Source organism: Monodon monoceros, unplaced genomic scaffold (assembly GCF_005190385.1).
Source record: "Monodon monoceros isolate NGI ecotype Baffin Bay Population unplaced genomic scaffold, NGI_Narwhal_1 Super_Scaffold_21, whole genome shotgun sequence".
Lineage (NCBI taxonomy): Eukaryota > Metazoa > Chordata > Mammalia > Artiodactyla > Monodontidae > Monodon > Monodon monoceros.
The window spans coordinates 165,134,893-165,254,503 of NW_021703778.1; the positions used below are offsets into that span (position 1 = coordinate 165,134,893).

The 119,611-nt window shown below is 51.1% G+C and overlaps 1 protein-coding gene and 1 pseudogene across 8 annotated transcripts; both read right to left on the bottom strand.

Moving 5' to 3' along the window:
- Positions 1-21,509: 21,509 nt before the first annotated feature.
- On the bottom strand, positions 21,510-25,103 carry LOC114903939 (annotated as a pseudogene).
- On the bottom strand, positions 21,510-117,791 carry SYNE3 (spectrin repeat containing nuclear envelope family member 3). Of its 8 annotated transcripts, XM_029239595.1 has the most exons (19): positions 115,867-116,563; positions 115,384-115,432; positions 81,769-81,912; positions 77,933-78,090; positions 69,766-69,938; positions 68,168-68,477; positions 59,819-59,980; positions 56,862-57,209; positions 54,166-54,302; positions 52,553-52,727; positions 48,946-49,128; positions 47,857-48,000; positions 46,846-46,980; positions 43,373-43,534; positions 43,056-43,228; positions 42,479-42,608; positions 40,814-40,975; positions 39,228-39,377; positions 29,095-38,214 (listed from the first exon to the last, which is right to left on the bottom strand). In XM_029239595.1, exons 4-19 carry the CDS (start codon positions 78,074-78,076, stop codon positions 37,948-37,950), a joined length of 2,955 nt encoding a protein of 984 aa, XP_029095428.1. In that variant the 5' UTR covers positions 78,077-78,090; positions 81,769-81,912; positions 115,384-115,432; positions 115,867-116,563; the 3' UTR covers positions 29,095-37,947. The 8 variants fall into 8 exon arrangements, with proteins under 8 accessions (XP_029095424.1, XP_029095428.1, XP_029095429.1 ...); XM_029239591.1 differs by lacking the exons at positions 81,769-81,912; positions 115,384-115,432; positions 115,867-116,563 and adding exons at positions 21,510-28,462; positions 97,109-98,207 and having other exon boundaries at positions 38,176-38,214; XM_029239596.1 differs by lacking the exons at positions 81,769-81,912; positions 115,384-115,432; positions 115,867-116,563 and adding an exon at positions 117,528-117,791.
- Between the last annotated feature and the right edge of the window lie 1,820 nt (positions 117,792-119,611).

Below are 119,611 nucleotides of genomic sequence, written 5' to 3' on the forward strand. Positions count from 1 at the left end.
CCTTTATCAGGTGGATGGATTGCAAATATTTTCTCCCAGTCTGTGCTTTGCCTTTTCAATTCTTTCATGGAGTCTTCATTGTTGTTGTTGTTTTACAATTAAGAGAAAAAAGGCTTCCCTGGTGGCGCAGTGGTTAAGACTCCGCCTGCCAACGCAGGGGACACGGATTCGATCCCTGGTCTAGGAAGATCCCACATGCCGCGGAGCAACTAAGCCCGTGTGCCACAACTACTGAGCCTGCGCTCTAGAGGCCACGAGCCACAACTACTGAAGCCCACATGCCTAGAGCCCGTGCTCCGCAACAAGAGAAGCCACCTCAATGAGATGTCCGCGCACCGCAACGAAGAGTACCCCCACTCACCGCAACTAGACAAAGCCCGGTGCAGCAATAAAGACCCAGCACAGCCAAAAAATAAATAAATAAATGTTAAAAAAGCTCTATTTTCTTTTTATTTTTGCCTTTTGTTTTTAAATTTATTAAATTTTATTGGAGTATAGTTGATTTATAACATTGTGTTAGTTTCAGATGTACAACGGAGTGATTCAGTTATACATATATATATTCATTCTTTTTCATATTCTTTACCCATATAGGTTATTACAGAATATTGAGCATGTTTTAAAGTTTTTAACAGCTTTATTGAGGTATAATTTATATACCATAAAATTCACTTGGTTTTGGTACACATAAATGGTGTGCGTTTTTTTTTTTTTCCTTTCACTATTCAAAAAGGATGGAAACTATTTAGAGGTTCAATCCAATGTTCTTACCGATACTTTTTTTTTCCAGGGGAGTGGAGGATTGCTCGTTTTTTTAATGTGTGATTTCAGTAGAAATATTTGTTCAAAATCATATAAGAAATATATGCTTCTTAAATACAAATGGTGTAGCCAAAACTAAGTTAGAGATGCACCCAAGTTCACCCTCAGCCTTCTGGTAGTGGCCAAAATATGATGTTTGTCTTCAGCTTTGTCTTGGCCTTCGGAAAGTCAGATAGCTGATGCCAACTTCAGCATCATTTCTGGCATCGCTGAACTTGTGTGTGGCCAACAGTCATGTGATTGCATCACATCTAATCATCATAACAACAGCAGTGATACGAACAAGGCATGACATTCAGATTTATTCACCACTAAACATCCATCTTGAAATATAAACAAGACTTCTTGGTGCAACTTGGTGTGAGAATCTTTTGTGCTTTATATGTTGAAATTCTATCAATCAGTTGAAGTAAAAAGCGTGTATTACTATATAAACGTGCTCCAATAACTATGAGGGTGAAAGTTGTTAATTTTAGGCACAAAAATTATTCTGAACTTTCAAATAGTAAAATAAATAAGATAGTAGCTGACAATGTGGGTGGTTGGAGAGACTATGTGAGCTAGACAACTTTAGGGAAAACACTATATCCTTATACCATTTTTGTGAGCCAAAATATTATAAAACCTACCTTGGTTGAACGCAAACATCTCTTCAGTGAGATGGGGCCCCTCAGTAGAGGGACCACAAACATCTCATTAACTGATGGTTCCATCAACTGTTTCTGTCAGCACTTCAAATGTCACTGTAGTTTTTTTTTCGTTTTTTTTGCAGTACGTGGGCCTCTCGCTGCTGTGGCCTCTCCCGTTGCGGAGCACAGGCTCCGGACGCGCAGGCTCCGGACGCGCAGGCTCAGTGGCCATGGCTCACGGGCCCAGCCGCTCCGCGGCATGTGGGATCTTCCCGGACCGGGGCACGAACCCGTGTCCCCTGCATCGGCAAGCGGACTCCCAACCACTACGCCACCAGGGAAGCCCCTGTCACTATAGTTTTAACAGAAAATTGTAACAATAAAGTTTTTATAGAAAATTATGCATGGCTTTGGCCTCCTCTTTGGCTGAAAAGATTTTTTAAATAGACTTTATTTATTTAGTGGTACGCAGGTCTCTCACTGTTGTGGCCTTTCCCACTGCGGAACACAGGCTCTGGACGCGCAGGCTCAGCGGCCATGGTTCACGGGCCCAGCCGCTCCGCGGCATATGGGATCTTTGTGGACCGGGGCACGAACCCGTGTCCCCTGCATCGGCAGGCAGACTCTCAACCAGTGCGCCACGAGGGAAGCTCCTTAAAGAGCTTTTAATAGACTATGTCTTGGTGTTGGTTGTTCTTGGTCAATGTTCTTAGGTACACAGTGTGCTCTTTCAGTATGAAGCTCTCAATCTTTTTCTTTCAGGAAAGTGGTCTTGAATTATGGTTTTTAGTATTTCTTCTATTTTCTTGCTTTGGTTTTCTTTTGTAGGGTCTCCCATTATCTGTATATTGTATTTTCTTTGCCTATTTCCACTATTTCACCTCCTATCAAATCTTCTTTGCCTCTTTCTTCTTTTTCATATTTTAAAAATTTATCTGCATTTTATCTTCTATTTCTCTTAAGCCATGTTCTGTCATGTTGTTTGCTGTGGTTTCTTCCATTTTTGTCTTCATTTCTAAAATGGTTTTTCCTTCTATTTCCAATTCTTGAGTTCTGTCTCTTTTTTTTTTTGGTTTTTGAAATATAATTTGTATATTTTTGTGTCTTGTATCATATTATTAATGACTTTTAGCTTTTTAAAAAATAATAGTAGGTTTCAGTTTTGACCTATTTTCTGAGCATGTCTTTCTTGTATGCTTCATTGTTTGTAGGTATATTGTTCTCCTTATTCTCTTTCTTCTTATATTAACTTGGTATAGGATTTTCCAAGATAATTTTTGATTGCTCATTTTAATGTTAATTTAGTTTCCATGAACATTTTCAAGGGACTATGGTTCAGATATCTCTTCTCAATTTGCAGACCTTCTTCTTCTGTTGTTTTCATGTAATATTTAAAAATGTGGTATCCAGTGCTTCCCTGGTGGCTCAGTGGTTAAGAATCCACCTGCCAATGCTAGGGCACATGGGTTCGAGCCCTGGTCCGGGAAGATTCCACATGCTGCGGAGCAACTAATCCCGTGAGCCACAACTACTGAGCCCGTGTGCCACAACTACTGAAGCCCGCGTGCCTAGATCCCGTACTCCACAACAAGAGAAGCCACTGCAATGAGGAGCCCGCACACCGGGACAAAGAGTAACTCTCGCTCGCCGCAACTAGAGAAAGCCCATGTGCAGCAACGAAGACCCAACAAAGCCCCCAAAAATAAATTAATTAAAAAAAAATGTATCCAGCTGTCTGAATTTTCTGACTGTTCCTCGCCCAACGTTTATCTGTCCTTCTCTTTCCATCACTCTGATTGTTCCAATATTACTGTTTTGATTCCCCTTCTAGCAATTTCTTCTCAATGCAGATCCCAACCCTATGCTTTTTCTAATTCACAACTAGGAATGAATAGATCCCTGACTTTGAACTTTTCCAAGGAATTTTATAGAGTATTTCCGAAGGTGAGATGCCTACATGTAACTGACAAAGAACAAAATGGAGGCAGCAGCTTCCCTGTGTGTGTGATGTTCCTCAAATGAAAAATGAAAAGACAACTAACCCACAGTAGGGAGGCAAGTTTAGCCTAGATATGGGAGAGCCAGAGTCTGACTTGGGCTCTCATAGGAAATGAACAACTCCAAGTGCTTTCCTTTGGGTGAATGTCTATTCTGAAGCCCAGATGTACTGGACTTGAATTGTTTAGGGCTTTCCATCGACGTAGCGAGCGAAGTTCACTGTGAGTCTAAAAGGGTGGCCAAACTGGTTATGATATTTATGATTGTGGCTTAATTCATTTAGTGGGCAAATGCTGGGTGAGCCTCTGCTGCGGGCAAGCCTTGTTTTGGGGGCTGGGGCATACAGGGACAAACAAGACAGATGGTGTCTGTTCAAGTGAACACTGTCCTCTTCTCCTATTCATAAAATTAAAACTTTATGCACCTCTGTAAAATATTTCCAAGCCTCTAAACTCACATTTTTGCTATTGGGAATAATGACTCATGAGTTTAACCTTGTTGAAAGTAGAATCCTAACAGCAGGTTATTTGCATTTCTTTCTTCTAAAATGCACATACAAAACCCAAACCAACAGAACAGAATATGGTACTCGTGTCTCAGTTTCTGGTTTTAATTTTCTCCTTTGGGGCCCAAATCAGATTTGAGTTTCTAAGGAAGTTTTATCAGTGGTGGAAGTGAAGTGGGGATTTTATATTGCATGGAACTCTCCCGTTTGAAGCCCTTGTGATGAGTGGGTATCATCTTCTACTTTTGAACACATGTTTCTATGATCTCCAAACCGGCCCATCAGTGAGGCCTGACTCTATCATGAAATGTGATAAGTGAGGCCAAAGGGTCACCTTTATTGTTCAAGGGAAGGCTAAAACTTCACAAGGAAAACATTTATTATCTGAGCACTTGCTGGCAGGATTTACAACTCTTGGGGAAGAGGAGAGGGTCATCAAAGTGCAATATCTTGGTTTCCCTACAATTAGGGAAGCAGAAGCTTCCAAAATAGGATTAATTTATCAAATTGTGTTCTCTGGGTGGTTTGTGTCCTGAGTCAATTCAATTCACCCAGCATCATTCAGCTCCATCCCTGGACTGGGGACCAGGCTGATTCTCCTGAGCCGAGACAGTCCCAGCTTTTAAAAGCAGGCCGAGGGGGAAGAGTAAACTAACATTCACTGGTCACTTTCTCTGGACCTGGCCCAGGGCTTCAGTTTGTCTTTACAGCAACCCCAAGGGGGATCACAGGCGAGGGACTGGGAGCCCCAAGGGGTTGTGCAAGATCAAATGGGGTCAAGATAGGACCGGGCCAGTTCTGCCTGTGTCCATGGCTCCCACGTAGAAAAGAGGTAGGCAGGGGTAGTGGAAGCCTCATGTTCAGTCCTAGTTGTATGTGAAAGCGCTGGGGGAAGGGAACATCTCACAGCAGATCGTCTGCTGCTTTTAGGAGTCTGAGCCATCCCACAATTTTCACATGATTGAACAGATTGAAGGCTGGGCAGGCACGAGAAAGAGTCTTGACCTGGCAGCAAGCATGGATTGCTCCGTAGCAAAAGGCAGAGGGCAATTTGCTGCTTTCAAAGCACCAGGGAGCAGGACTCAGTTTCCCTTCTCTGCCTCCACCCGCCTCCACCCCCAGGCCTGGGCGTTTCAGAGCCAGGCTCTGTGTCTCCATCCTGCGCCTCTCCCACAGTAAGTCCGGCCCTGCCCTGGGCCGCTGTGTGTGCCAGGAGGGAGGAGAGTGTGTGCCAGGAGCACCAGTGGACCCTCCAGCCGAACTGCGAGTCTGGCTCTGTGCCTTCAGAGTCCGAACTCAACGCTTCTCTCTCGCTGGGTTATGGGAATAACCTCCTAACAGGGCCCCCCTCCACCCCCGCTGTTTCCCATCTTGCCCCTCCAACTCTCCCTCCCCACCAGCAGCCACGGGGGCCTTGTCAAATCCCTGAACTGGCTCAGGCCTGGCGTGTGGAATCCGCCCAGGCCGCTCCCTGCAGCCTACGAGGCCCCGTGCCACCTCCTGCCAGCCTTGCCAAGAACAAATCCTGGAGGCCCGTCACGTGACAGGCACTGTGCCAGGCTCTGAGCTCTCACCACCGAACAGAACCAAGTCCCTGTCTTCCCAGGGGCTTACAGCGTAGCGGGAAGATAAAAGTAGCATCAGACGAACCTGTAGGGCAGGGGGTGACGGGAGCAATAAAGAAAACCCCAGCATGTCAGGGGTCTGCTGTGTGACGGTGGGGTGCTACTTGAGAAGGGGTGGCAGAAAGGCTGCTAGGGCAAGGGGACAGTGGGGCAGAGGCCTGAGGGAGGAGAGGGCATGCGCCTGCTGGGCTGGGGACACAGGGCCCCAAGTCCCAGGCTTTCTGCTCTTCCTCACGTCTGCTAAGCTACGATCCCTTTCCCACTCCATCCCGCCCGGGGCCTCTGCCCACCTACAGCCCACGTCTAGTCGAGCAGTGGTCACTTGACCCCCACCTGCCCACTCACCTGTCTTAGCAGAAGAGACATCCCTCTTCTATTCTGGGGCCAATCTCCCCCTCTGTGCTCTGGATCTGTCCCCAGAAAGCAAATCAGCCAGCATCTCTGCTCCACAGGTACCTAAGATGGCAGTGCGGGCAAAAGGCCAGCACGGGGTGGGGGTGGGGGGAGGCGGCGGCTCTGGGAAGTACGGGTAGAGCTGGAGGCCTCACTGGATGACCAGCCGGCCTTTTTGTAAAGCTCCCCTTCCTGAGATTTACACCAAACACCCCCAGGCAAGCCCAGCCCCGCAGCCCCCCTGGGGCACCCAACCATTCTTCCTTAGACATCCGGGGGTGCCCTGGGCCTAGAGACCTCCCTGATGGATATCTTTCCTGTCTACCAGCCCCACTGGGTTGAGCAGGACTTTCTCCTGGTGGGTGGCAGAACCTTAGCTCAAACTGCTTAAAGATGAAGATGTATTGGCTTGTGTAACAGAGTCCATGAATGGGGCTGGCCTAGGGACTAAAATAATGTCCCTTCATCAGGCCTCCATTTCCCTCTGTCTCTCTCTTTGGGACACACACACACACGCACACCTGTGTGCTTCTCCTTGTATGGAACCTAGTTTTTCCACTCCAGGTGAGCTGCTCCGCCCAGTAGGAGGAACGGGTCGTGGCTGCAGAAAGCTCCAGGTGAGAGTCATCCCGGCTCAGCCATCTTGAGGTAAAGGAGGTCTTTTCCCTCCCAGCCTTTGTATGGAGAATCCCAGCTGGGGACTGGTCAAACTGGGTCTCCTGCATTTCTTGTAGCATTACCCCAGGATGGCCAGAGAGATGGGAGGCACAGATTACCCAGGTCTGGGTCACGTGCCCACCAGGAGCTGGTTGGCAGCTGTACTAGAATCACGTGCCTGGAGGACAGAGCAGTTCAAAGAAGGATGATCCTATTTTAAGAAGACGTGGGGGTGGGGAGACTTCCCTGGTGACGCAGTGGTTAAGAATCCGCCTGCCAATGCAGGAGACACGGGTTTGAGCCCTGGTCCGGGAAGATCCCACACGCCGCGGAGCAACTAAGCCCGCGAACCACAACTACTGAGCCCGTGAGCCACAACTACCGAAGCCTGCGCCCCTAGAGCCCGTGCTCTGCAACTAGAGAAGCCACCGCAGTGAGAAGTCTGCGCACCTCAACGAAGAGTAGCCCCTGCTCACCACAACTAGAGAAAGCCCGCACGCAGCAAGAAAGACCCAATGCAGCCAAAAATAAATAAATTAAATAAATAAATGTTTTAAAAAAGAAGACGTGGGAAGGGAAGCTGGGCAAATAAAAATAGCAGCTGACCTCCTCGCCACCTCTCCTGCGGGTGGAGGTTGGCAGGACTCCTGGGTTTTCAGAGGTATTTATTCCCCCTCCTCATATTTCTAGTCTAGCTGTACTTTATCTGGCAGGTTCTTTTTCTATCTTATTGTCCGGTGAGTGTCCTGGTACCGCCATGAAAGGTGTCAGAGTATAAATACACGCAGGAGTGCCATAGCAGACATTGTTGATTGGATTTCTCACTTGGGGTCCACGTGGCCTCCCTTTAGTCTGGGCTGGGAATACACATATCTCCCCACCTCTGTTTTCCTTTTTCTGAAGGTGGTTGAGTCCAGATTCCCTAAATATTAATTCAGCACCTACTAGATGCCCAGAGCTTTCACATCTAAGCCCTGCTTAGAGCAGAGGGAGAAAAACTGAGAGGTGAGTGCCGTTGTCTTAGTGTCTTGGGGCTGCTGTCACAAAGTACCACACGTGGGGATGGATTAAAAGAACACAGATATATCCTCGTAGAGTTCAGAAGGCCAGAAGTTCAAAATCAGGATGTCAGCAGGGCTGGTTTCTGCGGAGGGCTGTGAGGCAGAATCCGTTCTCTGCCTCTCTCCGAGATTCTGGGAGTTTCCAGCATCCCTTGGCGTCCCTCAGCTTGTAGATGCCCGACTCCAACCTCTACCTCCATCATCAACGGCCATCTTCTTGTGTGTTCTCACATCTTCTTCTTATAGACACCAGGCACCCTGGCTTAGGAACACATCCTACCCCATCGTGAATACATCTTAACTAATTACATCGGCCACGACCCTATTTCCAAAAAAAGGTCACATTCTGAGGTACGGAGGGTTAGGACTTCAACATGTATTTTGGGGGGCAGCATGATTTAACTCCTAAAACCCACTGAGTAGTGAAGCCAGCCTCAAACCCAGGTCTGACTGCAGAGCACAGGCTCTTTCGGCCTGAAGGTGCTAATAATGACAGCAGGCATTTTCAGGGTGCTGCTCCATATAGGCGATTCCTTACCTTTTGCCATTTTAAAATCACAACAGGCCTACCAGGTAGGCATGGGTCCATTTTCCAGGTGAGGAAGTTAAGGCATGGGGAGGCTAAATGTCCCAGGTCACACAACTTCTCAGGAGCAGAGTTGCGATTTGAGCTCTCTGGCCTGGCCCCACCCTGCTGAGATAAGGGGCACAATATAAAGATTTGTAAAGTGCCCTGGGAAGCCTGGGTGGATAAAGGCCTCGGCCGTCTACAGATGGTCGCGGTGGGGCTGGCAGAGGGAAAACATCTTGAAATCCTTCCTGGAGGAAGTGACGTTTTAACTGGGTCCAGAGAATGGGTCAGATTCTACTGTGCAGAGATGGCAGAGAAGGATGTTTTGGACAAAGCAATGAACAGAAGACCTAAAGGCAGGAGGGTATTGGGGGGGACAAAGGGGGACCTCTGTCTGGCTGGTCGAGAGCCCAAATATTCCCATGAGTATAAAAGGGAAGAGGGTATCTTTAATGGGGATGAGAATGGAGTGTCCGTGTTTACCCTCCAGGTCCTGTTCTAATGGAAATCCACTTCCGAAGCTGCTTTCCACCCAAAAGCAGTGGAATCCCCAACAAACGGGGCCAGCCGAGGGGGTCCATTGCCCTCTCCTTTCCCCGTTCCCACCGTAACCCCACCCAAGCCCAGAAACCAGAGAGCTGTGGAGGGGCCAGTTCGGGCTCCGTCTCCAGAAGGCCGAGCTGAGATGTATTCTAATTCCCCCGAGAGAAAAGGTTTCCAGTGTGTTTATCCCGTTGCCATGGGTTTGCCTTCTGCGTCAGGCGCTCTGTCTGTCAGACATGACAACTGAATAATATTTTTATTTTTAGGCATGGGTCACCGAGCCTTTTCATTCTACTGCCGGCTTCGCCCCCGCACCAGAACTCCAGGGAACTTGGCCCCTGGATGCCTGGGAAGCGAGTGGCGGCAGCAGTGTGCAGGGTGGGTGGTCGCTCTGTCTTGAGCCAGACACTGTGTCCTGGAGGGAGAAGATTCCGTCCTGGTGGGGGGTCTTTTTTGCGTCTGGGCAGAGCCTGGTGACTGCAGCTGGTCTTGCCAAGACCTGGGAGCAGCCGGGCCCGTGTGGCAAGGTTGGCACTGGGGGAGGGCAGGTGGGCTGGGAGGGGACACACTGTGGGTGGTGAGAGGATATCCACGTGATCCATGGCGTGCGATGAGGGTGACAGGGAGCAGGTGGCCATAAGTGGAGGCAGGAATCAAAGCGGGGGACTCAGAAGTCAGACTGTCACACTAGGGACCGAGACGAGTCAGGCAGGAGCAGAGGTCCACGCCCTTGGCACTGTTAACATTCAAGGCTGGATCATTTTTTGTGGTGAGCCGCTGTCCTGTGCATGGCAGTGTTTAGCAGCATCCCTGCCCTCCACGCACTAGATGCCCATAATAGTACATAATACAGTGGCCCCAGTTGTGACAACTAAAAATGTCTCCAGATGGATATTGCCAAATGCTCCCAGGGCTGGGAGAGGCAAAATTGTCCCTGGTTGAGGCTCGGGGGACCTGGAGACTGAACAGGTTTGGGATCTGCGGGGCACACCCACATGCTGCAGAATCAACACAGATCCAATTATTGGAACAAGTGGCAGCTCCTCAGCTTGCCCCACACTGGTTAGGACCTCTGGTGGCAAACGACAGAAGTCAATTCTGGCTAACATTCCCCCAAAAGGCAACATATAGGAGGGATAGAGTAGGGGTGGAGGAACATTCCTTAAAAATAAGAAAAGGCTAGAAGATCTAGCTTAGAAATGGGCAGGAACCAAGGCAGCCTCAGTTTTGTGATCTGTATGATGGGCATAGTAACAGTGCCTGCCTCCCAGAGGCATTGTGGGGATTGACTGAGTTAATACACATAACCTGACATATGGTGACACAGTGAAAGAATTAGCTCTTCTATTACTGCTGTTGGTTTCTGTTTGTCACTTCCCTATTCGTGACCTGGCCATTGTCTTTCTTTCCATTTCTATGTCTTGTCATCTTCTTGCCCCCAAAACGCCAGCCACCCCAAGGCAACTTCCCGTCTCTCAAAGGCTAAACCATTTCAAATTTCCACCCAGCTGAAGAAACTCCTGCGGAATTTGTTTCACGGTTCTGTTGCCGTCTTTCAAGTGTTTAGATGCAGGAGACAGACCCCTTGAAATAGCAGGTTCCCCAGAAATAGCTCTCAGAGGAGGGATTGCGTGTTAAATGCTAGAGAGCTTTCCTGAGAAATGATCTGTCGCCTGTAACCATTTCATGGGCAAGTCAGGAAAAGCATCCAGACGGGCAAGACGCAGCCGTCCTGTGCCGGGCAGAGACGGGTGTCGTGCAAGGTGGCTGCCTCTCTTCTGCCCCGAACTTAGAAGAGGGAAAATCTAGGCAGAGGGTTCTAAGTGATGGAGAGAACCGTTCACAGTATTCCCAGAAACTTGCTGTTCGGGGAGCAATTGGGAGCAGGCAACAGCAGGAGGAAACCAGCGCCTCTCACCTCAGGCAGTGGGGGCTGTTTTCTCGAAGGGTCTTTCATAGCAAAGAGGTGAGAGTTTTAACCTCGGGGCCATTAGTGGTGTCAGAAGGCTGTAGACAGGTACCTGGCACTTCTCGCCACCTGGAAGCACCGTAGGTGAGGATGAAACAGTAAAAGGCTTCTTCTCTTCAGGGCAGATTGGGAAGCCAGTCTTGGAGGGAGAGCACAGCTGCCTTCAGTTAGGGAGGCACTGGACGTGGACCCAAGTGCTGTGTCTGTGTTAAGCCTATTTCATATTGAATCTGGACTCCAAATTGTTATGCAAAGAGTAGTCACCGTAGGTAATTAAATATTTATGCTTTTATTTAACAGCAATTTCCAGTTCAGTAAAAAAAGCCAACTTCATCAATCCCTTGACACTTCTTCCTCTGTCCAGAGCAGGCCCAGCTTCAGGGGGGACCCAGAACAACACTTATCCCTGGTCCCCAGGGGTGGCCCCCAGAATGTCAGGCAGAGGGCGGGGCTGCACGGAGCCACCCCATGGTGATGTGTGCTGACTGATGGAGAGCCTACCTTTGACTGTCATGACACTTGGGTTCAAGTTCTGGCTCCACCTCAAACTCGCAAAAGTTACTTCACTGAGCCTCACTTCCCTCGTCTGTAAAATGGGCATGAGAATCTCTTTCTTGTGGGGAGGCTGTGAAGCTGAAATGAGATAATGAGTGTTAATGGTTCCCAGATATCAGGGTGCACAAGAATCAAAGGGAGAGATGGTTAAAATGCAGGTTCTCAGGCCCCTTAGGTTTTTGTCTGTTTGTTTGTTTGTTTTCTCATTAAGTAAAACTAAACTGGGGCTCTGGGACATTCTGACAAGCTTCTAGGTGATTATCACCCAGGTGTGTCAGTAAGAAACACTGATGCTTAAAAAGGATTTAGTACCGAGCCCAGCATATAATAAGTCCTCAGTCCGTGTCATTGGTAGTTGTTGTAATTATTATTCTGTATCATCTATTACAACAATAATGGAATGTGACAAGCTATCCCCCGACTCCAGCTGCTCAGAACAATAAGCATTTATATAGTCGGTGAACAGGTGGGGTCAGTGACTGAGACTGGGCTCAGCTGGGTGGTCCTTCTAGTTTTGGCTAGGCTCACTCATAGGCCCAATGTCGGCTGACTGTCGGCTGGAACCACGCGGGACCCTGGCCGCAAGACTCTCATCCTCCAGCTGGCTAGCCTAGGCATGTTCCCGCGGAGATGGCAGAGGTTCAAGTACTTCAGGCCTCTGCTTACCGTCGCGTCTGCCTCCATCCCAGTGGTCAAAACAGGTCACCTCGCCAAGCTGAGAACTGAGGCATGGACAGCAACCCAGCCAGAGTGGCAGTGGGAGGGTCCTGATAAGTGACATGCCCGAGGGAGAGGATAGAGGGAGAGTGATGATTCAGGACACTCAATCCATCTATAGCGAGTATTGTTTTAGAAAATAACAGAACTGCACCTTCTTTGTCTACCAGATTTGTTTCAATGATCATGCATTACATTTTTAATCAGAAAAAAACCGTGTTATTTCCACTTTGAAACAAAAATAGTGCTTAGGAAACAAGAGAGGATTATTTTGAGGATTAAAGGTGATTTAAATATGTCAGCGAAGGGATTCCCTGGTGGCACAGTGGTTGAGAGTCCGCCTGCCGATGCAGGGGACACGGGTTCGTGCCCCGGTCCGGGAAGATCCCACATGCCGCGGAGCAGCTGGGCCCGTGAGCCATGGCCGCCGAGCCTGCGCGTCCGGAGCCTGTGCTCCGCAACGGGAGAGGCCACAGCAGTGAGAGGCCCGCGAACCGCAAAATATATATATATATATACATATGTCAGCGCATGAGGGGATGCGTTGTAAACTGCAGGGAGTGTGGAAGGATGGTTTGCCCAGAAAGAAGCCCCCCCGCAGAGTATGAAGAGTTCTTTTCTCCATCAGGCCTGCGAGCTGCTCTGGATCAGGCTAAGATGCTCAGGCATCACCCATGACATTAGGATAAGAGGATAAGGTGCCCCCTCACCCTTCTGTAGCCCTGGAGCTCCCAGGGCTAGTCTCAGGCAGCAGTGCTTACTCACCCTCAGGGCTTCTCTTTACCTTCCCTTTATCCAGGTCTTATCAAGTTATGCACGTGCTCTTGTCCCCCACTAGGCTGAGTGCACCTTGGAGGACAGCACGTCCTAAAAGTGGTAATGATCAAAACAAGAGAAACTATGTTTTGAGCACTTGCTATGTGTCAGGCACTGTGCTTTTTATATATTAGCTCACTTAATGCTCCTGTGAGGTTGTGATTTACTTTCCTATGGCTGCTGTAACAAACTACCACATACTTGGTGGCTTAAAATAAGACAGATTTTTTTAATCTTAATAGTTAGCTTAATAATCTTACTAAAATTCAAAGTAAGTTTGAAAATTGGGCTAAAATCAAGGTGTCAGCAGGGCTGTGTTCCTTCTGAAGGCTGTAGAGGAGAATCAATTCCTTTCCTTTTCTAGCTTCTAAAGGCCATGTGCATCCCTTGGCTTGTGGGCCCCTTCCAGCAATGGGGATAAAAGGCTGGCTGGCTGGCTGGACGGATGGATGGACATCCAGAAAGTCTTTCGTCTCCTCGGAGTCTCATCTCCAAGGCTGAAACAATTGCAAAGCTTCTCTCATCCCCACCTCTACAGATGTCATTTTATTCTACCTTGTCAGCATCGGGAGGCTTCTCGCTGAGCTTTGTGGGCGAGAGCCCATTCTCTTTCCAAACCTCCTGAAGAAGCAGTCCTCTTCAGTTATGGGAAAATAACTACATTGTTTAATCACCAGTGATGTCAGTCAAGGAACCTTAAAGAGATTAGTTCTGCTTTTATTTGTTGAGACAATGGAGAGCATAAAATATTTAACAGCATCATAATGTGGAACAGATGGGAAAGATACTGCCTTTCAGGGCCTCCCTATGTCTCCCACCTTCCACCAACAGCCAAAACCAGGAGGCCATTTAGGACAATTTATGGGCTGGAAGGCAGCCAAGGGACTGCTTGCCCAGGGGCCTCTGGTACCCACCCAGCCCTGATAAGGCCTGCAGGGATATTCACTGAAGAGGATCGAGTTACAATCCTCTGAGCACTGGAAATGCACAGTGCATCCGGATGCAACATTGGGTTCAAGTCCTAGCTAGCTTTGTGCTAGTTATCAAAGAGTGTTTTTCCACTAGTGCTGACTATGTCAGGGAATTTCCACCCAAAAAACCCAAAAGCTTGAAAAATCACCAAGGAGTAAGTTTTAATTTTGTTATGTGCTGTGCAACCTCGGGCAAATTTGTAACCTCTCTGAGCCTGTGTCTTCTGTCACAAAAAAACGAGAGAGGAGCTAGCTGCAAGAGCCATTGTAGAGCTTGAGTGAAATAATGTTTGTAAAACTTGGTGATGGGCACGTCGTAGGTGCTCAAATTGATCTCAGGCCAAGTGGATGAGGGACCAGGTTTAGAACAATGGGTCCACTGAGAAATGTATCACATGCACATGGTCTGTGGATCTGCATTCCACACAAACTTTTAGAAGTTTTGAACTAAAAGGAATCTTTGGGACTATTTAGACCAAAGGATGCAAAGTGAAGTCTTGGGGCCACATCCAGATGAAAGACACACACACACACACACACACACACACACAGTTTGCACAGGTATTTTTTAAGTATTCAGATTAATTGCCACTTAAAAATTGTATTTCTTTTTACACATTAAAATCTGAAATCTTGAATGATCTCGAAACTGTCAGACACAGGGACCCAAAGCTTGCATACCCACACGACAACAACTGGACAGCGTCCCCAAAACCTTCCTTCACGATATCTTTTACACTTTGTTTAGTCTCTCACTTGGGCTTCCTGTCTGGATTCTGCATGCACGTGAGTTTATGAGGCCAGATTGAGGGCAATCCCTTCACTTTTACAGGTAAAGAAACTAAGACTTAAGAAAAGAATGCAAATGCGAGTCCCCCCATCCCCTCCCATAACCAACCCCCCTCACCCCCCCCATGAGATCTTGGAGGTCTTTGTTTAATTACACCCTCAGAGCCCTTCTTAACACAGTGCTTTGGGCAGTCATTCAAGTAACCTATCAGATACCTCTGGGCTAAGAGATTTTGTCCAAGATCCTCCAGTTCTGCCCTATTAACCTTAAGGTCTTGTTCTTTCTTCTACACCCAATAAATAGTCTTCGGGGTTAGACACAATAATACCTTTGACGTCTTTTGGAAGAACCAAATAATGTGTGTAAAGGTGTCAAGCAAAATGTGACTATTTCATTTTATTAAGCCTGGTATGCGTGACCCATCAAATAAAGGCCTCCCTCCCTCACTTTCCCAACTCCTGCGTCAGTTGGAGTTTTGACACGGGTTAAAATATAACTTGTGGGAGGTTTTCTAGCAACCTGACTACACGTTTTGTGTTTGGCCCCTTGAGCCCTTGGTCGGGGTTGGACATACCTTTCAGCAAAATCATGATTGTAAGATGTTTCTTTAATTAAATGCAATCTCTTTCTTTATAGCCCCTGCGTTTCTGACCCCCTCCCCGACCCCAGCAGGCAAGCTGGTGGGTGCTCACGGCTCTGATTGCTCCCGGACCCAACCCTCCGGACCTCGCCCACCAAAACGCTCCTTAACCCACACAGCAGTGTTTTTCTTTTCAAGCCCAGTTTTTTAAAAAAGAGACAGAAGTCCATTCATTCTCCTTTCCTTGCCCAGAGTAATCCTCAAATTATGCACAATATCCGGAACAGAGAAATGGCCCCAATTTTAATTTTCTGGTTTCTTGAAGAGCTGACTTAATTGGGCTGAGAGTCAAGGAGGGCTCCCCCCAGGGATGTGCCCCAGAACTGCAGTGGGGTTCCCACTTGAACGACCTATGAAAAGCCTCGTGTGTCCACGTGGGTCTGTGCATCTGTTGGTGTGGTGTGTGCCTCTGTGCGTGGTGTGTGTCTGCATCTGTGTGTGTCTGTTTGTGGTGTGAGTGTATGTGTGCATCAAGGCATGTGTTTGGCGCGTGTGTGGTATGTGTATGCTGCCTGCAGGTGTGTGTGGCGTGTATGTGCAAGTGCGTGCATGTATCAAGGGGGTGTGTGTGTGTGTGTGTGCGTGTGTACATGTGTGCCTGCGTGGCTCATCATCCACGGCCCCGGCATGAAGGATGAATCGTGGGCTCCATCCAGAGGTTCTGGACTCTGCCTGGTGCCTTGTTCTCTCCGCGTGTTCCTTGTGATGATGTGAAGGATGGTTTGAAGAGGTTGCCATGGGCGATCTCCAGAATCATTCACACCCAAATCTCCACTTGACAGGGAGGGGATCCGAGGAGCAGAGAGGCAACTTGAGTTGCCAAGAATCACAAAGCAAGTTGGTGGCCATCGCCGGGGCTGGAAGCAATTTCTCCTGATGCCCGATTCAATGTGCTTTCTCCCTGATCCCCTTCGGGGGGGTCAGGGCCAGCCTGCCAGGGAGCTGGTCTTACAGAAGGACCTGGGTGGGATTGGCAGGTGTGAACAGCTCAGATACGAGGAGTGGCTGGGCGGGAAATTGTGCAAGCAATACCATAAGCGTGAGTTGACAAATGCTTCTCTAAATTGCCAAATGGGAAATATTTTAGACTTTAACAGGCTAAGAGACACACTTGAAGATATTATGTAGGTACTTACATAACCATTTAAACAGATAACCATTTAAAAATGTAAAAATCATTAACCGAAATTGACTTGCAGGCTAGCCCTTGTTTTGGAGGATAGAAGCATCAGAATAGACGAATCTGAATTTATGGAACCAGAAACTGGACCAAAGACAACAGGGTCAGAGCCAGTGGAAGAGAGACGGGAACAGGGAACAAAGAACATGGCTGGGCGTTGTGTGAGAAGGTGCAAAACAATGGTCACAAATTGGCTTCTGGAATTGGGAGGTCAGGCCCCTGGTGTAGGGGACTCTATCATGGAGTGTTTTCAGAGGAGGGGCTGCATCTCAGCAGCACAAGATGAGTCAATGGAGAGGAATTCCATGGCGAGGCAGTGCTCAAGGGGTCAAGAGCCCACCAGCTGCTTGTCCCACCTATCCATCACACAACGTCTGATCCCAATGCCACTGCCCAGTTGCTGGATGAGTGCCCAGGCCCAAAGTCCTTGCCCACTGTCCAATTTGGTCCCCCTATGAGCCTAATGCACATGTGATTCACACCCCAGGGCACCTACACCTGCACAGCCCTCTCTCCCTCAACCCACACCCCTATGGCCTCACCTGCAGGCCCGTATGACCAGTTATCTTTGGAGTAAAGAGTTTGGCCTTGGAAGATATGATAGAACCAGCCAGAAGTATAGTTCTATAGGATTATAACCCTGCTGAAGGCTGGTGATGAAAGAGAGTGGGGAAGGGAGAGCCCCACGCACGTTTCAGCTGCACCTTTTTTGTGGTCCATTTTGCCTGGGAGAAGTGGCTGGGAGTACAAATTTACATGGATTGGTGGGCAGCAGCCTGTACTAGAAAGTAAGCTCCAGGAAGGCAGGAAGTTAGTGTTTTGTTCACATTTATACCTGATATTTGGTAGGAGATCAATAATATTCTTTCCTTAAATATTCTTTCCTTAATTCTTAACTTGACTTAAGGATGATCAAGGGCTTGAAAAGAATAAGATTAGGGATTGATAACAAAGAGGCTTGAGGAAGAGATTTGTGGGGAGCCCTTTAGGAGTGGATCTCGGGTGTAAGAGTGTGGGTGGTATCTAGAAACTTTCACCAAAAGTCTGTCCATGCAGAAGAGGTTCCTGATAGGTGGACAAGGCAGTCCATCCCATGGACGTCACACAGTCTCTTTCCCCAGCTACCCCTGTGCCCACTCATGAACCATGTGGGCATGGTGGCAGGGATGGGGGTGCTTAAACTTTTAATTTAATTTGCAGACTTCAGGACATCAAGCCAAGACTGTGAATGAAACTGAAGAAAACTGATAGAGTGTAGAAATAAAAAAGCTGACTAGTGACACGTTGCTATGCATGCACCTGTTTGTACAGAGGTAGCTCCATTAGATGGAATGTGATCTTATTATTTGTGCTGTGGTTTCTATTTGGAAGCTTAGATATGGAAATGGGAGTGTGCACAGATATTAAGTCTCCAGAGGGGTGGACTGCGGGGCATCGAATGGATTTTGCTCATTCATCACTCATTAAACTCCTTGCAAGATGTCTTCCTGTAATGCAGAAAGGGTAAAGCTAAAATGATATTTCCTGACTCCTTTGCTGCCAATTCCAAATGTGACCTAGATTTCACCCACTCAGATTCTCCTGCACAGCTCTCAGGATGGAAGGGAAGCACCAAGGAGACAGCCTGACATCAGGTATTTGTTTTGCTGCTGAGACAATGAGAGACAATGAGGCTCTTCACTCGGCAGTTTCCTGGTCTGGCAGCTTCTTACCATGGTGAGGGCCCCTTTCTCCCTCATGGACGAGGCAGAGTGGCCGTAGGGCCAGAGTTACTCCTGGAATCTCAGACTACAGCCTACTGCTTCAATCTTTTCCAACAATTTTGTAAGCCACCTAATACCTCATAATAAATCCTTTTCTCAGACTAGTTAGAGTGAATTCTGTTGTCTGCAACTGAACCCTGACTGACTCTAGAATCTCCCCCAACAAGTATCCCCAGGACACTTGCGAGCCCACAGGGGACACCCTAAACCCCTAGCAGTGCTTGCAAGGCAGTACTTTGGGATCAAATTAAGTATTCTAGAAACTCCAAGTTCAGATGGCTAAAACAAGACACTTCTTCTGAACCTGCCTAGCACGACTGAGGAAGCCGCTGGGATGGGAGTTGAATAGATAGCTCCCACTGTTGTGTTTATTCTGTGCCAAGCCCTGTGCAAGCTCTACAGTACCGTCTCATTCATCCTCACAACCACATCCCTTTGAATCATCCAGGAAGATTGAAGAACTTTCTCAAGGTCCATTATCTTGGAGATGCGGTTGCTGGGAGCCAAACATAGATCAGACTGACTCCAATCCTGCTCCTAGAACAGATTCATCCCTATTTTAAGTTAAGGGCAAGTTAAGTTAAGGGGGCAAGTTAAGGGCAAAATCGAACACTCATTTTTTTTTTTCCAAGGCTATAAAAATCTACACTTTAAAAAATAAAATCTATTTTGGAGTAATTTTAGGAAAATTGCAAAAATAGCACAAAGTTCCCATACACCCTCCACCTGATCCCTTCTAAGGCTCACATCTCACGTTACCATATGGGACATTTGTCAAAACCAAGAAATTAACCCTGGCACGGATTTATTAACAGGGCTGCAGACTTCATTTGCATTTCATCGGGTTTTTGGCCAATGTCCTCTGTTCTGGGATGCAGTCCAGGATACCAAATTCCATTTGGCTTCCTTTTTTAAAAATGTTTACTTTTTGTCTTCCCATCACCTCATTCCAAAGCAGAAGGACCTCCATTATTTGCAGATGCTCTAGGACGGGAACCATGCACTCTCCAAGTGAGAGGGGCTGTGCGGCAGGACAATTTGGAACAATCTCCCTTGATGCCCATTGGTAGAGGAGCCCTCCTGTTAGAAACTGACAGCAGAAGCCACAGTGAAGACCAAGTGGAAGCCGGGAGCAGGGACCAGGATGCATGCCAGAGGGCAACGGCCGTACCAAATCCCAGCGATGGAAGCCCCAACATGTGGCCCCTCTTGATGCATGACTGGGGGAAGCAGAGTGGAGAAAGGTCACTGCAGGAGCGGCTGGAGCCAGGGTTGGCGAGACAGTGACAGAAAAGGCCAAGGCCAAGTAGCTGAGTAACGTTCCCACCAAGGGGTTTCCACAAAAGATGATGAATCTCTCCTATTAAACATGTCACGGCTGGGCTTGGAAGCCACAGATGAAAACAGAGGTAAGATAATCACTTCCATAGCATGCCTGATTGTGAAAAAAAAAAAAAATCCATAGTCATAAAAATGAGTTAATCACCCAGCCAGGAGTAGGAGAGAGAGTTCTGTAAAGATTTAGAAACCGTATGTGTGTTTAATATAACTTTCACAGTGGGCTGGATTCCCCCACAGTGGGCTGGATTTCCCCCAAAGGTGCGAAATTAAAACGAAGGAGACTGAATCTAGTTTTCCCACTGAGTCAGTGTTTTAACACTTGAAGTTTCTGACCCAAGATTTGATGTCTCCGTTGTAGAAATAAACAGGTACACCGTGCTTAGTTACTATAGACAATGCCCGGCACACTATTCCATTATACGAATTAAAGCTTAAAATCAGCTACACCATGACCAATTCCATATTCACCTAAGGGGCAAGGGACCCCAGCAGGCAAAGTTCTGTCTTCCTTCAGAGGATATGCTTTATTTTTTTGGACAACTAATTAGGAGGGAGGGGCCTCCATATCCCCGGCCATTTGACTGCAAGGATTCTTTGAGGGCATGTGGTATTACGCTGAGACTTTAGTCAATGGTCCTGAGATGCCTGGTGACTCCCTTCTTCCAGCTGTAAATTCCTTGTAGCAAACAAACATTGTTCTTGCTGCAGTCTGACCCTTTGATCTTTGTCTGCAGAGCTGCTCCACCAAGGCAAAAACTCAGATGTACAGCACAGGGAACTATACCCAGTATCTTGTAATAACTTACAACGGAAAAGAATCTAAAAAAGAATATATGTGTGTGTGTGTGTATATACGTATGCATTATAATGGAATCGCTTTGCTAGACACCTGAAACCAACACAACATTGTAAATCAATAAAAAGTTTTTAAAAAAGAAAAAATAAATTTAAAGTAAGGTGTGTTAAGATGAAGAAAAAAAAACCCTCAGCTAGTGTCGAACTCCAGGGCATGTGCAGTGGAACTTGACCCTGAATCTAGAAAGTTCCAAGTCTTTCTCACTCAGAGTTCTGGATGCCGCTTAGGCTGAGGCAGAGTCTAGAACCTTGTTCTACCTTATCCCAGCATTTAGGAGTAAGGGATTGCAGACACAACACTTCTCGCCTGAGGTGTCCTTCTCTCTCTCCTCCCAAAAGGTGAGGAAGTTTTCTTAAGATAACACATTAGAAAAAGTACTACAGGCATTATTAAAACAATGGCAGGTTTTTTTTAACTTGGGGAATCAATTACGCAAGAGGCAGACCCTTCCTGTTTTAAATCCTTCTCACGGAACGTGTTCTAGACTGAAGAGTAAACATCCGTGCCTTTGTCAGCAGATTCTGGACCTAAATTTTCCTTTTCTTGGCAAGCCAGGGCCCTAGTTAGGAGCCTTCATTAACTGGGTTCGCTTGCTGGTTTCTTAGACCTTTCCTCGAACGTGGGCACGGGACTCCCCTTCCCCCGATTCTGCAGCTTCCAATGCACTGTCCGTTGGGAAACCAGATCCCCAAACCTAAGAACAGTTTGTTAAACAAACCATCACAGTGGGGTTTTGATCTGGGGAGACGGGCCTGCTGTTACCTCCCCGCAGCCTGGATCTGCCTGGGGCCATCTCTCTACTCAGAACGCATTTTGGAATTTCCACATGCGAGGTTTGGCCTGCCCTCACCCCTGAGACTGTGACCCAGGAGGTCTGGGGCGATGCTGGCGAAATTTATGAAGATGCTTCCCAGGTGACTTGACGCTCACACTGGATTGAGAGACACTATTGCCTTGAGTTGAACCCCTGAATAAACCGGGCCTCCGTTCTGCCCGGAAGTCAGAATTTAACAATGAGTCGGCCTTAGCCACATGGCATCTTTCTCCTTATAATCTCTTCAGACAAACCCTTTTACCTCAGAAAAAGAACTTCCAAACCACACAATGTTTCATAGGCCAAAATAGAGATTTTTATTTCCAAACATAAAGTAGATACGTTTTAGAAAACATAAAGCAATAGCAAAAACGTCCAACCATCTTTGAGAACATGGCTGCTTCCAACTTGAACAACAGAAAGGGGATGAAAACTTCACATGACTTTAAAACACAGCACTGACAAGAAACTAGAGTCCCTCCCCCCCGAGCAGGGAAGGCAGGGGAGGCTCTTGGCCGGCTTTGGACTTGATATGAACCAAGATAATACACACATGTTCCAAGACAGTCATTTGCTCCCACTCTGCTTGCCTTTCCAGAAAGCTTAACTTATTGCAAACGTGTGTTTTACAATCACAAATAATATGACGGGAGTGGATATGGTCCCTGTGTCTACTGTTTACATAATAGAACATTTTAAACAATGACAAAAATTTAGTTTACTTTTGACAACAAAGCCCACGGACACAGCATCAAACATACACACACACACACACACACACACACACACACACACACACTCCACCATGCCCTCGCCTGGCTCACCGTGCATTAACTAGCCAGTCCAGCCAACATGAATAGCTAGCTGGTCAGTACTAGGTTAGTGTCACCAGGTCTTCAAGAGCAAAGATGGGCTGACTTGGCCTCTGTGGACTTGACTGACGGTAGACAGACTGCAGGGAGGCAGTGATGCCTCCAGGTGGGGTTCTGAGGAGGTGTGGTGCCCTCTGGTTCCTGAGCCCTCCCTTTAGAGGGGTGACGAGAGAAACTAACCAATCTACCAGGCTCACCTGCTTTGGAGTGAGAGGGCTGGTCTTTTGGAAATGGAGGGGAAAGTGGTCATTCCTCCAAAGCTGCTACTGGAAACTTGCCATTTTTCCTGGTTCTGGTACTTTAGGTGCTCAACAAATTCTATGAACATCACTAGTTTCTTTCTTCCTTCCTTTCTTTCTTCCTTCCTCTCTCCCTCCCTTCCTCCCTCTCCCTCTCTCTCTCTTTCTTGATTCTAGATGCATCTTTTAAAACTAGCCAATCCATTTATTGGTTAAAACTAGATTGTGTACATCAATAAACAGGTTATTTCTACCCTCACAATTCTTGTGTTGACCATGTATACATTCAAATCTTGCCTTAAACATTTTCTAAAAGAAAACATGCATGAATATAAATAAGCAAGTGAAAAGAATAAAAGCTGACACTTCCTCAGTGGAGTCCTACACCATCAAACATAAATGAAAAGAGAATGTAGAGCTAGTAACTGCACGTTCACATATACTTAGATCATAAATGTTTTAAGAAACAGTGGTTGAGAGCAGAAAAATGGACAGAAACCAAGATATATTTATCCACAAGCTGTTAAATGATCATTTCCTGGGTTTTTAGCATCTTTGAACGTCCCTGGTTTCTAAAACACACAGACAGACGAGCAAGAGAGAAATGGGCAAATTAGGGCCCACTTAGCTAAGTCCTCCTCTAAGAGCAGGTTGTATGTTAGCCAGAGCAAAAGAGAGGGCATCGTTTTCCAAACCAGCCTGAGGGAGTTTCCAGATGGCAGAGGTCTCAGGGGGTCAGCTGACCTTCCCTTTGTGTGGAGAACAGCAGGGGGAACAACCAGTTGCTTCCATAAGAGGCATAAAATGCTGGAACCTGGGGAAACATCCTGGGTCCAGCACGGTCACCCTGAGGTTCCCAGAGACCACAGGCTAGTGGTATCTGTTGCCCGGAAGCCCAGGGCTGGAAACAAGGGCTGCGTAGCTGTGCTTCTGGGTGGAGATGAACACGTAGTACACATACACACACATGCACATATACGTGTACACACACACCACATTCACACAAAACTTCCTCTGTCCACCTCTTCCTCGCCTGTAAAACTCTAGAACATGCGAGGCCACTGCCTCTGGAGAGAAATGCCTCTTTTTTTCTCCAGTGGAAGGAGTCAGAACTGTTCTACAGGCAGCGACATCCCAAAGCCAACTCTGCCCTCCAGCTGCCCTGCAAGAGGAGGTCTATTTCTGCTTTTCCAGGGGATGGTAAGCACCCAGTCTCTGTCCCCCAGCACATCACCCTGTCAGCTCTCTGGGGCAGTGGGCATCAGAAGGAAGCCCTGCAACCCCTCCTCTGGAACATTACCCTCAACTAGCTAACCGGCTGCCAAAGTAGCAGTGGCCCAGGCCTGCCAAGGAAAGAAAAGTAGCTGAGGCTGAAGTTCCACGGAGAGGCCTGGAGCCCATCACCCCGGGGCACAAGTCCCAAATCAACCACTCACTCACAAGCTGGTTGCTTTAAGGCAGGTTGCTAACCCTCTCTGTGCTCTGGTTTCAGCATCTAAAAACAAGACCATGACTCCATGGTGAGGGTTTTGGAAGGAGTCAGGGCCATCTTGCAGGTCCTCAGTTCGTTTCTTCCCTCCCATTTCCGTCAGAATAGGAAGAGGGGCTGCCACCCTGTGCTCTGGTGGCTGAGCTAGGAAGTAAGCGTTCCTGAAAGGAAGCCTGGGACCCTTGGGGAAACTGAGCTTCCTCTGTATGATTACTGTCCCCTGACTGAACAAGCTGGTTGGGTACCAACCTGTAAGCAGCTGTCACATTACCATGACAACCAAAAGGCAGGCACTGGAGGATGCTGAATTGGCTGACTGTTCTTTCAGGCTCTGGGTGCTCTGATTTGAGATCTGTTTTTAAACCATGAGCTTCTGTCTTTTTAATTTCTTTTTAAAAATGAATTCCCCCTTTTGCTTACTTTGACGAATAGAAGGCCTTTCTCTTGTAATTGAAACCGAGGGAGAAATGATGATTTAAATCCTTTGAATCTGCTCCTCTGCTGGAGGCTCCGCCAGTCGGACGCTGGGAGCCACCTGTGGCTGTGTCCTCCCATGTTCCCTTTCCAGGCCTCAGCGGTTTGCTGGAAAATGGGGGGAAGGGGGGCAGCCTGGAAACGCTCAAGAGAGCCTCTCTTTCCAGGATTTGCACCCAGGAGTAACTCATGTTCCAGAAGAAATTAAAGCAACTACAAATTTCCTAGGCTGAATACAGACACACAAGTGTTAAAAAGCTTATCCCTGAGCCTACACGGCCAGGACGGCTGGCGCGTGGAGGGTTGCCCCTGCACACACTCTGGCCAAGAGGGGCACTTGATTTATTTTGGTTTATTTACCTGTTCCCAAGTCTTGCAAGGAGGTGGACCTAGAAGTGTCCTGCGTGTGGAGGGAATGGCTGTGACACCTTGGGGAGGGAGAGGGACTTGAAAAACTCAGGGACCCCCGTCACCGGGGGAGGCAGGTGGGGGGCAGTGGTGGAAGGTCATTTTCACCCCTCAATGATGAACGCCCCCAAATTCTGCTGACAGAGCAGGAGACCAAGACACGGAGGGTCAGGGTGACTGGGGCTGAGACACCTAAGTGCCACCCCAATCCACTCTACCCCTCCTTGTCGCTAAGAGATGCCCATTTTGTTGGAGGATGTTTCCAGACTCCTGAGAGATGCAGAGGAACCATGTGACAGTTCTGACCAGTGAGATGTCGACAGACGTGTCTGGGTGGGGCTTCTGGGAAAGCTCCTGAAAAGAAGCGCCCATGTATTTAATGCTGGGCCTGTGCTCACAGCTCATGGCCCGACCACCTCTCCTCTGTTGCTGACCCAGACAGGTGGCAATCCTACTGGGGTGAGAGAAGCAGGGGGAGACGCCACGCCATTAGCTGAGTTCCCAAGAGAGAGGGAATTAGGGTGCATTCCCGACTGGGCTGGGAACACAAGAGGCTTGCTGGGGGTCACTGTACTGCCACCCGTGAGAGACACTCAGGTAACAGACTTCAAAGGAAGTCGCTGGCATCTCGGGATCCACAGAGCTAGCAGGGACCTCTCCCCATCTCCCCACTGCCCCAGACGTGGCCACCCTGGGGGAGGGGTGTCCCTCATCAGGGGAGACAGCTAAGGAGGGTGACAGCAGCTTTGATCAGGCTCACCTGTGTTTCTCTTTTCCTCCTCCCCTCCCCCTCCCCCTTCCTCCGTCTCTCTCCTCTCTCTCTCTGTCTCCGTCTCTCTCTCTCACACACACATACACGCACGCACACACCCCTGGGCTGGGCAGTGATGTTCACACTTCTTACCATCTCTCTCACTGGGGGACAGAGGAAAAATAAACACACGAAGGTCCCACTGCGACACCCTTCTAAAAAGGCACGTTAAAGCTCTTTGAGGTTGGTGCTCAGGAAGCTAGAAAGTCATAAAAATCACAGTTGTCTGCATCCACTTTAAGCAAGAGATGACACTTGAAAAGCACCAGTAAATGATGGTTATGTCATATCGGCCCCGCATTGATATGAGAGTAATGAAAATATCAATTCTCTTTTTGAAAAAAAGTTATGCAAACAAGCTCTATGGCATCACTGTCAAAGTTTAAAAAATATATGCAGACACTCCCACCCAGCAGCCCACACATTACACCTCTCCCCCGAGCCCACACGCAGGACACAACTGTTTTCACATCCTTCGAGCTTTTTCTTTCTGAAGTTACGGATGGGGGTGGGGGGATGGGGCGACCGCGAGCAGGGCGCCGCCTGGGGGTAGCGGTGACCAGGCTCAACTCCGGCCTTGGCCACCTCTTGCTGTGTGGCTGTGGGTAAGCTGCTTCCCCTCTCTGGGCCACTGCCTGCTCGCTGTGAAGTGGGAGAGTGGGAGAGGAGATGTTCAAAGGCCCTGGCCACAGCGCTGACCTTCTTGGGCTGGACCAATGCAACCCAGTGGGCATCTGGGCTCAGCTGCCTGGGCCTGAGGTCTTGGTTCACACAGCCCCAGATTTTCCAGTAAAGCAATCGCCTGTGGAGAACGGCTTTGTGGCTTGGTTTCTAAATATCTGGAGAAAAGTGTGCTTTCTGAGTCAGTGCTGAGAGCCCTTCTTGGTGACGCTGTTTTCCCGCCCTGTGGACGTCCAGCTCTTTCTAGTTACAGGGACGCCGGGGTCCCTGCGCTGAGAGCTGTGCTGAGGCCGGGCTTGCGCTGGAAAGGACGGGTCCGTGTGCTCCAGAGAGCAGGGGGCAGCGGCACGTGCTGGGGGTCTGGACCCTCTTGGGTCTTCGGTTTCCCCTCTGTTTAAAGGTCTTTCTTGGTCTATAACACTGTGATTTCAAAGGCCTGAGGAATCCCTTCTTGGTCTCCTATGCGTAGCTGAACAGACAAAATCAATTTGTAAAGAGTGGGAACTAAGCATTTTTTAAAAAGGAAAATTTTGTGTTGATTTAGGGAAAATATGATCCAGTTATGAAGCACTTAGGAACCATTCCAGAATTCCTCGGGGAGGAAGGGATGTATTTCCAGCCTCAGGCCCCAGGTGGTTCATGGGCCCGATTGCCAAGCCCCTGCAGAGGGGGCCTGGTGGGGCGCCTGGCCCCTGGGTCCCTTGTGGGCACATGTGTGGGACACAGGACCCACCTCTCTCCAAAGTCCCTTCTGGGAGGAGGAGGGAGAGCCCTTCAGACAGGCTGAGCTCCACGGCGGACCTCCACTCTCTACCTTGGACCCTCGATCTCTGGCCCCTGGCGTGGCAGATGCTCCCCTCTGTCCCTTCAGCCTGAGCCATAGATGATGAAAACCCAGCTTAAGAGCAACAGCGGTAACACATCTTCCCTGGCACTGTCAGGTGGGTGCTACACACACAGTGTGCTCATCGTTCTGCGTGGGAAGCTTAACAATCAGCTTCCTCTCCTTCACTTTCTCCCTGAACAGAGCAGAGAACACGTGGCATGATCTAACCATTCCCTGAAGACGCACTGTCCTGACCACGGACCTTCATCACTGGTCTGGGCTCTTCGGGCTCCTTGAGGTCCCCATTCTGCTGTGCTTTCTTTTTCTTTCTTTTTCTTTTTTTTTGCGGTACGCGGGCCTCTCACTGTTGTGGCCTCTCCCGTTGCGGAGCACAGGCTCCGGACGCGCAGGCTCAGCGGCCATGGCTCACGGGCCCAGCCGCTCCGCGGCACGTGGGATCTTCCCAGACCGGGGCACGAACCCGCGTCCCCTGCATCGGCAGGCGGACTCCCAACCACCGCACCACCAGGGAAGCCCTCTGCTGTGCTTTCTTAGTTCTGGGTCTGCTCTTTGGAGTTCTTCTTTTCCTCCCTTAATTTCACTCTATCACTTGTCACTTTTCATTGTTGCCATTGAGCCTGCCGGGGATCGGCACCCTTTCTGCTTCTAATCCACAGCATCTAATCTGCTGTCATTCTAAAAAACAGACAAGCATGGTTGTTCTCACTGTACCTAAAGCAAGAGTCACTGGGCTCTGAATGAGGGCCAGGGTTGTTCTTCTGTGCTGACAGCTCAGAGTCCTCTTCATGAACATCTGGGTGTAGGGCTTGGCTTCTGGATAGGAGGTGGCCATAAAAGCGACCTGTTATTGTTCCTGCTTTCCAGGCCTGACTGCAGACCAAGGCCAAAATGCCACAAGATCCCGAACTGGACAAGAACACTGCTGGGAATTTTCCCAAAGACAAATAGAGGTCATATATGAAATCATACATACTGAGCATTTACATAGAGAGCATATAAAAACGCTATGCATTATTCCCTAGTCCCACATAGAACATGTTTAGTTTAGACGAAGACAACACTGTATAAAAGGTAATTTCGCTCTGGGAACATCAATACAGTATTTACATGGATGCAGCCCGGCAGGCTCTGGCCTGCCCGTTTCCAGTTTCCCCAGCATCTTCTGGAGGAGGCTGGGGCACATGGAAGTTTGGAGAAGAAAGTCCCCGGAGCGCCGCCAGGGGGCTAGGTGGGCGGGGGGCCGTCGTAGCGGAGCGTGAGCGTGAAGGAGCGGGCAAAGTTGTTGGCCAGCGTGCAGCTGCGGTCCGCCTCCCTGACGGGAAGCAGGAAGAGCAGCAGCAGGCAGAGCAGCAGCAGCAGCTGCAGGGGGAGCGCCACGCAGCACACCTTCCGGCAGAGGGAGCCAAGCCCTCGCCACCGCTGGGCCTAAAGAACCAAAGCAGGAGATGTGAGTGGGCTCCGGATGAGAGTGGGCTCAGGAGGAGAGGGCTGGGATGACCCAGGAGCGGCAGTGGCTCCGGGCGGACTCTCCAACCGCATCGGCCTCGGTTTTCCCATCTGTGAAGTGGGACTAATGTCAGTTCTTCCGGAAACAAAGATCTCTGGTTTTCTCAAACCACTCAGAAAGGAAGAGGATAAAAAAGTTACAGGCTTTGTCCATGATTACATAAATCTGTGCCAGGTTATAAGAGTCCTGGGTGTGAATCTTAAGAAGGTCACTCAATCTCGCTAAACTTTATATTCATCTATAAATAGGGGGAATAATGGCACCTACCTGACAGAGTTGTTGTGAGGATTCAATGAGACAGAGCCTGGCACACAGTAGGTACTCAAAGCTGCTGCCATTATTATTATGCATCATTACTACGATCACCATCTTTGGTGCATGTGTTTGGCCAATGGGGTGAAGCTACCATCTGTGGGATTATGACTAAAGACCTCTAAGTCAGAATCCCACACAGGCAGAACCATACAGCAGCACTGCAGGGCCCCAGCTGGCCTCGGATAGTCAGTTCCCCTCTGTCCCCGCCACGTGCCCCAGTGTGAAGCCCCCCTCACCCATTACAAGACACATTACAAGACACATTCATGGGGAATGTAAACCATTTGAAGACGACCTACTTCTGGGTCAGCACTTCATAAGTAGCAGAGCAGCTCCCTTGCTGCAGTCTGCTGAACATCAGCCCTTGACACAGGGTTTGAAAAAATAACAATAAAAGAAACCAAAAACTATCACCATCTAAATCATGGTCACCACTGTCACCACCATAATCTCAATTTCTTCATCTCCTCCTCTTCCTCTTTCTTCTTCGTTTCCTCCCTCTCCTTGTTCATCATCAACACCTGAATGCCAATCTCACAAGTCCAAACGTCTAATGGGTTTCTTTGCTGCGATGTCCATGAAAGCAGCCACAGGACAGTTCCTATATTCTAGAGGGACTGGCTGGGTTGCAACTTCACGGGAGTGCAGAGTCAAGAGCTGGCCACCCCATAAAGTGGAGGCCCCACACTCAAGATACAGCATGGTGCGGGGTAGGGGCCCAGTTCTCAGGAGCTTGGCCGACTGGGCTCCAGTGAAGACTGTGTCACACACTAGCTATGTCAATAACTTCTCTAAGCCTCAGTTTCCTTCTCTGCAAAATGGAGATAAAACACCTACCCCCATTTTCCAGGTTGTGGTGAGGACTCAAAGCAAAGTACATTTATACACCACTTAAAAAGTATATATGCTCTTGGGACTTCCCCGGTGTTCCAGTGGGTAAGACTCCACACTCCCAAGGCAGGGGGCCTGGGGGTTTGATCCCTGGTCGGGGAACTAGATCCCGCATGCGTGCCACAACTAAGAAGTCCACACGCCACAACCAAGAAGCCCGCGTGCCGCGACGAAGATCCCGCGTGCCGCAACTAAGACCTGGCACAGCCAAAATAAATAAATAAATACATAAATAAATTTTTTTTAAAAAGTATATACTCTCTTATTACTAGTACTATTATTATAGAATATACCTACTGGCTCCCTGAAGAACCAAAGGTTCACTTTCCAGGTCAAGTGATGATAATGATGCTGACGGTGGTGGGGATGACGCTGAGAGGAACTCTGCAGGTGTTTCTGCGAGGTTCTGACCTGAGCACTTCTCTCTCTCTACCTCTCATACCCGAGTCATCTCACCCACTCTCCTGCCCCAACTATCTCCTCCAGGTTGATAACACTTGACCCTATGCCTCCAACTTCAGGTGCTCTCACTCATCAAAGGCCCTAGACACTGACTTTGTAAACACAGACTTCTTATAACCCACACAATGGAGAAGCACTGCTGGCTGCATTTATCTCAGCAGTGACTTCAGGAGTGTGTGTGTGTGTGTGTGTGTGTGTGTGTGTGTGTGCGTGTGTGTGAGATAAGTCATTTAAATAGCTGAACGATGTCCACAGAGGAGACAGGATCTTCCCACAGCTGCCAGGCTGGGTCAGACCTGGCTGCCACGTGCTCTTACCCACCTACTCGACTCATGTAGCAATGCCTCAGTCTCTGGGGGCTCTGACTTGACTCTTTGACACTTCATGTTGACTTTGCCCGATTCCAAATCTCTGACCCACCCAGGAGAGGGAAAGAGGGTGAGGCAACGTGTAGGCCCCCCCACTAGCCTGGGTTCACACCACAACTGAAAACCTGTAATTAGTGGTCTCCCAAGTGGAGATCTGTGTCTAAGGGTCCTGTTTGCTTCTCCTTTCTCAGAGCTAACACTTTGCTTATTTAAGTGAGGAGCTGTGCCTTGGCCACGATCCGCTGGAGAAAACAACTCTGAAGGTCCAAAGCATGTTTGCATTTACAAGTGTTGACAAGGGGTGATCTTTTTCAAGGAGTCCTGCTGCCTGCCCCATGTCTATTCACACGGAGCTCACATCTTCGTTTTGAGGGACCTGAATTCTAAAATGCCCTTTAAAATAGAAGACACACTTTAATATGATTCTCAAATGCTTAGAAAACAAATGTGTGCACGCACACACACACACACACAAATAGGCATGAACTACTGTCTAAGAAGCCAACAAAGAAATTGACAATCTCAGCTCTTCCCAGATCTGGGAGCTTCTCTGTGCCTCAGTTTCCCCATAGAAAGTAATACGTGTGTCCTGCCCCGTTAGAGCTATCCAAAGAGAGAAGGGGCTTCCTCGGGAAGTGATAAGCTCCCCATTCCTTAGGGTGTGGAAGCAGAGCGTTGATAGCACATGGTGGTGGGGAGGAGACAGGTGATGTTGTGGAGGGTGATGAAATGCTTGAGTCCTCCAATATCTCCCAAGAACCTGAGACTCTGCAGTTTTGAGGAGTTCAGGCAAGATGAGTTTATCACAGTAAATGTGATTTAATCTTCTGCCATTGAAGAAAAAGGATGTAGGGGAAAGAAAAGGCTTGGAGTCCTGGGTTCTAACCCTGGCCCTGTCACTTCCCAGCTGTGTGACCTAGGACAGGTCACTCAGCCTCTCTGAGCCTCAGTGCCTCCATCTGTCAAGGCAAAGGGAGATTGACACCTGCCTGCCAGAGTCATAAGGATAAATAGAGCAATGCAGCTTACGCCCAACACGCAAATGATGAGCCAACATGCCAATGGTCCTTGGCAAATACTCATTCCTTTACTCCTCCAACTGCCCAGGGCAGATGGGCAGCTTCTACTAGACCCCTAAGCTTCCCCCTGCACCCGGGGTGCCAAGAATCAGACACTATCACCTCCTCAGCCCCATCAGAAAGGAAGACACTGCTCTCCCTAAACGCCATCTCTTGGCCCCTTAAAGGCCCTCAGATCCTCCTGCCACAGGGCCTTTGCACAGGTTATCCCTTCTGCTGGAAGAACCATTTCCCTCCTTTCTCCAATGCACCTGGTTAGCTCCTACTGATCATTCTAATCTCAACTTGTGAGTCGCTTCCTCAGGGGAACCTTCCCTGCCTCTAAACCAAAAAAAGGCCCATTACACATTCTCACGGCACCAATGCCTTTCCTTTGGGTTACCACTTAAAGTCTGTGCTCCCCTTGGCTCCTCGGAGGCAGGGTCTACATTAGTTTGGTCCATCACTGTATCCTCAGCAACGTGCAGTAAATACCTACTGAAAGGACGAAACAATGAATAAGAGGCTCTTTCCCTTCCTGTGCATCTGGCCATCTGCTCCTCCCTCGGTGCCTGTGGTGTGACCACGCAGACACTCACTGACCTGTCAGTGAACTGTCCACGCTGTCCTGATGGCTCCCCCAGAGCATCTGGGCTCCACACGTGAATGAACAACACTGAGCACGCCCCAGCCCCGCGCTCAGCTCGCCTCCTCACTCACGGGCTTCCTGAGTTCCTGCCCAGCTCTGGGAGGTACCCTGTGCCCATTTCTCAGAGGAAGAAACTGAGCCCGCAGGAAATAACCAGCCCAAGGTCACACGGACAGGCTCAAATTACCAGCACGGCTCCACAGCCAGGCTCTTCCCACCATCCCATGTGGCGTTTCTCATAAGAAGCAGCAACAATGAGACAAGTCCCCCTGGGCCTCTGTTGAAGCTGGTCCCACCCTGACCCGGGGCCCTGGGTATGGAAGTCCCACAGCAACACCACTTGGGCTTGCAGAGTCTTTCCCAGGAGCTAGTTCGGTCTCATTCTCCAGCACAAAGACGCTTCCAGGCCAGCGCCAAGAGCTCAAGGTGATGGGCAGGGGCCAGCTTTTCTCTGGCTATTCAAGACGGACCGGCACCAATGCCCCTCACTAGACTCTCACTTGGCAATGAGTTCAGTCCCTGAAGGTCCCTCTGACAAACGCCAAGCCACATGCTGGCTGGCTTGCTCCCACTAGCGTTCCTCAAGAACCCCCAGCAGGGGGCTGCGTCTCCTTGACTGGTACAGGGAGTCTCAGGACATCACAGATCTTGGGCTGGGTCCTGCCCACAGCACCTTGAATGTCTTCGTCACCAAGTTCTTGGTGCCAAAGCACTGAGTTAGAGCCCAAACTCACTCCCCAGGCGTGCTCATAGGCGGCGGAGAGCTCCCACCCAGGCACAGAAGGGCAGAGGCTGGGGTGGGGCGGGATTAATGTTATCTCCTCACTGGGCCAGCCCTGCATGTGATGGTCAGGCTACAGAACTGTGTTTTTCCAGCTCCCTGGCTTGGTTTGGGGGAGGATGAAGATGAGACGGTCTGAGCTGGCTTTTTGGAGGTGGTTTGGTGATTGATGGGAAGAACCTCTGGATGAAATGATCAGACTGAGGAGTGACCTTATTATTACTCAAGAGAGGACAGAGCCCCATTCAGCAGCAGATGTATGGACACAAGGCCCCCTTCCCTTCCCTTCCTTCCCTCATCTGAGATCCATCCATGACCAGGCTCTTTTGAGTCTAGGACAGAACCCAGGTCAGTGAGGGTCTAGGGTGACCCAGAGGCATCCAGCTTGGAAGGCTGGGTAGTGAGGATGCTTTGCTGATATGGGGAACGGGGTTTGGCTGGACACAGGGAATACGGTGAGGTCAGCTTTAGACACGCTGAGTCGAGGAGTCTCCCGGATAAACATCCCACAGGCTTGGGCCATGGCACTGAAGCTAGAAGGAGACCCAGACCAGAGGTGGACCAGAGAGAGAGAGAGGCCTAGAGTCGGGGAACAAAGCCACGGCAGGAAGGAACTGCTGGGGAGAGAGTGAGTCGTGAGAGGGAAAGAGGCCCCGGAGAACCCGGTGGATGTGACCATGTAAGAAAGAGGCGCTGTATTTCTAGGGTCTCTGAGCAGTTAGTTCTCATTAATTATAAAAGAAATGAGAGCGGTTTCACAGGCGAGAAATTTGGCACTCATCACCTTCATCACGTGATCAGAATCAGCATCACCAATACGGGGGTGTACCAATATCACATGTCTCCCAATAAGACGCGCTAAGAACACAGCATCACTTCTGGGATATGCTTTCCAGAAATGCAGAGCAGGGAAACACTGGGGAGACCCAAAGTGAGGGACATTCTACAAAATATCTGGCCTGTACTCAAGAAGGTCAAGGTCAAGAAAAACTGAGGACTGGTCCCAGCTTAGAGGAAACTAAAGAGGTGTGATGACTGAATGTAACGTGTGATCCTAGGTTGGATCCTGGACTGCGGAAAAGGCTATAAAAGACTGTAAATGGTACATGCCTACAATGGAATGTTATTCTGTGTAAAAGGAAATGAAATATCAGCCACAAAAAGGCATGGAGGAAACTCAAGTGCATGTTGCTAAGTGAAAGAAGTAAGAAGATCAGTGGTTGCTGGGGCTCTGGGGGAGGGGAGAGGGATAAAGAGGAAGAGCTGGGAGAAGGTTAAGGCAGTGACACCATTCTGCGTGACACTGCAACGTCATCAGACATTTGTCAAAGCCCATAGAATGTGCAACACAAAAAGTGAACCCTAATGTTAACTATGAACTCTGGTTAATAGTGATGAATTTTTAAAAGCATAGCTATTGAATGAATAATAAAGTGAACTAATAAATGAAAAGAAAAAAAAAGCATAGCTATAGTGAGAGAAAGTTATTGCCTAACGTGGGAAACTCACTAAGAGATTTAGTGAGTTCTGAGACTTGGTCTTACAATATTTCTTCTGCTCTAGCACGCTGACTGTAAGGTACAGCACTATTTTACACACCGCTAAGAAAGAAAGAGACCCAACAACCAAGATGGAGTGTCTGATTGGAGATCCCACACAATGCCGGGGCCACACGGGGCTATGCGTTCGGGGTCAGGGGGATCCGAGGGCTAATCCCGCCCCACCGAAAGGGGAAGCAAGGAAATCCCAGGTCTTATCTTGGCACTGGGTGCGGGCAGGAAATAAAGTCTCCCCTGAGAATTTGAACCTCAGTCCAGAGCTCCCAGAGGTGGGTCATCTAAATCGACACAATCGATGTGGTCCAATGGAAAACAAAACTCAACCTCCAAGGAGAGATTTTAATTTAAAGAAATCTCAGGTGGAAAGTGCCCCGGGTGGCAGAGAAAAGTAAGCCCCAGTCTTCGCTGGAAAAACTAGATTGTAATAGGACACCCCCATTCCCGAGAGGTGAAAATGTGAATAATTATGAGTCTAAAACCTGTGAATAAAATGCCACTCTCGAGTCTCTCACCATCTGGACCCATCACTCAGAGGCCACAGCATGGGATGCCCGGGAGGAATCTGCTCTCCATGCTTGCACGCGGGCATGTGGCCCTGCCTAGTGCACGCCGGCAAAGGCAAGCATTGGCAAATCTGCCCCTCAACTAACAGGCTGTCTCAGGTAGGACCACTTCCCTGTACCAGCGCAGGAATTCAGTCGACTCACAGCCCAACAGCAGCTCGAAAAGCAATGACATTGCATGTGTCTGATTGCTTCAAGCAGACGTATCCGGTGGCACTGAGCTGGCAAGTGTGTAGGCAGCTGCAAATTTAATAAATCTTAATTATTCTGTTTATATAAACAAGGAGGCTGAAGCCACTGACGTAGTTGGAGCTTTCAGTGGCTTGGTGCGTGGAGAGAAAAAAAGTGTGGAGAGCCAACTGCTCATAAATAATTAGCTTTGGGGCAGAGTTTTCTTTTTTTTTCCCCCCTTCCCTTTGGACTAAAACTAATATATGGAATGTTTTTAAGTTGGCAAGATTACAACCTCGGAAAACAGCACCTATTTTCTACCTGTCAGACCTGCGTGTGTATGTGCAGAGCCCCACACACGCATGTGTGCACCCCTCCCAGCCAAACAACACCAGAGCCGCACCAGCAGGAGGATCCCCCCCACTGCTCCCCCCAGAAGCGGCACTATCCCTCTGCCATCAGGAAGGGAAGCAGAGGCAGTGACTGCAGACCTCTCCTCGGTCCTCATTTACATGGCAATTAAGAATCTGCTGGTTTACGATAAGAACTATTAGTTCAGCGGACCCGCATTTTATTCCTTGGAAAACCCTGGTTAAGTGACTCGCCAACGGTCACACACACTGATGGTGGATCCTGGACTCAGATCCAGAGCGTACAGCAGCAGTTCTCAAAGTCTGGTCCCCAGGCCAGCAGCAACAGCGTCATCTGGGAGCTCGATGGACATGCAGATCCTAGGCTCCCCCACCCCCAGACCTAATGCATCAGAAACTCTGGATGTGGGACCCAGAAATCTGTGCTGAAACAAGCTCATATAAAGGAACCCCAGATGGCCTCTGTAGATTGGCTTCCGAGTTGCTTGCTTCTTCACAGGGGGCTGAGACCCATGAGCTCAAAAGCCAGCCAGCACTGAACTCAAACTTTCCACACACATCCATTTGTTTCTAAATGAAGCCTGAATAAGAAGATTTTTTTTAGCCATTTAGAGTCTGCCTGCTTTGCATATCCCACGAAACTGTGCCCAACGTAGGACAGTCATAGATAAGATCAACCCTGTAGCTGTAAAGACCTCAAGCCACTGCTGTCCTTGGGCGGTCCCTGGCCAGAGACTCGACATCGTGCGGGCAACACCGGCTGTGGGTGTGAGCCTCTCTCCCAAACCCCTCCACCCAGCACTCCCCGAGCAGGCCTTTGCTCTGGTGAGCTACCCCAAGTACCTGAAACAGTGCTTGGTACAAAGTCAGTGCTCAGTACATATCTGTGAAATGAACGAATGAGGAGCCGGTCAATGAACCTAGGGTTGTGAACACCCCACATGAACCGGTTTCAGGCTGCCAGGGGCCTGAGTCTGCACTGCAGGGCTGGTGTCAGCCAGCCAAGCGCCCCCCTACTCAAAAACACCACAGGACCCAGACATGACTGCCCCTGGACTCTGGCCTGGGAGCTACATAGATGGGGGCTCCCAACCAGAGTGGCTTAAAGAGCAGGAGTTGGAGACAGCCTGGACACCGGGTCCTGAGCCCCTCTGTACCACCAGGAGTCACAGGCTGGGCTGTGTGCGCCACCCTGCCTTCCTGATGTGCTCCCCTACTTCATGAGGAGGCCCTCTGTTCTTCTAAATCAGGGGGGAAAACCAGGGCTTCCGGTCTCCTCTAAAGAACGAACAACAGTTCACATGATCTTCAAAATTCGCTCATGAAGTAAATAAAGTCGGCACTGATGGTTCCATTTTACAGATGGGGAAAGTAAGCCCCAAGAGTCAAAGCAACTTGCCCGAGGCCGCAAAGCTGGTGGACGCCAGGCCCAGAGCACAGCATTGGTCTTGTGACTGCCCCAGCCAGTCCCGGGGACACCTGCCGTCCCACAGATGGAGACATGAACACCAGCTGGAGACCAAGAAGTCCAGGTGGACAGAGCCCCTGGGAACACAGACTGCAGGGCCCGAGAGATCTCGTGGTCCCGGGGTTCTTTGGAGCAGAGTGTGCTGCAGGCTCACGTCATGAGCCAACGCTTGTCAGGACAACAAGCGTGCTCTCAGAAAAGGTGGTGCTGGGGACACCAATTTACATGGGACTTTTCCAGAAGTGGGGAGAGCCTCCAGCCCCCAGGGATGCTTTCTCCAAGGCACAGCATGGATGGTTACGTGTGGGCTTAGGAGGCAGAGGCCAGAGGCCACTCAGGAGCCGTGCGCCTTGACTGGACATGTCACTCCGATCTTGCCTTCCCTTGTTTGCCTCATGCTTAACATGGCGGGAGCGATGCCTGCTGGGTGTCTAGGGGACAGTTAGGTGAAACGCCCTCACCGCGATTTGGCACAGAACCTGGCACACGCTGGAGGGTCAACACGTAGCATGTAGAGTAATAATTCTTATTCCTCATTATTACTATGATTACTGCTGTTACTGTCGTTGCTTTGGCCTGCAAGTCCCGCGGGAGGGGCTCTGAGCGCTTCACCCCTTCCTCTTTTGTCCCCCCCCCCGCCGGATGCCCGTCTACTACTCAGGTGGTCGCGAGGTCCAGTGACCCGGAGTGGTCCAGGTTTCCTGGGACCGTCCCAGTTTACGACTGCTGTCACAGCAGTGTCCTTGCTCACTCCTCCCGTGTCCTGTCACAGCTGAGAGCACTCTGTGCAAGCCTGAGAGCAAGGACCCCCGGGGGCCCAGCACAGTGCAGCCCAGAGCCGATTCCCCAGAAACGTCCCTCAGACCTCATGGAACCTTCCAGAAAGCCCAGGGGTCCTGCCCCAGCATCACAGGCCCAGCAACCCTCCAAATGCCCTGCCCTATAGCTGTGTGGAGCAGATGGCAGACACCGTACCTTTTGGAATCCAGTCGGCTCCCCTGGAGAATTCTGCGTCTGTTATTTTAGGTAAGGAGAGGAAAAGGGAAAAAAAAAAAATGAAGTTAAGTGAGTGAAACTTAAATCCCAGCAGAGCCTGTAATGGAATATTCATTTTGTCAGGGGAGTGTTTCTTTAAAACTTGTGGTCATCTGGACAGGCTGAACCAGCAGGTGATTCAATTTAATGAGCTTTTTAACAAGCATGGGGCCCAGGTGGGGATCCTGTCTGGGAAGCCCTGGGCCAAGGCCACGGGCATGCTGACCTGGCTGGGGCTGGGGTGACACCTAGTGGCCGACATGGCTGTTTCAGGGCCAGAAAAGCTGCAGCCCCAAAGCTTGGAGTCTGGGGTCTGAGGGCCTAAAGGGCTCCAGGAGGCCACCCACCCTGTCCTTGGATTAACCCCCGTGCCTCAGTTTCCCTATCAGTTCTCAGGGAATAATAACGGTGCCTCCATTATAAGACCATAATGAGGACATAGCGTTTAATAAAGGCTGTTATGAGTTTAGCTATTGTTATTGTTTTGTGTGAGACCTGGGGGCGCCTAGGGGGAAGGTGCTTCCTCAATGTCACAAAGCAGGTTAGTGGAGGAGCGGGCCTAGATCGCAGGTCCCACTCCAGCGTTCCCTCTGTCATGCCTCCAACACCAGGGTGCGTTTAGTGCTGGCTTTGCCCCTTCCTAGCCATGTGGACTTGGGTGAGTTTTTTAACTCTTCAGAGTCTCAGCCCCACTCTGAAGGCTGGAAATGCAATTACTCTGGCAGAGGGCTGCTGTAAGCACTGAATGGGACGATGCACGTAACGGTTTCAGGTTGGTAAGTAGCAAAGCTGTTGTTATTGGAGCTCCAGCCTCAATGGGTGGCAGGAGGGCCAAATGACAAATTGCAAGTCACGCGCCTAGGACCCATGAGTCTCCGTCTCCTCTCTCTGAGTGGTCCCCTCAGCCTGGTCTGTGGAGGCATGGGGCAGAGTGGATGCGGGCCCAGCTATGTCTCCCCAGGGCCTGGGACCTGTGTATCCTTAGCACGTACAAGCAGGTGGCTGGAGTCCTTTAGTTTGGACTTGTAGAGCATCCACCGGTAGCGCAGATCCTCCAGCTTATCTGAGGACCCCCTTGCTGGCCTGAGACGAAGGAGGTTTTCAAAGAGATGCTGACCTTCTGGTACCCGAGCCTCCAGCTCCTAGAGGGAGAAAGACAGGGTCACGTGTGCCTTCCAAATGGCCAAGGAGGTCCCACCTGGTTGGTCCGGAGGAGCCATTCAGATTTCACTTAAGAGGCAGCCCACAGAATAAGGCCCTGCGTGATAAACTCGGGAGGTTGAATTCTACACTGAAATGTTTTCACTGGGGGAAGACAAGGTCATATTTAGGATTCTGAATGGTCACTCTGGCTACAGAATGAGCCATTACTGAGATGCGGACCCAACAGGAAGGAGGGAGGCCAGCTTGGAGGCTATTGTCATAGTCAAGGTCAAAAATGATAAACGCCTAGATTAAGACAGTGGTAGTGAGGAAACAAACGACAAAAACCCAGGGGGTGGAATCAAGAAGGGCTTGGCGACTAACTCGATGTGGGAGAAGGAGAAAGATTTGCGGTAGATGGATTATCCCTCCAGCCCCCTGCCACATCCACGCCTTTTGCAAGATGACTTTGCAACATTTCCCATCAAGAGGTGGTCTATTTTCTCTCCCCTTGAATCTGAGCCGGCCTCGTGACTTTCTTTGTCCAACAGAATGCAGGGGAAACGATGTGCCAGTTTCTAGCCTAGGCCTGAAAAGGCCCTGCATGCCCCCACTCGCTCTCTCAGACCCTGCCTCTGTTCTGGGAAGCCCAGGCTTCCCTGCAGGAGGATAAGAGATGTGTGGTGCACCTCGTGCTCATCTCGAATAGCCCACCAAGCTCCAGAGGACAGCCACCCTGCTGGTCTACAAATAAGGGCACCCAGCCAAGATCAGAAGCAGTGCCCAGCTGACCTCAGTCAGTCTGAATTGCCAAACTTCAGAATCATGAATTAAATAAACAGTTGCTCTCTTAAGCTACAAACTGTTGGAATGGCTTGTTCCATAGCAAGAGTTAACCGATAAAAGAATTGTGATTAGTGGTGATATTTTCCAAGTTGGGGACTACAGCAGTAGGCGGAATGAAGAGATGAATGAATGGATGGTTCTTCTAAAATATTTGAAGCAAAAAAGTTTTCTTCTTCTTTTTTTTTTTACAAATTTATCTATGTATTTTTGGCTGCGTTGGGTCTTCATCGCTGCACGCGGGTTTCTCATTGCGGTGGCTTCTCTTGTCGCGGAGCACGGGCTCTAGGCGCGTGGGCTTCAATAGTTGTGGCTGTGGGCTCTAGAGCGCAGGCTCAGTAGTTGTGGCACACGGGCTTAGTTGCTCCGCGGCCTGGGATCGAACCCTTGTCCCCTGCATTGGCAGGAGGATTCTTAACCACTGCGCCACCAGGGAAGCCCTGAGGCAAAAAAGTTTTAAAAACTATTATTTATACACAAGCCAGAACAGCTCAAGGGCTATGTATGTGCTCCTGTTTTTAGAACTCCCTGGCGACAAGCACACCTCTAGGGGCAAATCCTTCGGAGACAAGGCCTTTCCTTGGGAACAAACCTGCAGTTTTGTTTCTCTGGTCCTCAGGTCCTTGGCGGTGGCAGTTCTCATGCCGATGATTCTAACCAACTTGGAATTATCCACCTGCAACCAGTGCTCAAAGCTCCTCAGGAGCTGGGAGAAATCTTCACAGCTGTCTTCCTCCTCCTGAAGCACATTTGTCTGCGGGAAGGTACAGCACGACCAACACATCAGCGTTTTTGAAAACAGTCCACTAGCCACATGTCCTGGGGATTCCATCTGAGCAGAGGGGTGGGGCCAAGGATGCCCAAACGGTGATAAGAGACACCTAGGGGTCGGGGGGATGAGGAATGCATCTCTACTCAATGTGGCCATGTTTAGGGGCCAAGGACATTCCTCACTGTCACCTCCCTGGTCTCCTGGAGACAGCCAGCACCATCCCTTACCAGGATGTCTATAACAGTGGTCACCTTCTGCCACTTTTGTCCCCCTCCAGGCTATGCGGCCAGAGTGATCTATCTAAAATGCAAGGCCACTCAGCTGAGCCTCACTTATACACTTTAGTGGCCTCTCACACTCCTTGATGTGGCCTGAGAGCCTCAGATTCTGGCTCTGCCTGGCTCTGCAGACCATGCCACCTGCCCCATCCTCTGAGCTCTCGGCCCCTGGCGCCAGTGCCCTCTCCCTCCGTCTTCCCACACATGGCCTCCTCCGCGTGGGATGCACCCCCTCCACTCCTCTCCTTGACTCCCACTCGGCCGTGAGGATCCCCCGACATTTCCTTTCTCCCAGGAGGGCTTCGCTACCCCAGGTCACATCACTCTGCAACAGGCTGCCATAGCGCCTGGCCCCTCTGCCTCCGAGAAACGCATGTTCCGTAAACCCTTATTCTATTGCCTTGTGGTTCCCATTTCCTTGCTCCTCAAAATGTGCTCCGAGGCCCAGGAGCCTAAGCATCTCCTGGGAGCTTGTAGAAATGCAGAGTGACGGGCCCCAGCCCAGACCTGCTGAATCAGAATCTGTCTTTTAACACGATCTGGTGGCACATGCTCTGTGCTGGATTCTACGTTCTCTGAGGGTTGGAAGTGTCTCTGTTTTATTGACAGCTGTGTCCCAGCTCCAAGCACAGTCCTCAGAACATAGTAACAGTCAGAAGTGCCTTCTGGATGGGGAAGTGAAAGAATGAATGGGAAAACAACTGAATGGACGTGTTGTCTTTGAAGAAAAAGGAATGGATTTCTTTTCAACGTGGTTTCGTTTTTTAAAGCCACTCAAGGGAAGGGATGGATGATACTATGTAGATAGGTTAGTTCTTTTTACAAAATACAGTTTAGGGCACAAAAAATACCCATCTTGTGTGCTTTCCGTTTGCATCTGGGGTCAGCAGGAAGCTTCCAACCCCGACACTCCTCCCTGCAAAGGCAGTAGCCGGGGTTTCTGAGGGTGAGGGCCTGTCTGCCCGAGGGATGGCTGGGACCTTCCCTAGTGGGGACCCCTGGGTCTGGGGTCTCAGAGTTCCTCTGTCCAGTGGCACAGGGAGCTCTTGTGCCACTACCGGGCAGGCTCACCTGAGACGGGACATGGTCCAGTCCTGAGCGGAGCATGTGGCCCCAGGCAGGGAAGGGACTTTGCTGGAGACAGCTTCCCACCATCAATTGACTGGGGATCTGGTCCCTCCCCGGAAGCCCCACTAGACGGACTCACCTGACGGTGGTGTCGGAAAATAAGATCCATGGGGGTGATGAGAAACCCAGTCTTTGGGATGTTGTTGGTGAAAATCAGTTTCTTCCCCGAATCCACTTCCACCCTCTGTAGCTGCCGGTTCCTGACGAGGCTGAGAAGACAAACCAGCCCAGTCAGCGTGGTGATGGGATGGGGACTCCCCGGGTCACAGGAGAAGGAACAGAATCAGGGCACCAGGCTGTGGGAGCCGACTTCCGGTCTTCACAAGCCCACGCCTGTCCTTCGGGTTTGTCAGAACCTCCCCAGGGCACCTGCAGCTCCAGTTTCCTGCTAGAGACTCACGTTACTATCATCAAGGTGCACATACCCATCGATGCAGGTGAGGCCCAGGCCAGGAGGGGCTGGAGGCTAATTCCCAAGCTGAGGCGTTTCCTCGCTCTTAGTGCCTCTACTTAGAATTGCCTGGAGATGCCCGGAGGCAGCTGGCGCCACACCCGGCACCCAGACCCCAGCCATCTGTTCTAGGAGCGCGGCTGAGCTCTCCCTGGCTGGGAAGGGGGCTGTCCGAGACCAGGCGCAGAGCCGGGAGCCCTCTCACCTCAGCAGGCTTCCCCTCAGCAGCCTCAGGGCCCCCCAAGACTCCACCAGCTCCTGAAGCTCCTTCTGGACCACAGCAGCCCCCTCCGGAGAAGACTTCTCCATCACCAGCCGGCCGCGTGCTTCAATCAGGGGCAGCTGGGCCTCCTTTGCAGGGAATTCGTCCAGCAGCTTCTGAAGGACACACACACACACACACACACACACACACACACATACACACAGAGTAAGGTAATGGGGAGGGGGGGTCTCTGCTCCCCAAACCTGCTTTTTTGGGATGCGGGGGACAGAATCTCTCTGTGGGGAGAGCCCTCTTACCTCAACATCGACCTCTCGGGACTGGGCATCCCATGGGCCCGTGTCCACACGGTGGGCCTCCAGCTTCTGCGTGAGCACGGAGATCCACTGTCGCAGCTCCAGAACCTCGTGGCTGAAGGTGCAATGTTCTCGCACGCTCTGCCGGCACGTGTCCACAAGGTCCTGCAGCAGAGCCCCGGGGAACCCAGGCTGAGACCTCACCCTGCAGGACCCTCAGCCCTGCCAGAGCCCCAGGGGAGGATGGCCCCCAGGGCTCCCCATCCAGCCAAGAACATGAGGGGTTGGTCTTCTCTTCTGCACAGCGCAAGGAATTTACCCCAGAAAGACCAACTCTGGTTTTAAGTGCCTATATGCCTGTCCTACTTTTATGGAAAGTACCAGGTCTGGGTGAGGGTGCGGGCAATGGGAGCTCGCGTCCGTCACGGGTTTGGGCGTAAACTGGTACAACCACTTGGGAAGACCATAGGTCTGTATCTACTAAAACCCAACACAGGCATCCCTATGACCCAACCGTTTCATTCCTGCATGTAACCCATCAGATGTGAACATATCTTCACCAAAAGGCACGTGTGTGCTGTTACTTGTGAGAGCCCCAGACTGGAAACTACCCAAGTGCCTGTCAATGGTAGATGGATAAATGCATTGAGGTACATTCACAGGATGGAATATGTCACCTCCGCCGCAGCCAGAATGGACAATCTACACAGCAATCTAGTGTAACATTATGGATGGATTTACAGCCATCACGTGGAGACCTAGAAGCCAGAAACAAAATGAAATATGCTGTCTTCATTTGAAGTAACGTATAAAATCAGGCAAACCCAGTCGATGCCATGCCAAGTCGAAGGTCAGGGTTACTTGCAGGTGTCAGGCAGCAACTGGAGGGGGCACGAGGACAGGTATTGTTCTGTGTTGTGATCTGGGTGCTGGTAACGCAGATTTTTTTGTTTTTACAAATGCATTAAGCGGCATAATTAGATGTTCACTTTTCTGTATATGATTATACTTTGATAAAAAGTCTTTCAAATGGTCTTGCTTTGTTTCCCCTCCCGTGAGTCAATCATGGCTCAGCTCTCTGGGACCTTGTTCATCTCTGTCTCCACAAAAGGTGGGTGCTGTATCCAGCAGAGTAACCATTCTCTGTCCTCCTGGTCACCCAGCCTGAGACCCTCGAAGGCCCTCCCTCTCAGCCAACCACAGGCCAGTCAGACCCCAGGGTCTGTGGTCCCCTCTCTTGCTGTGATTCTCAGTTTAGGTCCTTGTGATTCTTTGCTGGGCCACCGTAGGGCCTGCCTTCCTGCATTCCAGACACTGGCTGACACCACTGGCTGCCACTAGAAGCTGGGGACTTCCCTGCACTGTCACTACCACCGTCTCCTCCTGTCCCCTGTGCACCAACATCAGACGCAATGCCTTACGCAATGGGGTATGTGCCCCCCAGGGGGACAGGAAGATCTACTGGGCTACGGGGGAAGGACTTACTAGAACTTACTAGACTTAAAAAGCACCGAGCACCAAAATAATAAAAGAAGGGCAATACTTCTTTGAAGAAGCATTTAAACAATAAAGAAGTATGAGAGAAATGGAATATCACCATTTTGCAAGCCTTGCGATGCTCAGCTAATACTTCTTCTAATTATTATAACAATCCATTAGCTCATCGTTTGGATGTAGGCGTGAAAGCTGATGTCTGCTGCTTCTGTGGGCTCTGCGGGCCCCTGAAGAGCAAGCACAGTGATTCCTACCTATTTCTCTACTTTCCTGGCCCCAACCTCGAGACCACACGCTTTTAATTTATTAAATGGAATTAAATGCATTCATCCAGACCTTATGCCTCGATTAAGACCAACAATGCAGAGCTACCCCACACCTCGCGAGGTCTTCTCATGTCCTACTGATGTCCACAGAGATGAAAAAGCTGTTTATCGTGACCCGAGCTTAGGGTCTTACTCCAGTACTCTCATCACTAGAGGGATTTGTAGCAGTTGAGTAGAGCGGGTGCGGCCTGACCACCTCCGATGTCTTTGGTATAGCCTTCTTGGAGCACCTACTTCATCAAAAGGCATTATTTTATTTTATTTTATTTTTCTAAAAGGTTATTTTATGACATAGGCTTTTTTTTCTCTTTTAATGTATTTATTTATTTTTGGCTGCGTTGGGTCTTCGTTGTTGTGCACAGGCTTTCTCTAGTTGCAGCGAGCGGGGGCTACTCTTTGTTGCGGTGCGCGGGCTTCTCACTGCGGTGGCTTCTCTTATGGTGGAGCACAGGCTCTAGGCGCATGGGCTTCAGTGGTTGCAGCACGTGGGCTCAGTAGTTGTGGCTCACGGGCTCTAGAGCGCAGGGTCAGTAGTTGTGGTGCATGGGCTTAGTTGCTCCGCGGCATGTGGGATCATCCCGGACCAGGGCTCAAATCCATGTCCCCTGCATTGGCAGGTGGATTCTTAACCACTGCGCCACCAGTGGTTTATTTAAAAATAAATTTTATCTATTTTATAAATTGAAGTATAGTTGATATAAAACGTTTCAGGTGTACAGCAAAGTGATTCAGTTATATGTACATATATATGTATATATATATATATATATATTCTTTTTCAGATTCTTTTCCATTATAGGTTATTATAAGGCATTATTTTATTATAATTACTCTCCTTTTATTTCCCTTTTTCATAATAGAAAAAGCGTTGTATTAAATTTTAAAATTGTGCAGGTAACACTATGATTCAGGGTTGCAAAGAAGATGTCAGGAATATTTGTTATTAACATAGGACATGCAGGGTCCGGAAGGGTGGAAAACCCTGCCTTAGACTAGCGTTCTTGAGCTGTGGCTGCCTGACAGCTGGCTTTGCACGCCGGGGGCACTTGTTACAAATGCAGACCCAGGACGCCATTTAAATCAGTGTCAGGGTGGGGCTGGAGCCTGCATTTCAACTTGTCCTCAGGCCAGTCTTGAAGGAGCCATCCCACTACCCACACCTACTGGCCGTCCCACCACCAAAGGGGCATCGATCCTGCGTGGACCCCAGCAAGATCCAGGTGGCCACTAGAGGGCACTGCATACGGAGCTTACAGCCACCAGGACCCACCTTTCAACCTGGCGTTACCGCCGCTAACGACGGGGACTGCTGCGTGTGTGCAGCCTGGTCCGTGCTTTGGCCTCCTGGCACATGTGGAATGGTATGCTTAACTTGTTGCTGACTCCGTTGTCCATCTACCCACCAGAACTTAAACCCAGGAGAGCAGGGGCCTTGGCTGTCCTGCTCGTGCTGCCTCAATCCTTAGAGCCCAGAACACTGCCTGGCATACAGGAGGTGCTCAGTAATTGAGGTGCTCCTGAATGAATGAGGAAGGGAAGAAAGGAAGGGAGAAAGAAAAAGAAGGGTTGGAAGGAACGAAGGAAGAAAAGAGGGAGAAAGTCCCCAGGAGTGTCGGATGTCTCTGTCACAGCACAGACCCTCCGCTGGCCCCTTACCTCCAGAGACCTGTGCAGGGTCTGGTGGTCAGAGGAGAGCTGGTCCATTCTGTGCTGGTGGTGGGAGTTCCCCTGGACGAGAGGCCTCATGGCCTCCATCTGCACCCCCAGGTCCAGCCCCTCCTCCTGTAGCCCCTGCAGGAGAGGAAGGAATGAGTAGAGCACGCTTTCCGCTTCTCCTTGTGGAAGCTGATCAGGGTGGGGGCTCCGAGTGGGAGAGACTGGGAGGGTCCCGGGACCGTGGGACTCCCCCTCTCCATCCACTGCACCATATGGCTGTCTGATGGGCCCATCCTCAGGACTGGTGAGAATTTTAAAAATGAGATGAAAACATTCTGAGACACCATGAAAATAAACTGCTAAAGACCAGAAGGCATCTCTGGAAGACAAACTCACGTCTGGACTTATACTTGATGACCACCTCTTAATATGAAAAATCACATCTCAGCTTTAGTTTTAAAGCCCCAAATGCATCATTTTTAATACCTTCCAAAGAACATTCCCAGTTATGTATGAGCTGTGCCTGGGTTTTAAAAAGATAATTGTTGTTTCACATGCATTTTAAAAACCGGCAAGCTCCTCATGTAGCCAACAATTATTCATGATCAACCTACGTACAGTCCAGTGTGTTTTCAAACATTTATTCTTAATCCCCAAATCATTTATTTAACTGAAGGCCTCTGGACTCATTAGGAACACTTAGTGAAGCAACTTTAAAAGTAAATATTCACGTTAGACTTTGGAACCATGGAGTAAGCAAAAGGACAGCCTATCATTTTGTTAGACTCAAGAATCAGCCATTTGGAGGTGCTTAAGGCCTTGCTGAGGCCAGGAACCATCAGGTATATCAGCAGCGATTCATCTGAGATGAAAGGTCAGTTCTCAAGGGAGGGTCTAAAAATCTGGCTCGGGCTGGCCGCTGCTTTGCTGGTTACTGTTACTGCAGGGGGCTGCTTCTAGGCACAGCTGAGTATCTGCGTAGAGGTGACTCAGGCCCGACAGACCTCTTACCTGCAACCTCGAAAGCTGGGCCTGTTTCCCAGGAAGGTCCCGCTGAAGCCCATTCTCAGCGTGGACCCTGATTTGGAGGTCTGAGAGCCTTCTCTGCAGGGGATCAAAAGCAGCTCCGAAATCTTTGTGTTGAGCGAGTGAGCTCTGCGGAGGCAGAACAGGCAGCACACAAATCAGCTTTCTTCTCAGGCTCCCTGTGGTACAACCTGACACTCACAGACTAGCTGCTCTATCTCCAGCCTCCTCCTGGCTGGCTCGTACTCACTCAGGTGCCGCCCCCTCCAGGAAGCCTTCCTGGAGCCCTTGAGGGTGTTTGACTCCCCTCCTTGAGGACCGTAGTAGTGTCCTCACCTAACAGTTGTTCTGCCTCTAGAACAGGGGCTGGCAAACTACATCTCCTACCACACACCCCAAGTCCCAGCAGGGGCCTGTGTTTGTAAATAAAGTTTTATTGGAACACAGCCACACCCATTCATTTACAGCTGCTTTCATGCTACAGCGGCAGAGTTGAGAAGCTGCAACGGAGACCACTTGCCCTGCGAACCCTCAGATGTTTGCTAAATGTTTGCTCCGTGGATTAGATCAGACCAGGGATGTGATGCTCTTAGCAGGTGCCAGGCCCCTGGTCAGTGCCCCAGAGACCACCTCTTTCATCATCATCATTATTAGATGCTCAGCAAACATTTGTTACCTAAAAGAAACTGGCCACAGCATCCCATGTTACGTCTTTGATTTCGTGTGGCCGTTTAGAAGTGGCCCTAATAATACTAGCTCCCAGCTCTCCAGTGGTTTAAAGTTTACAAGTGTTTTTCTCTGCGTCTTCTTATCTGACAGTCCCCAGCTCTTTGCAGAAAACAGTTCGACTTGATCAGTGAAGAAGGGAATTTGGGGGCAGAGGTGGGAGGCCGACAGGTGAGAAGGATCGCGCCATAATCCTACCCAGATGATAGATGAGGGGCCTGAGGTCGTGGGGGACAAAGCGATATGTCCAGGGCCACGTGGTGGCCAGTGGCAGAGCTGGGGTCAGGATGCAGGGCTGCCCTTCCTGGAGGGCCGGGTCGACGGCTGAGGGCCGCCAGCGGGGCTCACCTGCAGTTTGCTCTTTCTCTGCAGAAGCCGGTTGTGCAGTAAGTCTCTGTCCCTCACGGAAGTTGCCACCTGCTCCAGCAGGGCCGTGGCTCTCTCCTGGCCAAAGATGCCGCCCAGCAGGTCTTTCTTCAGCTGCAGCATCGTCAGCTCCTCCTTCAGGCGGGAGCTTTCCGCCAGGGCCGCCTAGGGGAGACAGGGCCTCCGTGAGCCGCAGGGCAGGATGAGGCTGGAGATGGGGCCAGGAGCGCACCTGTTCTGGCTGTGCCTGCTCAGGAGGCTGGGCCTTGGTGCTGGTTTCCAAGGAAGCGGCAAACGTAAGGAGAAACGGGCGGGCAGGAGGGCGGTAGGAGGCCCTGAATGTCAGGGTCAATCTGACTCCTCTCTCACCTCCACATCCATCTTATTACCAAAGCCTGAGCAAGAATTCTACCTCCTACGTGTTCCGGAAATCCGTCCCCTCTCCATCCACCACCACTGACTGTGCTCACCTGAACCCCAGAAGCTCCTGACCGCCTGCTGCCTCCCAGCCGCCCCCCGAAATCGACCGTCCACACTGCAGCCGAACCCCAAACTAACCAGTCTGATCCTCTACTCAGTGATCCTCTATCACCGACAGCAGTGGGCCATCCCCCAGTTGGTGTATGGGACATTTCGAAGGGGCTAAGGGCCTATGGGATCATGATCAGAGGAAATTCTGGAAGGCTTCCCAGAGGAGGTGGCACCTGAGTGAAGTCGTGATGTGTAGGAGCTCACCGGGCAGAGTGGGGAGGAAAAGGGGACTCAGAAGCCCTGTGTAATGGGCAGCTGGCTCCTAAGCAGGCAGCCTGAACTCTGCACAGCCCAGGCCCCACCTCCTCCAGGAAGCCTGCCCTGACCACATTCCCAGCCTACATGCACTCTTCCTGCCCCCAAAGCCTTGTTCCCCGCTTCAGGCTCCTGCTGATCAACAAGCTGTTGGGGACAAATACCTCTTGCTTCTCTGAGGGCACAGGGGCCCTGGAGGCCAGGGGTTTGGTCTTCAGCTGGCCAGAGTCCTTCCATTTGATATCTGATGATGTTACAGAGATGCTGAGCTGGGCATGGGGCTGGGAGAGGGAGAACTAAGATCCCAGCCCAGATGTGTGGTTTGCAATTAGCTACACAGAGGTCAAGCCTCTAGCTGTAGGGAGTCACCTTCACCCCCTTTTCACCAGACTCAGACACAATATCATGAGGGTTAAGACTTCAGGCTGGGGAGTTGCAGTCATGAGTTTGGATTCCATACTAACTGGGAGAACTTGGGCAATTCCAAGCCTCGGTTTTCTCATCGGTAAATTAGGGGTAGTCTCACCCTAGGTCACGGGGCTGCCGTGAGGCTTAACTGCCTAGAAAGCGTTTAACATACTGCAGGACCCACAGCGAACACACCATAAAAGACAGATCTTCTCAGCCATTATTATTTAACCAACTGTTATGTGCTGAATTGTATCCTTCAAAAAAGATATGGTGGAAAAAAAAAAAACAGAAGACTCATGGGGAGAAGATGGCCACGTGATGACAGACACGGAGATCAGAGTGATGGACCTACAAGCCAGTGAACACCAGCGACTGCCAGCAAATACCAGAAGCTAGAAGAGGTAAAGGAGGATTCTCCCCTAGAGCCACTGGGAAGAGCAAGGCCCTCCTGACACCTTGACTTTGGACTTGCAGCTTCCAGAACTTTGAGAGAATGAACTTCTGTTGTTTTAAGCCACCAGTTTTTGGTGCTTTGTTGCAGCAGCCCCAGGGAACTAATACACCAGCCACGCCCAGGTTTTGGCTGGAGCTTTGCAGATCCACAGGCTGCTCTGAGGCTAGATGCAGGAGCTGAGTCAAGAAAAGAGAGAGCTGGCAGCTTGAGCCCTGGTCTGTGAAATCCATCCCGCCCAGGTGCGCCGGTGGGAGTGATGAAAGACATACTCCCAGCCAGCAAACAGCGTCCAAACGTGAATAAACCAAAGTCCTGGCCCCAAGTGTTCCAACCCACTGCTCCGTGAGATTCCCACACTGGGAGTCCTGGGTCATACTCTAGAAAGACAGGACCTCTCTCCTGCTTCAAGGAGGTCCCGGTTTGCTTTCTGCCTTAGTGGGAAGGACAGGATGAAATATAGTTGTGACGCAGTGGGGAAAGTTAGACAGGTCTGGGTCAAAGCCAGCCCTGTCACTTAATGGCTGTGTCACATCGAGCAAGTGGCTTCCCCTCTGGGACATTTGTTTTTCTCAACAGTCAAATGATAATAAGTGTTCTGAATGCCTCGCAAACCTATTTTCAGGAGCCAGAGTGAAGACATGGATAAGAACATTAGACAAGAGTCTAGAACCCACCATTCTGCCCCCAGCTCTGCTCTCTTGAGCAGCCTGACCTTGAACAAGCTCCCTAACTTCTCCCTGGCCCCAGTCCCTCATCAGTAAAATGAGGAGAATGGTAGAAATGGAAACAAAAATCCATGTACATAGATAATCAAAATATGCTGTTTATGGCAGTGAAAATTGGAAAGAACCTAAACAATCTAAGTGCAGAAACTTTAAAAAAAAAAAATGACATGCCCCCAAGGGGAATATTCTGCAGCCATTTCAAGTGACGGCTTTACTGAACCATTTTAAAGGCCGCTGAGAAGAAGTTCATATGTGTCAACTGAAAGTATCTGAATATACAACCATACAGCATGAGCTCAAATACACAGTGAGGATGCACACTTGCAGTGGTGGCACCCACCTTGGGGCCATGAAGGCAGACGTGGTTTAGAGCTGGAAAGAGCTTGGGTCCTGGAAGATACTGCTGAGCTATCAAGCCAGCTCTGGGACGACCTGAAAGTCTCCGTGTTTGTTTGTTTGTTTAATTATTTAATTTTTTGGGCCGCGTTGGGTCTTCGTTGCTGCTCGCGGGCTTTCTCTAGTTGAGGTGAGCGGGGGCTACTCTTCGTTGCGGTGCACGGGTTTCTCATTGCGGTGGCCTCTCTTGTTGCAGAGCACGGGCTCTAGGCGCATGGGCTCAGTAGTTGTGGCTCGCGGGCTCTAGAGCGCAGGCTCAGTAGTTGTGGCGCACGGGCTTAGTTGCTCTGTGGCATGTGGGATCTTCCCGGAGCGGGGCTCTAACCCATGTCCCCTGCGTTGGCAGGCGGATTCTTAACCACTGCACCACCAGGGAAGTCCCGTCTCTGTGTTTTAAGCCACCACTGATCAGGTTTCCTGTCACTTGTCACATGCAGTCCAACTGACACACAATAAAGGTAATGGCCTGACACCCTGCTGTTTCTCAGCACTGCTCAGGCTTCCACCTGAGGACTGCCTGCAGCAGGGTCCTAAAGAGAAGGGCTGAGCGCAGATCCGTGCAGAGTCCTGGAGCCACACCAGGCACCAGGCTTCACCTCCTTCCCAAGAACTGACGGTGACTTTTGTCGCTGATAACTTCAAGTGTTGACATTTCCTGTGCACTTAGAACTCACCAGACAGGGTACAGTGGGCTCCACCCAGACATCTGGAGGACCCAGAGACACGCCTGTCCCTGCGGGGTCGGCTGAAATGCTAAGCTTGGCTGGTGGCCTCCCCCAGCTGCACCCATCAGCCCTCCCGACAGAGCCATGCGGACCTCAATCTGCGGCAGGAAGGTGTGGATGGAGGGCGGGTCCGGCAGGCTGGCGGTGACGTCCACGATCCTCTGGGCCAGAGCCCTCCACAGCTGCAGCTCCTGCAGGGGCCGCTGGAAATGCCGCCACAGGTCCACGCCCGCGGCATTACGCAGTCTGCTGCTCTTGGCTTTCATGCTGTGAGCACCGTGGAGGGGGAACCGAGAGAGGAGAGAGCGGGTCAGTATAGGAGCAAGGCCGCTGCCCAGAACCCAGAGCGCCCGGCTTGTGCTGCTTCCAGGGCGGGCACTCTCCTCTCCTACGGACTACTGGGCTGTCCACGGGACCCTGAGGCCTATGGTGTCCAGATAAAAGGGCACTGGAGGTAAGCCAGTCCTCAAATAGACTTGCATGCCAGCTTCTGGACCAGAGAAAGAGTCAAGCCTGGAAGAGGAATTATGGGGCCCCCAGGCTGGCACCGCCTGCCCCCAGGCACCTCGCGGAAGCAAAACAGAATACTTTCTTGAGTAGGATGCCATTACTTGAGGCCCAAATAATTTCTACAAATAATTTTTCCAATATACTGTCCATTGTATAGCACAGGGAACTATATTCCATAACTTGTAATAACCTATAATGGAAAAGAATCTGAAAAAGAAACGATATATATGTATAACTGCATCACTTCGCTATACACCTGAAACGAACAAAACGTTGTAAATCAACTACATTTCCAAAAAAAATACATATATATATGTACAGATATAATGTCTAGCACCCAGTCATAGATAACCAGCACCTACCACCTCCACAGGAACAACGAAGGGGAGGGAGACCTCGGCCACCCTCTCCCACGGCCCACTTTATGCACAGGAGATTCAGTCTCACCACCACCCCAGCATCTTGTGGAGGATCCAGGCCCTTGTTCTGGGTGTACACATGTAGGGCCTGTGCACACCGTGGGGTGAGAGTCACCTGGCAAGGCAGGAGGTCCCTGAGTTCCTTCTCGAGGAAAACCCCTGCATCAGAGGCAGGAGGATGAGAAGTGCTACAGGGGCAGGGACAGTTGGGCTGTGTTCCAAACACCTCTGAGCCTCATGCAGTAAAAACAGGTACCGATTCTGAATTTACGCTGTGCCCAGCTCCACACAGGGTGGGTATTTGAACTGCTGGTCTTTGCTGGGCTAAAAAGCTGGAGACCTAGCCGCGCCCAAACCCATGGGCGGACAGGGAGGTAGGGGCTGGTCTGAAGTCAGGTCCAGCGCTTACATCAGCACAGCCGTCAGGAAGTGGGGCACAATGCTGGCCTAGTGAAAAGCCCTCCCCTTCGGCCATTACATAGCGGACCCATCCCCCGTGCAAAGCTGCATAAGGAGACTTGATGGAAATAAGTGAAGAGGCCACATAGCACGGAAAAAAGCAAAGTTCAGGCCTCTTTCTGGGAGCAGAATGGAAAATACTTCGAAAAGGGGTCAGTACCTGAGCCCAGTGAGACCCTATAATGGCCAGTCGTTGATAAGAACAAGAACTATTTGTTATCAGGGAGCAAGAGGGTGCAAGCCCCCTCTGCAGCTGGTGTCAGATGGGCAGAGGCCCTGAGCATGAGGTCCAGGACCACCCTCGGCCCGCCCGGTACCTCTGGTGCTCCTGGATGGCAGAGACCACGCTGCCCGCGAGGGGCTGCGGGTCCTCGGGGAACACGATGAGCTCCTTCAGCCGGGCCTGCAGCCGGTCCACCCGAGGCTCCTCCGCGGCCAGCGCCGCCCGCGTGGCCTGCAGCAACAGACAACACCCGACGGGACAGGTGAGCTTCCGAGATGGGATGGTGGTGTGTGTGCACCGGGGTGAGCATATCCTGTGGAAGTGGGCCAGCCTGGGGGAAAACGGTCCCCCAGGGGAGGGACAGGGGCCCCGAGAGCTCAGCCCCTGCTCTCCCTTGCTCTCCCGCTCCGTGACCCCAAACACGTTTGCTCTTTTTTTTTTTTTGCGGTACGCGGGCCTCTCACTGTTGTGGCCTCTCCCGTCACGGAGCACAGGCTCCGGACGCACAGGCCCAGCGGCCATGGCTCACGGGCCCAGCCGTTCCGCGGCATGTGGGATCTTCCCGGACCGGGGCACAAACCCATGTCCCCTGCATCGGCAGGCGGATTCTCAACCACTGCGCCACCAGGGAAGCCCCATGTTTGCTCTTGATGAGCAGGTTTTTCTCTTTATCATCACCTACCTCACAGCCTTGCCATCGACTAGCACCTAATCATACAAATAACTAATACTTAGGGAACAGTGACGACGTGCTGAGTGCCCTGTGGTCCCGTTCATTGAAGCCTCGCCATGGTCCTAGACAGTAATTCTCCGTGTCCCTGTTTTATACACAAGGAAACTCTGGCCAAGAGTTTTCTGACAGTTGCAGAGCTGGGAAATAGTGGACCTGACATAGGAGCAGGGCCCTCTGGCCCTTAACCTGCCCCTTCAGCACTGAAGGAAACAATGACCTGAAGATGCTCTGTGAACCCAGTTATTGTCGGCAAGAGGATATTTCCACCCAGCATGCCCGACCACTCCACTCAGCCACGTTCAGGTACTTCGGATGCGGCCTTTTCCTGCTATCCCGGGAAATGTGGAGTTTGATCCTGACCTTGACTCTGGCTCAGTAGGCTCTGACACCCATGCTCAGGAGGAGGCAGGGTGGGGGAGTGGAAAGCGCACGGGCTCTGGCAGGACACAGGCTGGCCTGGAAACCCACCTCCAGCCCTTCCCAGCTGCGCAGCCTTGGATCGGTCCTGGTCCCTCGGGGGTAAAACGGGGCCACCCCCGCTTGACAAGGCACCGAGTACAGGGCAGGAGCATTTCTCACTACATAAACGCTAGTTTAAGAACAGAAATCTTCGAACAAGTTCTGAAATTCCCCTTCACTGATTTCCGGTTAGTCATATCTTGGTCATAATTGACACTTGAACCGGGTGGGACAGGCCGCACCTGTAGGGATGTGGTCTGCCTCCTGCCTCGGGAAAGGCTTCCTGAAACATAGCCGGGCATGGCCAGGTGGCGGCTGTCGGGACACGGGAGTGTTGGCAGGGCTTTGCAGGCCTTACCCTCCCCAAACTCCATCCCTGCCAGTTTCCTTGCTTTGACCTTGGCCCTCACCTAGAACTCCTGCTAAGAGCCGTATGTTCCCTGAGTCCCGATGCTATTGGCAGGTGCTGTTCTGAGCACTTTTGTTTTCACGGGTTCATAAGGAATGCGGAAGGCAGGTCTTATTATCATCACGTCCATGTCACATTTAACTGAGATTAAACGAATTCTCCCCAGGAATTCCCTGGCGGTCCAGTGGTTAGGACTCCGCGCTTTCACCAACGAGGGCCGGGGTTCAATCCGTGGTTGGGGGAACTGGGATCCTGCAAGCCGAGCGGTGTGGCCAAAAAAAAAAAAAGTAATTCTTCCAAAGCCAACCAGTCGGCAAGGAGAGGAACCAAGACTCTAACCCGGGCAGTCTGATCTGAAAGTCCCCGCCCTTCGCCACCGCACCACACCACCCCTACCCTGTGCCAAGGCAGACAATCCTACAAGGGAAACAACTCCCTTTGTACAAAGTTGATCACTGCAGTGAACCTGGTCTCCTACAAGGCTGAGTGATGTTAAAGAGCATGGATGCTTTGTTTCTACCTACACACAAATATTTCTGCATATGAGCAAACATTAGAAAGAAGAGGGGAAAAAACAGAACAATCTGGAGTGGAGGTAGGACCTGGGGGCTTTCCTTTTAGATCTTTCCCCTAATGGAATCGACAAGCTAGCCCTTTGAGTTAATATAGTAAATAAAGGACTGCAGAAGGGCGTTAATCCTTATTTGAAAAATCTCTCTGTCCTCACGTCAAACCTCTCGCGAGTGTGCACACGGGTGGGGAAGGGGGAGGGTGCTCCGATTGGACACCGTTCTGGGTTGGAGTGCCCCCACCCTCCCCAGGATGGGCGTCATCCGCTGGGCCTCCTAAGAGCCCTGGTTATGTTTGCTCCTCATCTTCTCTACACTGAGAGCCTTGCCTCTGACCTCACACTCCCTGCTCTGTGCTCAGAAAGTGCTCACCGCATCCTACCATCAGGCAAGCGAATGGCAAACTTGGAGCCGGTCCACCTCTTATTTACCCGCCAACCAGAAAACAGGTGCAAACAACCAATTTGTCTACTATGCTCGGGGCACTGAGATTATCAAAAATCCAGGAAGACCAGAGCCAGTGTGCTCGAGACTTAGCGTGATCCTCCCACTGCACAGAGGATGCCCCGAGGCACACACGGCACCTGGACTGGGCCGTGGCTTTGCCAAACACTGCTTACCGAGTAGAGTCTCCAGCGGGCCACCAGCTCGTCCTGGGTCCCTGCTTTGGCCGCGGGTTCCAGGTCCTCCTCCGCCAGCCTCTGAAGGCCCTTCCTGAACTCTGCCAGCTCGGCCTCCAGCTGCCTCCTCTGCTGCCCGTAGGCTTCCCTGGACCAGAGCAGGCCCCGCAGCCGCCCCTCCTCCCCCTCCCAGAGTGCACGCAGCTTCTCCAGAACATTCCGCATCTCCTCCAGTTCTCTGGTGATCTTCTCTGCACCCAGAGGGGAGCTGCTCTGGATGACGCCCCCGGCCTGCTCCTCCAGCCTCCGCAAAGACTCCTCGCCCCTGGGAAAGTCGCTGGCGATGTCCTAAAGCAGGGAGGCGGTGGGAAAGAAACCCGAGGGGAAAAAGAAAACACGTGCTGCATTTCCCAGGACCGCTGGGAGCGTCATGCCCAACGGTAATTCCTATTCCCAGGCTAGACCCAAGGCACCTTTCCAAGGGGTACACTGTCTGCCTTTATAACATTCAGGATGTGATTCCTTTACCATGTCATTTACAAGCCATGTGATTAAGTGAAGGGGAAAGTCTCTGTTGGGTACTTCTCTGTCTTTAACACTCTCTGACATTTGTTAATCTTGCTTTTTTAACAGAGACGGAGGCAGCCTCAGGCTCGAAGCCTTCAGCTGGCAAAAGTATGGAGCAAATAGAACCTAGCGACGCCATTTGGCCTCATTACATCTATTTGTATGGCTATCTACCAATTATGAATGAGTATTGGTATTCCATTTATGACAATGATATAAAATTTCTTTTTAAATCAGTGTTCATTGCCTTCTAATATTAAAAAAAAAATTTTGGTAAACACTTTTGTCTGTTTTATTTAAAATACCTCCAAAATATTTTTTTCACTTTTTTAGTGAAGTGCAACTTACATGGAGTACAGTACAGACTGTCCTTGACTTAAAATGGTTCAACTTATGATCTTTTTTACGATGGTATGAGAGTAATATGCATTCAGTGGAAACTGTACTTTGCATTTTGAATTCTGATCTTTTCCCAGACTAGTGATATGCACCACGATGCTCTCGTGATGCTGGGCAGCGGCAGTGAATGTAAACCAACATAGTTTTCACTTTCACTATGGTATTCAATAAATTACATGAGGTATTCAACACTTTATTATAAAACAGCCTTTGTGCTAGATGATTTTAGGCTAATGGAAGATGATCTGAGCACGCTTCAGGTGGGCTGGACTAAGCTCTGATGTTTGGTAGGTTAGGTGTATGAAATGCACTTTCGACTTAACGATATTTTCAACTTACGATGGGTTTATTGGGACGTAGCCCTACTGTAAGTTGAGAAAATCTATATATAGATCTTAAGTGTTACTGTTCAAAGAGTCTTGAGAAATATATATGCCCATGCAGTCCACACTGTTATCAAAATATAGCATTTCTAACATCCCAGAAGATTCTAGAACTTCATCTATTTGAAATCATAGAATATGTTATTTTTTGAAACTGGCTTCTTTCACTCAGCATAATGTTTTTTAGACTCTTCTATGCTGTCAGGTATATCAGAACTTCATTCCTTTTCATTGACTAATATGTCTTTGTACATATATTCTATTCTATGACGTGTTTATCCAATACTCTGCTGATAAAAATCTGAGTTGTTTTCAGTTTAGGGCTGTTATGAATAAGGTTGCTGTGAACATTCTTTTACAGATACCCACACTTTTCAAAAGTTCAATTTAGGGCTTCCGTGGTGGCGCAGTGGTTGAGAGTCCGCCTGCCGATGCAGGGGACGCGGGTTCGTGCCCCGGTCCGGGAGGATCCCACGTGCTGCGGAGCGGCTGGGCCCGTGAGCCATGGCCGCTGAGCCTGCGCGTCCGGAGCCTGTGCTCCGCAGCGGGAGAGGCCGCAACAGTGTGTATCACTTTGCTTTTACAAAAGACCTACATTAGTACCTGTTTTCGCTACCTGAAAGAAATCCAAAGAGGATTTTAGCTTTTGCGAGAAAAGGTAATTACTTCTCCGCTTGTTTTCTGTTTGTTTGTTTTTCTTTTTAATTTTGTGGCCGTGCTGCGCGGCATGTGGGATCTTAGTTCCCCAACCAGGGATCGAACCCGCACCCCCTGCAGAGGCAGCACAGAACCTTAACCACTGGACCGCCAGGGAAGTCCCACTTCTCTGCTACACACCATTTCGGCTCATGAACAGTTCCATAGGAACACTACTTTCAGATAGCGGGGAAACTGCACAAGTCATAGAAGATTTTTGTGGTCACTGTTTATTGGTTTTTTCAAAAGAGAGTCAATTTAAATACAAATATTAAATAAATGGTATAGGTGCTGTAGAGCTGTGTCAAAAATTATAAAGTGGTCCTTGGATTATTGAAGATAATCTACCCACTCGCTTTACAGAGGGAGTTGGAAGCTCGTTCAGGATCACAGCAAGTCAGGAAGCCCAGAGTGGACCCAGCTCCTCCTGCAGGTTAGATGCTTACGCCAGGGTTCCTTACCTTCACATACTGACATGTGAGGTCAGACAGCTTTGCTGTCGGGGGCTGTCCTGTGCACTGTAGGGTGTTTAGCAGCATCTCTGGCCTCCACCCACTAGATGCCAGGAGCACCTCCACTCCCAGTTGTGACAACCAAAAATGTCTCCAGACATGGACAGTGTCCCCCATTTGAGCCCAGCTGGTCTAGACCATGCTGCTGCGGCCTTGGGTTTCCAAATGCCCTGCTGGCTCAGAGATTTCCATAAAGCAGCCAAGGCCCCAAGCATGGGATCTACACCACATCCCATGCTTCTCCTCTTGTGGGGTCTGTGTACAGGGATGTTTGTATCTCCTGGGACCTCCCAGCCCCATCCTATTAAATAAACTCTAACAGAGACCCGCCAGCCATGAGCGCCCCCTCCCCTCTGGCAGACTTGCCGGGGGTTGGTTACCTGCAGCGGGGGTTGGTTACCTGCAGCGCCGAGAGACGGTCCTTGGTGCTCAGCCGGCACTTGCGCCCCATGCAGCCGTGCACCCGCTCCACCACCGCCTTCAGCCACAGCTGGAACTCGTCCACGCTCAGCTGGAAATGTTCATGCTCCTGGGTCACCTGCTCCAGCAGGTCCACTCTGTTCTGTGGGAGGGGAGGAGAGTCACCGGCCTGCCCCTCGCCTGGCCTCCTAGGCCTGAATCTGTGTGTGTGGGGGGGGGGGGAGCGTGGGACGCAACTGACCCTCAGCCCTTTCGCTGGACACAAAGATCCCGGACATTCTTCTCTACCTCATCAGCGATCAGTCAAGAAATTCTTGGCTTTGGAGACCAAAACATGCCAGCACTGGGCTTGTCAACCACACAGTGGGCTTTTTTTCCTGCCACGTCCTAGGAATGGCACTCAAGATGGGGCCGTGGTAACAACTACATAACACTACCATTTGAGCACTTACCAAGGTGCCGGCGCTGCCCTAAGAACTTTGTGTACAAGATCATCTCACTGAACGCTCCTGACTGCCCCCATAAGGCGGTACCATTATTATCCCAGTCTGATAGATGGGGAAACCAAGGCACAGAAAGTGAAATGACTTGCCCAAGGTCACCTGGCTAGGAAAGCACCAAGATTCCAACCTGGGAGGCAAGGCTGGGCCAACGCATCTCTGCTCCATTGCGATTATGTCCACGGGGTATGAGAGTAAACAGCAGGCTGCCCCCCATTTCCCCCTGAGTGTGGTGATTTGCCTACATGTGTTGGAATTGCCTCTATTTTCAGACAATCCCACTGAAGCTCTAACCACACGGGGCAAGATGGTGTCCTAAGGGTGGGTGACATTTGGGGAGATAACAGTGTCCTGCTATAAGACCTACTGTGTGCCTAGAGATTCTGATTTTCAAAACACACCCCTGATTACAGCACCGTCCCTTTAAACCCCTCCACTGCTCCCCACTGCCCCCAGGCCCAGGTCCAAGCATTGTAGCCTGGTGGTCAAGGGCAGGACCCCACGATGCAGCTCTGCAGACCAGCGGTCAAGATCCTGGGCTTGGGAGCCCACTGCCTGGGGCTTGACCCTGGCCCCCCTCGAGCTTGTAATTAACCCCTCCGCATGGTGTGGTTGATAACAGTAACTGCCTCATCAGGGTGGTGTGGCATTAAATGAGTCAGGGCTCGCACAACCCCAGAAGAGCACCGGGCAGCTAGTGAGAGCTTGAGAACTCTGAGCCATTGTTTATAGTCACCTGTGTCCCTCTGCTCTTGTCACACCCAACCAAGTGAGGGGTGCCCACGTGGCAATGCTAATCTCCAGGCCCCACCTGCTCTGAGGCTTTGCCCACTGCCCCAGGCTGTGGCTCTCCCCCAGCCTTGTCTACCGAATTGTCATCTGGTGGGGACCAAGCGCTCCCTAAGGACACGGGGGTTGATTTCATCTCCCTGGTCCCGCTCAGGGCAGGCTCTGAGACTAAGTGCTTCCTGAGTGGTCAGATGTAACTAAGTGTGGGGTGTGTGCCGGTGGAGGGATCTCTCCAAGGAGAGCCAAGAAAAAGGAACCAGGGGACCTTCATTTAATAAGCACCTACTATGTACCTGTAAATAGACCAGCATTATCGTATTTAATATCTTCACAAGGATCCCCAAACTGTCCCATTATGCAAGTATCCAAATGGGCGTTGGGAGGTAACATAACTCTTGCAGACAAGATTTAAACGCCAAGTTCAGACTCCAAAATCACTGCTCAGGCCCAGGGGGTGGCAGAATCTCTCTTTCTCGCAGATGGTAGATATTCTGGGCTTTGCCTGCCATGTGGTTTCCACTGCAACTTCTCAACCACTTGTGTGCTACTTACATTGTAGCACACAAGTTGCAGCCACAGGCAAACACATAAAGAATGGTTGTATTCCAATCAAATGAATCATGGACACTGAAATTTGAATTTCCTATCATTTTCACATGTCATGAAATATTCTGCTTTTAATTTTCCCCCAACCGTTGAAAAATATAAAAACTATTTTTGGTTTACAGGTCATAAAAAAGTCAGGAATTGGGCTGGATTGAACAGTGGTGTGGGCAGTGGTTTGCTGACCTCAGCTCTCAGCCATGGAGCCAGGCCATGTTCAGGAGGGTCCTGACCTTCTACGAGGCTAAGCCAACCATTCTCAACTGGGCAGGGTAGACGGACACGTGGATTTGAAAAACCTCCCTGGCTATTTGTATGTGCCTTCCCCTCCCGTGGAGAAGCCCCTCACCAAACCTAGAAACACTAATTCGTTTAAACCTTTGCAACACCCATGGCAAGTAGGGGAAAATATCCCCATTTCAGAGACGGGGAAACCAAGGCACAAGGTCAAGTCCTTCAGTGAAGCGCTGAGAATCCTCTCACTTATGGGAGTGAGGCTCAGCGCTTGACAGATGGGAAACACGGGGCTGCTTGAATTCAGAAAGTGGACCAAGGCCCAGTGACCACCTCCTTCACGTTTCCCCTGCTGCTCCCCGTCCCCGCAGGGTTATTTGCATCCACCAGAATCCTCCCCGAGCTTCCTCCAGACGCGAGAAGAATCATTTACGAAACAAAGTGGGTCAAGAATACTAAGCAGAGAATAGGGGCTGGGCCCCTGGTTGACACTGACGGTGATAAAGGTTGTAGCGCTGCAGCCCTCCAATAAAAGTGCCGGCTGGCGGCTCTGTGTGTGTGAAGAGTGAGGTGCTGGCACTGGGGGAGATCCAGAGTAAATAAAAGCCTCTGTGATGGTGAGCAGGCGCGCTAGCAGAGGAACGCGGCCGAGCGGGGCAGGCGTCCAGCCGCGCTCTGTGCCAGGCATAAGGAGATCACAGAACACAGTTCAGCCACGGCCGGGCAGGGCACGTCGGAGGAAGGTGGGTGACAAATGGGAGAGGGTTCCACCTCCTCTCGTTACACCAAACAATCAAACCATCTGTGTGGGCAGAGTTGTCAGGAATGTCAAAACCCAACCAATTAACAAGGGCGGGAGTGGATTTGTGCCTCTGCAAAGGGCTGCGGGAAGGGCTCTGATTCCTGGCCGAGATGCCAAACAAACACAGCCACAGAGGGAAGCAGGGAGGAGGAGGGTGCTACTATCTGCCTGGCCCTTCAGAAAACAGAATCACTGGATTAAAAGCCATCAGGCAAAGTAAACAAGCAGGCCCCGCCTATGGGCAACCAGCCTGCTTTGTCTATTCTCGACTTTCAGTTGCTTTCTGCTGGCTGTGTCATTGCTCATTCCGGGGCTTGGCCACTTCTCCTGATCAAGAATCTCCCTTCAGGGGGTGGTCACGAAGGATACAGTCCAGAGGTGACTCCCGCTGTGCTTCTGTGGTCCTGTCCCTATCAACACCAGAGGCCTTGCTAATTAACATATTGGAAGTCGAAACTGGATTTTTAGAGACAAAAGTAGTGGCTTGTTAACCAGCACAAGAAATAATGAAATGGGCTCTCCTCGGTGAAAGTTGAGATATTAATACATACAGTATCTCCTATGGCCTGAGATGCATCCTCCCCAAATTCACACGATGAAGCCCTAGCCCTCAATGTGATGGTGTTTGGGGGCAGGGCCTTTGGGAGGTGATCAGGGTTATATGAGGTCATGAGGGTGGGGCCCTCACGAATGGATGAGCGCCCCTATAAGAACAGACACCAGAGAGCTTGCTGACCCTCCCTCTCCAGCGTGTGAAGACACAGCAAGAAGGCCACCATCTTCAAGCCAAGAAGAGGCCCCTCACCAGGAACCAAATCTGCTGACACCTAGAGTTCGAACTTCCCAGCCTCCAGAACTGTGAGAAACAAATTCCTGTTTTTTAAGCCACCAAGTCTATGGTATTCTGTTCTGTCAACCCGAGCAGACTAAGACAATATCCCAGGGACCCTTCCCACCCTGAGAATAGGCCTGGACCTCTAGGGATCCCTGCATGGCTCTCCTACTCTCACTGGGGTGGGAGGATTTCAGTTGCCTGCCTCAGGGTGGCTTTCTCGTCTGACTTTAGTGCAAGGTGAGACCTTCATCAAATGTACAGAGCAGGGGACCAGGAGGCATCCGAGCTACAAAGAATCTCTGAGGGCTGCTGGACATGCAGTGTCCCTCACCCTGCTTAGGGTGGAGCCAGAGTGTCTTCCTTTCGTCTGGGGTTGGAAGGCCCAGTATGGGGTATGCCCCGGGAGGCTGATGTTGGGGAAGCTATATCCTACTTTACTGAAGAGGACCCTTGCTAAGGGTGATATAAAAGTTTGCCCCTCTCAGTAGCTTCTGTCTTCTGAAGGTCATGGCATCATCTGGAAGCTATGATTGTTCTCACCAACAAAATGCACATTCACATGACAGTTTGAGTATAACTTCAGAGGCTCTGTAGGGGCCTGCCCTGGCCTCTCCCTCATACCGCCTTTCAATCTTCTACTGCCGGCTCTGGGAGAGACAAGAAACAGCTCCCCATTCACCACCCCTACCCCCAACCCCATCCCGAGAGCTAACCGGGCTCCCTATGAGTTAGAACACAGCTCCCAAACCTCTGGCAGCCAGGAGCAGAAAACCAAGGGTCTGTGAGCTTCAGCCAACAGCTCAAAAGGCCAAACTGAACTGCCTTCTCTCATAGGGTCCAGTCACCCTGCACACCCCCCAGTCTCCACACTGAGGTCAAAATTCACCAGCCCGTCTGGCAACTCGGAGGGCTTCTGCCAGGGCGGCAGCTTCCCCCCACCCCTCCATCACGGGCAGAGCCCCCAGGCTCCTGCCCCCAGGATGCTGCCAGCTGGGCTCCGCCTCAGGAAAACCCTTGGAAACAACGTGCTCCCTCATCCAGGGGCTCGAAACCTCCCATGTACCACTGCATCCACTTTCTGAGCTGGACCCACAGGAGCTCTGGCAGCCCCTGATCTCCCCTGATGGACACAGGTGCAGCGCCTCACCCAGGACCTGGGGCAACCACCAAAGGAGGACCCCACACAGGGAGTCGCCTAGGACTTCCGGTTCTTTCTGATGGGCCAGGGGTATCTGACCCTTAGATTATTATTATTTTTATTAAAGTATAGTTGATTTACAATGTTGTGTTGATTTCTTCTGTATACAGCAGAGTGATTCAGTTATATAGATATAGACATTCTTTTTCGTATTCTTTTCCATTGTGGTTTATCACACGATACTGAATATAGTCCTCTGTGCTATACTGTAGGACCTTGTTGTTTATCTGTAGATTATTTTTTAAGTCAAAATTTTAAAAAAGGGCCCAGTCACACCTTCTCTACTTACCACATAAGAAGGTCGGGAGGCTCAAATGAGGTCAAAGACATGAAGGGACTAGGAAAAGATAGCATTCGCCCATAAGAGTTGTGATTTCTATGAATTTTTGGATCCAGCGAGGGGAGGGTTCCCTGGAGGGACGATGAGAATCTCTGAGGTGATCATTTCTTAGAATTGGTGCTCACCGGTGCCCCAGGCATGCCCCTTCCACACACACGCGTGTACACATACACACACACACACACACACACACACAACCACTTTCCATTTCCTGCACGAGGCACTCTGCTGATCGGCACAAGCACCTGTTTCTTGTAAAGTCACAGCAGCAAGGAGGCCATGGGCCAGGCACCTCCCCTGCCTGAGCCCGTGGGGCAGACCTGGAGAGAGACCTGCTGTTAAGCAGGCTCTAGACACTTGGATGCCGTGAGGGAGGGCCAGCTGGCTACAGCTCTGAGAGCCAAGCTCCACCCCGCCTGCCTGTCCTCCGAGCCTCCCGGCTGCAGGGGCAGGGTTCTCATTCATTCAGTGAAGGGCTCCGAGCACCTGATACGTGGCAGACACCCTTGTTGTGGCTATTTCTTCTCACTGCTACCGAGAGCACAAGTCATCCTTTATTCTGGGAAAATGCCTGCCAATTTCAAAGAGCTCACATGCAAACTCATTCAGTCCTACACCCTGGCTCCAGGTAGGGTGAGCACCCCGAGGCCACACAGCTGGGACGCAGCAGAGCCTGGCTGGAACCCAGGTCCCTTTCCAAGCATTCTGGGGCCAGCGTCCTATTCCTACTCAAAGTTTCTCAGATCTCTGCTTATTATAGAACCATTTCCCATAACTTGAAGGACCCAGGAGACTTCCACCTCCAGCAACGTGGGAGAGCTGAATACCCTTCCACCGTAGCCAGCCAGAAATGCTGGATAAAATGTAACAAGCATCATTTAAATGCAGAACCACGCACACACCGCACACACCAAGGTGAGAGATATCCCGTGGACCAGATGCAAAGATGCCATGGAAACCGGGATGCTAAACCCACATGTGTGCTTGACGTCTTCTTGGGTTTAATGCTCAGGTTGGAGGAGGAGGTAAGACTCTGGGCCCAGGGGGGCAGAGACCACGGCAAAAAGGCAGAATACTCAGGGGACTCCCCCTCTGTCAAAGGGTGAACTAGAGAAAAAACCTTCCCACCAGCGCAATACAAGACAGAAGCATATGTATTTCAGCCTGGGCTCTGGTTGAAAAGACAAATGAAAAGATAGTCACCTTCCAGAGTATGGAGCCCGGAGCCTCTTGCATCATTTGGACTTAGGGTTCAAGTACGGAGAACCCACTTGATTTAGGAACCCCCAAAACATTTCAGTGACACTCAGTAGGAACCCTGAAGGTAAGTTCCCACGGTAGCCTGGCTGAAGAAAAAACACAGGCTCTCTGAGGGCCAGGCCCAACCACGGGCTTCTGCAGATAAGGCCCCAAATAGGATGAGCTCACAGCTCAGAATTACGAAGTCTCCAAGGAAATGATCCACCATGTCAGGAGACCCAACAGACGGCAGCATCAGGCCAGGAACTTCAGCTACTTGAGCAGCCTGACGATTATAAAATGTGTACGAATAAAATGACTACAGATAGAATCCGTACCTGAGAGGAGTGCCAAGTTTAAGAGAAAAAGGACAATGAAAAAAAGAGGGGCTTCCCTGGTGGCGCAGTGGTTAAGAATCCGTCTGCCAACGCAGGGGACACGGGTTAGAGCCCTAGTACGGGAAGATCCCACGTGCCGCAGAGCAACTAAGCCCGTGCACCGCAACTACTGAGCCTGCGCTCTAGAGCCCGTGAGCCACAGCTACTGAGCCCGCGTGCTGCAACTACTGAAGCCCGCGCGTCTAGAGCCCATGCTCCGCAACAAGAGAAGTCACCGCGATGAGAAGCCCACACACCGTAACGAAGAGTAGCCCTCGCTCACCGCAACTAGAGAAAGCCTGCGTGTAGCAACGAAGACCCAATGCACTAAAAAATAAATAAATAAAATAAGTAAATTTTAAAAAAAAAAAGAAGAAAGAAAGAAAAAAAATGAATGACGGATATAATACAAAACCAAATAGAATTTCTTGAAACAAAATTGAACTTAATAACTCAATGGACTGTTTAAACCAAGGCAAGAATGAGGTGAGAGACGGGGACAAAGAACGGGCAGAGGAATTGGGGGAAGGACAAAAGAGAGCAGAGGAGGAAAGCAAAGGAGAAGGACTAAAGGGCAGGAGGAGGGAGGGAAGGAAGGAAGGAGGGAGGGAGAGGGGAGGGGAGCTGGGTGGAAGTGAACCTCAAAGTCCATCAGTCAGTCAGTCAACATACACTTACTAAGTCCCCACATGCGTATTAGGCATGAGCAGCGCTGGCCGTACAGATAGTAGATGACGTGTCAATGGGTGGATAGATGGTGGAGGGGTGGGTGAATGCGTAGGTGGAAGACTGACAGGTAGGTAGTTATATAATGCTTGGGTGAGTGGATAAGGGATGGGTGGCAAGTAGACAGTGAGTAGGTAAGTGGGTGAAGGGGTGAACGGTGGGTAGTAGATAGTGGAGAGATGGATGAGTACATGGGTGTGTGAAGAGGACATCGGTGGGTTGACGAGTAGGTGAATGAATAGATGGGTGGGTGATTAAGTGGCTGGAGAGGGGAATAGGAGATCTAGTTAGGTTAGTGGAGAGGTAGATGGGTGAGTGAGTAAATAGATAGACAGGAGGGTGGGGAGATGGATGGGTGGATGGGTAGGTAAGTGGATGGAGGGGTGAGTGGGTAGATAGTAAATAAGAGATTTGGTGGTGGATGGAGTGGCGAGTGGGTAGATAGTAAATAAGGGATTTAGTAGTTAGTTTAGAGGGGAGATAGATGGGTGAGTGGGTAGACAGTTGGATAGGAGGGTGGGGAGATGGGTGGATGGTGGTGGGTGAGTGGTGTCGGGTGGGTGGATAGTAGATGGTGGGTAGATGGATGGATGGATAGATGGTGAGGGAGCAAATGAGTGGCTGGACGGGTAGAAGGGAGCAGGTGACGGATGGAGGGGTGAAGACAGCCCACTGCCCTCACCCACCTGGGCTTTGGTCTTCACCGCGTCGTACTCGGCTTTCATCTTCTTCTGCGCGTCTTCGTCCACGCTGGGGTCCCCGATCCTGTTGAACAGGGAGGCCGCCTCCTCCAGCAGCCGGTCCAGGAGCATGGCCTGATTGTCCACGTTCTGAAGCAGCACCTGGGCATGGCTCAGCTGCCAGCGCTTCTCCTTCAGGCCCAGCTGCAGCTCCACAGGGGGCTCGAGCACCACCGTCATCTTCTGGAACCAGCGGTAGAACTCATCCCGGGCCAGCAGGTACTCGCTCCAGTGCAGCCACACCCACTCAATACGGCTGTAGGCAGAGGCCACGGCCATGAGCATCCCCCCACCAGGCTCATGGGCGGGGAGGCCGTGCCGCTGCCCCCTCCCCGGTACTGGGGGGCTGTGGGAGGGGGCACAAGGACACCCTCTCGGGCCTCACCCCGGTCCTGATAGACAAGACCCTCCCGTCTGGGAAACAAGCTCCACGGGGCTAATGATCAGGGTGTCTCAGATTCCAGACCTGCTCTGAGAACCCCCAGCCTGCTGATGCCCTTAGCCACCAGGACCCCAAATTCTAGCCCCAAATTCCTATTAGTGATGCACGACGATGCCCCCAGTTGTTTCTCTCTGGTGTTGGGACTCCACACACAGTCACCTGGCTCTTACCACATGGGTGCCCACCAGCAGTCACGAGAAGACTGCCACGGGGAGTGTGTCTCTTAATTTGCAGAGTATAATAGGATCTGTGGGCTCGTCACCGCTCAGCGGTGACAGAGGGCTGGGGCCCGTGCATGGGTTCCAGGCGTGCCATGAACTCGCTGCATTACCCTGCCTCTGCATCCGCCTCAGTTTCCCCGTCTGTAACGTGGAGATGGCCCTATCGGTCCAGCCAACATCAAGCTACTTCCTTTGGAATTCCAAGTGAAAGAGTTTGAAAAGCAGAAAACACCGTGTAAAGTCCCCCCGGTCCACTCAACATTCTGGTTTCATAAAGACGGAGAAGATAATGGCAGTTCCTGCCCACTGAGGACCTCCTGTGTGCCAAGCGCTGTGCCTGGCTCTCGACATTTGCTATCCCCCGCCATCCTCCTGAAAACCTTCAAGAAACACTTGACTATACCCATTGTCCAGATGAGGCGCCTGAGGCTCAGAGGTCACGTAACTTTCCCAAGGCCACACAGCAAGTAACCAGCAGAGCCAAGAGGCGATCCCAGGTCAGGCAAAGCCCCCACCCCTGACCTGGCTTCCTGGTACAAGCAGAGAATCTGGGCTAAAGCGCTAGCAAGGCAACAGGCCTTCTTACCCACCGGGGCCATTCGGCCTTTCTGCTGGAGGATGCACACGCCACAAGTCTACCAAGAATTAGTTGTTGGCAAAACACGATGGGCTCCCACTGTCTATTATCCTCATTAAGCTTGATTATAATTAGAAAGAGGCAGGCAGGGTTGACTGACATCCCAAGAGAGCATCCTGTTCCCACTAATCCCAGGACCGAAGAAATGTCCCTTGGGCAGCGGCCCCAGGCCAGCGTGGTGGTGGGCACGGAGGGTCGGCAGCAGCTGCAGACAAAGGCCTGGAAAGGTACCCAGCCACCCTACCTGTGACAGTGGGTCATGTAGGTGACCGTCTCCTCCCACTGCGCTTTGATGTCCCTCAGCCGGGCCAGGATCTCGGGCTTCTGGTCCTCATGGCAGCATGCCAGGAGGGCTTCGGCCGCCCGCAGCACCATGTCCACCTTCACGCGGCCCTCTGGCTCTAGCTGGCATATTTTCTGTTGTGGACACAAAGCCAGTTCCCAGGAGTTAGACAACACGCCAACAGGCAGAGCCTTGGGAAGACAGTGGCAAGACATGGAAAGAGGCAGGACTTTGAGACCAGAGGAGCTGGGGTTCGAATCGCAGCCCCTGCCCCTTCTTCTGTGACCTTAGGCAGGCTGCTAAGGGCTCTGGGGTGGGAGCGAGCGGCGATGGAGATTAAGAACCGCCCAGAGCTGTCTGATGATAGGAGTGCCCTCCCTTCCCCGATGGGCCTGTTTCCAGCTGCGTGAACCCAGAAAAGTTTCATTACTTCCCTGGCCTTGGTTTTCTTATCTGTAAAGTGGGTGTATAGTAGTACTCAGCTCTCAGATTTTTTTTTTTTCCAGAATTAACTGAGAAAATGCATGTAAAGTGCATGTCCCAGTGTGTGGCGCCATGAGAATCTGCCTCTCAGGCCCACTGCAGGGAGTGGGCTTGGCCCAGGTCCCCAGCCGAAGCTCGGAAGTATCTCTGAGTTTGCAGCTGGCACCAAGGCCTCGCTCCCTCAGCTGTTCCCACCAGTGACCAAACAGGAACATGAAGGCAGGCCCGTTACTACAGGACACTGGGCTCCTCTGATGGGTGACTAATTCGGGATGCCCCACGGCCTTGCCAAATTCCCTGAGAACCACCCAGCAGTCCAAGATTCTCCCTGCTCTCCCAGACTCAGGGTCGGACCTGCATTGGACTGACCGTGTCCCTCCCAGCCACCCCGGGTTCCCGTCCCATTTTCTCTCACAGATGGTTCCCTATTAAACGTCTTGCATATCTAACCTCACCTTGGCCTTGGCTTCTCGGAGGACCAAGGCTGATACACAACGCCGGGCAAATAGTAGGTTATCTGGTAACATTAGCTGTTGTCCTTATTCACTGTTATTATTCTAGTTCTTTGGCAACTAAAGCTTGGTCTCTGCAGTCAAAACAAGATTAGACTCCAATTCCAGGGCTAGTCTCCACTACCTGTGTGACCTTTGTCATGGTACTTAAACTCTCCAGGCCTATGAAACGGGGGAAGATAATGGTTAACGCCACCCAAGGTTATAATGACATTGCGAGATACACTAGCGCATGGCCTGGCCCACACTGCACCTCCCATCACTCCAAAATTGTTCACCGTTACCGCTACCTTTCGCTTACCTCCTGATTACACTTACTGACAGCACAGCGTTCGCCTAAAGCTCCAGCTGTTCCCCAGCCTGTCTGCCTAAGGCTGGCAGTCACTTTTCTTAGACTGATGTCCCAGTGGGCTGGCCGTCTGAGCCTTCACTGTGGGTGGGGTCGGGGAGGGGCTCCTGCCGTGTCCAGGGCTGCCCCACTGACAGCTCTGTGGTCCCAGGCAGGTCACTCAGTCACTCAGAGATGGTGATAACAATCTCTGCTTTGTCTACCTCATAGGGTTATAATATTACTTTTCGAAAACACTATTAATTAGAACATGAATATGTTAGCGTACTTTATAAACCGCTGAGCGGTTCCGCAGACCCTCCCCCAACACGTGCAAACGGGCAGTGGTCCCAGTCCTTTTTTGTTACCTCGTATGACAGTGGTTAACGATGGTGATGACATCGATGATAGTATAGAGCAGCGGTCCCCAACCTTTTGGGCACCAGGGACCGGTTTCGTGGAAGACAGTTTTTCCACGGGTGGTGGCAGGGTGGGAGGTGCGTCAGGTCGTCATGTGGGCAATGGGGAGAAGCAGGTGAAGCTTCGCTCGTTTGCCTGCTACGCAGCCAGTTTCCTAACAGGCCACAGACGGGTACTGGTCCCCGGCCCAGGGCTTGGGGACCCCTGGTATAGAGGGACTTCCCTGCCTACGCGTGTTATCAAAGAGTGAGGTTAAAGAACCTCCTTACAAGGGCTGTCTCTGTGCTCTGAGTGGGGTGTAGAGCAGGTAGCGCGAAGAGCAGGGAGGTTCCCCCAGAGAGGAAAAGAGCTTTGGTTTGGGGCTCAGGGCTGGGCCCAGCAGCAGGATTCGCCGGACCCTAGCAGGTAACAGGAACAGCAGGCGCCCAGCAGGGACCCCAAGTCCCGCTCAGCAGTGGGCAGCAAAGTGGCGGACAAAGGCACCACAGTGACGAGTGTGGACCAAAGACCCAGGGCCACCATGGAATGTTCTGGGCTGAGTAAGATTACCCACCCCCTGAACAGAACATTTCACACCTCTCAGAAGAAGGGGTCCCCCCGCGTGGCTGAGGATGAATTTCTTGCCATCCAGTGAGATTTAATTTGATTAGATATAATAATAATAGGGCTTCCCTGGTGGCGCAGTGGTTGAGAGTCCGCCTGCCGATGCAGGGGACACAGGTTCGTGCCCCGGTCCGGGAGGATCCCACGTGCCGCGCAGCGGCTGGGCCCGTGAGCCATGGCCACTGAGCCTGCGCGTCCGGAGCCTGTGCTCCGCGACGGGAGAGGCCACGACAGTGAGAGGCCCGCGTACCGCAAAAAAAAAAAAAAAAAAAAAAAGAAATAAAAATTCAGGATCTGATGTCTCTGACACCCAGAGTTGTGGCGTAGACCCCATGCCCAATCCCCAAGCTGGCAAGATGGGCACCAGGGTGATTCCAGTTTTACCAGTGGGGGCACCGGGGACCCACAGAAACCTTAGCTTTGCAGAACAATTCTCTGCCAGCAGTTAGCGAGGCCTCCTCTACAGGGGCTGCCCAATTTAACCTCAGTCGGAATCCAGCTCCGTGAAGGAAGGGAGGCAGCAGCTTGGGGAAGAAACTAAATTCAGTCTCTCTCTGCCACACTCACAAGGAACCAGCCAAGCCTGGAAAGTCCCTGTGAGGACAAGGGCCCCTTCCCAAAGTCCAGGGTCCTGATGGTGTGACCTCCTCTAGGCCTCTGGACCTTTGCCCTCCTGATTCCTGGCCAGGGAAGCACAGGCTGGACCAGGGGAACATGGGAGATGGGGGGACCCACCGCTCTTTGCAGGGGAGTGAGCCTGTTGCTTCCCTGCAAAGAGAGAAGAGCTGGCCAGTCCCAAAGGCCGGCAGAACATGAGCCCCACCTGGCCTGAAGCAGAAACCCCTGCCCCCAAACCAAAACATTGACCAGAGGCATGTCTGCTGTGGGACCAGAGGCTAGAGCTGAGCTGGCAAAGCCAACCTTCGAGAAGCAGATTCCACCCTCCTTCTCTGCCCTGATGATTCCGCTCTTCGGCTCGTGCGTGGTTCTTCTACAGCCCCACCCCAGCAAGGACACAGTCCAGGGGTGCTTGGCAAGGGACACGAGCCAGCTGGGAAGGGGGCCATTGATCTGTAGCCACAAAGCAATTCTGATTCGAGGGAGCCAGTGAGGGCAAAAGTCAGGCGGGGTTTGGGTGGAGGGAAAACCTCGGCAGGGAGGAGAAGCAGTTCAGGAAGACTGGAGGAATGTGGTGAGCCAGGGCTTTCCCTCAACGCAGTCACGGCCAGATGGGCGCTGTCCTGGGTAATATGCTGAGTACTATGCTGAGTGCCCTGCTGGGTACCGAGCTGAGTCCAGGAGGAAAACAAACATGGCCCGATGCTTGCAGGCTGTAAGGGAGTCTCCAGACAAGAGCACAGATGACTGTAAAAGAGCCGTGAGAGACCCCAAACCTGGAGCTCTGAGGAGGGATGTGGGCAAACCAAGAAGGCCTCATGAGGAGGTGGCGGTGGCACCAGGCCTCAGTGCTGAGCAGACATTTGAGCCAGCAAAGCTAGGAAAACATGGCGTGTTCAGGGCATCCGGCTTTTGGAAGCCAAGTCCTAGGAAATGTGGCATGTCTCTGACCATAAAGAGGCTTGGAAACCAGTAAGAAAACAGCCTGGCCTAGACCCCAAGTGCAGGGCCGAGGAGGGCAAAGAGACAAGATGCTGCGACCTGGGAGACTGCTGCGGGCACCGGCGTGGGCTGGGAGAGTCCACAGGCTGGTGTCCCTGAATTGAAACCACGAGAAACAACCTTCTCCACTGGCTCTGCCAGCGTGCTCTGCACTTTGCCAAGTGCACCAATAAGTCACTGGCCTCAATCTTCCCACCCTCCTGCAAGGTGGCAACTAGCACTTTCCCCAGGAGTAAAGCTGAAGCTCAGAAGGCACTGGAAATTCTCCCCAGGTGCCACAGCCGGAGTGAACCCAGGCCTGCAGGCCCCAGACCCCAGCTCTCCCCCTCCCCCAGGCTCCTCCCTCCCCTCCCCCTGGACCCCCATCCTGTAACTCCTCATTCAAGCCTCAGCAGTGAAGTCACTTGTCCCCAGAGGCCTTCTCTCAGTGACCGGTCCCTGCCGGGGGTTCTTCCTGCACTTTATAGCTGGGAAAATGAGGTGGCAGGAGGGCATGGGACCCGCTCCTGGCCACACAGCTACTAAGCTTCAGAGTTGGATCAGAACTCATATCCTGGTCACTCTAGCCAACAGGCGCTTGGGACATGCGTCACTGAGCTGGTGGAGGGATCGCATGGGAGACCCCAGCCCCAGGGCAGGTCCCACGGGCCAGCAGGTGGAGAAGGTTCTAGCTGCTTCCTTTCACCAGAGGACAAGGGTGAAATGTTTTCTTATTGCAAAACTGGTTTTGAAACGTCAAAGCACACAGAAAACAAGCGGGTCTGAGCCCCGTAGGAGAGCACGGTGGTGGGGCACCCAGGACACGGCTCCCTTGACCTAGGCTCCAGGCCAAATCCCTGAGGGCTCACCTGATGGAAGTGCTCCCTCGGCTTCCAGAACCCGGTCACCTTGGCCTTGCCAACAGCTCTTCCTAAGGGCCGCCCTAGCCTTCTCCTAACGAAGCCACACCCACCACCAGGGGGTAATAAGCTGTCAGCAAATGGTGCAAGGTCCAAAGGGATTAGCGCGCTAAGACAGCAAGTGCTGTGCAGGGCTGCCAGGAGCTGGGGCTGGGGCTGGGGGAAGGGGTTAGGAAAGACATGTGGACGAGGGGACGTTTCATCTCACATGCACACCCAGACCCGAACGAAAGGGCGTTCCAACTAGAGGCAACAGCACACACAGAGGTTTGGTGACGGGAAATCTAGGAGGTCTCCTGCCAGCGGGAGAGGATGTGTGCCCGGGAGGTCGGCTGGAGGGGGTTGAGGCTGCAGAAGGGGGCGTGGCAGGTAGGTAGTGAGGACGTTTGATGCCAGGTGAAGCTGGGTTTTCTCTCGCAGGCAGTGGGGAGCCACAGAAGGTTTTAGAGGAGGAGAATAACCACGAGACCCATGTTAGGGATGCACCTCGTACATACTTGTGCGACTGCTGGATTAGGTGTGTGCCTGTCCCCGTGATGCCGTGAACCCGAGCGTAGGGTGCGCCTCACCCCTTCCACCGCCCCAGGACCCCACACGGGGACGGTCAGTGATGCTCTGAACTCAGCCCTGGGTTCAAGCCCTAACAAGATCCATTCCTTCCATTCTGGCCCATCTTTGTGTCTAGGGATCCATTTCACTATTGAAAAGTGGGGACAATACACCACGATCACAGGGCTTTGGGGAAACTAAACATGAAAGCGGATAGCACAGGCTTGAGCACACAATAGTTGCTGAAGGAATGTCAGCTCCCTTCTCTCAGTGGCCGGGCAGAGTCATCTTTTGATAACGAATATTGGTGACAATAATAATGACGATGATGACAGAGGCCAAGACTGACAAGAGAAGGGGCTTTGGCTGTCAACTCCTCTCCTCACCAGGCTTGCCCCTGACCTTCCAGATCTCCAACCCTTCACCCGCTCTGTTACACAGGAGGGGTCCTCCTTGGCTCCCTGTTCCAGGACCCCTGCGTCTCCCTGATGGTTGATGCTGTCCCAACACCAGCATCGGGGGTGTCCCACATGTGCCCCCAGCTGTGCCCACCTCCAGTGATTTTCCTATTATGTTCGCTCTGCCTGGAGTCCCTTCCCTCCCCTCCCCCTGGATCCCCGAGTCTGGCTAACTCCTCATTCAAGCCTCAGCAGTAAAGACCCTTGTCCCCAGAGGCCTCTCTTGACCCTCTAGACCCGGGGACGTGACCTCCTCGGGGCTCCCCGTGTACCCTGGGTTCTCCACTCACTTCACCGTCCAGCTGAGAAGCCTCTGACCGGGCCACTCAAGAGTGGTCACCCCTCCTTTCTGCCGTGATGGTCCCCTGGGCAGGGCTCTCACCAACTGCATCAAGTATCTCTTCATGGTTGCTATAAAAGGACAAGTGGTCCAGGGTGGTGCGTGCTAGGATGGTGCCACACCAAGAGGGAGGCCGAGCAGGGATGGGGGACCTTTCCCACTGGGACGAGCGGGAGTCTCTGTGCCTACCTGGGAGGAGTTCCCTGAGGGTAGGGACCAGGCACCATCACCTGGCATCCCAAGGGTTCGAGGCCTGGCACAGGGGAGGCTGACGGAAATCGTGACTCAAAGTGGAGGGTCTCAGATCCTCTGGGGTCCGACCAATGAAGGACTGGGAAGGACTAATCTGAGGGCAACTGGGATGACAGGAAATGCCAGAAGACATTGGAAGGGACTGGGGGTGGGGGAGGGGGAATAGAGAGGGTGCCACTGTCACTGTCAACTCAGGTCATTTACATCCAGCCTCAGAGGTAGTACAGGGCTTTCTCTCTGTTAACATCCATCAGCAACAAACGCCTCCTCAAGGCAGCTTGTGACCCACCCTCTCAAAGTCAGCATCCTGACACAATGAGCTTCACCCATTCTAGAAGGGAAGTGAAGACAGGTCCAGTGGGGTCACAGGGCCAGCAGGAAGCAGAGCTGGGATTTGAACCCAGGACTTCCAGACTCCAAGGCCTGTCCTGTCTCTAGTCCAGTGAGCTGTTCTACTGAACAGAAAGCCTGAGAAACCACAACGTCCTGCGCCCTGACGCAGGCACGATTTTACAGAAGTACACGATGCTGTAGGGAAGCAGAAAGCATATTCGAAAAGGAGTCAGAAGACCAGAATTCCAGGGTGGAGTGTCCTCCCCAGAGACCTTTTCAACTTGAACAAGTCACCAGACCGCTCCCAGACCCAGTTTCCCCACTTTTAAAATGCAAACCCTGGGTCCTTCTTCATACTGTGTGGTGACACTTAAGCCGTTGGCCCTGAAAAGGTGATATCGATTCTTAATTTTAACTGTCCACTTCCAAAAAGAGCATTAGATATTTTCAATAAAATGTGCAAAATCAATAAGACAGCTCAAAAAAAAAAAAAAAAAAAGGAGAAAGAAAGAAAAGACAAGACACAGGGAAGTGGGTGTGGGGTCAGCTCTATTTCTAGCCTGTTGGGGGGTCAGTTTGTGCAGGAAGAGGTAAGCCTCCCCTTAAATAAAGCAACCATTGTTAGGTGATAAATTAGAATTGTGGCATATCCCAATGGATATGACCTGAGAGGCGTTAAGTCAACTGCTTTACTTACAGATGGGAAACTGAGGCCCAGAGAGGGACAGGGATGTGGCCGAGGTCACACAGCACTTTAGATCAGCGTGGAGACTACAATCCAGGTCTCTGACTCTTAGAGTTCTTCCCCCTGGCCCCTGGCCCAGAGCAGATGACCTCAGGTGGGGGGCACCACAGTGCTGGGCCAGGCACTGGGCATCGGCACTTCCGGTCAGGGTAGCACTGAGCCTCTGCCTTGTGCCAGGTCAGGGTACAGCTGGACTCCAGCCCTATAAGAGCCAAGGGAGGGGCCTCAGCTGCAGAGAAGCAGAGAAGGGGCAGGAAGCAGGGCCTGGGCCACCTGCGGGTGGAGACCATCCCGCTGCACGGTGCCCCCTTCCAGGATGGGAGAGTCAGACCCTTACAATGAAAGTGTGATCCTAGGACCCCCAGCAAAGGTGTCACCGAGAGCACGTCAGAAATGTCACATCTCGGGTCCACCCCCAGCTCCTGGATCACAAGCTGCACTTAAACCCCAGGAGATTCAAAGACATCAGACTTTGAGAAACACCCATCTAGTCCGCTCTGCCATGCAACAGTTGGGAAACCTGAGGCCTGAGAGGGAGGGCCCGGGCCAAGGCCACAGGGTTATCAAGGCCATGGTCTCTGCATACCTCGGTCTCCCGCAGCCTGGCCTCCAGGGCTGCGCGGGGCCCCTGGGTGTCGTCATTGATCTGCAGCCGCTCCTGCACAGCCTTCATCCACTCCTGGGCGTCCCCCACGCTCCTGGCGAAGCCCTCCTGCGGCTGCTGGGTCATGGCACCTGCAGGGGCTGAAGACAGGACCACACGAGGTCAGGCACACAGGTGAGGAGGGCGGGGGGAAGGCGAGCTGGGTTGGGGAGCCTGACCCCGGGAATGGGGCTCGCCCTCCACCCCCAGCACCCTCCTGATGCTCCAGCTTCGGTGCCAACAGCCAGAGGCGATCGTGTTTGTCAGAGAGCCAAAGGACTGGAAATGGGCCGAGAAGGGAAACAGGTCTGGCCTCTCCGGGGGCTGGGCAGGGAGAGCGGGCCCAGGGTGCCCGGTTGGCAAAGACTCCCTTTGTCTCAGGTTCCCTGCTCCCCTCTGACGCTAGCTTGGCACTCAGGGCCAACTCTCTCCTGTCTTTTTGGCTGGAAACCCCTCCAAAAGTGGATCCTAAAACACACACAGGCTGAGATGTCTGTGACAGACACTGAACCTTGATCTGAATGGATCAAAAAACCTCAACCTAAGAAACACAGTTTTTGGGCATTGGCCAGGCTGACGCCAGCCCCTGAATCTCACCTGAAATTAATAGCTCAGGTTGGGGATGGCCCGGTGAGCCAGGTGTCTCGTGGCTACTTCTCCACCAAACCTGGGTCCCTGGCAGATGTTCCTAAGTGTTTCCACTGAGCTACGCACCACCTACCTCTTGGCAGCCACTGACAATCAACTGACCTAGCATCTGAGCTGAGACCCACTGCCTTCGGGGATGCCCGCCTCCTGGCATAGGTCTCCCAGCTAAACCAACCGCTTTGCTATCCTGTCCCCTCCTCTCTTTCCCTTACCTTCTAGCTGAGGATACAAGGTCTCAGATTTTCTCATGTAACTTTCTTAAAATCCCATTAGGCCCAGGAAAAACTCTTCTGTATTTCAGCTCTAGTTGTCTGCTTACGGCAACTATAACCGACTTTGGATTAAAGTTATTTATATCTGCATCTTAGGTGAAAGGATTGTGTCTAGTTTATCCTCCAATCTCCCACAATGCCTAGCACAGAGTAAACCCTCTGCTGATGCTGAAATAGCCCAGCGTTGGCATAAAGCGTCATGCACCCAAAACCAACCCCAGAATTTGTTAAAAAGGCAAAACAAAACAAAACTAGGAACAACGCAAATGCCCAACAATAGGAAATTAGTTAAAGAAAGTATCACACACTTGCACTTCAGAATATCATGCAGCCGGGCTTCCCTGGTGGCGCAGTGGTTGAGAGTCCGCCTGCCGATGCAGGGGACACGGGTTCGTGCCCCGGTCCGGGAGGATCCCACATGCCGCAGAGCGGCTGGGCTCGTGAGCCATGGTCGCCGAGCCTGCGCGTCCGGCGCCTGTGCTCCGCAGCGGGAGAGGCCACGACAGTGAGAGGCCCACGTACCGCAATAAAAAAAAGAATATTATGCAGCCAATAAAAAGTAGGCTTGAAATGAATTTGTGATGGAGAATACTTAGGCTCTAATGATAATATCCAAAAATGCAACAAAATTTATACTTAGTAGCCCTGGCTCTACAGCTAATAAAAACAAAACAAAACAACCACAAAAAAAACATACTCGTAGAAAAAGGCTGGGAAATCTCGCCATTACGATGCCCATGTAGGGACTTCCCTGGCGGTCCAGTGGTTAGGACTCCGCACTTCCATTGCAGGGGGCATGGGTTTGATCCCTGGTCATGGAACTAAGATCCCGCAAGCCACGTGAAGTAGTCCAAACAAACAAACAAAAACCAATGCCCATGTGATGAATCGGAGACAGGGGTGTGGTCAAGTGGCTAAAGAAGCATCCCATGTGACCTCGGGCCTCTCTTTTCCTGGCACCGTGTCTTTGGAGGCCACGTGGTTAAGGACCATTGTCTGGTTGGTGGAATCACAGTTGGAAGTTTTTCTGTTTCCCTATTTTTCCTCTTAGGCACTTTGTGAATTTTCCAGAAAGGGCAATCGTTACTTTAAAATTTAAAAAATTCAAATAACTTCTTAACATTGGCTGAAGTGTCTGTCGGCCCTTTTTTCTCAATCATCAGTTGGTCGTACAACAGGCGTTGACTGGGAATGTGGGCATCCCGCCCTTCACCTCTACCCCTGCACTGGCAGCTCTGCCATGGGATTGCGCGATGCACGCTGGGAGAGCGGAAGGACGCCACCAGCGATGGGAAGGGAGTGGGCGACCCAGGGTGGGCTTCCCTCTGGGACCTCGGTCCTCAGAGCTCAGTCTCCCAATTTTCTTCCGGAGATGTTTTGATGCTTTTCTAACAACTTAATACGTTCCCTGCAGCCACTCCCTGCCTTTGAATGCTTCCTTTGAAAAGCACTGCTAGAATGCGCAGGCATTTAAATTGGTTCATTGTGGCTTTAATCTCTCGTCTAGTGTGTGACTTGATTGGCTTCCAAAAGCTCAGCTTTTATTTTTTACAAAGCGATGAATGGGAGGAGCCGAAACTAGCTCCCAGGGTTTCAGATGACAGGATGCGGAGGGGGGTGGATGCTCTAAACACCCAGAGGCAGCGAGGTTTGGAGAACCCTTCTTGCAGTTGGAAATGCCCAGGGCCCGGGAGGTGTGATGGTTTGGAGACCCCAAGTTACTCAAATGGAACACTAGGGGTCCGGCAGGGTGGGGCGGGACTCGGGTGGACCTCAGACCCACGGATCAGCCTCAGATGGGGGCTTCTAACCTCGGATGGGGGACCACTAACTGTCAGCTTGGTGAAGCTGCCGGCAGAGTTCAAGAGACCAGGGCCTCTTGGCCTGTGCTACCAAACCACTTCATTCCAAGTCAGTGAAACACACAGGAATTAAACACGCACTTCTAGCTAGGCCAGATGCCACAGAAGCGAATAAGTGGGCACCACCTCTGCCTCAAGAAGCTTCCAGGGGGCTTCCCTGGTGGCGCAGTGGTTGAGAGTCCGCCTGCCGATGCAGGGGACGCGGGTTCGTGCCCCGGTCCGGGAAGATCCCACGTGCCGCGGAGCGGCTGGGCCCGTGAGCCATGGCCGCTGAGCCTGCGCGTCCGGAGCCTGTGCTCCGCAACGGGAGAGGCCACGACAGTGAGAGGCCCGCGTACCAAAAAAAAAAAAAAAAAAAAAAAAGAAGAAGAAGCTTCCAGAAGAGAAGCTGCACATTGAACGCCTGTGTGGGCTGCAGGTGGATGAACTGCAAACCAGGGTGGGGGATTTGAGGGGAGGGGGATAGACTTTTACTGTGGACCCCTTCTTGGAATAAAGTCTTTAAATGCCGAGAATAAACTGCAAGAATTACAAAGGAAACCAATCATATTAAAACATAGTTATCAAACTATCAAAAATCGAATTTATCACACACACACACACACACCCCCCACACACCACACACTACCTTACTAACACATTAAATCACAAGATCTAATGACAATGGGTCTAATAACTACTGGAATTTTGAAATACTGATGGGCATAAAATACATTTCAAGAAATCTACGATGACTGCAGTGCAACATAAAAATATATGTGACGAAGTTACAGCCACTGCTAATAACAGAGTAGGCTTTGATTTTGTTTTGCCTCCTGCATAACTGAAGAAATTACCGTCAGTTAGAGGTCAGTAGCAATTCTATCCATAGCCCCCTGTCAGTCCATGGACCTGGCTTAGAATCCACAACTGATGGAAAGGAGAGCCTGCTTCCTTACACAAGTTTAAAAGTTTAAAGTTAAAAAGCAAATGAGCAGCTCAAGAAAAGCCCACTCACAATTGGTTTATGGACCAGGAAGACATCCCTCCTTCGCATCCCTCACCAGGAACATCATGGATTTCCCTCCGTTTCCTCAATCGACTGCAACAGCTTCCGGCCCTCTTCCCATCCCTTCTCCGGGCGGGAACCAGAGGGGGTTTCCTAAAACACAAATCCAGCTGACCATTGCCCTGTTTAAAAGATACGTTGCAGCAGTCTTCTGACCGACCCCCAAGCCCTGAGCGTGACCCTGTTTCCAGCCTTGCTTCCTGCCATGCCTCCTCACAGCCAACCCCAGGGCAGATGTGCAGTTCTTAGCGCCTCTCTGACACAGCCAAGACAATGACCTCTGTTCCCTCTTCTAGAAGCGAGCCCCCTCCCCCAAGCATTGCTGTCCGGCGTGGAACCCCAGAGCATCGTGACCACCGACTATATTTTCTGGGCAGGCCACCTCCTCTCCTGCTGCCTTTCCACCTCTGCACCCCAGTGCTGGAGCGTCAAGTTACCAGCCCTTCATTAATGTCGACTAAAAGAACAAATAAGCCAAGGAAATGACCCATAGTACTGGGCTGAGCAGGGTGGGAAGCCTTCCAAAATGTGACAGGGAAAGTAGGAGCAACCGCCCTGGGCTTGGAATCTGCACATTTGCCCTGAGCACGCCTTTGCCTCTCTGGGCCTCAGTTTCCCCATCTGCACACTGTGAGTGTTGAACAGAGGGTCTCTGAGGGTCTTTGAGGTTGTGGGTTGGAAGGGTCCATATTACTGAGATCTCTGTGAGCCACGCCAGCTGGGGCCTATGCACCAGCCTCCGCCCTCAGACTGTCAGCCTGGTCTGGGCCCTGGTCCCCTTCTCTCCCCATGGACCCCTTCTCTCCCCACGGACCCCCCTCCTCAGCCAGTTCAGAGCACCCCTTCCAGCATCGTGGCCCCTCTAAGGCAGGCCGAGGTGAGTAGCCTCCCAGGGCCACGTGGAAACTCCAAAGGAGGTGGTCCTGGGGACCTTTTATACAGTGATGGGCACACTTTTGTAAAGGGTCAGGTAGTAGCTATCTTTATACTCGGCAGGCCATATACAGTCTCTGTTGCATATTCTTCTTTGATTTTACAGCCCTTAAAAAATGTAAAACCCATTTCACATTCACTGCACCAAAACAGACTACTAGCCAAATGTGGCCTGTGGGCCACAGTTTGCCAACTTCCGTTGTAGATGCTCCAAGGCTGTAACCAGCAGCTGCAGGGAGCCACAGCGGCCAGCAGGCAAAGTGAGCTGGCTAAGTGACCCACAGGCGTGTGTCCTGGGATTGGACAGATGTTGAGGCCAGAAGGACTTATAATTGGTCCTGGTGGTCTTGAGCCCGCTATTCACTAGCCGTGTGACATCTGCCCAGTCAGTTAACTTCTCTGAGTCTCCATCTCCTCACCTGGAAATGGGGTTTAGTCCGTTTGGGCTTCTGTAATAAAATATCACAGACCGGATGGCTTATAAACAGTAGAAATTTACTTTTCACAGTTCTGGAGGCTGGAAGTCCGAGATCAGGGTGCCAGCACAGTCACGGGAGACCTGGTTGCAGACTTCTCATTGTATCTTCACGTGGAAGAAGGGGTTAGGGAGCTCTGTGGGGTCTCTTTTATAAGGGCACTAATCCCATTCATGAGGGCTCCACCCTCATGTTAGAACAGGATTAGAATCACCTCCCAGATGCCCTAACTCCTGACACCATCACATTGGGGGTCAGGATTCCAACAGGTGAATTCTGAGGGGACATAAATATGCAGACCATGGCATGGGGACAACACCTAGATTTGATTAATGAAAAAACCTCCTACCCAGCATTTGGAACACATTCCATACTTGGAAGCAGTTCTTTTTTTACCCCAAATTCCTCTGGGGTCAGGTGGAGGGCTTTCCTTCTTTAGAAACCTGCATCCAGACGGAGGCTCTCACACCATCCCAAAGGTGGGTGTGGGGTAGGAACGGGGGTTACTAGCCATAGACTAATGCATCTGTGCATCTTCACAGCTGCTGGGTGCTCAGGATTCAGAGATGAACCAGGTAAGGCTCTGGCCCATGGGGCTCCGTGTCCAGTGAGGGGGCCAAAGTGAGCTTTGAGAGAGGGGAGTGCAAGCTGAGTGGGAGGTGCTGCAAGGATACTGGGGAGGCTCTCGACACACTGGGGGATGGGGAGGCTGGAGCTTGAGGATCGGGGGAGGCAATGAAGGAAGCAAGGGTCAGATCAGAGCCCCAGAGCCATGTCCAGGAGGCTGGGCTGGTCCCTGGGGGCAATCGGGAGCCAACATGGGTTCAGGTGGGAGTGACAACACTGATTCTGAGGTTCAGACGAGTCACCCTGGCTGGGGTGGGTGCAGAAGGGAAGCCCTTGCCAAGGGGGTGGGTGGAAGTGGGGTGGGGGGAGGGGGTCAGTGCAGACACGGGCAGCTGCATGAGGCCAAGGACCAGGCAGGAAGGCTGCAGGAGCGGGCATGGCAGGCACGCCTCTCTGGGAGGGAGGGGGGAATTCTCATCGTCCATGAGTTTGTCCTTATTGGATTGGTTGAGTGGACACAGGATTTAAAAACAATATGGAACTATGCATTTTCCAAACATTTTGGCAAAAAAAAAAAACAAAAAAAAACGTGCTCAGGCCTTTTTTAAAAAGCTGTTTCCATTTCCAAGTCCCTTCTTGGGTAGCAGCCCTGGGGTGCTGCTGCAGGCAGCAAGGGAGTGGGGCTCCAGGGGCGCCTCTGGGCTGTCCCTGAGGAACCAGAGACAGGATGCAGGCCCTTTCTGGTTCAGGCCGGCGTTGGCCTGCTGGAGGAGATGGTTAGAAAGGAAGCAGCCTTGGTTTTCAGCGTCCCGTGTGGTTATCACAAATGACAGCCAGAAGAGAAATGATCTTTTTTCCTTGATGACAGACAAGCCAGGGCAGGGCAGATGACAGAGCAGAGGAGAAGACTCAAGAAAGAGCATGTGTTCCGATGCAACCCGGGTGAAAAGGCACCAGCCTGGGAGACTGACGCGTCCACAGGAGGTGACTGGGGACACAGCTCTCCCGGAAATGGACTGTGAGGCTGTACTTGAGGGGAGGCCAAGAAGGTTCCAGAATCTGAGCTCCAGGCCTGAGCCATCGAGTCAAAAGGGGAGAGCTTAGTTAGAGTCACAAGGAAGCCTCAGGGTGAATGAGCAGGCAGAAGTGTCATAAAGCAGTGTGCGGTTGGATGGAGGGGGTTGGAAAACGTGATGCAGACTTGAAAAAAAAAAAAAGCCAACCAGGGAAGTGAAAAGGGTGCTGACATTTCCACCATAATGAAAGGCCTACATCCGTGCTAAGCACTTGTCTACAAGTCATCCATTTGGTCCTTGAGGGTGGGTCACACAGGAGGGAGCAGAGGTAGGGCAGCAGGGCATCCTCTCAGGCGGAGAGCTTCTGCTGATTGGCAGAGGGACCTCAGAAGAACTTCCTCCCCCCCCCCCCACCGACCAGCACCTTCCTCTTAGAATATTGGGGGCCTCACCGGGCACCTGCTCAGAATCAGTGCCCAGTGGGAAGGGCTGCCGTCACCTTCCGCAATCGCAGACAAGAACACTGAGGCTGGAGTGTCCAGGGCACAGGGCCATCAGGGCAGCACTGAGATTTGAACTTTGTTCTGTCAGATTTCAAAGCCCAAAGACCGTGAGTCTAGTTGGACAGGGTTCAACCAGGCAGAGTGAATCCACTCTGAGTCCAGCTGTGAACCAGAGGGACCCGGCTCCATGGGGGTGAAGGAGCTGAGAAGCTGCCAGGAGACAAAAGGGAACCCAGAGATCGGCTACTTCCACACCTTGGCTGGAGGGGGCAAAGGAGGAGGTGATGTTACCAGACCCGGGCTGGGAGCCTCTAAGCGGCAGGAACTGGAGCCCCAAGGGAGACATCACCCCAACCAGGGCGGAAAGGCTGCTGTGGGCGAAATCCCTGGGCCAGCACAGGGGAACCTGAGCGATGCAGCCCGCAGGGGTCAACCCTCCTGTGACCCAGGGGATGGGAAGGAAGGTCTCCCAGCCCAGGCCTGCGAAGGCTGCCCATCTGTAGATGGAGAAGGACACCACCTCCCTTTGCCCTGATTCCGGGCTGCCTGAGCAATGGGCCAAGCTGCAACTTGGTCTGCGAGGGACCAGCCTTGCAGGACAAAGGACAAGTTACTGGCACTGACACTGACCATTTGCCGGGTTGACCTTGAGGGGGAGTCCACGGGAAATCAATCAGGGCTCAGAACCCTGTGTCCTGGGGGCAGCGGGATTAGAGCCCTCCGTCCTCTCCCTTCCCCTTCCTGGGCCTGGGAAGCTGAGGCTGCAGGATGGAGGGCCCTACTTGGCTCTGTGGTGCCAGTGGTGAGGGTCAGACACCCCATAAAGACCAGGTTGGGACAGCTCCCCGCTCCAGCCCCTCCAACACCAGAAAGGCAATATAAAACATTCTCTGGGAATGTGCAAACACTCTAATACCGCGTGCCATTCAATGATCTAGACACTCCAAGAATCCTGCTTAAGACCTAACCAAACCCCATTAGGGAATGCCCCTAAAACAGGACACCAAATCCCTCCCAAGCAAAGAAAGGGGCAAAGTCAGGTTCAAAGAGTGACTATTATGTGGCTGACATTATTAGTACCATTTTATAAGGATGGAAACTGAGACTCAGGAAAGCAAACAGCCTGCCAGAAGGTGGTGGATCCAGGATTAACAATAATAATTCTAACAGCCCACGTGCATCTTGCATTCTGTACGTGCCTGACTCCGTGATAAAGGGCTTACAGCTATTAACTCATTTATCCTACAGAGACTAATGAGACACTTATCCCTATTTTATGGCTGAGAAAACTGAGGATCAATGATACTAAGAACACTGCTCAAAAGTCAGATGGATGTTAAGTAACGGGGACAGGACTGGAACACAGGATGGCCTGAGTCCAGAGCCTTTGCTCTTAAACACCACGGTGCTACCCGGCTTCCACGCCCCCGCCTGTACCCCCCAGAACCCACTGACAGCCGTCCACGCCTCCTGTGGGTCGTCTTCTATGAGCATCCGAGCTCCAGGAAGGTGACCGCAGGGTGTAAACCTGGGGCTCCGCTCAAGAATCTAGAATTGGATTTAATAAACTGAGCCCCCGGCTGCCGGGCCGCCTCAGTCCTACGGTGTTCAGCCACCTGGCCCTCTGCCAACCCAGCTGCCCCCTGGCATTTTGCTCTAGAACTCAGAACCTTCAGGATCCAGACCCAAGCAAACCCCAGCTCCCACGGCAGGCCCTATAGGCCAGTGTGCTTGCCCCTCCAACCTGGCCAAGGGCCCACACACACAGTTTCCACCCTTACTCATTCCCACTGCTCTCCCGTACACAGATGGGATTTCAGGGACCAAGCAGCTGGTTTTAATCCCAAAGCCTATTCCAAGTGAATTCTGGGAACGCTTTTTTGTTTACTTATTGCAGATGACGTCACGGAGAAGCCACAGCTCAGAGCATCGTTCAGAGCGCCAGGATGGTCCTGGGCCATGCTCTCTTATCTGGCATTCACAGAAGGTGATTCTGAGAGCAAAGCGTGTAAGAAGCAGGGGCCGGTACCCTCCGCAGCATCTTAATTGGTCATTGGACCAGGAACTCTCACACCATCTTATTTCATCTTACAACAGCCCTCCCAGGTTGCTGAATCTGGAGTTGGGAACAATTACTGGGCTTTATCCCGTCAGAGATAACCACAGGCTTGGAGGGATTAAGGGACTGAACCAAAGCCACACAAACTACAGGGCACCACAACCCACCCTCTGTCCATGAGCTTGTCAATGTTCATACAAGAAACCCCGCTTAGTAACAGGGTTCTGGGGTCCACTTTACAATTCTAGCCACAAAGGGGACTGCTTTCAAGACAAGTGCTCTGAGAGGGATTCTCAAATCAGCTCTGCCATCACTGACAAATGGTATTTGGTAGTGAAAGCCCACTGTGCTCTGGCCCACCTCCTTTCCCAGATAGCTGACTATAAAACAGCATTTCCAATCACTCTGAAATTAACTAAACCCAAGCTCTCCGTCAAAGGGCACAGCGTGGAGGACGCTAGGATTTCTACCCGGGAAACGCTGGCCTTGCAAAGCACAGTCAAATATGGATGTCTGCGAGAGGGAGAGAATGCAAAGTGCAACTCTAAGAGAATGGGGTACCGAAGGCCCGACCTCCCAACGAGGACAGGGGCATCCCTTGGGCAAGGCAAGTGGCTCCAAGGTGCGGGGCCTCGGCTCCTTGGGCCAGGTGTCATTGGCTCAGGCTGCTGGGAGGGCAGCCAATTAGAGGGCGCGAAGCGGAGGGCTCCCTGAGGGGGCTCTGAGAAGCATCCTACCAGTAGCCCTGGTCACGTAGTCCCAGTCGGCTGCTGGCGGTGTGGCTAGGGGCGATCAGAGGCCGGGGAGGCAAGGACTGGCCATCAGTTGCGGGTCAGAGAGCAGCAGTGAGCAAGGCATCAGACTAGTCCAGGACTGGGTGGGACACCTGCGGACCGCAGGCGTGAGTCTGGGCAGACCAATCAACGCTGCCCAGCCTACCTCTGATTCGGAAACGGGAGCTTTAGGTCGGTTTTGGTTTTTCACACTGTGGGTCGTGGCCCAACCCCATGCCTTGGCAGTGAAAGCACCAGCCGCACTCCCAAGTACCCTGTAGATGAAATCTCCAAGGTCTTGTCCCACCAGAGAGGGTTCCATTTGCCGTGTGGCAAGGCCCATCCCAGGCCCTGCTGAAGAAGATCTGACCAAGGGGATGGAGCTTCCAGGATGGATGTTGGCCCCTTGTCCCTGCACCTTTTCTCCCCTCCCTTCCCCAATGGCCCAAGGCAGCGTCTTCCGTGACAGCATGGCAGTGACAGATGTCCTCACACCTCCTCCCCAGGACTCTCTGTTATTGGCCCTGGGAATCAGGGGCCCATGCCAGGCCCCCAGCGCCTCATACCTTCTCCTCAGGTAGGACTCTTCCCTGCAGAGGAGTGATTCCAACAGTCACCCCTGAACCCACCAGACCTGCCTTACCTTCCTGAACATCTCCCATGGAACCGGTGCCCCCTCCCTGGACTGTCTGCACCACAGCCCAAGGGAGCAGGTTCAACCACAATGACCACACACACCTCCTGTGGCCCTCAAACCTGAATTACACATGAACAGATGTAAATGTCCTTTGACAGATGAATGGATAAAGAAGATGTGGTACATATATCTACATGTATATCTATATATGCAATGGAATATTACTCAGCCATGAAAAAGAATGAAATAATGCCATTTGCAGCAACATGGATGGACCTAGAGATTATCATACTAAGTGATGTCAGACAGAAAAAGACAAATACCATATGATATCACTTATATGTGGAATCTTAAATATAACACAAATGAACCTATCTATGAAACAAAAACAGACTCACAGACATAGAGAACAGACTTGTGGTTGCCAAGGAAGGGAGGGTGGCCAAGGGAGTTTGGGGTTAGCAGATGCAAACTATTATATATAGAATGGATAAACAACAAGACCCTACTGTATAGCACTGGGAACTATATTCTATACCCTGAGATAAACCATGATGGAAAAGAATATTAAAAAATGTACGTATAGGGCTTCCCTGGTGGTGCAGTGGTTGAGAGTCCGCCTGCCGATGCAGGGGACGCGGGTTCGTGCCCCGGTCCGGGAAGATCCCACATGCCGCGGAGCGGCTGGGCCCGTGAGCCATGGCCGCTGAGCCTGCACGTCCGGAGCCTGTGCCCCGCAACGGAAGCGGCCACAGCAGTGAGAGGCCCGAATACCGCAAAAAAAAAAAAAAAAAAAAAATGTACATATATAACTGAATCACTTTGCTGTACAGCAGAAACTAACCCAACATTGTAAATCCACTAGACTTCAATTAAAGAAAAAATACAGTTGTGAAAAGAAAAGAAGAAAAGAAAATTATGGCTGCACAATAATATACCTTCAGAACCACGCTTAGCAAGAAGGACTTCAGAAATGAGCGCTTTCTACTAGATGAAAACGTCTTTGTATTCAAAAGCATTGCATCAAGATATAGGGTTTTTATTTTTTTGTTTGTCTTTATTAGATAAAAATTTCAAAACTTCTCATAGAACTCATGGTCTTGGGGCTCCCCTGGATGTCCAGTGGTTAAGACTCCACACTTCCATTGCAAGGGGCACGGGTTCGATCCCTCGTCCAGGAACTAGGATCCCACATGCCGCTCGGTGCAGCCAAAAAAAACTCATGGTCTCCAGAGAAATCCTCCTCATATCCCAATTTGAGAAACCCTGGCCTGGAGGATGAAGGGGACTCCTCAGGGACCCTCAAGGATGAGATTCCCACCTAACCTACAGCCCTGACTCACCAGGGTGCCCCTGGTCCCTGCACGCCAGCTGTACCACACTGCTGAAGTTTCTAGAAGCTTAGAATCTTGAGTGCTGCCTCCCTAGCTCAGTTCTGCCTGGTGAGCCTCCCCTACCCCAATACACACCTCCTTCTAGCAGACTCTTCCCTGTTCTTTCAAGATTCAGTTCACTCAGAGGGGAAACCCTTCCAGCTTCCTTCCCCTCATAGTAACAGCTCCTCCCTTTCTTGGGTGCCCACGGGACCCTGTGCATGTTACCACTTACTATCCATTTACTAAACACTCTGAATTTTCCCATGTTCTCCATCCAACAACCCCAGGAGGAAGGTACTACTATCAGTTCCATCCCACAGTGAGAAAACTGAAGTTTAGGGAGGCAAGGTGAGTAGCTACGAATCCAAGACAGAACCCAGAAGTTTGACCTCACGGTTCATGCTTTGCTGTTCGTATCTGTTGACACAAACAAGTTCTCTGAAGGAGGGCAGGGTCAGATTCATCTTACTGATTAACTGGAGATGGGGTGGACTTTGTTTTTAACAGGTTTATCTGGGGGTAAAATTGATAAACAATAAACACATTTCAACTGTAGGGTTCGACAAGTTTTAACATATATACCTACAAAACCATCACCCCAATCAAGATAATGAACACACCCATTACCCCAAAAGTTTCCTGATTCCACTTCTAATCCTTCCCTCCTGCCCACACCCTGACCCAGTCAACCGCTGATGTGCTTACTGTCTCTAGAGGTTAGTTTGCATTTTCTGGAGATTTTTACGTAAATGGAATTATATATATATATATATATACACACACACACACATATATACATATATATATATATACATATATGTATATATATATATGGGGGGCAGGTGATGTGGTCCTGGCTTCTTTCACTCAGCATAATTAGTTTGAGATTCATCCACGTTGTTGCCTGTATCAGTGGTCCATTCCTTTCCATTGCTGCGTAATATTCCATGGCATGTGGAGACCCGCTGATGGACAGTTTTTGGCTGTTACAAATAAAGCTGCTCTAAACACTTGTGTATGGACATACACTTTCATTTCTCTTGCAAAAATACCTAAGAGTGGGACTTCCCTGCTGGCGCAATGGTTAAGAATCTGCCTGCCAATTCAGGGGACACTGGTTCGATCCCTGGTCCGGGAAGATCCCACATGTCGCGGAGCAAGTAAACCCGTGAGCCACAACTACTGAGCCTGCGCTCTAGAGGCCGTGCTCCGCAACAAGAGAAGCCACCGCAATGAGAAGCCCGCGCACCGCAACGAAGAGTAGCCCCTGCTCGCCACAACTAGAGAAAGCCCGTGCGCAGCAACGAAGACCCAACGCAGCCCCAAAAAAACAGAAAAAAAAAAAAAAATACCTAGGAGTGGAGTGGCTGGATCAGATGGTAGGTGTATGTTTACATTCACACTGTTTTCCAAAGCAGCCACGCCACTTTTCATTCCCATCACGGTGGATGAGAGTTGCCATTCCCACACGGCCCTCTATGGTCAGTCTTTTTAATCTTAGCCCTTTTAACCAGTGGGTAATGAAATCTCATTGTGGTTTTAATTTGCAGTCCCTAACGGCGAACCATCTGATTGCCTTTTGCGTTTGTACTTTAGGACAAGTTACTAAGCTCCAGACTGCGCTCAGCACTTCCCAGGCACCTCCTCCTTTAAGGCTACCGTGCTCAGTGTGGGCCCGGTAGGCTGGAGGCTAAGGGAGTGAGAAGGTCAGTGATGGGGAGACAGCCAACAGGAAGTTGCTCCAATTTCGAGGGCGCTGCCGGCTGACTCCTTGAACCAACAGCCAAGAGTGTGTAAAAACAGATAAACAAATGGAGTCCCTCACGTATGCGTGGGGCTCTCGGAGCTCCCAAAGAGCGGTGCCATGGGGCCCTTATCCATGCTCCTGCGAGCCCCTGGTTCAGTAGGGACCTGGATGTCTGCTCAACAAGTCGTGTGGCTGCCACGGGGTCTCCCAGCATCCAGGATGGAAATCAACAACTTCCGAGTCAGCAGTCCAGCACCACTGAACTCAGCCTGCTGTTCTCATTTGAATGTGAACTGCCCATCTTGATCACTGCTACCTTGATCAAGGTACCTGAGACAGATACTGACACATAGTAGGTGCTCACAAATGTTCATGGGTGGATAGATAAATCTGGAAAATATAAAGAATAATATTTACCCCCATTGGCATTTAGTAGGTACTTGATAACTGTTAGTTCTAGTCTTTTTTAAAATTTTAATTAATTGATTAATTTATTAATTTTTGGCCATGCCCCGTGGCTTGCGGGATCTTAGTTCCCCGACAAGGGATTGAACCCAAGTCTCGGCAATGAAGGCGCCGAGTCCTAACCACTGGAGCACCAGGGAACTTCCTGGTCTTTTTTATTAAAAGGAATATGTGTGGAGCCAGAAGGAGCATCTTACCAGCCCTATTTGGTCCTCAATATACACAAGCTGCAGGTTCAGGGAAACTTGGGAAAGGCAGGGATGGGGGAAGGGTAGGCATTAGCACAGACTCTGTTAACCCCCAAATCAGAGTCTTCCTTCAGGCCACGGGTTGGGGGCAGAGCAGGCCCCAAAATGGAATTAGGGCGCATGGGGTCCAGCGCAGGCTCTGCCACTAACCAGCTCCAAACACCAGTCTCTTTGGTCAAATGAGAGCAAGAATTTCTGCCTGACCTCCTCCTCTCTGAGATGGGGGAGCTTTAAACGGGAAGATTGTTTTGAAGGGAAGGGGCACATCCGATTCACCTCCGGGCTTTTTTTTTTTTTTAACAGAACGGCTGTTGGGAAGGGACATATACACTGCCGAGAAGCTCTGCTTTATTCAAAGGCACAGAACTGTAATGATCCCCAGGCAACCTATAGGCTAATTGCACCATGTTACCATGTCACACCGTGTAATAGCCGTGGGCTGTAATAACCAACTGCGTAGCGGGCCTAACATACTGGGGTCAGTGCTACACTGTTCCAAGCTACAATTCCAACCTGTAATAACCAGAGGCCTTAATAAGAGCTGGCTCCTTGTGCCAGGCCATGTTCCTAGAGCACCTTATAGTGCTTTAGAAACAAACAGGCTACCGGGTAGGTGCTAATATAAAACCCCATATTAGAAGATAAGGAAGCAAAGCACAGAGATGTTAAATGACTTTCCCCAAAGCGTGCAAAGCAGGGATTGAAACTCGGGCAGCTTGGCTCCAGAGCCTTTTCCTTAACCACAGCGCCTTGCCTGGGGACAAGAGGTCAGTAGTCGCCTGGTCAGTACATTAGGGCTGGTTAAATGCGAGTTAAGAAGGAGCTGCTGTGCTGCTGGACGGCACGTGGAAGAGCTGTGAAATATACTACACAGCTCACCCGACCATTCTTCAGATACTGCCCAGAGCAAGCGCTCACATTTGGGCCAGGCCTGTGGCCCTACCAGCAAAGCCGAGTTTTGCCATCTGCCCCCCTCCCCCTGCACCTGCAGCCCTTGGGACACAGTGCCAACCAGAACACGCCACTCAGCTCCATGACTGTTGTTGACGTGTCTGTCTTCCCATTAGACTGTTGCTGTCAAGGGCAGAGGCTGTGTCTCATCTGCTCTGTATACCCAGGCCTGGAGCACAGCCAGCATGGAGGAGGATGGCGGTGTTGCTTACTAAGTGAGCACAACACTAATATTCTTGGAAAAGCAGGGCTGGCTCCCATGGGGCCAGGCCAGGGTAGGGAGTTCCTGAAACTGCCCACAGGTTTCAGACTGGCTCCAGATCTCAGGCTGCAGGGCTAGGCCTCATGGGACAACCCCAGGAGCCAGTGAAAAGTACTGCGGAAACCTCCCTACATTTCCGCATGTAACAATTGGACCAGGACTTCCCCAGCGGTCCAGTGGTTAAGACTCCATGCTTCCACTGCAGGGGCTCGGGTTTGATCCCTGGTCAGGGAACTAAGATCCCACATGCCGTGCAACTCGGACAAAAACAAACAAATAACAACAACAACAAAAACAATTGGACCACCTCTTGGCAATCCTCTTATCTAGCTGTGCCATTTTACAGATGGGGAGACTGAGGCTTAGAGAAGGCGAGAGACCCACCCAAGATCTTGCAGCAGCTCAGTGGCAGAGCTATGGCCAGGACTCATCTTGGTATAAAAACATCTCTGCCTCTGAAGGAAAGCATTACATTTCTTCAAAATAACCCACAGATAAGAAACAATCAACTCTCATATTTATAGACAATTAATTTTCAACAAGCGTGCCAAGACAATTTAATGGGAAAAGAATAGTCTTTTTAACAAATGGTGCTGGGACAACTGGATATCCACGTTCATTCAAAAGAATGAACTTGGACCACTACCTCACACTATATACAAAAATTAACTCAAAATAGATCAAAGGCCAAATTGTAAGAGCCAAAACTATAAAACTCATAGAAGAAAACATAGGTGCAAATGTTCCTGACCTTGGATTAGGCGCTGATTTCTCAGATGTGACACCAAAAGCACAAGCAACAAAAGAAAAAAAAAGATAAACTGGACTTTATCAAAATTAAAAACTTTTGTGTTTCAAAGGACACCATCGAGAAAGTGAAACAACAACCCACAGAATGGAAGAAAATTTTGCAAATCATTTACCCACTAAGGGACTTATATCTAGAAAGACAAAAACCCAATTATAAAATTGGCAAAAGATCTGAACAGACATTTCTTCAAAGACGACGTACATACGAATAGCCAATAAGCACATGAAAAGATGCTCAACGTCATTAGCCATCAGGGAAATGCAAATTAAAACCAAAAGGAGATGCCACTTCACATACATAAGGATGGCTATAATCAAAACAACAGACAATAACAAAGTATCGGTGAAGATGTGGAGAAAGTGGAATGCTCTTATGCTGTTGGTGAGAATATAAAAAGTATAGTCACTTTGAGAAGTAGCCTGGCAGTTCCTCAAATGATTAAACACAGAGTTACCACATGATCCAGCGATTCCACTCCTAGGTATATTCCAAGAGAAATGAAAACATATGTCCACACAAAAACTTATACACAAATGTTCACGAGAGCCGAAAAAGTGGAAACAACCCAAATGTCTGTCAACTTATGAATGGATAAATAAAATATGTTACATCCATACCATGCAATATTACTCAGCAATAAAAAGGAATGAAGTAGTGATGCGGTTATAACATGTAAGAACCTTGAAAACATGATGCTAAGTGAAAGAAGCCAATCACAAAGGGCCACATATTGTATGGTTCCACTTATACGAAATGTGTAGAACAGGCAGGTCTGTAGAGACAGAAGGGAAATGGGTGGTGCCCAGGGCTGGAGTGGATGCATGGGTGGACCGGGGATTGTGCAGGTTTGGGGTGGGGTAGTAAAAATGCTCTAAAAATGACTGGGGTGATGTTTTTACAACTCTGTGAATATACAAAAAGGCATGGAATTGTACACTTTAAATGCACCCATTTAAATTGTATACTGTGAATTATATCTCCATAAAACTTTTTCTGTAAAAGAAACAATCAAAATCTCCAAACTAAGAGGGCCCTTCAAACAGACCTAATTTAAGCACCCATTCCTGTGAGAAACAGACCCACCCCCGTGAGAAGTTACTCAATTCCATTTGACAGCATTTGCTGAGTTAACACTAAAAATATTTTTTATACTTGAGAGGCAGGTCTTTTTTTTTTTAGACAAAATAATTTAAATGTTCTTAAATATTAAGAACATAAAATATCCAAAAACTATGACAATATTTCTGTTTTACATTATGGACAATTACAGAGAGATCAGAGACATAGATTTATGTTAACATTAAGAGTGACAAAAAGAATTCAAGACACAAAAATGACAGGGGAGAGCCAGTGAGACGCAGGTCTTAACACTCATTCCCATTTTACAGACGAGGGCACTGAGATGGAGCAGTTTCGTGCTCTGCCCAAGGTCCCAGAGCTACTAGTTAGGAGATAAGGAGTCAAATCCAAGACCAGTCGGCTTTAACATCCAGATGTACACAGCGGTGAGCCAGGCGCAGGCTGCGGGTTATAAACACGGTCTGCGTGACCGCAGACCCTGAGGCTCTTATATGCTCAAATGGAGCGGCACATGAGAAACTCTCGGAGCCTAGAGAGTGGAGCCATGATGCTGATTAGGGGATCCAGGGAGGGGTTCACAGACGAGGGGACACACTGACTGAGATGGAAGGATGAGCAGTGTCTGGATAAGATGACAAGTGGGAAAGGGTGTAACAAGCTGTTGGACCAGCATAAGCAAAAGCTGGGAAAGTGCAACGCCAAGTTCAGGCGGCAGAGTGGGCTTGGGAATTGCTAAAGGAAGCTGTGACGGACAGGCAGGCAGGGGAGTCAGAGGGGTGCACTGACTTCCCTCTGTGGGCACTAGGGAACCAGCGAGGGTCTGTGAGCAAGGGAGTGGCGTGCTCTGATCAGTGACTGACCCACAGGCAGGGAGGGCAGCGCCTGACCAATTGTCTGGAAACAATGTTGCACTGAGAAGCGTCCAGGCAACCTGGAACCTTCAATCACCTGCTAGGAAATGCTTTGTAAAGTGCTGTTTAACCCCAAGGCATTCTTTTTATTGGAAACCTGCTCTTCCACAAAGAAACCAGAGTTCAAGTCCAAGGATCTTTTCTCCACTGCTGACTGAATGTGCAAATATCTGATCAGCTGTGGGGAGCGGCGGTCATTCCTCCCCACGGTGTCTGCCCTTGAAGCTAGTCCCCGTGACCCCCTCCCAGCAAAGCCCCCAGCCTCGCACCCCAGCCTCGCACCCCAGCCAACACTGTTTGGTGGGTAACGAGTGTTCTGCCTGCTCCTACCCTGTCTCCACCCCAGGTCATCTGTGACCTTATGATTGCCCTGGGTGAGTGTCAAGGTCATCATGAGTCTTAACTTTTGTATGCTAAAGGAGGCCCCTGTGGGCTGGGGAAAATGTCACCCAAAGCTCCCATGTATGAGGTTACCTGCTGGGTGCCAGGTGCTGGGCAGGTGCGGTGCATCCATTACCACCAACCACCAAGGCAGGGGCGACCGCGTCACCTTACAGATGGGGAAACTGAGGCTCAGAGGGGCCAGCTCTCCTGCCCAGGTCAGGCAGCTACTGAGGTGCAGTCAGGGGCAGGCCCAGGTCTGTTGGGCTCCAGCGCCCATGCCATGCTGCACGACGGCCAGCAAAAGGAGGAAGTGAGTCAGGAAGGCAGAAGAAGGAGGGTTCCTTTTTGAGTCAGAACAGGATGTCCCATCCCACAGCCGACTGATACAGAGGCTGGGGGCTGGGGGGAGATGAACCCCTGCAGGTCAGACTGACGAGGTGCCCAGGCCAAGTCCTCTGCAGGGAGCGTGCCTGAGATGGGGGACTAGCTGAGAGGCATGCCCAGTTTGGGCGGGACTGCGATGGGCCCAGTGATGCCAGGCCTCTCAGTGTATGGCTCGAAATGAATCAGGCCAGATGGGGCACCAACCAGGCTGTGGAGGCCCGACCTGGGTTTCCAGGAACTGACGGCCGAGAAAAATCCAGCTCACCCTCACTTCTCTCCCTCTGTGCCTCTCACTCCATCCAGCCGCCAGGCCAGGTGATGATGAAGGGCGTGCCCTCTAAGGACCCGTGTGAACAGGCAGAGAGAGGGGCCCATCTCATCTTCTAACCCAGAGCCACACCAGGCCCAACTTCCCTCTGTTCCAGAGCTTGGGAGACGATTTATTCATTTAATGACAGATCTTGTTGCAACGCCTGCTCCGTACCAGATGCTGTGGTTGGTGCTGAAGATCAGAGAGGTGAACAGGACCGACCAGATCCTGCACCCTTGGGTCACCTGACAGCTCAGGCTCCCTTCCTTCTGCTGGAAGGTGGACACAGCGTTCAGAGTCTTCTCAACACCCTCCCACCCCCGCAGTCTCTACAATACGGCATTTCTTGACCTGAGACCTTCTGGTATCCACTAGCTCACCTCACAAGTGTCCCGTGGGTAGCACTCACTAAATTCACTTTTCAAAATGTGTCTGTGATGGCTTCCCTGGTGGCGCAGTGATTAAGAATCCGCCTGCCAATGCAAGGGACACTGGTTCGAGCCCTGGCCCAGGAAGATCCCACATGCCACAGAGCAACTAAGCCCGTGGGCCAAAACTGCTGAGCCTGAGCTCTAGAGCCCACGAGCCACAACTACTGAGTCCACGTGCCACAACTACTGAAGCCTGCGTGCCTAGAACCCGTGCTCCGCAACAAGAGAAGCCATGACAATCCGCACTGCAACGAAGAGTAGCCCCTGCTCACCACGACTAGAGAAAGCCCGCGCACAGCAACGAAGACCCAACACAGCCAAAAATAAATAAATTTATTAAAAAAAACACAAAACGTCTCGTGGACCAGGGGTTTTAACCTGCCCCCCTCCCTGACAATGGGTAAGACCCCCTGGATTAGGCTATGAGGGCTCCCTGAGCCTCCTGAAATCTCACGCAGCATCTCGTGTGCATGCTTGTTCTCCTGGCAAGGTCTGCGGGTCTCATCGGCTTCCCGAAGGCCCCCTGACTACCGCTACACCGGACTCATGGTGTTAATTATCAACGTTTCTCCTTGTAAATGACCCAGAATATTCCCTGGGGTGGATGTCACAAACTTTCCTTAATCATTTCCATTTTGCTGGACAGTTATGTCACACTTTTGTTGTTTTTCTCAGTCCAACTAGAACATATGCAAATTTATGACTGATTTAACATTTGAGCAAGATGTGTACCCCCCCTGGCCACAAAGCAGAGCCCTAATCTACTCTAGTATTAACCCGCCCAAGAGGTCTTCTTCTGACCGGGAGAATTCATTTTTCTCTTCGGCATCGGCAGCTGGCCTTCTTTTCAGGGCTGTTTTCCACAAAGAAACAAAGTTTGTGGTCACATGGCTGAAGCTGCCTGATGTGTAACAAGGAGGACCAGAGACTAACCAAATCTGGGTGATGTTGGGTGGTTAGGCTGGGCTGGGCAGGGTGGGGCTCACTCCTGGTGAGTCACTGCGCTGGACACCCTCCCACCACCACACACACACACACACACACACACACACACACACACAGTCACGGTCACAAAGGCCTGCCTCTTCCAGGACACTTCCTAACAGCTGCTAAGCGTGTAGACTCTAGAGCCAACTGGCTGAGCAGATTCAGGCCTAACTTTGCTGCTGAAAAACAATGAGGCCTCAGCCAAGTGGATTCAACTCCTCTGACTTCACTTGCTCATCTGTAAAATGGAAGTAATAATAGTATGAACTTCTTATCACTGATCTGATTAAGTGAGTTACACTGGTCAACGGTGCTGGTAACCAGTAGGTGCTATATAAATGTTTTAGATAAACACTGAGAAACAGAAGATGCCACTTAACTGTCCAGCAAAAAGAAAATGGTTAAGGAAAGTTGATGACATCCATCCCGTGGAATATCCTGGGCCATTTACACTGAGAAACGTGATGATTAACACCATGGAATAATGCTGTGTCTGAAGAGAAAAAAGAGCACGTTGCACACTATTTATAATAGCCAAGACATGGAAACAACCTAGATGTCCATCGACAGATGAATGGATAAAGCAGATGTGGTATACACACACACACACACACACACACACACACACACACACACACACACACACACAGTGGAATACTACTCAGCCATAAAAAAGAATAAAATAATGCCATTTGCAGCAACATGGATGGACCCAGAGATTATCATACTAAGTGAAGTAAGTCAGACAGAGAAAGACGAATAGCATGTGATATCACTTACATGAGGACTCTAAAATATGACATAAATGCACGTACAAGACAGAAACAGACTCACAGACATAAAAAACAAACTTATGGTTACCAAAGAGGAAAGGGGGGAGAGGGATAAATTAGGAGTTTGGGATTAGCAGATACAAACTGCTATATATAAAATAGATAATCAACAAGGTCCTACTGTATAGCACAGGGAGCTACTATTCACTATCGTGTAATAAACTATAATGGAAAAGAATATGAAAAAGCATAATGAATCACCTGGCTGTACACCTGAAACTAACACAACATTGTAAATCAACTACACTTCAATTAAAACTCTTTGCTCTCTAGACCAAGGGCTGAAAAGTTTTTCTGGAATGGGTCAGATAGTAAATATTTTAGGCTTTGTAAGCCAGATGGTCTCTGTCACAACTATTCAAATCTGTAGTTGTAGCGTGAAAACAGCCATAGGCAGTATGTAAATGATGAGCATGGCAGTGTTCCAATAAAACCTTGTTTACAAAACCATGTGGCATTTGGGCTGTGGGCTGCAGTTTGCCAACTCCTACTGTGCAAATTATACAAAAACTGTGTGAAAAAAGATAAAGATTGAAAGGAACACAGGAAAAAGTAGAAGGTTCTCTTAGAGCACTGGAATCATAGGCACATTTTTTAAATGTCAATTTCTTTAAGGTGGTAGTAGTAGTTTTTTAAAAAAATTAAAGTACTTTAAGACTGCGTACATTCTAATAACAAATTAAGAGGTTTCACAGTTCCATTCGACTTTTTAAAATAAGTTAGAATTAGGAAGCCCAGCTTTCACATTATGCTGTATAGAAAACGTAGTCCATGAAGTACGGCCAGCGTGGGACTGAATCTTGCTTCTTTATCTACTAGCTGTGTGACCCCAGGCAAGTTTATTAACCTCTCTGTTCCTCAGTTTCCTTGTTTGTAAAGTGAGGATACCAATGGCACCAAACAAGCATACAAAGGCCCGGCACTGGGCTTCCCTGGTGGCGCAATGGTTAAGAATCCGCCTGCCAATGCAGGGGACACGGGTTCGAGCCCTGGTCCGGGAAGATCCCACACGCTGCAGAGCAGCTAAGCCTGTGCGCCACAACTACTGAGCCCACGTGCCACAACTACTGAAGCCCACGAGCCTAGATCCCATACTCCACAACAAGAGAGAAGCCACCGCAACTAGAGAAAGCCTGCACACCGCAACGAAGACCCAACGCAGCCAAAAATAAATAAATAAATTAAAAACAAACAAAAGGCCAAAAATAAATAATTAAATTTAAAACAAAACCAAAAAAACAAACAAAGGCTTGGCGCTGAGCCTGGGGTACAGTAGGCCCTCAATACAAAGACGTGCCTTTCAGACCTACAGGACCCATAGGACCCACACAGGCAGGATCTTGCTGACCCTGGGTCTGTGTCATCACCAGGATCAAAGCAGACTAGAAAACCCAGCATGCTTTACTTCTCACCTAAGAAAAATACCCTCCTATGGTTTTCAGGTTTGGTTTATAAAAGGATACAGAACAACTTGAACCCCACTTTCATTTAATAAATGGCACCCCAGCTGTGAGAAGAACAGCCAAAAGAAGGCAGGGTTTGTTCCAAATGGGAGTTTTCGGAGCAAGGGAATTCTCGGGGCTGCACTGGCCGAACCCCTGGGGAGATCCACGTCCCCACAGGGGATCAGGCCCAGCGTGCTTCTCCCTGGGGCCTGAGCCCCTGGGCCCTGAGTCTTGAGGAGGCAGAGGGAACAGAGTCCTCTCTTTTTGGCAGAAAGGGGCACTTAGGGTTCAGAGTCAAAGGCCCTTCTGACTTAATCCCTCCAAGGCTCCACAGCCCTTACCTGAGAAAGTCCACAACGTGTCCCAGGACAGTTGAGGTCCTTCTCCATCTATCTCTGCAGCCTCACCTCCCACCGATTCCCACCTCCTCTTCCTGAACCAGAGCTCCCTGGGGCTCCCTGTACATAGCATGTGGCTTCCCCCCTCAGTGCTCTTCTTTGCCTGCCCACATTCATTCATCAGTTCTGGCACCACTGCCTCCAGGGAGCCCTCCAGGATTTCTCAGGGTGTACCGGGCTGGGAACTAACACTGTTAAGCATGTACCGGGTGGCAGTCCCCATGTTAGGTGTTTACACGCAGCTTATTGAGGTCTCTCACCTCTTGTTAAGTAGGAATGATTGTCTTCTTTATATAAAGAAATCAAGGTCCAAAGTGGTTCAGTGACCTGCCCAAGGTCATACAGAAGGTATCCTGCTGCCTTGTTCTCCCCAACAGTCCCTTAGCAGAGCCCAAGAGGTTTAAAACTGTCCGCACTCTGCTGGAGCTGCAAGGTGGTATCCACTGAGCCATCCAGAAGAGTCCATCCTCCTCATCTCGACGCCGTGCCTGATATCTGGAAGCCTCAGAGCACCACTAAGACTTCCCCCAGGAGCCTTCACCTCCCAGGAGTCCAAGGTCAATCGGTAACAGGCTGTGCAGATTATAATTAGCACATGCCAGTTCCTTCCCAGGCTTCAAGACGCCAGTTTTACGATGTGTCTGTGTGAAGCCAAGGGCACCGGCCTTGGGGACTGATTAAGTCTTCAGTCCTTGCCCTCCGGGGTGGGGGGCAACATGAGGGGGTCACCAGCAGGGGTGAGTCACGTCCTTGCAGACACAGAGGTGCCACCCAAGCCCCTTGGACCTCAGGACCAGGGGCTACCAATACCTAGGCAGCAGGGAGATGCCACCTGGGGCTCTGGGGAGCAGCGTGTTTCCTGGGCATGGGGCACTTGGCCCTGCCGGACTCCACTCCTCCCTCCCGGAGGGGACTGTGTGTCCAGGGCTGAGCTCCCCGTCAGTCCCAGCAGACAATAGCTCACTGTTGTGTGCAGCGCTTGGAAGCTGACCAAGCGCATCCCCCTCCTTATCCCCCTGATGGGAGGGAGTTTAATCCCTTTCCTCCTGGAGGAATCTGGGCTCCCCAACAATCCCTTAGCAGAGCCCATGGCCCTCCTGCTGCTGCCCAGCAAGGTCACCCGCGCAGTTGGGGGAGAGAGGCGGTCAGCATGTGAGCCCCATTCTTTGCACTCCCGCCCTGGGGACCGGGGTCAGACACACGGGGCCTCCCACACCCGGCACAAACAGCACATGACCTCCTAAAATGTGTTTTTCCCCTCCTGTTGCACAATGCTAGCTTTAGTGGATTTTCTTGCAAGGACTGATGGCCTACAAGATTTGCATGAAAGGCAAATGTCACCCTCCCCGAGTTGACCGCGCTCAACGGTAGGGCCGCCACCACCCAGGGGAAGGTATGTCCATTCTGCATCCACAGGAGGGGAGCCACACGTGCTGGGCCTGAATCACTTCCCCTCCACGGAACTGCAACCTCCAGCCTGGCAGCAACTGGCCAGGACATGTGACCTTCGGATATGGTCTGTTTACTTATTGCTTGCTTGTTGAAGCTAGATGATTCTAGAACCTTCTAGAATATAAGTTCCATCAGAGCAAAAGTTTTGCCAGTCGTGTCCACTGCTCCCGTCCCTCTGCCTAGAATAGTGCCTGGCATGCGGTAGTCCCTCGGCAAGGAGTTGGTGAGTGAATGAATGAATTGCTGCTCTACATATTCAGCGCCACTCATTTGTTCAAGAAACCTTTACAGGTGCCAAGTGCAGCAGAGAAAATACTAAGCTGGGACCTTCCCTTCAGGAGCTCATCGTGTCGGGGGTGGGAGGGGAAGACGAATGAACAGAGAAGGCCAGTTAGAGAGTTAAGGTTCAGCTCAGAGCGGACACAGTGCGGTGAGAGACTGCCAAGGGAGGGGAAGGCATGCAGGACAGGGAACAGCATGTGCAAAGTAGCAAAGCATGAATTGGCATCTGAGTAATTTGTCCCCAGCATGGAGGAAATGAAGGCGGAGACCCTCAACCCTCATTCCTTCATCCTACAGCATTTACTACCTGCTCTGTGCTCAGGGACAGGCAGAGGCTGGCCCGAGGACAGGGTGGTTTCTGTCTTCACGCGCTCACAGACTCGGGGGACAGCAGAGCCAGTGATTCTTCGTGCACATGGGCTCTGGGAGCTCAGAGGAGGGGCGATCAAGCCTGAGGGGGCACTGAGGCTCAGGGGGCAGATGACCCCTCTTACACTGTCCATTGTGACCCAGACTGCCCAGTGCCACGGTCAGGATGGCAAGACTCTGACTAACTAGGGTGATCCAAGTGTCTTGGTTTGCCCGGGGCTTCCCCAGTTTTAGCTCCAAAAGTCCTGTGTCCCAGGAGACCCCTCAGTCTTGGGCAAACTGGGAACAGTTGGTCACACTTACTTCCACCTGCATGTCCCCTCCCAACACCCCTCCCCCGCCAACCTCTCAGCCACTCACAGGTGAGGGCTGAATTTTTAGCAGCCAGTGTCCAGGGCAGCTTTTCCCCGGGTAACCAAGTGGGAACAGAGGGCACAGCGATGGGTGAGTCTAATGCCTGTGTTCCTCGCTTCTCTGGTTAAGTCTTCAGACAAGTGCAGGGGCACAGAAAACACTGGCTCGGCCACCTTCCCAGGCTGCTGCAGGCTCTCTGGTTCCTTCACTGTTTCCCTTGTCTGAGTTTTACCTCCCGAGGCCTCCCCTATCCAAGGTCAGGCTTCCTCCCCAGACTTCCTTTGTGTGTTCAGAGTGAGACCCATTGCAGGCGTCCAACACACACGTGCAGGGCTCAAGAAGCAGGCAGCTAATGACGACTTTTCCATCTCCATTATACAGAAGAGAAAACCAAGGCATAAAGCTGGTCAGGAATCCACCTCTGCTATTTATTTCCCAAGATCCTGATGATTCCATTATTCAAAAGCAGCTGCCTTAAATCCTGTCTTCTAGAACCCTCCCTACTAGCCCTGCAGAGACACACACCACAGACGTTCTCTCCCAGGAGGACTCAGAAAAACTTAAAATCTTGTCCAGATGCCTGTTTCCACGCTGGGGCTTCTAAACCAGAGCTCCATGCAGAGCAGCAAAGTTCCCCCTAAAATATTCACAGAAACCCCTCAGCCTGGTGCCTCCCCAAACTGCTAGAGGGCTGTGAGGTCCCCCAAATGATGCTGGTCTCCCCAAGAACCTGAGGCACAGCATGGAGGAGTTATAAGAGCCTGGCTCTAGAGGAAAAGATCGTTAAATTAACCACCTCCACAAGTCCCTAGAGAAACTAGATTTATTCTCCTGTCTGGCTGTCTGCAAGGGCATCACATAGAGAAAGCTAGGTCTTTCAAGTCACAGTCTTCAAGCTCTACCATTTTTTACTAGCTTGTGTCCTTGGTCAAGCTCTGTAACTTCTCTGGGCCTCTTTCTCCATAAAGTGCTAAATAAGATCTACTGTGCAGGGTTGCTGGATGAAGGGATAAAACATCCCTGTACTCTTGAACTCTATGGAAGTGAGAGGAAATAGCTAACCTTCGTGAAGGGTGTGCTATGTGCCAGAAGTGAACTGTCTTGCATTGATTTGATCGGTCCCACTATTACTGCCTCTACAGATGAAAGAACTGAGACTCAGAGAGGCTAAGCCATCTGCCCAAGGCTCCACAGCCAGCCCAGGACCAGTGTTCTCCCTCCGTCTTCACCACTAGACCTAGTATTTGTTGATAAATGAACTAAGTACAGTAACTAATACTAGGTTCTACTTTAACTAACAGACATGAGACTCAGGCCTGTTTCAGCGCCCTATTTGCAAGAACTGAAACGATTACAACAGTGACTTACTCACATCTTTAAGGTCCACCCTCCACTGCAGAGAAGGTTTCTAGAGCAGGGGACTGCTAAACCGTGGCCCACTGCCTGTTTCTGTACAGCTCTCCAGCTGAGTGATGTTTTCATTTTTAAATGGTTGGAAAAAAATCAAAAGAAGAGTAATATTTCATGACAGGTGAAAATTACATGCAATGCAAATTCCAAGTAGTTTTATCGGAACACAGCCCGCCCATTCATTTCCAAAGCGTCTACGGCTGCTTTCTAAGTACAATGGCAAAACTGAATAATTGCGATGGAGACCAAATGGTCCGTGAAGCCAAAAATATTTACCATCTGTCCCTTTACAGAAAAAGTTTGCTGACCTCTGTTCTATCAGCTCAAGGGAAATACCTCACCCCAACCCTACCTAACAGCATAGCATTCTTCCAGGTCTGAGAATCCAGAAGATTCCTTACTATTCCTTTCAGGAAATATAATAGTAGGCAGTCCCTGATATCCAGAATGGGCTGATCAGGCAAAGTTTTCCAAATGCTGAGAGCCATGTCTTCAGCAGTTTTCCCTCTGGAGTTCCCCTTACTTAGAGACACTTAGGTAGTGAGGTCTTCCCAGCACTGTCAGGGACATTGTTGGAGCCACCTACCCATGCCCTTCAAGACCGTACCGGAATCATACCTGGATCCTGGATTGGGTTCCACCCTCCCCAGGGCCTGCCATGGCATGAATCCCTAGAAGACAGTTCAAAGACAACAGGGACCTCACAATCACTCTGAAAGAAGGCACACAGGCCAACTCTCCAGTGATAATAGGTAGCGGCCCCGGCACACAAGCAGAGAAAGCCAGCTGGGGTCAGGCAGGGTTTGTTCACCTGAAATTCTCTTTCTGTTTCGCTTCGGGAGAGTTTAAAGCGCAGCTATGGTGAGCACTCCTTGGATCCATCAGGATGCCAGGCTTCAAGGGGCCCCTGGAAGTCATCTAGTTCCATGTTTTTACACACTTAGGCCATTTGTGCATCATCACATCCATGATTTTTTTTTTTTTTTTTTTGCGGTACGCGGGCCTCTCACTGCTGTGGCCTCTCCCGTTGCCGAGCACAGGCTCCGGACGCGCAGGCTCAGCGGCCATGGCTCGCGGGCCCAGCCGCTCCGCGGCATGTGGGATCCTCCCGGACCGGGGCACGAACCCGCGTCCCCTGCATCAGCAGGCGGACTCTCAACCACTGCGCCACCAGGAAAGCCCACATCCATGATTTGGGCCACATCTGGGGACACCTGCACTATTACTTTTTCACGTTCGTTTTTAAGAAATTCAACCCGTTGAAACTTAAATTTATTTTAAGAGGAGACCTTTTATTTTTACCTTAAATAGAAAGCCAGGGTGAGGATCGTTTGCCATGTATAGAACATCAAAAGGAATAAATGCAATGAATATAAACGCCGTTTATTTATCTCTATCTGGTGGTCAGCACATGAAGAGAGATGGGCGAGTGTCAGAGAGGTGTCAGACCAGATTAGCTCCACAAAATCCAGTGCTTCGCAACCATCCCTGTGCATGAGAACCACCTGGGGAGCTTTGACAAAATACAGATAAGCAGTCCCAGGTCCAGAGACTCAACCTTTAGCCGAAGGCGGCGCCCAGGTGATTATGAGAACACAGGATAATCAGAAGGATTAAAAAGAAAAAGTCCGGGCTTTCCTGGTGGCACAGTGGTTGAGAGACCGCCTGCCGATGCAGGGGACACAGGTTCGTGCCCCGGTCCGGGAGGATCCCACATGCCGCGGAGCGGCTGGGCCTGTGAGCCATGGCCGCTGAGCCCGCGCGTCAGAGCCTGTGCTCCGCAACGGGAGAGGCCATAACAGTGAGAAGCCCGCGCACCGCAAAAAAAAAAAAAAAAAAGAAAAAGTCCAAAGGAAGATGGAGAGGAAGACAGAAGGGAGTTATGTCACCTGTGCTCTCACTTAGCGCACCGCAGTCATCCTGTCAGTTACTAGTAGCCGCCTGGTCCAAACTCAGAGCTCTGACCTAGTTTAAGCTCCCTGGCTGTATTGAAAAGGACCCCGAGGCCAGACTGGGAGTCAGACAACAGGGCCTGGAGTGGTGACATTGACTTTTTTCCCATAATTAATTCTATGAAAGAACAAAATTGCACTGGCCATTAGGGATGGCTGGGACCTTGGGAAGGAAATGAATGACTGAGGTATGTGGTCTGCACCCTGTATACCCCAATAAGAGTCCTCCAAAGGGGACAGGCTTAGGCTGGGTCGACTCCAGCCCATCACGCCCCCCACTGGACGGGCCTCGGCCAAGAACACCTGAGCCTGGGCTGACTCACCAGCAGCTGCGCTGGACCCAACAAGTCCAACAAGTGCCAATTCTGGGGCCGAGGTAGGCGGAAGTGCCGAGCTCCCTTCCAAGTGACCCAAATTGTCACCAAAGTCACCTCCCAGCTAGGGAGCGCCTCGGGGGAGCGGGGAGCGCTCGGGAAGGCTGGAGAAGGAAGAGACCGGAGCTGGACCAAGCACCTGCTTGGAGCTGGGAATGCCTCGTAAACCTGGGATCACATCTGCCCCTCACACCAGCTCTGCAGGGAAGGTGTGACCAGACCCCCTGAACCGGCGAGTTGTCCAGGCCCGTAGAGCTTATGTGACTTGCCAAGACCCCACTGCAGGTGGCAGAATCAGGGTCTCAGCCCAGGTCTCTCTGACGTCACCGTTCCAGGCTGCCGGCTCCACACCTCAGGCCCAGGAGCAGAGAAAAACCAGGCAAAGTAGAAGGTCTAACTGTCCTTTGCATAGGAAGACAGGTGACACCTTGCTCTGTGGGCTACACTAGCGTTTAACAATCCCTTAGCTCCAGGCGGGGTTTTGTGGCTTGTGATACCTGCTCACACATACCAAGCGCGGTGAAGAGTGTAGCACGTGTCCCCCGCAACTTTGCAGAGAAGGGAACTGAGGCCCAAAAGGACAAAATTAAAGGGTCCATCGTGGGGCCTCTCCCAGCTGCCTGGGAGCTGAGCCATAGTCCCTGGGATGGGACAGTCTGTTTAAAGCATCCACCTCCCCCCACCAGACTGCTCCCATCCAGCGCAGGGACATGTCCATCTCAGTCAGCGCATTGAAGGAATGCGGCTGCCCAAGGAGAGCAGCTTCCAGGGTGGAAGGGCCCAGATCTCTGGCACAAACATGTGCCTCTATGGCTCCCGAAGCAAAGTTGGCTCCAGCCAGGAGCCGATTCCGATAGGGAACAAATATAGGAACTTATGGGGACCTCCCCTCCCTTCCCCAAGGGAGTAAGCAGCAACGAGCAAAGACTTAAGCTTTCAGGTGGTTTCATCCAGAAGGAAATGGGGATGAGACACCACAAGATGGACTTCTTAAAAACTCCATTTTCTAAAATTATTTCTGAGCAAAGTTGAGTTTGAAATCAACAAAGCGATAAATAGGCCAATTACGTAAACCAGGCTAGATGGCTGCCTGGCTCTGAGGAAAGGAATGTAACCTGGCAACCCCAACTGGCTCACATCCAACCTACAACCACCGGCTTGTGGTCACCAAGTTCGGACAGCTGGTGAGCCAGCCGCACGTGGAGATCCTTGGGTCCAAGCTAGCAAATGGCGTGTGCAGGGCAGGATGCTCCAGGGTGGGCCCCAGCTCTGGGGAACCCGTGGCATTCCTGAACCCCTATGACACTAGCCACACAGAGAGGATTTCCTTTGAGGAATGGCCTGGCAGTGTGAGAGCCTTTGGGGATTGCAGAGAAAGAACTAGAAGCCTAGTAAGGAGGCCTGAGTCCTGGGTCTGACTCACCGCGTCCTGCCCAGTGCACTCCCAGCATGGAAAGGCCAGTGTAGACCTGCATGAGCTCTGGGATAAATTAGTCTGAGTTCAGGTCTTAACTTCACTGTGAGCTAGCTGAGGACAGGTGAGTTAACCTCACTGTAAACAGGACTATCAGAGCACACGTCATGGAACAGTTGTGAAGGTAAAGAGAGAAAATGCAGAGAAACTTCAGTAAGGGCTGAACAGATGTTAACTGACATGACAAACCAGGCAAGGGGGCTCACGGCATCCCATCCAGCCCATCAGCTTAGACATTTTCATTCATTCATTGATCCATGCATTCTTGCGTTCCGTAAATATGTGTTGAGCAGCTACTATGGCCAGGCTGCTCTGGGGACAGAAAAACAATCTCACCCTCCTGGAGTTTTCAGGTAGATGAGACAGAAGCTAAACTCGATTGTAAATAAATAACTAAGATAATTTCAGGTAGTGTTAAGTGCTAGAGAGACAATAAAACAGGGAGATAAGGACATAGTAGAGAGAGGCAGGGGATGGGATGGGCATTACTGGTGGGCAGGATGACCCCCTGGAGGCTGTGACTGTGAGGTGAGATTTCCAAGAAAAGAAGGAGCAGTCACGGAAAGGCCTGGGGGAGGCACGCTTCACGCAGGGGTAGGAGCAAGAAGGAAGACCGCCGAACGCTGGGCGTTAACAGGAGAGAACAGACGGCAGGTCTGAGTCCCAGAGAGGCCGAGAGACGTGTCCAGAGTTCCAGGGCCGGCCCCCGGAGAGTCCAGGAAAATGGACGGTTCTCCAAGGAGAAAGTCTCCTGAAGAGGGCCACAAAGGGAGAGAAGGCATGTGACACCTTTTCTCCCCAGCCTCGGGTCACCTTTCTCCTCTGTGTCCTGGGAATTATTAGGATGTGCCCTGGCCACTACACTCAGGGGTGGTGTGAACATCAGCTCCGCTCAAGTTTGTAAGATCCTGTTTTAAACCGTAAAGCCTTTTCGTTAAATAATAATAATGAAAATAATAATAAGCTCTTTCTGGTTGGGATGTGAGAATAAATAATCCTCTATCCCTGCCCTCCAGGAGGTCATAATCTAGCAGGAAATCAACACGAAAACTGAAAGCTACCTATCACTTGCAAAGCGCAATGAGACCATGAAAACAGAATCACCAACCCTGACCGGGTAGTTGAGGAAAACTTCTAGGAGGAGGTGATGTCTAGCCAGGTGTTGGTGGGGAGGTAACAGCTGGGCAGAGGTAACCTCTGGAGCACAGTCTGGAGGTGGGAAACATGAGCCTCCTCCCAGGCTGGAGGCTTGGGACTTAGTCCTTAGAGCAAGGGGCGGGGGCGGGGGGGCATTGGAGGTAGATAAACAGGGAATCACCTGATTAAGTGACCTGACCCCTCCTGGGCGGGGCAGGGGGGCAGACTGCAGCGGCCAGACTGAAGGTCCCCAAATACCTACTGTGAGGCTGTGGTTCTTGGATGAGAGGAAACATTCAGACTTCAAGGCACCTTAGAGATCTCCTAATTCCAACCTCCCTTTTTAAAGGGCAGGAAACGGAGACCCGCCCAGGTGAAGGTCAAACAGGTCTATGAATGAGGGCGCCTCCTAGCATCACAGAAAGGCCAGCTCTTTGCAACAGCAAGGAAAGAGTCTCCCCCAGTGAGTCAGCCCTGCTGCGTTATTTCAGCAAATGTCACTTGGGAGGGGCTCAGCCCTTTCCAGATCTCAAATAAAACTCTTGACTGAGTTCAACCAGCGGCCACGGTGGGCTTCGGCATCTGAGGAGTGAAGGGTGTGCTCACACACGGCACACTTAAAGCAGTCTCTCGTCTCTTTAGTACTCCCTTGGGGTGAAACTCCTGCCTCATCAATTACCTGTCATGTGATTTGGGGCAAGACGGTTAACCTCTCTGAACCTGTTTCCCCGACTGAAAACTGGGGATCACCATATCCATGGCACAAAATTGCTTTGATAACTTATAAATATATCCAGCATGCCCTGCAAAGAGTAGGAGGAACCCTAAGAGGGCTTCCAGGAGGAAAGGCACTGCTTGTATGTTTCTGTCCGCGTAAGTCCTGGAAGTGCTGTGGTCACCGCTTGTTGTAGCTCTCTTCTGACTTTTTAAAATTGAAACGATCGCATCAGTTTAATCTCAGATATACCACTCATTTCCCTGCCTTGTAGTACTAGTAGGAGTAGCAGCACAGGTGTGGTGGGTGGCGTCCTGATGAGAGTCACATACATGTAGCAGCACAGAGCGAACTGTCTTCTCTAACTACCTGCCTCACGTTCCCTCGGCCGTAAAGCCAGCAGATGGGTCCAGGGGACCTGAGGTTCCTCCCAGCTCAAATACGTCAGGATTTTCTGATTTCAGAAGCATAAATCATGAGGCCAGGACTTAAAAACCCTGTTGAATCATCTGAGATGGTAGAGTGTGAAAGTCACTCTCTTGTTATGACTTCAGAAGAGGGAGATTACTTCTACTGAATGAGAAACCATGTGTCTGTTATACAACGGGATTTGTGTGGGTTCCATTTTTTAAACCCAGGCAGATTTAACATTTGAATCTCTGGGAAGAGTGTGATTTTCTAAGACAGCTTTGTGAAAATGCTCTATATTACCTTCTAATTTTACTTGTATGTACGATTTGATATATAAACAATGGAATATATATTGTATTACATTATATATGTATTACATTTACATATTATATACATTGTATATGTATATATGTTTCTTATTTGCAAGTGATGAAGCATAAAAATATTTTTAAATAATGCCCACGAGCCCACAGAAACAGTGGATCCCACTGAGAATGGAGCAGGCTGACCCTGTACCCTCTCCCCCACCAAAGATGGCCACCTTGGTTTTGCATTATCATTCCCTTGCCTTTTTTTTTTTTTAAACCTGCTTAAATTTATGAAACAGGATCTAGGTATAGAGGGGTGCATGAAACATACCTGTACTCACAAGTAATTACAAGGTGAATTCCCTCATAAACCCGCCCCCCCCCCACCATGACCCTCTCAATCCAATCTCCTCTCCCCCCAGCCCAAGGTGACACTTGACTTTTATTTAAGGTAATCCCCTTCCTGCTTTCTGCCACCATTTTACATCTCATGTATATATTACATGGGATGTATATATGTTAATCAACTCATGTCAGTGTGCTCGTGTTTTGACCTTTCGAATTTCCTGAGCAGCCTCTGCCTTTCCCCTGAGTCTTTCAAAGTATTCTGGGTATGCTAGGATTCCCTTTGCCAGATCTGCGGCCTAGAAATCCAGGCAAGAGGTGCAGGCCACACTACATTGTTGCAGTGACATTAGGAGGATTAGTAATAATAAAACCATGATAACGCCTCTTTCTGGTGTGTCCCCACCATGCTGGGCATTCTGCTGAGTGTTGTCCCCAGTTGTCTCATTTATCCTCCCAGCAACCCCACAGGAAGGTGTTGGGGCCTCTTAGCTCTGTTTGGTTTTTTTTGCGGTACGCGGGCCTCTCACTATTGTGGCCTCTCCCGTTGCGGAGCACAGGCTCCGGACGCGCAGGCTCAGCGGCCATGGCTCACGGGCCCAGCCGCTCCGCGGCATGTGGGATCTTCCCGGACCGGGGCACGAACCCGTGTCCCCTGCATCGGCAGGCAGACTCTAAACCACTGTGCCACCAGGGAAGCCCTTAACTCTGTTTTGATGAGGACAAAATCAAGGCTTCTGTGGCCAGGACCGCCCGTCCCCCCATCTCCTTCCTGGCTTCTCACTGCCAGGGAATTCATCCTTAAGTCTTGAAGCAAAGATTCCTTGGCCGGTGGGTAGGGGCCGAGAGGGTGGACAGACAGTTCCCCAACTTCCATCGGCTCCTCCCAGGTTCCTCTCTCTGTGATCCAGCTGGGCTACTGTTAGATATTACGGGAAAAAAAAAAAAAGTTTGGAATCCACTTCTTCCAGCAAATGCCAATGTCTTAATGTTGATTGGATCCTACCTCATCAGTACTGTCCTCCTGATAATTGATGTATAACACTGTCCTCGTGTTGTCTGAGACAGGCAGTGTGGTGGAGTGAAGAGCATCAAGTCAAAAGCCATGAGTTCAAGACCTGTGGTTGCCAGGGGGGAGGGGGCTAAGGAAAGGATGGAGTGGGGGCTGGGGTTAGGACATGTAAGCTATTATATATGGAATGGATAAACAGCAAGGTATTACTGTATAGCACAGAGAACTATATTCAGTATCCTATGATAAACCATAATGGAAAAGAATATTAAAAAAAAGAATATATATATAGGACTTCCCTGGTGGTTCAGTGGTTAAGAATCCACCTGTCAATGCAGGGGACACGGGTTCGAGCTCTGACCCGGGAAGATCCCACATGCCGCAAAGCAACTAAGCCCGTGTGCCACAACTACTGAGCCTGTGCTCTAAAAACCGCGAGCCACAACTGCTGAGCCCTCGTGCCACAGCTACTAAAGCCAACGTGCCTAGAGCCCGTGCTCCGCAACAAGAACAGCCACTGCAATGAGAAGACCGCGCACTGCAACGAAGAGTAGCCCCCGCTCACTGCAACTAGAGAAAGCCTGCGCGCAGCAACAAAGACCCAATGCAGCCAAAAATAAATAAATAAAATTTTTTTTTAAAAGAGTACATATATATGTATAACTGAATCACTTTGCTGTACGGCAAAAATTAACACAACATTGTAAATCAACTATACTTCAATTAAAAAGAAGAAGAGGAAGAAGGGGAAGGAGGAAAGAAAAGGAATGAAAAAAAAAGCCCCGAGTTCAAATCCTGACTCCACCACTCCTGGCCTCTGAATCTCTCTCCTCATTTGTCCCTGGGCCAGGAGTGGCAGCCTTGCCTGCGGTCAGAATCCTAGGAGGTGAGAGACAGGAAATGCTGCCTAAGAGCCCAGAGTCCCCTGGAGTCCCCTGCTGGTGCCTCTCAAATCTCTCTGCCTGGGTCAAGGACCAGCTTTCAGTGCCAGAAGAGCTCGGAGGGAGATGATCAAGGCCACCTGCCATTTGACAGACATGGGGACATCAAGACAGAGGGGGAGAGGGTGGAACTGAGGGGGAGGAAACTCAGGTGTCCTAACCAGACCCCATTACCCCAAACTGTGACACCTGCTCCCATGTGCTGAGGCTGGCACCGCACGGAACACTGTTGACGGGAAGTCCCATTTCATTCTCTCAGCGGGCGCCATAGTCATCCCGTCTCGTGGGGAAGCAAATTGAAGCTCTGAAAGGTGAAGTAACGTTTCCACGATCACCCAGCTGGGAAAAGGCTAAGCCAGGGCTGGAACAGCTAGTCTGACGTCCACCCTCATTTCTAACAGTGGAACAATACGGGAGGCCCTACTGCCCACTGGGCACCCAGGGGCTCCAGGGCGCTTTGGAGGTTGTGCTGGACCTGCCCGGTCTTGCCTCCCCAGAATGGAGGTCACCCTGCAGCTAAGCCACGTTCCCCCAACAGTCGCCGCCCCAGGTTTCTGCATCGCAAGGCAGAGTGGCCACCCAGGCAAGGACAGGTCCCTGGCTGTGGGAAAACATGCAAAACACCCGGGCTAGAGGTTTGTTCCCGAGGAGACAGAAGGAACTCAAACTTCCCCTGAAGGGTGCCTGCACGAGCTAGAGGCCAGCCTGCACCCTGGGGCAGAAACCTGAGCCCAGATTTCCACCACTCCCCTCAGTGCCGCCAGCAAATCCTCGGGTCCCCTCCTCAGGAACCCCAGCGAGAGGAATGAGTTCCAGAAATAAGCCCTCGCAGCCCACACCCCCTCCAGCTGCCCTCCAAGGGGCCTCTCTGGCTGCAAATGATGCCCCAGGGCCAGCAGGCTTGGCACAGCTGTGGCCGGCTGCCTGAGGAATGCACAGACCCACACGTGTCAGAGAGCTCCACTGGGGCATGGTTACAGGAAACAGGGCAAAACAGCCTGTTGGCACAGTGCACTCCCCCTCTGCCTCCCAGCTCCTGACCTCTGATAGCTGTTGGCTGTCCCGGCTGTGCAGGAGGCAGGGCTGGACCCTTCAAGAGACAAGTTCTGTTTTTGGTTGTGTGGCTCTGGGCAAATCACTCCCCCTCTCTGGACCTGTTTCCTCTGGATGAAGGAGGCTGTCCTGTCAGGCTCAGAGAGGCAGCGATTTTGTGACATGCTCCCTTTACTGGGAGGACAGTCACTTTTCCCCACTGTCTCCTCCTGTCCTCCTTCATGTGAAACGAGGCATGCCCCCCCGCCCTCCACCCCGGGCACATCAGGCTCCCCCACTGGCAGCGCTTGGCTGTAAAAGGCCCCTCATTAGTGCCGGGAGGAACCTGGGAGAGGGTCCCAGGGCAGCCTTGGGCCAGAGCTTCAGGGCCCAAGTGATAAAACAATAACATTTATTATCACCCCACCGCAGCTGGAGTTCCCCGCCTTAGAGTTTTGAAGCGGAGGTCAGTGGGCAGCACTGGGCACTCACTGCTCCTGGGACGACCGACAGGCCACGTCCACCAGATCCACTGTTTGGAGTCAAGATCTGAAGATTCTAAGAAGAGTCAGCATCCCGTCGGGGCTCCTTCAGGCCCTACAAGACGTTTCTGCCCTCACTCTCCCCTTCTTTAGAGATGTGGGATGAGGCCCAGAGAGGCTGAGAAGCTTGCGCAAGGCTGCACAGCCGGGGGTTCTGAAGGAAACTGATCCTGCCTGCGGTGCGACTTCCTCTTCCTACCGTGGGCTCTGGGCTCTCTCAGGCACTACGGAGCGAGCTCGTGGTCGCCCGGAGGGGGTATTCCCGCCGGCGTTTACCGCCCGGTCCGGGGACACGCGGCGGCGCGAGCCCGCAGCGACAGGTCCGCTCGCCCCAAGCGGAGGCAGAGCGAAGATTGGAGGCGGCGCCCGGCCCTCCGGGGACGCGCTGCCCTGGACTTAAGGGCTTTTTCTTGGGGACCGAACCTCCAGGGTTGGGGAGCAGAAAGGCTCGGGGATTTCGCAGGCGGCAGGAAATGGTTGGGTTTAAACTAAAAATACCCGCCCGCCCGCAGCTGTCACGCCAGGGCCCCCGCCCCCGCGCCGGGCGCGCCTCCCCGGGTCCCCTTGACTTTCAGCGACCCCGATCCCTGAGGGACGCGCCACGGCTGGGCCGGGGGGTTGAGGACCCGACCCTCTCGGTCCCCGTCCCGGCCTCCCGGCCCCGAGCCACTTACCCGGCCGGGAGCTTGCAGGAGCGCGGTGCCGCGGGCACTCCGGGCAGAACCGCCCTACCCCTCCCCGCGTCCGGAGAGGCTCCGGGCTGGGCGGGGCCGGGGCGGGACCCGGACACTCGCCCCCGCCCCGCCCAGTCCTCTGGGGACCCGCCAAGGGAGCCGCCCCCAGGCCCTGCCAAAGTGGCGGGGCGAGAGAGGGACGCGCCGGGCTCTGCGCGCTCGGCGGAGGCCCCCGAGGCTCGGCCCCAGTCCGGCGGGCGGGAGGAGCGCTGCCGTGGGGGGTCGCCACTCTCACCCCAGGCCTCGCGCCCGGGGCTGCCCTCTCCGGCTCGGGAGCCGCCCCGAGCCCCGCCCCCCGCCTGCCTCCGCCCGGGTCTCATCCTTGGGGGTGGCGCGGAGCTGCCGCGCCCCGGGGGAAAGTTCGATCTGCGGACTTCCTCTGTGCGTCAAGCCTTGGGGAGGAGGCTGGGGACCTGGGAGGTCTTGCCCTCTGGGAGCCGAGATGGGAGCAAAGGCAGGGGCACCCCTCCCGGAGGCGCGAAATCCAAGGAGGAAGTGACACTTATCAGCCAGCCTGACAGAGGGGGCGCCCCATCCGGCCCCTCCCACCCCACAGTCCCAGAAGCCACCGTGCGAGGGATCTTCGCGCCCCCGGCTCGGACGGGAGACCCCCAGGATGCCGAGGGGAGGCGATGGGGGGTGAGTCACGAGGAATGTGAATCCCACCCATAAACAACCTCCTATAAACCCGAGGCGCTAGAATGTGCCTCCCCTCGGTCTCCCCGCGCGACCCGCCCCCCAGCGGACACTTCCTCCCACGCGTTCGCAAACCCCTGATCCAGGGACTCCAAGTCTTTAACCTTACAGCAGAGTCTAAATCTTATCTGCCTCTGACTTTGTGCTCCCAGCACATTCAGGCCTTTGGACTGTCCCCCACCTCAGCGCCGATCTTTATCCGAGTAATCACAGGTTTGCACGATCGGGTCCGCCTCCTTTGGATGGGGATGAGAGCCGCTCACGAAGGATACAACTTGCAGAACTCTGTACCACGTGGACTCCAGTCTTCACAATTCAGGTGTGGCTACGCCCATTTTGCAGATGAAGAGTTAAGTAAATGTCCCAAATCTAATGCTTCCCGGAGGGTGTTTTCCTCTTTGGTTCCTCAGTGAGGCTGGCCAGCCCTCTATCAATGTTTGTTGAATAAATCAGTGTAGAAATCAGCGTCCTAAGAGAAAGATTAAATTGTAAAGCAGGACCAGATAGTAATAGTGTGTGTGTGTGTGTGTGTGCGCGTGCGTGTGTGTTTTCCAAATGCAGGGCAACGTAGAAGGATGCCAAAGCTCAGCGTTAACGCTGGGTAGACCTAGCCTGAGCTGAATGCCTGAGTGTCAGCCACACTTCCTTAACTCAGAACCCATTCACTAAGTTATAATTATTCACAGGGTCAGAGGAGATAACACACAAAGGGCCTCTTTCATCCTTGCCCTTTGATTGTTCTAGGTGTCCAGTTATGTTTGTCATTATCATCCTGACTCCAACTGATATGCTGCTGCAGGCTTTGGGGTTGCAGCAGTCTAGCTGAAGGTACAGACAGCGGTCAACAATTATTATAATACTGGGCATCTGGATAATGTGCTTTGCTTTTCCAAATGCTGTCACATGTATCTGCTCGTGAAATCTCTGCAAAGATCCCCCACGTAATTAAGAAAAGTTTCCTGAGTTCTCTCATGACGGAAACAGGTCAGGTGATGTGCACGAGGATGAAGACGGATCCACCAACGCTCCTGAAAGGGTGAGGCCCTTCAAGTCAGTTTCCTGTAGTGAGAGAGTTTGACGCAAGTGGGGAGTCAGGCTCTGGTGCCGAACTGCCCAGGTTAACGACTTTCAGCTCATTACTCAACTTTACCTTCCTCTTCTGTTAAATGGGTCTAATAATAACAACCTCTCTTGAATGGTTTTGTGCCTGGTATTGTGAGCACCCAGCTCACGCGAACTGCTCTGGAGATAGTAGGATCACTGTGGTTCCTGGGAAACAGCTACTTAGTCCTTTTTTTTTTTTTTTTTGCTGAGCCATGTGGCTTGTGGGATCTTAGTTCCCCAACCAGGGATTGAACCTGGGCCCCCAGCATTGGAAGCTCAGAGTCCTAACCACTGGACTGCCAGGGAATTCCCTATTCAGTCTTTCATCAAAAATTTCCTGAGCACCTACTATGTGCTAGTCCCTGGGAATATGGAGAAGAATGAGTCATTCTTTCGGACGATCACCCGAAAGGAGGTCACAGGGCAGTGATTCTGTGTCCAAGGGGCTGTAGCCTGAACAGGGTAGTGTGGTACAGAGATGGACTGTTCTTCTCACTACAGAGCACCTGTCAGAGCTGAGAGACCCAAATCCCAGGCCCAGCTCTGCTGCTTGACTGAGGGAACCTTAGCAAGCCGGGTAACCTCTTAGAACCTTGGTTTTCCCATCTGTTAAATGGCGATAGCAATAACATTTCATAGGTGAGAATACATGGGATAAAAATATTGTATAAACTGCAAAATACCATGCAGATGTTACTAGTTTTATTATTAGCTTGACCTTTACAGGGCTTAGTGCTTTCGGTATAGTCCTCCATTGCTTTCCTTAAGCCTGACATAAAAACAGGAGCTTCCTTTTTGTTCACTTGATGGCAGTCTTTCGTCTGTCTTTTCCCCCTCCAGTCCTACTGTGTGCTTGTAGGGTGAGCGGATCCACCACCCTGGTTTGTCAACCTCTCTGAGTCGGCTGCCTTCCCCACTGGCAGCTGCCACCCAGTAACTGAGTTGAGGCACCCCTGCCGGATGGCAGAGTCATCGCAAGCACTAAGTCCATATGGAAGGGAAAAAAGTTGAATAAACAATGCGGGAGAATGGGGCAGTTTGCAAGTAGGAAGGCTATAAAAACTTCAATTCGTCTTCAGCATTACCCACTGCTACAGAAAGGAGTGGAAATGAAAGCTTATCTGGAAAGAACATTCTGGCAAAGGCAGGCGGGAGAGCCCC

What these genes read in the sequence shown, in the direction of transcription:
- SYNE3 (XM_029239589.1), bottom strand. Translation starts at nt 97,148, where the DNA reads ATGGATGCACCGCACCTGCCCAGCACCTGGCACCCAGCAG. An exon ending in TACATGACCCACTGTCACAG is followed by an intron (nt 68,478 to 69,765) that starts GTAGGGTGGCTG and finishes CTCTGCCTACAG; the next exon opens with CCGTATTGAGTGGGTGTGGC. An exon ending in CCTTCCTGCCGCAGATTGAG is followed by an intron (nt 49,129 to 52,552) that starts GTCCGCATGGCT and finishes TGTCTCCCCTAG; the next exon opens with GCGGCCCTGGCGGAAAGCTC.